This window comes from Blennius ocellaris, assembly GCF_963422515.1.
Source record: "Blennius ocellaris genome assembly, chromosome: 19".
Taxonomy (NCBI): domain Eukaryota; kingdom Metazoa; phylum Chordata; class Actinopteri; order Blenniiformes; family Blenniidae; genus Blennius; species Blennius ocellaris.
In genome coordinates, this window is record NC_137668.1 from 9,248,772 (window position 1) to 9,370,667 (window position 121,896).

The window sequence follows — 121,896 nt, forward strand, 5'->3', positions numbered from 1 at the left end:
CGGCTTTAACGTAGCGGCTCGCGTAAGAGCGGCGAATGCCGCGGTTGTTCATCGCGTCCTCAAGGAAACCTGAGATGAGGTGTTGCACCAAGTTTATAATAATTCGTGCCGTCAATTTTTAAAAGATTAGGTCAATTCTAGGACTTTTTGTGAATTAATTGCAGAATAAAACAACCTAAAATCCGGTTCAATGTGTAATAATGTGTTCCGTGCTGTAAAGTTTCATTGTTCTGCACTGGACTGTTTCTAATGGAGCCGCAAGAACTTCCTGACACGATCACATTTGATCTCTCAGTTAGTATATAAGTTCCGTCTCTGCCCAACATAGACGGTATAAAGTAATGTCAACACAGCAATGATATCGTAAATGATTTATAGAAACTGTGTGGACGGAGGAGAAGGAGTCCAGAGGCTCTGTAACCTCCACTTCACGTCACACGTCTCACAGGAACACGCGGTGATTAATGGACAGGCTTTCACAGGGTCCACAAAAAGCAACTCCGCGTAACACCGACACAGGCTTGTCGGTAATAATAATAATAATAATAATTAATAATTAAAAAAAAAAAACGGAGGGAAAGAAGAACAAGGATCCAGCGTGAAAGCGCCCAAGTTAAGGCACAATTCACACACGTCTGGTTCTTCTTCAGCCGGCATGTTAAACCTGAGCGCTGCTTGGCAACCCGCCACGTTCAATGACAGCCGCTCTTTGAGAGGAGCTTCCTTAGCAACGCCGGGCGCTACCGAGCGCAGCTGCAGGGGAAAAGAAAAAAAAAAAAAGAGGAAGAAGGTCCATTCATAAGAAACAACCACTGCTACTCACTGTGTGCTGCCTGTCCGATCCTCCCCTCCGACTGAAGGAAAGTCTATATTTAACACCACGTGTGGACAGATTTCATCCATTATTTATGGAGACGGAAGTGAAGTTTCAGGACGATAGATAAAACTCTCCCGATAAGCCGTGAATAATCCATAAATCCATCTACGTATGGAGAATCTGCAGAAGGAAGAGCTTTTTTTTCCTTGGTATAGCAGCATGCGATATTTCTCTTTGCAATTGTAAGAAGAAAAAAACATAATTGCGACTATAGATATCATACACTTAAAACACACAGTGTGATGTAAACTGATTAACAACAATTATTTTGCAAGTTTAACTCTTTAACTTTTAATACAGAAATGGTTTGGATTTATTTTCACAGCTTGAAATGCAACTGCAAGAAACACTAATAGATATTGTTTCGCAAAAATATTGGAATATGTAATCAAATCAGAAGTTGTTGGTTTTTTCCCCCCGACCTAAACAATTTTTATTTATATGGCATAAGTGCAGAAATTGGAGATAAAACACCAATCACAAGCACCCCCTCCCCCCCATACATGGCTTCTCCAATATTTGGATCAAATACCATAAAACAGCTTGTTTCCCTGAAGGTTTCCACATTTCTTTTATTGGAACTTTTTATTTGCAACCATCTGTGTCGATGACGAAAAGGTAAGAAACACCGGATCAGGTGCTTCACGCTGTATATGTGTGTGTGTGTGTGTGTGTGTGTGTGTGTGTGTGTGTGTGTGTGTGTGTGTGTGTGTGTGTGTGTGTGTGTGTGTGTGTGTGTGTGTGTGTGTGTGTGTCACAGAGGGGGGTGTGTCAGGAGGGGAGTAGTTCTGAGCCGAGCTGCGTTCAAGGCGCTTCGGAAATTGGAGCGTCACATCGAGTAAACGCAGGGAAAGGAGAAAGACTGCTCAATGGAGAACTACTAAAAACTAGATTGTATTTTGTGCTAAAAATTAAATACTCGAAGACCAAAACTGCATGGACTAATGAAGCAGAACAGACTTTTTTTATATAGCATTCTTTTAGCCGTTTATTTTAATTGATCGATATCTGAACAGCTTTATGTCGGCATAAGCATCATATTCATCAAGTGCAAATACAAATATGAGCAAAATCCAGTGATAACATTAATTAAGAGTTATCCTGGAGTGTTTATTAAATGATATAGGCCTCAATAAGTTCTGTTCATGTACTATCACACTTACTTTTAAATGAATGGGTTTAATTAATTTCAGCTATGCCCCAAAAATACATCTAAACACATTTAACATTAAAACGATACAAGTACACCACCTCAATCCTTCATGGCAATGAGCTGAATAGTTTCTTTTCACACTTGTAGCATCTTCAAATCAGAAATTTGAAGCCAGTTTTGAAATATTTTCAATAGCATTAAGCCTGAACATTTATCGAACTGTTAAAATATCGTATTTCTAACCTGAGTGGACATTATGAGTAATCTTATATTTCACCCTTGTTCGAATTATTATTCATGAAATCTCAGCCTTGATTATCACAAGCTCTGAGAAAGATTCTAAAGTACTTTGAGATAATTGAGTGATTAGTCACTCAACAGAAAATTACTTGAAAAAAGCAATGCATAATGTAAAGTAAAAAGCTCCGACTTGACTTCATTATGTATTTAAATAGTTGGTAACCAGGATGAAATATAATATTTAGTATAGATCTCTGACTATGGGGAAGACCAGTTAACTTTTTTTTTTTAAGTATTTCCCACCTTTATAAAGCTCAAACATCCCATCAAGTTCATTCAAAGGATGATTGATTATGGAAATCCTCCTCTAATGTGTTTATGATGAGGAGTTTAGGTGAGGGCAAAATAAATAAATAAATGCATTATTAAACTTAAGCCAAAAAAAGAAAAAATACTTTACTTTAAAATATAATTGTGCTCCAGCCCCCTCATCTTTATGTCTCCTAACAACTTTTTTAGAATATTTGGGAAAGACAATCAGCCGAATTTACGAATGTATACCACTGATGCTTTCCCACAATAATGTTAAACTGCACACTCAATAAAATCGTGAGTAAATTAAATTGTATTTGGTATTTTGTCATTAAAATACACAAAGAGGGGAGATTTCAGGGTCCCACTGTGTCCGACATAGATATATCCCACGGTACCTGAAGGCAGCATTATTTAAAGGCTCGCTCCCGCTGCGGAGACAGCTGACAACCAGGCATGTTACCGAGACCTTCCCCCTGAAACACGCTGGTTACAAACAGCTTTACTATCGCACTCAATTAAGGACCAAAAAAAAAGACAAAAAAAACACCCGCACATACCGCAGACCAGGCAGGACAGGGACTGGCGGAAGAACGGCAGCAGCTTGCAGAGCTCCGCCAGGGCCCGGGGGTCTCGGGGGTCGCACTGCAGCACCGAGCGGCTCGCGGACACGTAGAGAGAGGTCGCATTCACCGGGTTCATCTCAGCTGCCTGGCCCGGGGCTCCAGGCCGGTCCGGTCCGGTCCGCTGGAAGGTGCACTGACACGTCAGGAAGGGAGGGGGTCACACGGTGACGCGCACGAGCCGAGGTCCGCGAGGTGAAGCCGCCGCGTTTTAACAGGGGAGTCCGGCGGCTTTAGGGAGGGCATAGAGGGACACAAACGGCTTCAGTTGCCCGTCGGTAAATCCCACATGCAAAGCAGTCCGTGCACGGCGGGATCCACGCTACACATCCCCGGGTCGCCGCCAATCCATCCTCGGTGTGCGGTCCCAGTTGGGGCAGCGGCGCGGCGCTCAGGGAGCCTTCACTGTCCGCTCATCCGCGCCGGTTCGGCTCGTTTACACACCGTGAGCGGGTTCCGATGGGACCGAGCATCCTGCGGGGCTCCCCTCCTCCTCCTCCGGCGGCCCTGAATGAGGGTGAAGCACAGCCGGGCTAGCTCGCGGCGACAGCGGCGGCAGCTGCCAAATTCAAATTCAAACCGGGGCTCTGGCGACAAAGTGATGCTCGACGCGATGGCGTTGCGCACAGAGACCCATAGTCCACAAGCATCCTCGTCCCGGGGTTCTCACGTCCGCGCGGGGCTGGCACCGCACCGTGCGCTCAGCATCCCGCACCGGGGCTCGTGTCTCGGGCGGCTGTGCAGCCCCAGCAGGCTCGTTACGGCTGTGTTATTGTTCGCAGAGATTCATGGCGGCTCGAAAACAAAACAGGCCGCCCCGGCTCCGGACGCTCCTCCGAGCCGAGAGCACCCGCACGGAGACGCGAGGGTTGGACAGGCGGAGGAGGAGCGGCGGCGGTCCAAATTGAGACTATTTCGACGCCGCGACGCTTTTGTCGGCGGGAAGAAAAATTAGCCAGCGGAAGCCCCGGGCTCAGGTGACAGTGCTTGCCGCCGCAGCTGCACCGAGAAGCCGGCTACGAAAGCAGGCCGCGTCCCTCTTCCCGGGATTAGCGGGGGTCTGTCAGGATCGCTGGTCGCCTCGGAGGGGGAAAAGGCGGCCGACGGAGGGTTTAGTGAAAACTGTGCCGTCCTGCTCGTTTTCGTTGGACCCCCGGGGCGTCTGCGAAGAGCGAAACTGAATTATTTCCCGATTTGTGTACGTTGCTATCGTTAGCCTCCGAGCATTCCTCCGACCTGCCGTCGCTTTTTCACACACAAACAAGGGGGCGCTGTTACCGACATCTCGCGAGAACTCAAGCGCCGCGGCTCATTCAAAATTACGTGGGGTCGAGAATCCACGAGACTTCTTCTCAGGACACACGAGCTTTGCTTGATAATGACATTCTTATGTTTATTCAGTGTATAAACACAAACACACACACGCACGCACGCACACGCACGCACGCACACGCACGCACACACACACACACACACACACACACACACACACACACACACACACACACACACTACTACATTGCTCACACTGTATAGACAAAAATGTTTCACATTTGGCCGTTTTGTCTTTTTATCGTATCAAATGCTGATGTTCTCCCCCAAAGTCCTTCAATTTTGTAATTTTGACTCCAGACCGTGACGTGCTGCCTCAAGCTCTCCGTGCTTCTTTTCTCTCGATTGAATCCATATAGGAACTGCCTTGAAGATTTTTCTCAGTCTTGCCAATTTGTCGCTCCAGAGTGTGATTATCACTCTCGAGAGCAACACATTCCACAGGTTCACCCATTGAATCAGATGAGCTCTGGTTTTCAATTGCCGCTTCTCGCTCCCATCATTTTCTTCTGGAGGCTGGAGGATTTGGTCCTCGCTACTGACACCAATGGTTTCCCCCAACATCCTTTTTGTCAATATGAGCCCAGGTCCTGGAGTAGCATCTCAAACGTATTCTCTTCAGTTATGGAGGCAGCTCTCTGTGCTTTCATCCCATTGGCTGTGATTCTGAAGGAGGAAGAATCCTGATGAAGCTCCATCAATAACATTGGCAGGAACTGGATGTATTGCTCTTTTCTTATATCAGACATGTATTTTATGATAACACTTGTTAGGGCCTGTTCATAATAATAATAATAATAATGTACAAAATTACTTATTAGACTGTCTCCTCTTTTCGTGGTTTAATAAGCATCACAATGTAAGTAAAATACACTGTCACTGCAATCTAAGAAAGATCAACAGGTATGAAAAAAATCTCAGGAATGCATGTTAAAGTCACTCTCGTCTGTCATTTGTGATGTATCTCTCATGTACAAATGTGTACCTCACATGTGAGTAATTCCTCTTTTTTACATTTAAAAGTGTCTCATGCCACTCTGACTGTCTTTGTCAGGCTATAAATACAGAGCCGGACAGTCAGTGAGGGTTATTCTTAGTGTGTCTCTGAGCAGGACTGTGAGTCAGGGTGGTTCCCCTCTTTGTTTGTCACACATGGTCCTCAGAAAAGGGTGGAGTATTTCCACATGCTGTTTTATGAAATTATCACTTGTCTTGATCAGGATTATGAAGAATGAAGAAACATTTTTTCATTCAATTGCCAGAGCATTAAGGTGACACTCAAGTTGTGGTCTGAGGACAAACTAAAACGTATTTTGCACAAAATAAACCGACCTGGGCTCCGTTTACAGTGTTTCAAGTGAAAATGCAGCATATGTGTGCATTCATTTCAAAAAATGGTTTGCGTTCACACAGCAACGTTTTGAAAACAATGTCAATTTACACAGTAATGACAGAAACTCTGGAAACGACGTTGTTTTCCTGTCGGACAACAAACGGCTTCCGTTGATTATTTTTGTAATCAAACTACAGCCACACTGCATTTTCTGCACCACTGTTGTAGAACCTATTTATCTCAGTTACTTTTTAAATGTATGTGTTTTTATCGCTGGCCCTGTATTGAAAATTTCATTCTATCTATGTTTCTATGTTTCTATGTATCTATCTATGTATCTATGTATCTATCTATCCATCTATCCATCTATCTATCTATCTATCTATCTATCTATCTATCTATCTATCTACTGCTGTGTGGCTGTAGGAATGCGCATTAGCAGCGTTTCTCCCGTCAAAGGCGTTTTTCAGAAAGTGCTGTTTTCTCCCGTTTCCATGACAACAGAGTTGCAGCTTTTTCCAAAAGTTTCATTTGGAGTGACTCTGGAATCCATTTTGGTGACCTGTCCAGGGTGTTTCCTGCCCTCGCCCAGATCACGCCAGGATCGTCTCCAGCCACCCTGAACAGGATAAGAAGTGTAGAAGATGGATGGACACACATTTGATGTGTTGCTTCTGTGACTTCTCTGATATTTGAGCGTGACTTGAGGGGGTTACTCTTCATCTCACATCCATATTACAGAGCATCGTCCTTCCCACTGACTGATGTAACTTCAAATCTTATTGAATCTTATTACGACTTGTATTCCATTTCCCGTTCATAGAATACACCTCAACCATATCATTAAGCGACACAAAGTCTACTGCCGCAGTTATTATAGTTATAAACCATCTTAATAAATACACAACTGAAATAATCGTCTTTGGTCCATCAAATCTCACCTCCTCCAATTCACAAATATCAAAATATCAGTAAGGGACTTTGATCCCTCGTGTGACTCAAAGCTTTCCTTCCATCCAGCTTCAATCCATATAAATTAATTATACATGAGCCCATTCTGACCTGGCAAAAAGTGCTCGATGAATTAATCTTCTCCACAGTGACTTTGTCCTCGCTGGTGTTTGACGTCGTCAATCTGAGCTTCTCTGCATCGGCTTCCTGTTCACTGTAGAATCCGATTTTAAAACGCTGCGTATTCCCGTTAAAGCACAGCTGAGCCTCCATCTCCATCGCTGAGCTGCCCACCCCAAAACGAGCCATTTGTGCAGCCTCAGATACTCAGGACAGGACACTTCTGTCTGTCCCGGAGTTTAAAACCAAGATGACCTTGTCCCTCGGACAAGGAGGCTGCATCTTCTTTCAAAAAGCTAAAAACTCCCTTTTTAACGACTTCTCTTGAACTTGAGCATCTTTGAAATGCCCACCGTACCCAGCATGATATTACATATGAAATTGTGTTTTCTCATTTCTCCCTGTAAATACACAGTATTCAAACGCTGTTTCTAAGAGATGCTCTATAAATAAAGTTGATAAAAGACGACGAGGAGCTGAGCTCATTGAGTGAACCGGGCATTACACCATTGTGTCACAGAAACATTACAATGGCGCAGCTTTTTGACCATTACCAAGACATGAGACACCGAGCGACACTTTCCCATGTAACTAGTTATTTCTCAGCTCCAGTAACCAGTGACGTTAAGTCACTCCTTTTCAAAAAAAAAAAAAAAGCTGTCACAACACCACAGATTTAGGTCAGATAAGATAAACATAAGGTGTAAATGATTTATTTATTTTTTTTAAACTTGAAACTTTTCTCAAGCACAGATCAACGTTATGATGCATCCTTTCGTATCCTAATTTTTTTTTTTTTTTCGTCATTTATTTAACATTAATTGTGCATAATTCCAGCCGTTATCTCGCAGTCGGACAAAATCTACCCACAAATGATGTAATGAAACCAACTCAGTTTGCAACAGCGTGAAACAGCATTGACAGAAAATGATGAACATCCGTGCATTTAAAAACAGCCCTGAACATATATGGACATGACCTGTCACCTTCTGATGGTGTGTGAGTCTTTGCCCCGCTGGTGCATGATCATTTCCATTCTGGAAACGTTACATGACAACAGGAGTTCCTCTTTTTTTTTTCTTGTGAGGCTGCCGCATAAAAGCTCGTCTCTCGATGGTTCATTCAGAATTCCAGCCCTGCAGCTTGTGACTGAACACTGAAGCCGTTCGCAGTTTGAAACACAACCGGGAAGAAGAAGAAGATGAGGACGATGCCTTCGGTCACATGCTGGATTTTCCTGCTCAGCGTGGCTGTTATGACGCTGCTCTCAGTCTCACAAGGTAAATTCACAGTCACGATTGAACGCTGTCTTTTGTTCTGTGAGAAATGTGTGCATTTTTCTGTCCATTAAGACAAAGGTCATGAAATAATCTATTGCCTCAAGAGCCAGTCTTGCATTAAGGTTTTCCACCACAAGATGGTGTATTGAACAATCTCATAAGTAATCCAAAGATAGATTTTTCAACCAAAATAGTCAAAAGAAAAGCTTTTGTAGGCCTTCAAAATACATAATTGTCCAGACTTGTGCCAATTGCATTAGATATGTGTATTTTGTTGTGCCTTAAAGGTGCAATGAGCAATAATGTTAGGAAACATAATTTTTCCTTAAATCTTGAATTTTTCAGTCCTATTGAGACCTTGCGTTCTGTGGTACTTCCCAGTTTGTTATATGTGTCCCAGAGACTCAGCTCACCTCAGAGCAACCGATCTTGTAATACCACTTGACGACACAAGGTGGCGTATTGAGTAATATCACAAGTCGTGAACTATCTATTAAAAACCAGGCAGACAATCACAGTCGCAATAAGACGTCTAAAGACTGTATGTGGAGTAGTCTGATGTAACCATTCTGTATGTGTTGGAGTAGTAACACTTGATGATATATATATATATCCTGCAAACTAAAGGAAAAAAAAGTCACATTTGGTGCCGTATAGTGACATTTTCTTGTCTCTTTCTCCCCTTGTGTGTGTGCGTTGGTCTGACGGTGCAGCAGAGTCGTACGTCCCGTACGTCGGTATGCCCTGCTGCCGCGGCGTCACCGCGAGGAAAATAGTGCGAGTCAAAGATTGCTATGAACAGAAGCCGCGCAGAGGCTGCAACCACCACGCCTTCCTGTGAGTACCTATCACACAAACATGGAAGTCTCTTATTTTCTAAGCTCTTCCTCTCTGGCATAAAATGTCCATCGCTGTGACCTTGTCTGCTTCGTCCACTGGATTGTTTTACTGCTTGTTTTTCAATTGTAATTAAATAATTCGCTGAAATAGTGGGAAACCTCTTCATAGCTTTTGTAAAGGCAAAATAAAGAACTGTATTTATGGTAATGTGGCCATATTTTTTCCAAATAAAGAGGACACATGGCCCAGTCTTACAATGCTGCAAATGATTCTTGCGCTGTCGTACTGTAATATTTATTGCAAAGATGCAGAAAATTGAAATACATGCTTAAAGCCTTTATATTACTATTAAGATACTTGAAAATAATGAATTTCAGGTTTTGTCAAAGAAAAAAATGTATGGATTAACGTTTAATTGAGTTTGGAAAATCATATATAAATGCTATTTATATGGAATAAAAAACATGTGCTCAGAAGTGTAAAACTGATCCAAATTACACAAAATGTCTTAACTTATGGTTAAAAAAAAAAACAAAAACCTCTAAAAAAAGCTATCCGAATTACTGCTTGGTGCTTGTGTCCAGATGAAAAAGTGCAAAGTGATATATTCTGTATTTGTTATAAAATTGTCCTACTAACCGTTAAAGACCACTTATGGACACTTTGTCCCAAAAATGGTTAAATGTCCCCTAAAAAAAAAAAAGGAAAATGGACATTTTTGGGAGATATACTAGAAACAAACCTGGACGACCCAGACGGGACATGAAAAGAGGACGTGTCTGGGCAAAAAGAGGACGTTTGGTCTTTCTACTTGGTGAAGTGTCACACTGTGCGCAGCCATTTTGAAAACAAAACTCTGGACCAGGCGTCTGCGGCCTTTATGACAAAAAGAGACATTTTTTGTGACTTTCCATCATGTCAAGTTTAACTGGAGCCGCAAGTCACATTTAACTTTTTAAAGTGAGGCTGACTACAGCTTATAAAGTTTCATAGATACAGTATCTTTTTTGAAACGCATACAACATTTTTTTATCTTGTGTTGCATTTATAAAGCTTCATTTATAAGTCAGGATGGTGAACATTTCATTTCACCCTTTGCTGTTTTGGCTCTTTTTGAAGCTGTTTTGATTATTTCTTCCCCATTTTTGATGCATTTTTTAAAAAACATTTTCTCGTTTTTAGTTTTCTTTTAAACCATTTTATCATTCTTTTCCAATTTCTTGTAGTTTTAGCTACCCCCCCATTCTAATTGTATCTTCTTTTTTTTTAAACGCTTGTTTGATTAAAAGGGGAACCAAACTGCATTGTGTTTCCAGGGTGACCAGCAAAAGGGGTAAACAGTGGTGCATCGATCCGGCTGCCCAGTGGCTCAGCGACAAAATCGAGAAGGTAAGGCTTGATAAACGTCAAACAAAGGACATCTATATAGGAGTTTTCCTTCAACAAAATGAGGTCTAAAAATAGTTTAATTGTTAGATTATTGATGGAGCATTAAAAAAAAAAATCTATTAGAAATGTAATAACTGCAACCATCACTGTAATAATAATAATAGATACATCGGGATGTATTTCTTATAGATAACAGCTGGTTTTGCTAGTTCAGTAGGGATTGTGGATGGGAGAGTCATCATTTTCACTAGAGGATACAAACTCTGCAACACTATTTTTTCTATTTTATTACATTATTTATACATCATCTACTTTTTTCTCACATTCAGAATTTCCTGAATTATTACGTGATGGGCAGTTATTCCTTTATTGCTCGGTCAAACTTCAGTAATCACCTAAATATTTGCGCTTCGTAATGCAGATCGAGCAAAGATACGGCGTGTTGTTGCTGTTGACTGCTTTTCCTCAACATTTCACGTGTCGTTTTTTTGCTTCTATATTTATCTGGCTGCTCCAGTCACATGCTTGCATGACAGATTTACAGCTCACCAACCACAACATGTGATTTAATGTTAAGATCCATTAGATTTCACAAAGTATTTAGATTAGCTGGGCGTTAATTAAATACTTTCAGTGAGTTAATTCATTCAGATAATTAAATTATTGTTCATAAGTGAGGATTATGTTTTGAATGCTGTTTTACTCAACATTTTAGAAAGGATTAACACAGCTGGCCATCAAGCATGGATTTCTAAATCTTTGTGAATTACTACAATGTCACCCAGATGTGTGGGTGTTATTATTATTATTATATCTAAATTGCTGCATAAATTTAAATTATCCAAAGACGTGCATTAAAAAAACCAGCTTTTATCACTACAGTGAAGGGAAAAAAAACATTTTAAAGCTACATTAAGAAAATCAACTGTTTATTACAGTCCCGATAGTTTTGACAATACCCTGTGTGTTAAAATGTCTCTCCTTCGTTCGCAGGGACTGTTGGACTGTCCCCCCGATCTGTCTTTAACAAACCACGTCTCCACAGAGGACACCACCGCACACAGCCACTGAGAACACCTTCTGCTGACTTTTAATTTATTATTTATTACAGAAATACATGCTATATTTAAAATGTGAGCTATTTTTTTACAGTTTGTTTTTCTTTTTTCTTTCTTTTCTTTTTTTTTTTTACTATTTCCGTGGCATTATTTTAATTTATTTTCTGTTTTTGTCAAACTACAGTGCGAGAAGTTGTACTTTATGGACTTTAATTTAAAAAATAAATTAAGTTTATTGGATTAAAGATTGGGTGGAGTCTTATGTATGAAAGAATGGGGATGGATGGATGCATGGATGGATGATAACATGATTTATATGATCTATAGCGGTTTCTTGCTATAATCTGCTCTATAATGATGCTCTATAATCTGAATGTCAATATAATTTTGTACAGGTACTTTTTTCAACAACAATACTATTACTTGTGTTTTAATAAACTTTACATGTACATTTGACAAGCGCCCACATTTCTGTATTTAAGTTGTATTCTTTTAATATGAGGAGTCCCTCCATGTAATTTGTCGATTATTCTTAAAATCACACATCACTTCTGAGTATTTCAATTAATATTCAAATCTTTTATATTTCCTGATACATATTCACTTTTTATCTACCAATAACCAATTAGCACAGTGTCATTTATAAACACTGGTTGTCAAGTTTGACAATTAATAGCAGTGAAAAAGTAACTGTGAGAAAAGTAGTCCGTAATTGTATTTGACAACAATACTTTTATTCGTAATTGAATATTGTTGAATTTTAAATTTCTGCACTCCTTCCACTTCTGGTGGCCTTCGCTCACACGCCGGTGTCACAATTACACCACCATGATACTTGTTTTTCCAGCAGTTTTTCACGACTTATCTGCTTTGAATCTGTGACATCTCAAACGGCTTTTTAGGGCGACTGTTGCTCCATCACTACAGTTTGATCCTGATAAGAGACTCACTGATGACCTGGGCAAGCACCCTTTAGACAGACACACCCTCTGTGATCCCACGGGTTCCTCTTTCGTCGTGACACTGCAGGGCGGTGGAGCTCACTTATTACACATCCTGAGGCGCCGTGGTCTCAAAACAGCTTCCATCCAGGGCTTGAAGATGAGGATGACTCTCGCCGTCGGCTGTTGGATCTTCCTCCAAACTCTGGTTGTCGTGGCGTTCCTATCTGGATCAGAAGGTACGGCTCACTTCATTTTTTTATCATGGCATGGGTTATAGTACATCATTTTTAAATAATAAGTGAAGGAAAGCTGTTGTTATCCTGCTGAAGATGTTTGAAAAGAAAGGAAATTCTTCATCTGCAGAGAATCAGACTTACGCTAGTAATGCACAATAAAGCACGTGTCATCTGAGCTTTCATCCTCGACTGAGGTCCGCCGCCGGATTGTTGCTCCTCGCTTTGAAGTTGAAAAAGGAAACTCCCAAACGGCGATGGGACTAACCTCAGCATGGCCGTGTGGCCCGTGCAGCCTGTCACCAGGTCTCTTCCACCTGCTGCAGCGAGGACAAGCTTCGGGGAGGCAGGAGAACCATCAGCCGCTGCTATGAGCAGAAGAAACAATGCGGCTGCGACGTGCACGCTTATTTGTAAGTGCAGCAGGGTTTTTAAAAACAAAAAACATAAAAAAAATACACCTGGAATGAAACAAACAGTTTAAACAAACAGTGTTTGTGTGTCTCTCCCCCCCATGTCTAGTGTCAAAACAAAAAGGAGTGTCTGGATTTGTGTCAAACCGAATCTCCTGTGGCTCCAAACTCTCCTGAAAGAGGTGAACAGCAGCTCCTTCACACAGTTTGGAAATCAGTTAGATCATATCAAGTTTGCACATGTTGTTATCACTATGTTTTTTTTCAGTTTTACACGGTGATAAAGCCGATATTCCTGTTGACAAATGTAAACATTTTGTGCAAACTTGACCGACGCGCTTTTCAAGGAAATGCTCACTAAGACCTGCAAAATGCAGAGTCGCCAGAAGAGAGGAAGTCATTTGGGAGGAGATCTGTGGCTAAATGGGTTGAAATGAAACAAAACTACTTGTCTGTGTTTAATCTCTCAGCTTCATCACAGTTCGGAAGGGAAAAAAACCAGCACAGTTTTATGAGTCCAGCTCCTCGCTACATTAAATTCAGTGTTTCACTTCTAACCTATGAGCCATTTTTTTCTTTTCCCTCCTCACAGAAGAAAATCCAGTGTCCACCTGCGACCAGCTCAAAGAGGTTCAGACTGATGCTCCTGGTCCAAGACAGAGTTGAATAAAGGAAACAAAAGCATCTGCTGATCAACCACATTTCTATGCTCCATGTTGTATTAGTTTTTTCTGCATTATTTGGCTCCACTTAATGACTTTTTTTTTTTTATATCATATATTGTGTGAATTTTGCAGATCATTTACAAAACAAAACACAACAGGATCAACACATAAATAAAGCTGGTGTATATATTAATCCTTTTTTATGAATCAGATGCTTGGATTTCTTTTGCTCTTTGTGGCTGATAAACCCAATGCAACACTATGCAAATAGACTGTGCTTTTGGTTTTTCCAAGATAATTGAGATCAATTTTTAAAAAAAAGTGGTCGAACCACAAACAAAGTTTTCCTGCTTCTCCAGGCTCAGACATACGATGTTACAGGGAGTGAAACGTCCTCATTACAGCGAGGCATCACTCATCAGATATCTCCGTGTGCCACAAGAGAAGCAGTTAGTGAGACGCTGGTAAACAGAGAGAAATATATTTTCTCAGCCAGAAACAGCTACAAGAACTTCCTAATAAATCTTTATTTCACAAACAGGCTGGAGGTTTTATTTTTCCCACATGATGGCGACAAAGCCATGAAAAACAATCGGCTCTCACCTGACCTGACATGTTTCCCTCGTGTTATACACTTCTGGTTTTATTTCTGGGGTGACTTTTTTTCAATGTTAAAAGAGGACAAAGCTTCACAAAATCTAATGTTTAGACCTGGAGACTGTGGACAAAGCGGTCATGAATCCCTCTTATTTCACATGTAGTTTGGTTGTAGTTTTTCCTCAATTAAAAAAAGGTTAATTATGCATCGTTTATATGTGCGAACCTGCAGTTACACTGGGATGCAAATTTGTAATATTTCTCTGTCGCTACATCACAAATGGGAATTCAAATTGATTCTTAATTTCACTGTACAAATTACTCCAAACTGCTGAAGAGAAATTAAAAAAAAAAAAAAAAAGCGTTATAAGTCAAAAAGTAAAAACCCACACATCCCACTGTAATGAATGGTAAAATGTTGGTTTGTTTTTTTACCTGCAAGATTCTCACACACAAACACAGATTGACAACTATCTAGTCATTTTCAGTTATATGGAAAGTGTAAAATATAGTTTCTCAAAGGGGACCTTTTGACCAACCTTTGACCTCCTGTAAATTTATTAGGTCTCTGGTGTTTGAATGATTTGTAAGTCGCCATGATTAAAATGTCCACACGTTGATTCAAACACAGACTTGTATTTGAGAAGTTTGCGATAGTCGATTATGTGCGCTGAAAATTTGAATTTGCATTAAACTGAGTGCAAATAGCAGCGTGCATAAACAGTCTTGAGGAATTACCCTCCTTCTATTAATAATAATTCATGTGAAATGTGACTATTCGTGCACATAACCAATGTAAATATGCCACACTGATTCATCTGAGGATATTTATGTTGCAAAGTTCTTGTTGAGCCAATTTCAGTGCTTAAAATAGTCAGTATCTCATCTTATCTCATCCTATCTTGCCTCATCTCATCTTATCTCATGTTTTCTTGTCCTGTCGAAGTATTTAAAAATAAAACCCACAGATTTGTTTTGATTTGTATCATCTAGTAACACCTTTTCATAGACCCAACAACATGTGGGGAAAAATACATTTGTGCAGGAACTGTTTAAGGTTTAAAAGCTGATGTACAGTCGCAACAAAATACAATTTCACTTCCCGCCTTCTAAATGTGTCCGACCAAAGGGGTAGAATTAAATAAGCCTGTACTTCTTCCTACCACCTTTTGAACATGTATAGCTTGTGCCAAATATGAAAAATGGAAAAATGGAGTGTGCTATCACAAAAATATATATATTTATATCTTGTTTTACTAATTTTGATGTATTTCTTTTTTTACTTGTTTGTTTCTTTTTCTTTTTTACATGTTCGAAATACAAATCCATTCATTCATTCATTCATAAATATCTATGGTGGCCACAAAACCGATGTGATTTCATAAATTTGGATTTCATTCACGAGACTCAGGGTGCATTGATACATGTCGCGGCATGTTTGCTTCATGTAGGACGGCCACAAAACACTTCAAAAAAGGCAAAAACTCAATTGCAGACTGCAGCCAAACAAACAGTTTCACTTCCTTTTAAAGGATGTAAGGAAACCCGTTGTGGCTGTATACAACACATGACAAACTGTATGTCCTACTTTGAGACAAGATAATAGTTTCATCGCGTGCCGACAATACAGACTGGAAGTGAAATAAAAATCCATTCGAAATCTTCAACTCCTCCAAAATGTGTACAAGTGCCTCTGGTTTCCCCAAAACTCGCAGGAACGCTGTAAAACCCACTCTCTGATCTGATGTTATTGACTTTACTCTGAACCAAACGTCTAAGTCTCAAAGTACAACCTGTAACATTACAAACAGCAACCAAATTAAATAGTTTCACACAAAACTGGCCACAATATTAACAAAAAAAAAACTTCAGAACTCCATAAATATACCATTTATCTTCGGGGTTCGTTGTGTTACATTTTGTTAGATCTGATGTGTCATATAGGCAAATTAACAAAGTTTGACTTATCGCTACCATAGAAGTGTGTTCGAGGCCACAAAATGGATTAAAAACTAATCTGTAAAACTTGCATTATAATAAGTAAAGTGTAGTCGCATAAAGCGGTGAGACTGCAGGAGGCTATCTGATAAATACAGCTTATTTCATCAAAGTATGAAAGAGAACAGACTGTATGGCTGCCTTGTAGGTCTAATATAAAGCTCTAATGAGAGAAAACACAAGAAACCTTTAAGATTCACCGACGACGAAACACAAAGAAGTGAATACATTAAGAAATATAGGAAAAGAATCCTACCAACCTTATAAACACAAGAGGTCATAAAACACATCAGTCAAACATTAATAAACAGTGAATTACACTACACATACGGTCATATAATATTTATATAACAATATAATAACACTATCTACACGGACGGAGTTTTCTATTTAAAATGTTCATTTTCTTGGCCCCCAGGAAAAAAAAGGTACTGTGCATTTCTGAGTAAAGATTGCAAAGTATCAGGCATGAGGGAATATCTATAATTAAAGATAAGGAGAAACAAATGAAATCATACTTGGTATTTGGTCTGACACAACCCTGGTTATTCAGAAGTTGACGTTGACTAAGAGGTCAAAGTGTTCCATTTCCATGACATATGATAAACAAAACGGCCAAACTTCTCGTGAAGCCCATGACACACATGTGAAATCCTCTTTAAAACAGAGAGCAGTGAAGCGGAACTCCATTGTTTCAACTGGCCGTGTTTAAGCAACATAAAAAGCCACATTTTGAAGAAACATTTATTAAATTGTGAGCCATTTGACAGAAAATTAGATAAGATGGAATATAGCAGATTCTACAAATGCATTTTTTACGTTTGGTTTTAGGTAATTTCGTCTATCTAGCGGTGTCCATTTGAAATGCTCCAGCGTGTTTCCAGGTTCCAGGTCTTTTAAAATCAGACTTGTTCCCTTCCTAGTTAATAAAGCTCAGTTAGTGCTGGTTTCGGGCCACCTTATACACATTTTCTACAAAAATCTGCTGTAGATATAGACTGCTGGGACACCGACACTCTCTCCTGTCTTCTCTGTCTGCACATCCCTGCAGGATCTATGGCTGTGGAACAGAAAGTGCTTTCTAAATAAATGTTCTTAACAAAGCTCGGGTTTTTTTTTTTTTTATAGAATCGAGCATTTGGTTGCACACTTTGTACACTGGCTTCCACTATTAATTGCAAGGCCACGAGGAACCAACCAGGAGGAGGACAGACGGGTGGTATCGTGTGTCAAAGTGATCGCACATACTATATATCCACATATAAATAGAATTTCACATTTCACTCAGAAACACTTGTTTGTTTGTCCCGACCGCATCCAGATATCTCGGTTTAATCTCCAGACAGAGTTTCCCCCGTCGTGCTTGCCACAGACAGTTTACTTCACGCTTTTGTAAGAAAGCCACAATCACTTGTGACGCTTCCTGTCAACGCACTGGTCGTGAACACGACGGCTCGTGTCTCAACTGAAGCCCATCGCTCCCAATGAATTGCTCAGACGCTGAATGCCATCTCAACATTAATATCTGTGACACAGAGGCATGATTAGTTGAGGCACATGACCCAGTCATTCTTCTGAAACACTCCTATTTGACAGTATTGCTTCTCCTTTTGTCGCCACCTCCAGCGGATGCTGAGCGGGGGGGCGGGGGGGGACAGGAAGTTTTTGAGAAGTCTTAACGAACTACCGTCTTTTACAGTGAGTGGAAACCCTGACATCACACAATTTAGTCCACATTCTGATATTTACAGTTCCTCAAATATTCCGAACAAATGAATACATTTGCAGCAAATGGATGATGAAGAACATGAAATGGCTAAAACTATGGCAGAGCTGCAGGAGTAAAGAGGAGCAGGTGGCAACTAGCAGGGTTTTAATGCCCCTTCTATTTACTGGGGTCAGTTTCTGTTAGTCTGTCTGGTCTCGGTCCCCCAACAGCCAACTACGAATACGAGTACTCTGTGCAGGATCGGACCCGATACTGGTGTTGCTGGATCCCCAGTCCATAACCCCAATGTTGACCTGAAGTTGGCGCCAATGAGGACAGAAGTTGGAAAGACTCTTTATCATAATTTGAAAATCAAACCTGATCAGATAAGATGGATTTTCCACAAATCACTGCCCGTCCAATGACAACATTTATCTGGATCCTCACAGAGTTAAAGACCATTTAGGCCTGATCAGATTATCATAATATCAACTTTTTACCAGACGCCATGAGAGGTCTGCTGAACACAGAAGCCTCTTCAAGAGAATCCCTCTTTTTTTTTTTGGGGGGGGGGGGGGGGGGGGGGGGGTCGACTCTGACCAGTTTCCTGTGTGGCCTCCGTCATCACAAGATCAGGCATTTACTACAACCGCCTCCACTGTATCTGAAAGCACAGATCATCATTTCTTCACTTCCTGATTGGGTGATAGAGTTTCCGAGTCTCCGACTTGTCACTGCCACTCACACGATTACACACTTTTCTTTACATCAACTCGCCAATGTTGGTGTTCGACCACATGCCTGTACTGCTTTTGTTCAGTACATGCAAACATTTTTTGACAAACGCAAAAGCCTTTTATTCCCTCTTAGATCTCAAATTCCCTGATTTAACAGATATAGATTAAGTTGAACTCAGTCCTCAATATGTTTAAATTAGATATATTTCGGTTTAGCATTGCAGGTTGAGACACAATATGGGATCTTGGGCAGAATAGTTCTCTTTTATGACATTTTGAGGGCCAGATTACTATGATGCAATGGCGATCAGCATCCCCATTGAAGTTCCTTGTGTTGTTGTGTTACGCTCCATTACATTACGATAGACTTCATTATGTTCATTTCCTGTTTCCTCCATAAAACACAACATTATGTACACAACAACATAACTCATCAACGGCTCCTTAACAAGCACACAAGAAAGCAAAATGCACCCACATCATACGTTAGTAAGATCTATTTTTCTGTTCGGGTTCAGTTTTGACTTGCGTGTATTCAGCTAAATTAATCAAATTAAGGATAAATGATGATTCTGCTTGACTAGAAATTAATAATTAGTTGTTATCTTTCAACTCACATGTGATATGTGCATAAATCTGTAATAAGAAGTGGGGTTTTTTTTCATCCAGAAATAAATATTGAAAAATAAAACAAAACAAATTGAAACATAGTCAACTTGTTCTCTCCAAGTCTTAATAAGGATTAAACATCAATAATTAATGTCAGACTCACAACTCATGTTATCGAAATATATCAATTTCTACGACGAGGTTGGACTTGGCTCAGTTGAACTCCATACAAGTTTCAGTTTTCTCTTTTCAGCCTGTCTAGATTCTTAATGCCTGACTCAGCGGATAAAACTAAGTCACATAAAAGTTTTGCATTCCTCTGAGGCGACTCATGTCAAACAAGTCATATACTGGTCAAAGATAAGGTTAAAATAACATGATCGTCACTGGTGAGAACATTGTTTTAAAATACACTGTTAAAAAAAAAAAAAAAAATGAGAACCCTGTCCTCCACCATCATCTTGCTGGTGCAAAAGAAAGTTTTTCTAAAGAGGACATGCTTTCTGGAAAAAAAAAAAAAAAAATCCAAAATATCTTTTATTAGAGGCAGGAATTCTCCGAATTTTGGCAAAAGAATTAAAAAAGAAAAGAAAAGTCCATTCTGTCTTTGAAGCCGAGTGAAAATATCTTGTGTGTTGCAAACGGATAATTCAACCTCAGCTTTAAGGAAGGAAGACCGATGTGTTATTTTTAATCTCCAGTCTCAGTTCATAAATTTCCCGTCATGGTAAAATCACACTCGACAGTCCATTCACTGCTCAGAGCTGGGGGGTGGGGGGGGGGTGGGGGGGGGCTAAATCAATTTAGCCCCAGATATATTGGCCGTGTCTTTGGCTTTACCTGCTCAAGAATAAACAAATATTAGATTTTCTTTGTTCAAAAACACTTTGAAGAAGACATTGTCGACAAGAGCAGGTATGTAATCCACACATTGCTTTTATTTTAAAGACTCCCGCACAAATGTAAGCCGGATTTATTAACACCCTGCTTGAAAGTGTAACAAATTGCATGCTCATGCATACAGGACACCATCGGCCGAGACAATAAAAGAAGTAACTTTTCACACTAACCCACATTCACGAAGGACAATTTAAATGCATTCTTCTGCAGAATAAAGCATTCTGTTATATGCTGAACAGAATGAGCAAACTCTCCAACATAAATATAAAAGAGCGCTAGCATGTCTGGCGCTATTAATCTGTATCCACTGTCATGAGAACATGTTGCATGTGAATGAACATGACAGTAGCTTAAGAAGGCTGTTCTGATCGATAACTGATAAAAAAGCGGGATCAGTCAAAAGGGCAGAAATTTAAAAAAAAAAATAAGAGAACAAGTGAAACTCCTTTGGAAGTAATGTCTCGCCCGGGGTGTCGTCTCGTCGGCGTGGGAAGAGAGAGTGCTCACCACTTCCACACCGAGGCCGAGCTTCGACGGAACATGAAGTCTGGCGTCTCGACCAGTCTGCTTCTTACTTCTGCTTCTCACTTGTAGTTTGTTTTTCCCAGCATTTGTTTTTTTTTTTTTTCTTACCCCCTTTAAAACCGGTCCACGGTCCATCATCTGAACTGAAATTTGATAAAACCCTCTGCAATCTGCAAAACACATTCATTAAGCACGATGCAACACTTCCCACCATGCACTTCTCAGAAAGCTGCATGCGGGCAGACTTCACACCTTCCACAGAGATGATGACAAAGACCATTTCAGTAACTTTACAGTAATACCTAGAACTGAAAAGACATGCAGCTGCAAATGAATCACCGGCTGGCTCAAACAGTCTGACAAAATAATGCTTTTTTTTTTCCTCACCCTTGTCCTTCTCAGGGGCTTGAGAGGAGAGAGAGAGTGAGAGGGTGGGGGGTGGGTGACAATATATAATACCCTTGTTAGTGCTACATATATTATTTACAGTTATATATAAATATGTAAATAATTTATCACACTGATCCAAATATTTTCCAACTGTTATGAGATTAAACCAGCCTGAGCAGCTCTATCTAGACAGTAATATGATTGTCTAGCAAGAGTATAAATTAGCAGGTGGGCAAAACAAAAAGGAGCAAAAACAACAACAATGATAACAAAAGCAAAAACAAAACAACACAAAACAAAAACATGATTTTGATAATTGAAAGAACAACAGCAGAAAACAAGAAAAATCAGCAGCAAATTTCATCGATGAGGAGTGGGGGGCCCTGCAGCACCACTCCGGGGCCCAAGGCCCACCGGACCAGGAGAGGTCCCGACAAACCACCCCAGTCTCAGAGGACCCCCCCCCCCCCCCCCCCAGGCAAGAGGGGCCCACAAGAGAAGGATAAAGGGCGCAGAGCCCCAGGCCCCAAGCAACTAATACTTCTAAACCCTGCTGGATGCATCAGTGTTGGCTGCGGCCGTCTGGGATCCCCCTCCCCATGTACTTTTACTTTTATTTCCCCTGAAGGAGCGGAGAAATCTTAGGTTTTGCATTTAGACTTTATGGGAACCCGCTAAACTGAAAGTGTGCTCGGTGTGGGTCTGTTCCGCTTTCAAACTGATGCAATCCCAAGTAACTTCCTGTCGTCACTCTTTCAAACAATGGCTGCGTGAGCGACATTTCATCATTCCATCCTTTGGTCCCATGTTTCAGTGCATGAGGACGGCTGGACACGCACATCAAAAGGCTTTAAAAGACCAAAGAATTCAGCAACGACTTCCTGGTTATTGATTAGCTTTTCGAGTTAATGACATTTGGAGTAACTCGTCGCTTTGAGCGGAGGCTTGTGGGGTTTTGTTTTTATTCCCCAGTGTGTCCGGCCTGTAAATTTGTTATGTTTGTTGAGTTTTTCTAGAGGTGTGTACTTTAACCTCTGTGCCGTTTGCTCTTGTTTAACAGACGGTGTGAAGAACGGAGATTAGACATAAATCAGCACAGACTGAAGTGTGCTCCAACAGATGTAAACGTAGAGTTGAAGCAGCACTCACAAAGATGTTTGCTTCTGTATTGTGCAAAAAAAACATGCCCTCATTGAACAATCCATGTGAACAATCGTGCCAGATGTGTACTTGTGTTTTGCAGCTCACCAATTCAACAGTTCAACATATTAATAAACCTGATTCATTGAGCGAAGTAGTTTTATACCAACATGCTAAAAACAATAAGAAAACTCTAATTGTTCTTATGTTACATTTTTAGAAGTGTTGGCGACTTTGAAGTGCTCGTGAATTTTTCTGTGGTCAAGTTACACGTTTTTCAAATACGTTAAAACTTTTCATGTGTTCGTATCGACGTTCACAACTTATTCAAAAGGCAGAAGCGCGGCCTTCCAGGTTTTCTGGCCTGGTGATTCAGAGACATTGCATCATTGTGTTTCTTGAGATATCCATCGGATTTTTTCACGAGTTTATTACAAAGTACTATCGCACTTTTAAATAGGATTTATTTAGATTTTTAGCTTTGATTTTTCAGGTTTTCTGATCTCACCAACACTTGGATGTTTCTCTTAAGACATTTTACTCATTCTCACACACATCTGATGCTCCTGCTCAGCTTCTACTCACGTCTGACAATCAAACTTTATTTATAGAACATTTTGAACGTCATGGAGGGACGGTGTGAAATAGAACGGTGGAGAAAGAAGAACTCTGAAGAAAACACACACGCACGCACACACACACACACACACACACACACACACACACACACACACACACACACACACACACACACACACACACACACACACACACACACACACACACACACACACACACACACACACACACACACACAAGGAGGGGGATAAATGAAATGGAGGCATAAATAAATAGATAGATAGATAGATAGATAGATAGATAGATAGATAATAGATAGATAGATAGATATTGTCAGACTATTCAGTGACTGGTTCAAACATGAGCGTGACCTTCAACCACAAAGGGAGTCCCGTCGCCCACACAAACAACCGCCGGAGGAAAAATCGTGACCCAAGTTTCCAAACGAGGCGGCGAGAACGGCGATGATGAAAGTGTTTTACTGCTCGTTAAGTCTTTGGTCACTTTGCCGAATTCCCCGCTGACTCAGCGTTTCCCTCGCTTTAACGTGACGAGCGAGAGGAGGAGAAACCGATTCGAGGAAGATGACGAGGCGTCGCTTCTGCTTTTTCAGGCCTTAAGTAGCCGAGGTCTCTGGCAGTTCTGACACTTCACTCGCTCTCCAGAAACGCAGGGACGAGACACACCCAGCAGAGATCAAACTCCTCGCCATCCATCGAGTCTCAAAGTCACCGCCGCTGTTCAAAATGGTCAACTGTGGAAGCCTCCTGACGACCGCGCTGGTCGCCATCGTCCTGGTGGCCGTCGCCGCCTCTGGATCGACGGGTGAGATTTGAATTCACGCAGACGAGGTGAAGCTGCTGAGAGGTGCTTCGTCCAGTCAGTTAAATGAAACCACTTCTGTTTGTGTTGGTGTTCAGTGGAGAAAGCGGCGCCTTGCTGCACAACGGTCGACAGAAACGAGATCACCGAGCCCATCGTGAAGTATTGGATCCAGAAAGCGAACGCTCCGTGTGTCAACGCCGTCATGTGAGTACAAACGCCTCAACCCTTCATAGAGCAGCACAACACTTCAACGTGTCGGTCGTTTTAGCCCCAAGAATAAAGATTTAAGCCATTAATTACATTCTATTTACCGTCAACCCTGTTGATAAAGTGTGAAACTGTTGTGTGATAGCTTTAGGAATACTGTGATTTGGAATCAGTGCTATCAATTTATATAATATGACACATTTAGATTATTTACTTTAAATAGAAAAGCAATATTCAGACAAATTCTTTTCCAAATCTGAGGAGCAACACACATTGTGTTATAAAAGTATATAATAAGTTTTAAGCAAAAAAGTTTGTCGTTATTTACATCAGCAGCATCTACAAGTATTTTTCCCCCCAGTTTCCTCATTAATAATAATTAACGGGAGGAAATTTGTAAATTAGAATGAAACCAAAAAAACCAGTTGAACTTAAACTGTTGCGTCTCAAAGACCATCTATAAAAGTTTATTTTTCCCACACTTCAATCCAAACAGAGCAACTTCCATACATTAGTGGACTTAAACTGAAACAATTCAAGTTTGATTTCTTTTATTTTCCAAACGTTTTGCCTGATAAGTGAAGAAAACCAAGTGTCTTTGACCACTTTTTTTTTTTTTTTTTTTTTTACACCACAGGCCATAATTATCATGTTTAATTGAAATGTTGTATTTGTGTTTTCTGCAGCTTTCAGACTGAGAAGGAGCTCCTCTGCAAGTACCTGAGAGCTCCGTGGGTTCTCCAGAAGATCATGGAGTTGAGGTGAGTTTAATGTCAACTCTTCGTTTACTGCCAGGCTGGATTCCTTCTGAGCTTCAGTGTCTGAGAGGCTCGTCCTGACCGACGGTCTTCATTGTTTCACCCACAGGAAGGCCAAGGCTCAATCCAACACTGCGTCTCCCTCCTCCTCCCTCCTCTCCGTCATTACATCCGCCAGCTCCCCCTCATCCTCCTCTTCATCCTCCTCCACCTCCCCCTCATCGTCCTCTTCATCCTCCTCCACCTCCCCCTCATCCTCCTCTTCATCCTCCTCCACCTTCACCTCCCCCTCTTCATCCTCCACCTTCTCCTCCTCCCCCTCTTCATCCTCCACCCCTCTTCCCTCCTCCTCCTCCTCCTCCACCTCTGAGACTGGCGAGAACTTCTCAGGAAGCCACAGCGAATAAGGCGACATCTTCCCCTCCAGATGAGAGCAACGACAAAGTTTACTTAGATATATTTAAAAGATTTTTAACTTGAATATTTAGTTTTTTTGTTTGTTTTTTTTTAAATACATTTAAGAGTAAGTTATTTATTAGCAGGATCTTATTGACCTGTGTGGATACCAGATGAGAATATATTTATTGTCAGGTGTATTTATCAATGTTTACACATAAACCAAAGAGTGCAACGTTTCACTACATGTGAGTTTATACTGGTTAATGTTCTGAGGTGATATTTTGAGTAATATTTATAATTTATTGTTATTGTTAAGTTTTATTAGAGTCAATTTGTGCAACTGTTGAAGCATTAGTCTGAAATAAATTTGATCTAAAAATGTGATTTTGTTTTTGGGAATATTTGTCACTTTTCTATTTGGATGGATGGATGGATGTGTGTAAATATCTTTATCACTTGAGATAAAAAAAAAAAACCTAATTTGAGTGAGTTCTGGCCAGAAGGCACAAACAGAAGAGAAAGTATGAAATGAAATGAAATGAAATGAAATGAAATGAAATGAAATAAAATAAAACAAAACAAAATTAAATTAAATTAAATTAAATTAAATTCCTAAAACATAAAAACAAATTCACGGGAAAAGGAAAACGCTGTCGTTTCCAGCAGGTTATTCTCGCGGACATCACGTTTGCTCCCACTGTATTGAGAAAGCAACCTGGTAAATGTGTCCCTTTTGTAGCTATTCAATCTGATTTCACTTGATCGTTCTTAAATTCACCACCTCCTGTAACTTCAGTTCGTTTGAAGAATGTAAAGAAAAAACACTCAGGAAAAGTACCGATGCCTGATAAATCTTGAGTACAGGAATGAAAGTAGAAATACGTTGCAACTCACCTCCACTGCCACAGTTGGATTGAGCCTGAAAAATAAACACAAAAGTAAACAATTCAAAATAATTCATACAGAAAAAAATAAAGGAACATATTTTAGAAAAAAGACCTGATACAGTTGAAAATCCCAACATATTTCAAAATGTAAACTTGTCCTCATTACTTGAAACAACATAATCTTTCTCCAATGGAAACTTTTATGTGAAACGTTCACTTATTCAAATTTGTTCTAGGAAATCTTCCTTTAAATGTGTTTTGTTTGCAAACTAAAACAAATAAACAAATGAAGCGTAAGTATGAAACACGATCTGAACATCAGAATGTGTTTCAAGAATCTCTTTTTCCAAACATTTTTAGGGATAAATACTGAACACCTTTTATTCGCTTGAGTATCAAAGACGACAAAGGGTCAAATTTTCACTGAGACTTCAGTGACACCTAGTGGTCAGAAGTATCACGACACGACCGTGAGGCTGAAAATAATCTTTACAGGTACATTTCAAAGAAATGTGATTAAAAATGGAAACAATAATTGAAAGTTATTTCTACAGAAAATGTTGACGATAATTGATACATTGTATATTAATAAATAATATTCTTGAAAACTTAAAATATATCTGATCTTGTGAAATATTTGTATATTTCAATCTAATGTATGTTTGATTTTCATTGTTTGTATTTAAAATAAGTATTACCTGCAACTATCCAGGCAATAATAATAATAATTATATTAATAATAATAAACTACATAAAGTGCAAGCAGTATGCAGATGTTCTGTAAAATTAATTCCACAATATTTTTTTTAAACCAAGATACGGTCACTAAAGTAACGAGTGATAAATCTAATTAAACTATCTAGTTAACGACGTTAACCCGCATTTATAGTGAAGTTTTAAAATGTCGTACCTCTCGTGAGTCTGTCTTTGTTTTGATGAACACGTGTCAGGTCGTGACTGCACGCCCTCGGGGACCGTCGTGGTCCTGTTACGTCACAGAAAGGGGCGGGGCTCTAAATCCAGGTCACAATTCAGGAGCCAGTGTGGACAGGTGGTTTAGCGCTGCACTGGAGCTGGATCAGCTGCAGTTTGCAAGGCAAGCTTTATTTAAAGAATGATAAACAACGAGGTCAGGGCATCAAATACTGCAGAGTTTTTAAAAAAGAAACCAGACAAAAAAAGATTTAAAAAAAAAGAAAAAAGCTCAACTCAAACAGACGACATGACAAAGTGAGAACATGAAGTTACAGCTACGACCGATGAGGAATCAAGTTCATAACAGTGAAAAGTGGGTTTATACAGTTCAATATTCCTGCGACTTCACTTTGCTCAGCAGGAACTCACTCAAGACTTAATGACTCATGATGCAGTTTTGTCGTTTAGAAAATAGCAAATAATACATATTCACAATACATTAAAACCTGAAGGACTGATTGTTGAAGTTGGAGACATTTTTGAAATTCTAATTGGGTGTAAATACGTGTTAGCTTTTTATTTATGGTTGTTTGGATGGAGAGCGAGAGCGAGAGCGAGAGCGAGAGCGATAGAGATAGAGATAGAGATAGATAGATAGATTTACAGAGCCAGTAAAAACTACAAAAAATCATCTGACGATGGTTCTTGTGTTGAATCTCAATATTCCTATCCTGCCACCACTTTTAACCAGAACTCCAGGACTGGTAATGATGTCGAAGAAACTCAAAGACTTCCAGAAAGCAGAGAAATATAACATTGTGGACACATATTGGTCATTTTGATTGCCCCCGCCGACGTACAACTCAGGATTCATGAACATCTCACACTTTGGTAACATGAGCTTCTCAGTCCCAAGAAAACACACAGTAATACTGAAGAACTGCGATAATGAAGGATGGAGTTATCTTGTAAAAAACAAAACAAACAAACAAACATTTTTTTGATTTTTTTTGGGACATTTCTACATACATAAAATGAAAATCGAAGTAAATCCAGGTCACGAAAGGGTTCAAACTGCTGAAATAAGGGAAAACATTCAGCAGTGGTCGACAAAAAAAAACAAAACTCCCCAGAAGTCCAAAAACCATAGAAAACATTGACGGTCGATGTCTTTAAAGTCCCTCACGTCTTCCCCGAGTCTTTCATAGGAGCGTTCCGGAGCGGTCAGAGCACGGTGGTCTCGGTCTGCAGGATGGACTGGGCTCTGGAGTTCCTGGCCAACTGAGAGTTGTCCGCCCCGTTGCGGCTCATGGACATGGCGTGGGGCCTGTAGTCCCGTCCCATGTAGCGCTTCAGTGACAGACGCCTCCACATCCTCCTCAGCTCACACTGGACCTTTGTCGTTCCACACAAAACACAAAGCAGGAGGTCAGCCGCGGTCCGAGGCGAGCCGAGAGGCAACACTGGGTGAGGAGGCTCACCTCGCTGTTGAGGAAACAGTAGAGGATCGCCACAATAAAACCCTGAAACGCACAGAGACACAACTGTTACGTTCATTTACCCCCGTCGGAAGATTTAGGAACAAATGGTCAAACTGCACAACGATACATGTTGGAAAACAGCTGATGCTGCATTTTAAAATACAGTATATTTCTTACATTTATTTATTTTTTTAAACAAAATGATGTGTAAATAAACATTCCTCATCCGTCTATGCATGTTCTTCCTTGTCCGGGAAGGAGGTTTATATTACTATTTAAAGCAGCCTCATACTTTACAAACTGTTCTTAGTTTCAAGACGTTTTGCAAAAAAAAGCTTCACAAAAAAACCTGTTAAATGTGTTTCTTTTGGTCCTAAAGGTTGTTGACTTCTGCCGGAGGCACGTTTTACACATAACGTCTAAGATACTGAGTACAACCACTAGAGGTCAGCAGATATCTGTCGTCTGGCTCCAGTGGGTGAACGTGTTGGTCAATACAGGCCACTCAGAGGAAAGGGAGCATTAAAGTAGAAGGTGAGTTCTTTCTCCACACAATGTATTGAAATTAAAGCCAACAGGAGTGTAGAATGGAGAACATGGAGACTCGTCTGAGTCGTTTCTATGGGACTGAGGTGTTCAGACGGTGCAGGTCTCGTCAAAATGTGAACAGCATCATGAGGAAGACTCTTTAAATACCAATTCTAATTGAACCGGGACGTTTCCTGGTCGAGTCATGGATCAAACATTGGCTGCAAATTTTGCCATTAAAAGTCAAGGTTGTGCAACAAAAGTAGGACAGTTGGACATTCGCAGTCATAATTTTTTAGAGAAGGTCACATTGAGTTCGAGTGGGGAAAAAAAAAAAAAAGTCCATGTGGTGTATTTACAACAGAGTAAATGAGGAAGAGGAAGGTGAGTCACGCTGAAGTCAGCAAACCTGGTGGCGGAATTTGAAATTTACGTTCGGCAACACGAACGAGGCAAGAAAATAACAAGTTTGATGTTGCAAACCAAATCTGTAGTACTACCTTGTTTTTCCTGATCTACTGTTTCCACGGTAACTGCTGTAGCAGTGCATCCGTCACCTACTATAGTCTATTCTCAATAAGTGATTAAACCCCGTACGACTCATGTTTAAAGTATTTTTTTTTTCCCCAAAAGTGAAAATGAGTGAAAGCAGCGCGGCTGAAAGCCCTACCTGGAAGGATCCGAGGCCGAGGTCAAAGAAGATCTTGATTTTCTTCACGTTCTTATCGGCCGGCTCCATCAGGTAGAAAAACACCACATAGTTCACCCCGAACAGCGGGATCAGCAGGAGGGTGGACTTCGCCAGACGCCTGGACCACACACAACTTCATCACACGCCATCACGCATACACAAACGTTCGGCGCTACTGATAACAAAAGGTTTATTGTGTTCACGAGTCGATATGCTAGTTGCTGCTCGCCTAAACCACGGCATGGAGACTGTCAGTGGGATTACATAACAGCTGCATTCGGAGAGATCTTAAGGTAAACAACTAAACGTGTAGAAACAAGTCATAAACTGAATTTCGGCATATCGTTCTGCAGCAAGCGACCAAATTATCCCTCAGTTGCATTTGTAGTTCCACTTTTTACCACAAGATGGAGCAATACATCACTTTAATGTATAATTTAACTTCTTATTGAGTGAAGATCAGACTTTTACATTTCACTTTGTCACATATTGATGTCAGAAAATGAAACTGTAACCGATGCCACAGTGACTCAACGCTGCCACCAACTGCACAAAAGTGGCATTGCATATATAACAGGCTGTACCTTTAATGTCGGCTCACAATGACCTGAATAACCACAACGAACCAGTGCAGCTCATAACGGCTTTATGAAATGATGTTTATTCCTCATTTATATATATTTTTTTCCAATGTGAAGCAGCGTGTGTGTTGTTAAAATGTAACCTGAGATTTTCTTTTGAAGTGCTGAAATAAAGTAAAGAATTGGCAAAACAGATGTATTTCATACGGCTACATTAAAATTGATCTATTTCAGTCCAGAGTTGTGAAAAATAAATCAAAAGAACACGTGAAATCAATGCTCTGTAATCTTCCTCACTTTACATGACATAATCTTTATGGTCTTTTCTAACAGCAAATAGAAAAACGTCTCCAATCTCATTAAGCGCACTGAGTGGCAGCGATTACATCGTTCATCTTGTGTGAGCTGGCGAAGTTGAAAACACATCCAGCTCACGGCGCTTTAATGTAGCCGGGACATAAGATACGTCTGCGGCAGCCACGTATTGGAAAGCCACGTTTAAATGTACAAAAATGTAATTAAGAGCAGCCGGCAGGGTAAAACACGATCCCTTATTTCCCTCAGTGTACCTGTACTGTGATTGGTCGTTCCCGCCGACGTCGGTGCAGCGCAGCTTCTGGATCAGGATGCGAATGATGCTGATGAAGAGAATGAAGTTGGTCTTGTCGGAAACAGAAAAAAAGACACACACAAAAAAAGAAGCGAAGAAGCCATGTTAGTGACATCCAAAATGCTCATTCAGATCTGTCACATGTTTCCACTGTACGTCACACCTGTTTGAGAGACTTGAATTGCCTCATCGTCGTTCTATAAAATTACATTTCTCGATGGAAAAAAGTATTCAGAAGATTCGATCGAAAACTAAATTGCATTCTAAAATACACTTGTGAGGACAAATACATTTTTAGGGTCTGAGCTCTGAAAGGACGAGAAGGAATTATTATTATTTTAATTCAGCTTCAATTCCCTCCAAATCGTATAATTTCACACAATAGGCATGTTTGATTTATGAAAACAAATATCAACAGTCTTCTAAATCCTGCCTGGCAACATGCAAACAAAGAATAAATGTGTTGTTGCAACTGACCGGACACAGATCAAAGCAACGTTCAAGATGACAGAAGAGCCTGATTGATGACCTGCTGACCAACGTGTTTCGAAATGCACTTTGTCTGAAGCTTATCTTGTCTTGGAAATGTCACAATTACACTCTTTATCAGATGGTAGAAATAATGGAGATCCGAGGGTGAGGAAGTACTGATAACCGAGCAGCAATAACACATGAAAAAGTTCTGTTATAAATAAAACGTCTGCAGCCAGGTATCTGGAGCTCTTTACTGCATTCGAGTACAGTTTCTTTTCTTATGCCTAGTTTGAGTACTTTTACTTTTACTTGCCTTCATTAAAATACAATTATCTCCACTTCCTCCTCTTCCACATTCTTCAAACTTTCTCCTTCCTTGTTTTAACTTAATACACAGTGAAAGGATCTAAAGAACTCCTAGTTTCAAAAATATAATCAATGTTTTGAACAGATTTATGTTGAAACAATATTATGATTAAACTTCTGTATCACACAAACAGCATTAACAAGCATTACTTAAGTGTTTGCTTGTGTATGCAAATATACAGTTTTACGATATGAACCATGCGAAACCATACGTTTTTATTCCAGAAAAGCTTCTGCAAAGTTTTCAAAACCATGTCCGTTTACGTGGAAAACACCATGTAGTTCTCCTGCAGGGCCACTAGTGGGTGCTGTTTGTTCTTTTATATACTGAACCCACATACACATGCACGGAGAACAATAATCTATAAGCATTAAGGATGGCGAGCAGACTGGACCAAGTTGTTATTACGGTGACTGTCAAAATAAAACTACAAGTCCCAGGAGAACATGGAGTGGAAGTGTAGGGTCAGTAGGGTTCTCCTCGTCTTCATCAAAGCTCGGATAAACCAAGAGTGTCCTCTCAGTCCAGTCCATTAGCTTTGTGATTCCGATTGCATGTTTACAGTTCTACGTCCATAAACTCTTCAAAAGTCGTTGAGTGGAAACAGCCTGACTTCACTGTTTGTTCCGCGCTGCAGCGCATAAAAACGCCCGTCATCCAAATCATTTATTGAGGGTCTCACTCTGAGAAGCTTTGTAGGCACATAAAACATTCGCTAAAGCTCCAGTTTCTGTGAATTTGTACGTGATTTCATTTCCTGAAGTGATGTCACAAGAAGCGGTTTGTTATTTTCTGGAGTCGGCCTCCTTCCGACGGTGTCGCTGAGAGGAGACCGGCCTCCCGCTGGGTTTTAATCTTCTGCTGCGAAAGATCAAATTAAAACTTACTATGATGGAGGCCATGATGGGCCAGTTGACCAGCCGGTCGGGGACGGGGTGGTCGTTCACCTCCCAACACCTGGACGAGAGGAAACAAGGGCCGTGTGAACATATGAATGACTGTAAACACCCGGAATATAAACACTCTTAATGTACAGGGTTAATTAAATAAACACGTTTTTAACCTCGTCTTGTACTGGAGGAAGAGTACTGCAACTTACGGACACTAACAATGTGTTATTTTCATTTCTCTTTTATTTAACCAGGTGAGACGAGGGAATAATAGAGAATACTATTAAGATTATCGGTTCACCTATGGAATAATGATAAAATCTGACAACAACATAAAAAATCCAGTAGCAGGAGGTTGATAGGAAGCAGCAACATGTGTCGGTGAGAGTTGTAGAACCGTGGAATTCTGACATTGTTCCGTTTACACACATAATGTAATCTCAACTTCAAAGGTGAGCTTTCTGCTTCCTGGCACGGGAGAGACGTACCCTGTGTCCTCCATGTGGATCCGACATATGATCCACGCCACCGTGAACACAAACGGGATTCCTGGGAGTCAATGAGGGAGAGGGGAGAGAGAGAGAGAGAGAGACAGAGAGAGAGAGGGGGGGGGGGGGGGGTCTGTGTTTAGATCCTCCGTCAAGCAGACGCTGAACATCTTCACGAGGTGCCACACAGGAAACGTGACCCCCGCATGTACATTAGCCAGCTGCGGCTGCACGGTGATGCATGGAGGGAGGAAGCGTTGGTGAAGGGCTGACGGATGGTAGAAGTGGTGGTGGTGGTGGGGGGGGGGGGGGGGGTTGTTGCGTGGCAGCGGGACGAGACAGAAGGAAACATAAGCGGCTGGGACGGGTGTTTACTGGACGACCTGTCTCTGAAGACGGCGGCCCACTTCACCAACGTGACGCACGGCGCGTCTGAGTGTTGTGAGGAACTGAAGTGCCACTGAGCTGGCGGGGTCATCTGACGCTGGAACGACTCACTTTAAAGTATATTTACTTCTTGTACAGTTTTTTTTTGTTTTTTTTAAATGGAAGAAATACAACCTCTTCATTCATCATGTCTCTGAACTGTGGCGGCTGAACGCCCCAGTTAGTTCAAACTCATTGATTTCATGTTGACAAATGGCTTTAATAGCACATAGGAGTTCCTCAATAATAATATCAGCTTAGTTATAATTCTTTGCTTTGCACTTTTTTGTGATGGTAGGCGAGTTTCCACGTGACGTGACTCCTATGACACACACACACACACGCACACACACACGCACACACCTACAGTGACAGCAATGTTAACGTTCATTTCATTCAGTTGAAAGTTCAGCATCGTTGTACGATGCTCTATGGAGTAACACTTTCTCTTGCCCCACAATTTACACCGTCATGAATTAATCACGTAGCTTTTATTTGCTGATCACCATAAGTCACACTTCTCCTTTCATTAAAAACAGTGCAGAGGAACAGTTCAGGCTTGCAATAAGTGTAAACTGCTATAAATAATAAATGTGATGTACCGTGGAGCTGATTGCAGCGAACAATGGAGGGAGGATACACACTCACCGGTCCATCACAGACCACACACACACACACACACACACACACACACACACACACACACACACACACACACACACACACACACACACACACACACACACACACACACACACACACACACACACACACACACACGCACACACACGCACACACACGCACACATTCACATCAAATGTATTCAATCAATTTTACCGACTGCAGGAGGAAACCGGGGGAAAGTCAAAACCTGGGATGGAAGCGGGGAGACGTGAACCAGAAACCACTAGAGCGCCTCCACTCACCCCAGCCGATGAGCATGTAGACGGGCAGGCGGACGGAGTAGGTGGGGATGACGAGCAGCAGCATGTGCAGGTAAAGACCTTCCACCAGCAGCCAGAAGAAGTTGGCCATGATGAAGTAGTGGAAGAAGACCAGGCTGGTCTTGCAGCCCACCTGCAATGAGAACACCGGGCAGTTCCAGAACACGTCCCACTTCCACCATCTGATGATAAGTGACGGCCTGACGCTCCAATCACTCAATTAAACATCGAAGCATTAATGCTTCCGGCAGATGGAACCGTCTCATACACACAAAATCAGGGGGTGTTGTTCTTTCTAAAACACACGCAGATTAAAAGCTCAATCATTTAAGAGAGAATATCATTTAGCACGTATGCAGGATCTCAGTAAATGAGGCCCAGAGTCACACATCATCCTAACAGAAGTGAGTTTTATGTTATTGATATATCGACTTTATATCACTCGTTTTTAGGGTCTGAGCACTGACGGTTAATAGGAACCTTTTTTTTTTTTTTTTTTACCATCACAAGCCTGTGAGCCTGTGGTTGGACGGTCGTACTGCTTAATGGGGGGTAGAAACTATAATAACTTGCATTTACACATCAAGCTGTAATTCCCTGAACCTTCCAGATACCATAAACAGTCTCGGAGTGATCGGGCTTACAGACCAGTTTAGGAGTGGCTGTTGTGAAGTCTAATAAACAGATGATGCAGATATTGACAGAACACAATGGCAGTAACATAAGCAGTGAGTTGTCGTCCACTGTAACTGTTCAATGAAGGCACAGACGTCAAAAAATCAGACGGTGTGAGCCGCCGCGGTGATTTCAGCTGGACTGACGGGGCTGTGCACCAGCTTCAAGTACTTCACATGTTTAAATTCGTATTGAGGAGGCCGGAGGGTTTCTGCCAAATAATTTCAACAAGCCTAAAACATCCAGCTGGAGTCGTTTAAAAAAAATAATTAAAAAATCCCTGTTGAACCACAAGGTCACAGGTGTGATTTTTCACCGTCGAGGTCAGGGAGGAGAACGAGTGTGATGTAATGACGGATAGTCATAGGAATGGCAAATAACGGAAAACATCCAGGGTGTCATTTTCTGAGGGGGGTTGGGGGGGGTCTATATACAACCAGTCTGTTTAATGACATCAAATGCAACGGGGGCATAAAATGTACCTGCTTCATAATGATGGACACGACATCAGCGGCAGACCCGATGAATCGTGTCAAATAACCACCAGCTGGCGCTGTTGGTGGTTTTACCACCAATTTGGAGTCTTGCCATTCTTACACCATTCTTACATCAGTTTTTACAGTATATTCCATTACGGGCAGTTAGGGTTGGGTGTGTGCCTGTTTCTATTTTATTTCAATTTTTTTTTAGATTTTTATTTTATGTGAAGCACTTTATACATGCAGCTCACACGTATGTTTGTATGAAAAGTGCTCTATAAATAAAGTTTGATTTGATTTGAGTCGCGACGCTCCGGAGGCAAACATTGTAGTGACTGTCCTTCGACTCGCACGCGTGCAGAAGAGCGACTTGGCCAGGCTGGTTTACTTTAGGGTCGTTTTCACCGTTTCCACAGGGACGAGCATTTTCAAAAAGTTGCGTTCGGGGCTGGGGGGGGGGGGGGGGAATCACCAGTGAGGGTTGCGTGCTGCAGTCGGCGGCCTCGTCGGCGGGGAACAGCAGGGCGTCTTTGACCAGCACGGCGGCGGCCCGCAGCATGAAGGAGGCAAACAGGTTGAGGTGGATGTAGTTCCTGGTGCAGTGGAGCTTCCTGCGCACGCACACACACACACACACCGACACGTGGAGAAGTGTGTTTACAGGAGGTGTCAGGGTGTGAATCCGCTGAGGGACGAGGTATCTAAACACAACGGCAGCAGCCCGGGCCAGAGGCTGGAGCCGCTCCAGCCCCCGGGGCCCTCGCACATTTTTATACAACAAAGCGTTATCACACACACCCCCCCCCCCCCCGAGCACACCCCAGTGTTTTAATAACACATAAATAGACCTGAAGACAAGAGTTCACGGATCCAATTAATCGTAGGGGTTAGTTTAAAGACCGAGGCGTCACAAACTTTGTGACGTTTGTGCGACATTTAAAAAACAAGTTACTCCGTTTCTTCCTTTGACATTTGCTAAAAAAAACTGAGCTGCTGACCCCCTTTTTTCGTCCAATTAATGGTTACCTTTTCACTAAGCTTCTGCTAACGAGAGGAAAGCATTAGCCTGGATCCGTAACAGCTGTGATTACGATGTCAGAACAACACTTTAAAAGTACCAGGGCCACTCGAGTGTTTACCTGAACAAACAGATGATGACGGTGCTGGTGAGCAGAGTGACCAGAGACAGGCTGTGACCCAGAGTGGACAGGACCTGCACCACCTTGTAGTAAACCAGCTGGAGACAAACAAGAGAATTATTTATTGTTTATTGAATCAGGAACAATGAGAGCATTCATCAGACCCGATGATCGGATGAGGTGAAGCACAGCTGCTGCTGCTGCTTTAATTATATTCCACCACCGCAAGCGACAGAAACCTCTCACAGGTCTGAAACACCTTTTAGTGGGAATCTTTATGCTTGATTCAATGCCCACTGATTGTTTGTCGACGCTGTACAAATGCACACATGTCATTTATTACAATATCCTATGCACGAGTGTCACTTCATAATGCTCCATTGTCTCGTCACGTCAATATTTAAAAGCTCCGTCGACTTGAGTGGCATTGCGACTGCACTACAGGATGACTTGATGAGGGTTTGTTGGTTTGATACCAAACCATAATACAAGAGATAAGCTTTTAATTTCAATTGTTGTCCTATATGAGATATTGTAGACAGGCATGCTGTTAAATGCAAAAATAACTTCCAAAATAACAGCATGCCTCGCAAGGCAGAAGAAATAAAAAGATTAAATCAAAGATTTCCTCTGCAGATGCTGAAACAGTTCCTGCCGCCAGGTCTGGCTGTGGAGGAGCTCAAGTAAGTTTGTGGTGTTTCGAAAATTCTCATAAAAATTGTTAAAAAAAAGAAAACTCAAAATAACGAAACAAAAAAAACTGGTTCAGTGTTTGTCCAAAAGCAGTAAAGATTGAGTTTAACATATGTCTATAAAGAGACGGGACTGTTTGAAAACCCAAGTTAAATTTTTTCTTTTTCTTTGGCAAACAACACAAAGTATAAATAAACAAGAAGGCCGTTGCTCGGCTAATCCCCCGCCGGAGGGCTTTATATTTTCTCACAAAGCCAGCTCTAAGGCAGCACACTTGGTATACTAGAGGATGTTCAATGGGTCCTAGTAGATAATTATGTAGAATCTGAAAGGTCTTCTTCATAAGCTATGTCAAAATACGTCTCCAGAGCCCAAAAGGTGTTTTTATGCACTTAGTGACCCTGTGACCTGATATGCAAATTAGGTCATGGTCACCATGGTGCCCCTTCTCCCCAGGTGGAGTGTCCATGTGTGAAGTTTGGTGACTGTGGGCCCAGGAACTGCTGAGAAATGAGGAGAAATGTTTATATAAAAATACATGTATTGTGCAACCATGACGAGCAAACTTCAGACCCTACCAATCTTCAAGGTCAAGGTCAGGTCACTTGGTGTACTGGAGGTTATCCCTGGAGTGTGTATCATGTGTGTATAACATTTCAGAGCCCTAGCTCAAAAACCTAGGCCTCCAGAGCCCAAAATGTGTTTTTAAGCACTTCGTGACCCTGTGACCTACTTAATATGCAAATTAGGTCAAGGTCACCATAGTATCCCTTCCCCCTCTGAGATGTATCCACATGTGAAGTTTGGTCACTGTGGGCCCAGGGGTTGCCGAGATATAGGTAGAAACGTTCGAACGGACGGACGTACGGACGTATGTACGGAGACTGTTTCAAGATCCCCCTTCGGGGCCTATCAGCCACGGCGGGGGATAACACTGATCCAGAAGTTCCAGCTAACAAAAGGGTGAAGGCACGTCACACCTTGAACACGTCATAAAGCTCAATCCAAGTGCGCTCTATAAGTGATCATAAAAACACACACACAACAAAAAAAAAAGATAATAAAAACAATAAAACCTTGAAATCAAGAGCAAAGTGTCATGCTGGGTCAAACGCCGAGGAGCCAACATCACTTTGGAGAGCAGTTTGAAGAAAGAACAACTGAAGCACTGACCTCAGCAATGCGATTACCAATGTGAAACACTCCAGGGACTGCAAAAGCAGTTTAAAAGCACTTTAAAGTTCATTTGATTTGCCATTTTTGCATACAGTGCCCCGGGGTCACGAGTCGACGGGGGTTCAGAAGGCAATGAGGCCAACGTGACTGTTGTTTTCTTTTCATTATGATTTAAAAAGTTTCAATCCGTCCAGGCTTTAAAGTCATTCTTCTTCACTGGTACGTATAAGTGACTGTCCTTAACGGCAGTGGAAGGAAATAAAAAGGAAAAAAAAAGAAAAAAGAAAAGATGAGCCCGAGGACGCCAAAGAAGCTGAGTGGACAGTGGAGTGGACATACAAGGCCACTTAGAGATTAATCAATTCCTCCAGAATTATATTTGTCTTAAACATGTCCAACTCAACCCTGTAACTCGTCTCAATTAAGCAACACCAACTCTAGAATCAGACAAAAAAAACAATCTAAAATTGTTACAAACTTGTCTTAAATATGAGCAAACTAGTTTAAAATGGCGCCCAAACACCAAGTCACTGCAACGTCCAAAGCGAGTCTTTCACTTGTTCAGAATTAATGCCAAATGATCCACAAAAGCAGTCGGTTAAAAGGCCAAAACCAATACAACTATCGTCCGAAACCAGAGTAACAAAGGTCCATAACAGACCAATAACTAGTCACTGATGACGACGACGACGACAAAGAGTCCAAAAGTAGTATAAAAATTACTGGGGTGTGAACGTTGTGGTTTTCCTGTGAGCTTTGCATGTTCGTCCTGAGCCTCTTTTCTTTTGTATTAAATGCATAACGCATCACGGAGGGAGCGTCCATATGGGCCTGTCCACTCATCGCTGCTCATGATGGGTGTCGAGGGATGGAGAGCAGCCCTCTGCAGCACTTTGTTCCCACAGCGGCGAAAGATTCTGTGGTGAGATGATGAAGAACAGTCGCCGCGGAGCCGCCTGGTTCTCCTCCGCAGAGCTGAGAGATTCTTTCACTGTAAGACCGCAGGGTCAGGGTGAGAATGAGTCTGGTCCATCTCAAAACTCTGTGAGTGTGTGTGTGTGTGAACATCTGGGTTTTGTTTGATTTGTGTGTCTACATCTGGGTTTTATCTAATTGTTTACGTGTTTGTGTGTGTATGTTTGCCTGTATCACATCTCAATCTGTGTGTGTGGGTGTGTGTGTGTGTGTGGGTTTTGTCTTGTGTCTTTGGACATCATTGCCTCCGTGTGTCTGTTTCTCTCAGGTCAATCTATAAACAACATTCCCCACCTCTGACGCGGCATCTGGCATGTTAACGTACACACTCACACAGCTCACACTCACATGTGCATTAACGCATGTATATCTTTAAACAAACACGTGAACATGCAGCACACGTCACACCCGGGATCAGACTGGACATTAAAAACACACACGCACGCACGCACACACACACACACCGAGGTGAAACTCGCCGTACGTCTGTTCATGCAGCTGCTGCACTTCATTAAGAGACGCATGTATTTCACTTAAAGATTTCCATTTTTGGAGGCTTGAATCACAATCAAGCAACGCTCCTTTTAATCATTCTTCCGAAAGTCCAACAGCTGGAGGTCAGTTTATACATGAATTTATAATTCCAGACAGTATTTTGCTGGATTGGAACCAGCAGTGGTTCACGACGTTTCACTTAATCTGTATTTCCAAAATCTTTTCCTCCTCAAAACTCAGACCCAGAGAAGTTGCATGGGGAATTAAAAGTTACTTAACGTAAAAAGCAACTAATTACTGTAAACTGGGTTACTGTACATAAGTTAGTGGGAGGAAGATGCTCTATATAACAAAGGGTCTCACATGCGGCTCTTCGTCAGTTTTTTATGTCAATGACTATTTTTCAAAAGCGCTCTAATCTCTAGGCTAAAAATAGCTGGGATGACTAAAAACTGATAAAACAGCTAAAACTACACAAAAAAGGAAAGTGAAAAATCAGGTTAAACTACATTGATAACCATTAAAACAGTCAAGAAGGGTTAAAATTACTAAACTGCTCTTGCCATGAGGAAATGCAAAGTGGCTATGAATCGCTTAAAATGCTAAAATATTTTAAATGTCTAAAGCGGGAAAAAAATCACGGGGGGGGGGGGGGGGAACTGCTGAAATTGTCTGAATTGCATTTTATCTTCAGGGATGATTTGTTGTCTTCAGAGGACCAATGTTACCTGCTCACCGTTTCCGAATTAAATCTCAAACAACTGCGGAAAAAACAAAACAAAAAACCATACAAAGCGGATGGGAGAGGGGCATCATGGAGACCAGCTTCTGTTGCCATGGAGACGCTCCCTGCTCAGTGATGTCGCCACCCGACAGGCTTAGTTAGCGTCGACATGAGCTGACGGCTACCGCGCTCTCGATGCTAACTCGGTTCGGCGAACAAATCGTGGCGTTGTATCAGAGTACTGGAATAATAATATTTCATAAGAAAGAATACTTTTGGTAATTTCGCAGAGGGAAATTCTGATTTGACACACAAGCTCAGAACAATCAGGGTCAATTCCTATGAACAAAATAAAGTACATTTAAAAAGATCTTCTAACTCTGTACAAGTAACAGCATTGATTGAGTGTGACTAACAGTGAGGCATTATAAAGTATAGATGTATTAAAAAAAAAAAAAAAAGAGTTTCAACTTGAGCAAAGATAAGAACAACTACAAGTTTTGAAATACAGTAAAAAAATCAATCTTTAACTTCGCTTTTTTTAAGGCGTCCTGGATCTTCTGGTGACACAAACTGCAAACGGCAACTTTAATCATAATTCTTTTCAAAAAACTGGATAATAACTTGGCCGGACGATGAAACTATGGGGACGATTTGATAAGATCCTGTATGAAGGAGGATTTAAATGAACATTAAGCTGAACCCTCACGGCAACGATCAGCTGGGTGACTGCATCGGGTTTATTTATGTACTTTAGTACAGTAACAACAAATACAAATACCGAGTTCCTTCCCACTGCAAAACAGTGAGTTCGTAACGTGAAGCGACTTTAAGGGTTTTACTGATTTGTGTGTCTGAACACGGTGAAATGAATCAATACGTTTGGCTGGACCAGACTGTGACGACGGCGGCCTCGTGTTTACCGGCTGTTGTTAATGGAGCCCAACCACACAAGAAATGCACAATCCAAGCTTAGCCACGGATATTCGCGTTTTTGTAGATGTCGCCTTTCCGTTGAAGAAATGTTCTGTCCTTGTCCTTCTGGCAGGAAGTCAGGAGTCGCGACCGACTAGAATAAGAAGAAGTTTCAGTCTCTTTCAGGAAGCGTCAACGTCCAGATTATAGAGCAACACTACAAACATCATTGACACACGAGGAAGGCTGGAGTTTGTACTATTTTGCAGTAAATATGAATGCTTTCAGCAGCTTGTGCTGCACTGGCCCCTTTCCTTCCCCCCCCCCCAGTGCAGGTTCTCATGGACACACAGCTGGACTGTGACCCCCTGCAGAGCCCTCAGGTGTGGGGTTCCCACAGCGCCACGCTCAGCGGAGCTTCTCGCTCGTTTCCTGTTGAAGAGACGGAGGGTTTTTCTTTTTGTTTCTTTTTTTCTCCATCTGAAATGATTGAGCAGAGACCTGACGTCAACTGCTCCCCTTCAGTCCACGTCGTCCCTCCGACTCTACAACCTGCACTAGAAGGATGAAGCACTCAGATCCATCCATCCATCCATCCATCCATCCATCCATCCATCCATCCATCCATCCCTGCAGCAGGAATTCAGTTCCTTTACACTCCGGGTCAAGACAAGATAAATGACGCCAATAAAAAGGTGAAGCTCTTTTGAAAATTGTCCTCAGTGACTGATTGGAGCTTTTTTTCATGCATTCGGTCCGTTGTATTTGATATAGAAACAGACCGGCAGTGCTGCACCGCGGGGGGGTCACGTCCCTCCCAGGAGTCGCCACATAGATTCAGTCATTCAGTAATAAATCAAAAGAAAAGCAGAGCAGATGAGCTAAATTCTCACAAATCTCTGTTAATATATGTAGATTTTTTTTTTTTTACCATACTGGATCATTTTGATCCCGGAACACTGATGGCAAAGACAAAATGCACATGTTTCTAATAGTTACTACAACTCGTGGTCGTCGCAGTGGAAAAAGATCATTTTAATGATGATGTAGAAAAAGTAGAACTGCCTGCAATGGATTTCCTCAATTATTTCCAGTAAACAGCCGCCGGTTTCCTTCTGCATTAACATTTTCTGGGCTACACAACTCAACTACATAGGTAATTTCTTTATTTTAACAATGTTCCCTACCAATACATCTTCTATCATCAGAAAATCTGATTATATCCCTTTTAAAGCAGCCATAGGAGCATGACTTTGTGGATGTGGAGCAGAGTGACTCCATTCTGCCAATGTTGAAGAGCTTCTTGTGCATAATCTTGATTTTTTTATGTGCAGTCACATGTGCAGCACTTTGAAAACACGTTGTTAAAATGTGCTATACAAATAAAGTGGATTGGATTGGATAATCCATATTAAAAGTTCCCAACATGCATCATGTGGCGACTTCACTAAAATAGCACGAATAACGTGTTGAAGTAGATCAATTGTGGGTTTTTGTCTCCAAATATGTGACTTTAAGTGGATCGTTCTGTCTGTAAATTCTTCCGTGCTTCAAAATGTCTTCTAGAAGAACTTGGACCCACAAACGCAAACTTGTTATCGACACTGAAGCGAATGTCGAGGATCATCGTGAAAGCGAGATTACAACGCTTCACACGTCCGGCCACTCGGAGAACATTTCTGCAAAAAAACTGTGTAAAAATGCTCCAGAGGCCAAACGACTGTGTTACAAAACAAAAGATAAACAGTTCAGAGATGAGGGGGAAAAAAACGAAATATTATGTAAACAAAGAAATGCAGGAATGTGAGAGGGATAACAAAAAAGAAAAATATGAAGAGGCATGTTTTACAGACAAATAAATGAGTTTTCTCCACAACAGCAGTTTTCCACCTCAAGCCAGACATAATAATGCTCACATCCTGGTAAAAGTATAATTAAATATCATTGTGAAATATTATTGCAGCAGTCGATAAAGGGAACAAACAGCTGAAGAAGTTTCTCACATAAGAAAGCTTATGTTACGCAAGATGGAAAAAAAAATTAAAATAGGAATCAAACAGATATTAATGAAGCTAGAAACTAATTTGTGAAGTTTTAGTGAAGCAAAACAATAAATTTGTGTCAATAAATGTAATATTCTTCCTACAGAGGGAACATTAATACAACTTTATTAATGATTAAACACGTGTTTTCCATTTTAAATGTGATAACGATGATCTTTATTTAACTAAGTGTTGAGATGCATTTTTTAATTTTTATTTTCATGACTTAAAAGATGAAATTATAAACAATAAAGGATAGTTATAGCAGTTGATCTAAAACAGAAGGTTTCACTGCCAAGAAAACCTAAATGTCCTTTAAGCATTATGATTATTTAGACTTATATTACACACACACATATATATATATATATATATATATATATATATATATATATATATATATATATATATATATATATATATAGCATTTATGTGAAATATGCTCCATGATTAAAGTTTAATATCATTTTTATATTAAGATAAGCCACACACCGTCCTTATATAGCTAAACAATCAATACATAATCAACATGCTAACATGTTATAATTCTGTAATAATGGGACTTGGGATAAAACATTAATTCATGTGTTTAATGCATAGAGATTAGTTCCTCCAGATAACAGTGCTTTGTCTCTTTCAGTTACGTTTTTATTTAGTAGTTATTAGTTATTAGTCATTTTGTTTTTGTAAATTAATTGCAATTAACTGAAATGTTTCTTTTCTGAATCAAATCCTCTCAGGATGAATTGGCAGAGCTTGAATTCAGTGTGTAAATTGAATTAATCACAGTTCAGTCAGCGTTAATTGATGATGACGATCGATTTGTAGTGTGTGTGTGTGTGTGTGTGTGTGTGTGTGTGTGTGTGTGTGTGTGTGTGTGTGTGTGTGTGTTGTCGTGTGGCGGCAGGTTTCGAACCACAAACAGCACCGTGGTGAGCGGCGAGTGTCAAACAGACCGTCGGTTAGAAGCGCACGCCTTTACCAACGCCGTTTGTCACCATGGCAACCAACAGATTACAAGGTTACTTGATCCACCACTCCGCTCCTCCCAATCGCTCTCAGAAATCAATCTATTGGTTCTCAGATGATGACAAATCACCCCAAAACACATCACCGTCGCCCAACTTTCATTGGCAAACAACACCACAACAACAACAACAACAACACATTGACGTTTACTCCAGGATGAGGGCATCATGTGCACAATAATGTTTCCGGATCTTCTCCCGACCTTGGATGTGACTCGCCTGTTCAGAGCTCAGCGCAAAACAAAGGGTCCAGGAATGCGAGCGGCCATCAGAAGCAATAAACGGAGGAAGACTCCGGGAGGAAGGCGGCGCAGACGAGCAGCGAGAGGCGACCACCTGCAACATCCACGGGGGGGGGGGGGGGGGGGGGGGGGGGTGGGGGTTCAAATCCTCAAAAATCCACAGCTGGGCGAGGAGGTCGGGGGAAGTTTTACCTTCGTCTGCCGGAGCACATCTGGGAGGGCCGCCCGACCGCCAGCTGAACTCGTCCCACTGTAATCCCGTGTCTCGCCGCCGCAGACGGCGCAAAGTGGAAATATACCGCCGCTGATGGCGAATGTCGGCACTTTGTCCTCTTTTTAAACCGTCAAAGCAGCCGGGAGGAGAACTGAGGGTCTATTTTGCTGATGACTCTCATACTTTCACCCTCTAAATCTGTACTTTCTCTTCTGCTCTCGATCCTGATGCCGTCCACGCTTCCTTGTTATGTTGACTTTCCCTGCTTAAAATGATCATTTAACCTTTGTTTTTTCTTCTCGTTATTGCTTATGTACTTTTATCATTTTATCATAACTGCTGGCTCATCATCTTAGTGGCTTTATGAACAGAGCAGAATCTTTAGCACCGCCGCACTTGCTTGCGACAGTCTAATACTGACCTGGAATTACAAAAGAGGGAGTTTTCTTCACACACACACAAAAAACCCCAAAACAAACTCTGTGGTTTCTTTGTTGCATCTGATCAGCCGACGATCGCCTCGTCTATCTGGTGTTTTTGCACCTCGCAGCGAGAAACCTGCTGAACATGAAGCTCGGAAAGGAAACCGTTGTGGTAAAAAAAAAAAAAACCTATGCTCAGTAGATTTATACTGTGGAATGAGCTTAAATTATGAATATTCACTCATCTCGAGTGAATTTAACCCCAAAAAAGTACCTTTTTAAGGGAAATGTGTCTTTTTCATTAAGTGACCAATCACTTTTGTACAGATTTTTTTTTACTGATTTTGCAAGTTACACCCCTGAAAAAGGGACTAAATAATCACACAAGATGTGAATGATGTTCACACATTCATTTATTACAGCTTGTCAGTTAGATATTATATAAGAAAACATGCAACTCAAACTGTTAAGTTACGAAAAAACCACCGGAAATCAGCTGAATGTTTTTTTTTATTTATATTCTATATATAAGTAACTTCACAGCATGAGCTCATATTCATTCTTATTATTTGAGCTCGGTATCAACTAAAATATCGACATAGCTGATCTAATCTGAATTATTTTCAGCTTCAAGTTTCCAGATATAGTGAATTTTTGACTTAAGTATTAATCAAAGCTTTAGTTCTCATCCAGTGCTTTTTAAGTGCGTCTCTGTTACAAACGGTTTCAATGCACAAGTGATAAAAGTACTATATTTTAACAAATATCTTTAATAAGTCTTTTAAAAATGTTTTCAAACATGTTACATTAAAAAAAATGATGCTCTTTTAAATGGACAACTTAAAAGTATCAGCATATGGTTGCGTTATTTTAGAGATTTATTTGAAAAAAGGCCGAGATATAACGTTTTATCTTGTTCCGTTTGCAAAGGTATTGAAAGTCCACGGAGCTGAAGCACCGAATGTCACACCGGAGGTCATAAAAAGTCAATGTCGCAACCGTGACGTTGTAAAACAAGCGAGATTAAACCATCAGGTCGGTGTGAACTGGTGCATTGTGGGAGTTTGTCGCTGAGGGAAGGAAGCTTGAAGGTCTAATCTGCGCTGATGCCGATCAAAAGAACACTAATCAACCGTCAGATATGAGAAACGCTGCACAGAGGTAACGACACACACACACACACACACGCACACGCACACACGCACACGCACACGCACACGCGCACACACACACACACACACACACACACACACACACACACACACACACACACACACACACACACACACACACACACACACACACACACACACACACACACACAGTGAAAAACCTTCACCTGTGTGAGCTGAGCTCACCTCTGAGGGCTCGTCTGTGTTGTCGGACCAGCAGACGGCGGTGACGTCGGGGTAAACGCTGGACCAGCCCGTCTCTGTACAGTTCCTGTTGAGGTGACCTGGAACCCACAGCGAGAGAAGATGATATAATAGAGCAGAAATAAAAAAGTGTGGGGAAAAAAAACAAATCTTATTTAGTTTCCAGTAGTTTTAATGAGTTTTGAAATGATCTGATTGGCTGCATGAACCTGTTTCTGCTTCTTTTGTCCTTTAGTAAATGTTTGTTCAGTTGTGAAGCTTTTATGTGCTTTTTAAATGTTATCCATTATCAATATGTAGATTTTACATTTATAATATGTTTTGTTTTGTGTGTGTGTGGCTGTTTTTTTTTTAAATCAAGGTAGCTTTTATCTTGTTTGGGCTTGAAAGTGTCAGACCTGGCAACCTCTGATCCGTCTCCCAGCAGAACTATAAATACAATTCTATCGCATCTTTCACAGACACGAGTCACAAGGTGCTTTACAGCACTAAAAACTGAAGAAATGAAAGAGATAAGAACAGTAAAAACATAGATATTAAATATGTATAGTTGTGATTCTTTGCTCGAACTTTGGGTTTTGTCTCGTTCCAATCAGAACTTCTGTCTGTGATTCAAACCAACATTAAACTGTTTATTACAGTTGTTTCAGTCGTGTTTAATTATACTTTAATGTCTTAAAACATCCGTTCATCGCGCTCTGAGATTGATATGATCATTTCTGAAGCATGTTGATGAGTGAAGGGTTAAAGTTTAATGCGACGACAAGATATAATTGTGTTCATTAATTCACAATACGGCAACTCAAAGGTCAAGAAACACAAAAACCAGAGTGAAAAATAAGAAAACGTTTTCAAAATGAAAGCGGGATCGTCGAGACTCGATACAATCTGTACCCTCAAACTGTTTATGCGTGAGCGACATCACACAGTGGCGTGCGGCCACCTCTTTGAAGTCCTGAAACAAAGGAGCGGAGACGAGCGCAAGACATGAAAGGCGGAGTGAAAGTGAGACTGATGGAAGGAGGAAGCGGAGGAGACGTGAGCGACCAGCAGCGGTCAGCAGGACGGATGAAGCACTTTGGCGGGATGGAATTATGTCCTCGAGGCGGAGAACGCAAAGAGAGCAACACCGCGTCCCGCAATGTGGTCGCGTGTCGGGAGAGGGAGGGGAGGTGACGGAGGTGACGGAGGCTCACCGTGCTTTCCAAACAGCAGCAGGAAGGAGGCGGGGCAGGGGAGGGTCAGCACCTCGCCAACCGCCGCGCTGCGCCAGCACGAGACATTGTCCCACTCGCCAGGACATCCTGAGGACACACACACACACACACACACACACACACACACACACACACACACACACACACACACACACACACACACACACACACACACACACACACACACACACACACACACACACAGCAGCAGCAGTCAACAATTTGACTGACGTTCAGCTGAAGTTCCAGCAGTCAGAGAGGAAGACGCTCTGTCGTCTGTTAGCGCTTCTTGAAAGAGACACGTTTGTGGAATGACGAGAACAAGAAGGAGTGGAAAAAGGGAGTTTGGAGAAAATGTAACTGTTCATGTTAATGGTGAGCTCTGAGAGAGACAGCAGCTCTGCCGCGTGGCAGCCGGGAGCAACAGGTCATCTCATTATGAAGTACGAAGTCGTACAGTTACTTTAGATCAAGTTATACGCTCAGTGCTCATTAGGTACAGTATGGTACAGAATAGTATAGTATGGTATGGTACAGTATAGTACAGTACGGTACAGTAGAGTACATGTTATACGCTCAGTGGTCATGAGGTACAGTACAGTAGGGTACAGTACAGTATAGTATGGTATGGTACGGTACAGTATAGAATAGTATAGTATGGTGTGGTACAGTATATTAGAGTACATTACTGTGCAGTACTGAATAGTAAAGTATAGTATGGTATGGTACAGTACTGCGCGGTACAGTATAGTATGGTACAGTATAGTACAGTACAGTATAATATAGTACAGTACATCATAGTACAGTACGGTACAGTACATCATAGTACAGTATGGTACAGTACCATACAGTATAATATAGTACGGTATAGTATAGAGTAGTACAGTACTGTACAGTATAATACAGTATGGTACAGTATAGTATGATACTTTATAATAGCATCCGTCACATTTGTGACTCTTCATTACAGCTGATCAATGTTCCTCCGTCCTCAATGAAGTAGAAGAATCAAATGTTTTCATTAGGATTTGTTTTTTCTATTAAGAAATATTTGTGATTCAATCATGAATAATGAATTACGGAAATTGAAGAATTCAGTGATTACTGGTCGTAATCAAACATTAAAAAACACCTGCTTCAAGTACGATGTCCTGTGAAGTGACGGAAATAGTGCGTGTGTGTGCGTGCGTGTGTGTGTGTGTGTACCAGTGGTGGGAGGCTCCAGGGTGTGTAGCTGCAGCTCCCTCTGACAGTCCCAGTGAGCTCTCTGCATGTCCCAGTGCAGCTGGCAGTGAGGAAAGCCTCCATGTGCCTGTTGGGGGGGGGGGGGGGGGGGGGGCTATCAGCGTCACTATCTCCAGCGCCGACAGGAGAACAATCCCTCCCGCCGCGGCCAAAAGTTCACCTGGCGGGCTACTGTACACGCCGTGTTTGACAAACGTGCTCCAGCCCCTCTGGACTAAAGTCCACGCTCCTACAGTCGACTCTTTCACAAATTCAGATCCAGGGTTGTGCCCGTTTCTTGCACCGTGCCAACGTCTCCAGTAGAAACCAGAAGAGTGACATTGCTAAGCTATTTAACACTGAGTTTAGAGGAAGCGTGCAGGGAAACGTATGTCGGTCAACGTCAACGTCCTCAGAACCCTGGTAATTCAACGGGTTTGTTTGTTTGAGCTACATTGTGAGGTCCTTTCTCCGTAAACACACGGAGACGAACGTTATCGTCTCAGGGTACGTATGAAGAGAATGTATTTAGGTCACTGCAATGTCACGATAAAAATCACGAAACTGTGTATGTGTGTGTGTGTGTGTGTGTGTGTGTGTGTGTGTGTGTGTGTGTGTGTGTGTGTCCAGATAAGTCTCAGTGTTTCAGACCTGTCAGCATGTTTCAACCTCACGCTGAACCTTCCGCTTATCTTCCTCCAGCTGAAAACCTCACGACCGTCGCTTCCTGCCAAAACTCTCGGGCTGACTAATCAAAGCCAGGCGGCCAATCGGATCGCGGGAAGACCAAAACACTTCTCGCATGCACGGACCGAAAAGGTCAACGCCACAGCCGACGGTCTGCGTGGGCACAGGCCTGCTCCCACCGGGGAGGGAACCGGGAGAGATACCTGCCGTCACCGACGTCCCGAAACATCAACGCAAACATGTTTAAAACATTTTTTTAAATAAAACGAGTGAGAATGTTAAAAATTAAAAATGTCATTATTTCAAATTGTCAAGATCATCGAGAGAAAAGATGACGCACGTAGAACTGAGAAATGTGTTTATATCCATTTTTATACTTTCATATGCATTTTATATGTTTTATATACATATATATAGAAAAATATACTAATAAATAAAAAAAACTTTCTGTAACCTGTTTTAAATCATCCATTGATTGTTCACTTCACTTAATATTTGAATGTAAATTATTTTTATATGACATTTTCTTTAGAAATATTGTCGCTGTTTTATTTCTATTAATCATTTTTATTTAGAAATGTAATTCTATCCTCGTGTATTCTATCAGTAAAGGTTTCAAGTAAATGAAGTTATTTCTAATATTTTCTCGTATATTTCAAGGAATATATGTTGGTCAGTGGAAGTGAACGCTACCTGTTGGTGTTTGTTACTCTTTTCTATGTGTTGAATTATGACCACAAACCATTCATTCATTCATTCACTCGTTCATTCAATTCAATTTGATATAATTGGAGACTGAAGTGCAGAGTCGGCATATTTCTGCTTCGTTTGCACCGGCTTGTCTCGTGTTGCTCTGCAGAAACTGATGAGTTTGTTTGCTTTGTTTTTTTATAAAAACATCATTATTAATATGTGTTCAAAGATTTGTTCTCGTGATTTTATCTCCACCGTCTCCAAGCGAGAAACGACGGCGTTTGTTGTGAAGTTTCTGCAGCACAGATCAATAGAAAGAGCAGAAATCTGTTTTAAACGCTGCAAATGCCGTCTTTCTTTCCAAAACGTTGTGAAATCCACCTTTCACATTAGAAACTTATGATCCTGACACCCGCTGAGTATTTAAACCCGGTTTACCATCAAGTCCCTCAATATATGGTGGAATAAGAAATTAACTACCATATAAATACAATATATTGTACATATATATATATGGTTCCCTTCACCTGTTGGCCTTCTACATGCTCAACCACTAAAGCTGTTATCTTAACAGTTACTGTTTCACTAGACTCCTGTTTCTCCTCCTCACAGCTTCACTGAACACCAGCAGCATTTGACATTAGTGTGTTTAGCATTTACTTCCCTTTATAAAAAAAAAACAAACAAACAAAAAAAAACGTCTGCGTGTTGCTGGTTTATCTCAGCTGATTACTTTATAAATCTTCTTTTTTTTTTATACCCTCCCCCAACAATCAGAGTCCGATTATAGAGCATCTTCCTCCCACTGAGACATCTTCAGCCGACTCATTGTTTTTTTTATTATACGTTTAAATAACTTATTAAATAAGTATAGGTTTTCAGTATAGGATCTGAAAACATGTTTATTTAGGAGAGCTTTAGGTTGATGGGTTTTCACTAGTGTCCCTTTAATTTTACACATGTATGTACATTTTATAGTGTTGTCTTACCTTTCCTCCTGTATAGCACTTTGTGAGTTTATCTGTGAAAAGCGCTTTATAAATAAACTTTACTTACTTACTTACTATTTAAATTATAATTAAATAATAATTATTTACCAACGTTTACACACCTTACTGGTTGTGTTCACGCACACACAAGTACACAAAAACAAAGCCTTACATTTGAATCACAGGTGTAAAAGCTTGTTTTCCATCACACATCATCTCTTTTAATGTTTTTCTTCCACCTCACGAGCGCAAAACTGCTTCTTGCATCATGTCGCGCTCCAGATGGGATTATTTTGGGATTACTGAGTGGATCTTCAGTGAGTCACCGTTTCTCCCACCTGAGAGGAGTTTTTCGACCGGTGACGCATCAGAAGAGAGGATTTTCACTCAAAAATGTCCACATCCACGTTCCCATCACTCACACACACCCACACACACACACACACAGCCAGCGTCAGACTTTAAGAATGAGGTGACGCGAGGCTGAACGTTCTATATTTAGGCCCATGAAATAACACGTACATTTCGAGCGGAACTTTTAAAAAATTCACCAGCAGCCGGATCAATAATTCATGTTTCAGTTAAACCATATGAAAAGCGTCACGCGACGCGTGGGACGGTTTACAGCTCAGACGAGTCCGAAATGCTGTCGAATAAAACTAGAAAGTGGGAAGGTTTGGGCACGCAAACAAAACAAAAACAACAACAAAAAACGACGCGTAAATCAATATTGAAAATAGGCGCAGGGGAGGAAATAACGATACATCAAACGTGGACAATCGTCACCGAGCGGGATTATTGTGATTTGTCAAGCGGATGCAAAGACACTAATAATAATAATAATAATAATAATAATAATAATAATAATAATAATAATAATAATAATAATAATAACTGACCGTGTGGATGAGCGTGCAGCAGAGCAGGAGCAGCGCGAGCCGGTGCGTCAAGCGGGACATGGTCGCGTGTCCCCCGGTGGTGGGGGGGTGGGGGTGGGGGGTGTCGACGCCACCCGGGTTCGGGGCTCACCTGCGCGTCATCCTCCGGCAGGTAACACGTGCGGACGAATCTCTCGGAACCGCACACGCGCCTGAAGCCTTGCTGTGATTCGGGCGCGTGACGAACGAGTCGCTCACAGGTCCTGCGTTTTACGCGCAGTTTGCGCGAAGAAAAAGTGATTTATTTTTTCTTTTGTCAAAGGGCAGAATGAAGAGGGGGTGGGGGGGATGGAGGGGGTCCCTCCGGGCGCTGCAGGAGCATGAAGAAGTTAAAAGTTGAGGAGGAACAGAAGGAGGTGCGCCCGCTAACGCGGTCCACTCCTCCGGGTTCACTCCCCGTTCACCGTCTGGGCGCGTCCCCGCGACACCACCCGGGGGCCATGCGCGCCCACGCAAGCGTGCGCTCATAACAAAGCGCAACAGATTAACCAAACAACAGCGACCTCATGTGGACATTGAGCTCCGCTGCTTCACCACTTTGAAGCGGTTAAACCTTGTGTGGGATTTGTATTGGGAATTGTGTTTTTTCTGTCTAACACTTATTTCACGCAACCAAAACAAAATTATAAAAAAATGACACAATATGATTCTTTTGATTTTTAATTTTCAGTCTCTCATATTTGAATTGTACCCACGATAAAAAAAAAAAAAGAAATTTCAAACCTCTACAAACTTGCAAAATCTGCAGTGCAAACGTTTTGTTTTTTCCCCGACTGCAGAAAAAAAGGAGAGAAAAACGAGGCGAGTGCAGCTAAAACTGTTCTAATAACTAGGAGAAAATGCATGAAAAACGAGGAAAAATCAGAAAAAATAAATTGCTAAAAATGACTCCAAAAAATGTAAAACAGTACAGTATATGAAAAACATTCGCTTCACTTTATGAAGTCACCCTGCAAATATATTTTTCTTAATATACAATATATACAATATATACAATATAGACCAGATAACTTTTACTGGAAGTGATTTGAAATGGATTTCTCCAAATAGAATGTCAAACTTTACCTGTGGAGCAGAAACTTGGCGACTGAAGCATCAGTGGGAAGCCCAACCTGGGCTTTCAGCGCCATCGTGTGAAAGAATCTCCCAAAACACTCTGGTCTTGTTTCTCTCTTCCGAAGCCTTTCTCTTCTTCTCATACACTTCGAAGACACTTTTTCTCTTGCGACCCTCTACCATTTTCAAAGTACCCGGTGAGAACTGGGAGCTCGCTGAAGGCGTAGCTCACCATAGACACCTGAAAGCGCGCATGCGCAGAAAGTGAAAACTAATAGATCCACGCTACCTGGGGACAAGCACGTACGACGGCCTTATGTAATATATCACCAGAATAATTGACACTTGGGAGGACCAATAGTCTTGATGATCCACCCGGAAGAAGAACATCCTCCTGTACACCTTTAAGTGAACCGCAGTTATATTTGACATCTTGTACTGAATGTTGCTGGTTTAACATGTTCACGCACCGGGCCAATGACGTCGTCACTGCGTCGTGTGGCACGTCAGCGGACAGGGAATTAGAAATGGAACATTTTTAGCGTCGATTTTAACGTCAGCCGAATGAAAAGTGGCCGCGTCACGACGGAAAGGCCTGTTCGACCTTTTTCCTGAAATTAAAACTTCCACTTTGACCCAATTCAAAAATTTAATGCAATTTGGGTCAATAGTTTTTGCAAAGACTTGGTAAAATACATACACACACAAACCAACAAATAAATAAATAAATAAACGCAGCCAAGAAAGATAAACAGAACCGTAGGTTAAAAAAAAAACCAGCCTGAGTTTTAGCCAATCAAAGCACTTTATTGCACTGTATAGTGTGACGGTGAGCCAATAGCAGGCTCTTATAAAAGTGTCATTTAATCTTTTTATCATGTGTACAAAACAAGTCACACACACTTGTACCGTACAAAATCAACACTATTTACATACAATGTACACACACACACACACACACACACCATGCAGCCTATCTCCCAGCCAACACACAGACCAATCCTTCAGGTTTCTGATGGGATTTCCTTCATTATCGACCTCCACCTTTCACACACACACACACACATGCACGCACACACACACACACACAGGGACTGAAACGTGACCTCTACGCTGCTACCAACGAACCCAAACAAGCGCTAAGCAACTTCCGATATGCATAAAGTTGTTTTTTTGTGTTTTTTTTGTTGTTCCTTGTAAAAATGAAGAAACGTAAAGAGAAATGAGATGCTGACACACGCGATTCACCCTCAACATGTAAACAAACCCTCTTTTTGTTGTTTTTTGTTTCCTGCGACCCGGCTCGACTCCCACCGTTTCACAGTTCCCCCTCGAGTCCCGGGATAAAACTTTCCTATATACTTTCTTTTATTCTCTACTTTAAAATCTGATAAACGTTTGAGTCAGTGCACATAAGCTGGTAGCCGTTGTACCAAAACCCACAGGGGGCGCTCTTCACTGCAGAGTCCAGAGGAAAACAAACATCTTTGAGGGAACATCTTTTTTTTTTTTTTTAACTTGCACTGTTGTCTAAAAGAGATATATAAAGTTGTGTGTGTTCTCTACCTGGTATGTGATGGTGGGTGTTTATAGGGACATGTTCAACAGATTTAAAGTTCAGTTTGATCTGTCAGGCTGGTGTCAAATTACAAGCGACAGCTGTTTACATTCATTTAGTGGGCTAGTCTGAGAAGAGCAAAGCGTTGGGTCGTGTGCTCCCGGGATCCCACTGTAACCGGCGCGCCGGCGTCAAATTACAAACGTCGGCGTACCGAAACGCGGAGGTTAGCCACAGATAGCCGCGGATGCTAAACTCCCGACGAGCATCGTAGGTTCCCTTTACACCGTCCGGTATCAACTCGGAACAATGAAGCTGGTGTCAAATTACAACACCGAACGCTGGATTTGGATCAGTGTTGGAAATTTTTCCAGTGAAACGACGTTACGATCGCAAACACAGACAAATTGTCCGTCGTGTCGGATGAAACGAGGAGGCTGGTGTCAAACTACGAGCAGCCCAGCCTACTTATTCAGGTTTACTTTGAAATGTAGCTGGATGTTGGTGATGAGATAGAAATCTTTTGGATCCCTAAAAAAATCATTGGGGGGACGAAGAGTTTTGACCGTCTGCAGTGAAGAACCTCCCGGTGGGGATTATTGCTACAAGAGGAGCTTCTCTTCATGTAAACGTCACGTGGGGTTCCCGCTTCCCTCCCGCCGGCGCTGCAGTTCACCCCGCCCCCCCCCCCCCCAAGTTAACCGGCCTTCTGCTCTGAATTGGACGGTTTTTCATTGTGCAGCCTTTTTTTTTTTTGTTTCCCACAAAAAAAGACGAAAGTTCAAAAAGTCGTGAAACCGCAGCGACGCCCGGACAACTTTAAATATACCTCTGCTTTATTCACACAGTGCACGCCGCCACCGCTGCCGCTTCAGGGACCCGGCCTCGCCACGATAAACCACAAATACTTCGGCGAAGAAGGGAAAAAAAACAAAAAAAACAAAATCAATCCAACTAGAAATCTACTCCCGCTCAGGATCCCACCCCGGGGACGTGGAGCGCCAGCCAACGCCTCTTTAAAAGCTTCAGGTGCTTCATAAAATCTGTAGGAAAAAAAGTGCATCAAATGGTCGCTGTTGGTGTTTGGAGCTCGTGTTCCACGCCGACGACTTAAAATTCACCCACAAAACGTATTAAAGCCACTTTAAGCAATGTGTGAAAACCAGAATGTGACGTTTAGAAGTTTAAATCTATTTCTGTGCTAATGAACTGGTTTTTTTTTTGTAATTTGCCTGAAAACAGGAACCTTCTGATGCAGCAGCTAACGTCACAATGATGAGGCCGGTGTCAAATTACATGGAGGAAAAACACCAGTTTGTGTAATAATTCAAGACTATTATTATAATTCTTCAATTTTGAACATGATCTTCAAATCTTTGAACTCTATACTGTAATATAATATCTCAACCTTACTGTCATGATGTTATTTTCACTATTGTCACATCATTTCCAAACTTTTTTTGTTGCACAAAATCTTCATTTTGGACATTTTGATTGAGTTTTTCTTCTTTTAAACACATTTTCTTTGTATTCTTCACTTATTGTGGCTCTAATACACCAACATCTGCCTGCAGTGGCTTTAAATGAGTTGATTCTTTGCATTTCCTGCAGGAAAAATTACAATAAAGTGTCCAAACCTGTCCAAAATATATATTAAAAAAAAGGGGCGGTATTTGTAACTTTTTTTTTTACTTTGGATCCTGAAATGACACAAACGTTTGATCTTTCTCGGATATTTTCAGTTCAAAGACATTAAACTCTTCAGATTCATTCATACAAAAAATGCTTCTTCTCTGATCGCCTCGGGATCAAATCTGCGGGAAAGTCGGCCTTCGATTCACATTGAAACTATATAAAATGTCCCTGTCGCACTTTTAACAGACTGATGGACACACACACACACACACGCACACACACACACGCACACACACACAGGGTGCGGGTGGAGAGAGCTGCATATAGGGGCTACTACACCTCATCGTGTTTTAGTTACCTCTCCATATAGATTATTATGTCTATGTACAGTATTTATATTTTTACAAGAATCTGGCTGCCCCCTGTTCTCGTCGAAAGAAAATCACAAATCTGGCTTTTTTTGTTTTTGTTTTTGTTGTTTTTTTTGGATTCGACCAGTAAAACATGACAGAATACAGTCTCTAGTTAGTTTTTTTGTTGTTTTGTTTGTTTGTTTTTTGTTTTGCCTGTCTCTTTGTTTACCTGCTAAAGCCTCTGAACGACGACACGCCGCCTCGTACACAGTGTGCCCCCCCCCCTCCCCCACCACCACCACCACCACCACCACCGAAGGGGATCTCCCAGTCAAAAGGTCAAAAGGTGGAGCGAGACGATCAGAACACCAGCGAGCGGATCACACGACTCCAATCAGCCAATCAGCCGGCACGACACGACTTCAAAAGAAAAACGGACGAGTTACGACCACACCGCACGCAGGTTCAAAAAATACAGTACATCTGGATTCTGGGAGGGGGACGGGGTGGAGGGAGGGGGAGGGGGAGGGGGGAAGAAAGGAACAACGACGGCAATATGCACAGCATACAAACGCATGCTCGCTCCCACACACACACACACACACAGACACACACACACACACTCAGGCAGCAGGCTACATGTTGTAGGCCACGTAGATGGGGTCGAGCTGGTCTTGGAGGAAGCCGTCGCGGAGGTGCATGCGCTGTTTCTCGCCGCGCGAGTTGATGGGGATGACGCCGATGTCCGTCACCACGACCACGCCCACGATCAGGTAGTGCTCCTCCAGCACCGCCTTGGTCACCATGGGAACCAGGTCCAGGGCCTCCTGCTCCGAGCCCTCCAGCTCCACCACCACCACCAGCAGGTTGGTCCAGGGGAAGACCGCACTGATGGCCACAGACCCGGGGGGGGGGGGGGGGGGGGGGACACGTCAGTCATTGAGGCGAGAAAAGGCGTTCGATAAAACCAGGAGGAATGATAAAATCCCTGTCACGATACGGTGGAATGAGTTTGAACGAAACAGTCGTAAAGTAAAAAATATCAGACGAATAAACTAAATACCACGAAGGATAAAATCACTATAGGTAATATATGTTATACTACTACTGATAATAATATCAGACAAAAATACCAAATTATAAAATGTAACAAAAATCACAGAAATTATAACATTGAATAAGTTAGAGCAAAATACTATTTTGTTTTTCAATCAAACAGAATAATACAAAAAAAAACACCCCAAGAAGAAATTATGAAACATGAGATATAGTGAAACCAAAAAAGAATACACACACACACACACACACACACACATATATATAAAAATGGTAATAACATTGAATACGTTTAGAGAAAAAAATATTTTCAAAAACAAAATATCAAGATAAATGATAAAACGTCAAAAGAATAATAAAAAGCAGAATAGCAATAAATACAAAATAAAAAAAATATAAAAAAAAGAAAGTAACAAGAAGAACGTAAGAAAAGGGAAGGAAATCACCCAAAAAGTATGAAAAAAAGCTAAAGAATGTAATGAAAATGTTAATGGATTAAAATGTCTTCATTACATCATTAAATAAAAAACCCACTATTCTTACTAGTAGTAGTTTTATTAAAATATTCATTTGAAAATAGCGAAATCAAACAATAAAAACTTCCACTGCTGAATTATTCATCTATTTTCCATCGTGCTTATATTCTGTGCAGGAGCAAATCCTAATCCCAGCTGACCCTAACGCTGAACTCATAGAATATAAAGGATATTAAATTGTTTCCAGATGCAGATGCAGGATTTAGCGGTGTGGGCGGCTGCACCTACCACTCCATGATGCTCTTGTGTGCGCGGATGACGGAGGTCTCGATGTCGATGGGGTGGTACCTCATCCCCCGCAGCTCCATGGCCTCCTCCAGAGCCCCCACCACGAACAGAGCGTCGTGCCTCTCTGCGGCAGCACACAAGAGTCAGAACCTCCCACCCCGGACCGGGCCGGGCCTCGGTGAGCAGGCCACTTACCCCCGTTGGCGTCGGTGAGCTCGGTGCGGCGGAGGAAGCCCAGGTACCCGGTCCGGGCCCAGACCGTCTGCGTGTCCCCGAAGCTGAGCCGGGAGTTGAAGTGGTCCGACTGCAGGACCTCCTCCCCGTACCCGCTGTAGTACCCGCTGCCGTTGTGAGCGCTGTGCACCCAGATCTGCAATATTAGATAATAATAGATCTGTGAATATTTAACATTCACAATTTTTTTTTTTTTATTTAAAAACTAAAATAATGAGCACTGAACAGCCCAGTGTTGTAGTACCATTTTGTACCACAAGATGGTGCAGTGAGTCCAACAACAGAAGAAGCAGCTCATGAAAGAAACATGAAATCTGACCACAATGAATGAACCTGCTGACTCACTGCTGCCACCCAGTGTGCAAAAGGAGTATTACCAACATCTGAACCACTTCAATACAAATGTTTGATTTGTAAACACAGTGGAATCAGTGTTTGAGTGCCGACCTCTCCCAGATGCGAGTCTCCAAGCGGACCTTTCGTCTCGGGGTTGGCGATGATGATACGGACTCCAGGCAGAATCTAGATTGAGAATAAAGACGTCGTCATAGTTACTGCATCAGCCAGAGTGCCCCCCCCCCTCCCCCCCTTCCTGTGAGGATAAATGACTGTATTTAACACACATTTACACTTTCAACTTGCAGAGAAACAGATTCACAGACCGAGCAGGTAAACCATGTGATCCTTGGTATGAACTGAAAATTGATTTTCATCAATATATAACTTCAGGAAGATTAAATAACTTGTTTTACGATAGAAACTGACAAATATGTGCTGCGGGTTTGACGCTCTTCTCACCCTCATCAACGAAACGTGACAAACGCAACGAGACGCACTGTCCAGTGGGATATAAATAAGAAGTGACTGGGGAGAAAGTGGAGTTTTCTGGTCTCTGATTGGTCCTCCCACATGCAGTGAGTCAGAACCAGCCCACTTTCTGCTCCGAAACCTGACGTTTTCTCTTGTTTGTGTCCGTGCGGGAGAAGAAGATGACGAAGGAGCAAGCTCACCCAGAAACAAGAGAAGATCCAAAATGCTCTCGGATCAGAGGACAGTTTAACTCGAACTTGACGTAACTGAGCTCTACAAACACTCCAACTAACTTCAGTTCAACTGAACTGAACTAAATCCGACTCTCATCACAGAAAGTTTGACTCGAGTAAACCCGGTCCATCCTACTCATCTCATCTAGTCTAGTCTAGTCTAATCTAATCTAATTTAACGAGAGGCGATCTCACCTTGCCGGACTCCATTAAGGGCAGACTGTGAGGAGAGCCTCTCTCTACGAGCCGAACCCTGGAACACACAAACACACATGTTTTTATCACACCGTCAAGCATTTATAAGACGTGGAATATTAGATGTGTCGTTCCATTGCTCAAATTGTAGTTAATCACAAGTAAAACTGAGTGAATAATAGTTACTTTGGATTTTAAAAGAAGTCCACATGGTGTAAATGATGTTAAAGTACAATTACACGGCAACAATGAATAGAAATCAGTCAGAGCAGTAAAATGAAGTGGAGCCCCGGCGTGGTGGTACCTGTCGTGTCGCAGCGCTCTCATGTCCACGTACACAGTGGTTGGATCCGGTCCGGAAGTGCCCTGCAGCCAATCACAGAGCAGAGGGATCACGCCAGATTCATTCCCCCCCCCCCCACCACCAAAAAAAACGTAAAGTCAGAGTCGAAGAAATAATGTTTCCCCGGAACGGCAGTCGGTCAGAATGTGCGGCGTCTCGGCGTTGTTTCACCTGCAGGCAGATGGCCAGGTTGACCCTGCAGCCGAAGGCGGTGCTGACGGAGCGCGGGTGGAGGCCCAGGTCCTTGAAGAGCTTGGAGAAGGAGTGCGTGAGGGACATCCGGGGCCGCTCCTCCGCCACCACCACACAGGCTCGCACCCGGGACAGATCCAGACCCCGAGCCTGCCACACCAGAGAGAGGTACTTTAATCTGGCAGAAATTATGTCATATTTTTTTAAAAAGACATTTCAGACTGTGATCGCTCTTCAAAATGACCTTATTTATTTATTTGTTTGTTCATGTTATGCCTATATATATATAGATTAGTCTTGTGTTTTCTGTTCCTATTAGCAACTTTACAACAAAATCAAATCAATGTGATTCCCCGTCGTTCCCCCGACTCCTCACCAGGTCACACAACATCACAAAAAACAGCCTCCTTTTGTCTCACAGTTCTACAGTTACACTCAAGTTTTGTTTTCAATTCTTTTCATCGTCTCTCAGAATTTTCTGTTTGTACATTTTCTTAAATTTGTAAACACTTGAACAACATTTAAATTCCACACTTAAAGAGTTCCACAGTTTTACTCCATAAACAGATGGACGTTTCTGTTTCAACGACGTTCCGTGCAAACATTGTTCTGAAAATTATGTTTTCGTTTTGCTTTCCACATAATAATCAAAATGTTTAAGTCGACAAGGTCCTTAACTTTAAGAAGTTTATTTTCAATAGATAAAGGATTGGTGTGTTCTCTAGAACTTTTCTTACTGATGATTCTAATTGCTCTTTTTTTGCAACAGGACTGAGGGCTGAGTGGTCCTGGTAGAAGTATTACCCCAGACTTCAGCACAATAACTGAAACATGGGAGAATCATTGAGGAATAAAGCACATTCAACAGGCTACAATCAAGCAAATCTCTAACTTTATATAAAATGCTGACACTTTTGCAGATTTTTCTTTTTACATAATCAATATGAGCTTAAAATGATTGAGTAGCTCCATCCAACAATGATGAAGAAACAATGTACACTAAATATGTGACCGAGTAGCATAAAGGGCAATAATTCAATTTAAGTGATTGATTGAATTTGTAGCCAAAAAAAAAAGATCTTTATTTTGTAAATTCGAGTTCATGTGCAAAAAAAAAAATCGAAACTCAAATCTTTCTTAAAAAAAAATAATAATCAGATTTTATTTTGTTTAGGGCCAAATCACTCAGCCCTATTACATTTTTTTTTAAACATTTCCTCATATACAGGAGCCAAAAACAGAAGTATTTATGCTGAGAGCAGTTTCAGTGGTTGGTACACCTGCTTCCAAGTCTTGATCGAGAGTGTGATCAAAAATGACAAATGTTTCACGAGGGGGGGGGGCACTAAAGCGAATCTCACTTCACTCCGCATTCGACCTTCGACATTCGACGCTGAAAGACAGATAATCACTAAAATGAACTCCACTTCATTGACAGACGGGCTGGAGGACGAACGGAAGGTGTCGTTTCGATTCAGGATGTGCGTGCGTGTGCGCGAGTGTGTGTGTGTGTGTGTGTGCATGTGTGCGTGTGTGTGTGTGTGTGCGAGACCTTGAGCGCCTCGGTCTGCAGGCCCAGTCCTTTGGTGCACAGCTCCATGACGCTGTAGGAGCAGAAGGTGTCTCGCACCCTCAGCTGGCTGACGGCCAGCAGCCACAGCGCCGGGTTCGACTCCAGCTCCACCGGGGGGATGAGGATGGACTGGTGGCCCGAGTACACGCTGCACCACCGCGACACACACACACACACACACACACACACACACACACACACACACACACACACACACACACAGAGGAGGACAGACGAGATCAATTCCACGGTGTTTGATCACCTGCGACCAGGTTTCTCCAAGATATTATGCGAGCGGCACCGACCTGCAGAGACACCAGAGGACGAAGCCGAGGCCGCAGTACGGATCCAGGCAGATGGCCACTTCTCTGGACGGGTACAGCTCGCACTGCAGCTTCACCGAGCGGCAGAAGGCCCCCACTGCATTGTGGGACATCTGGGAGGAGAGGCGGCTTATTATGTAATGCACACGGGAGATACGTTTTTTTTTTTTCTTTTGGGGGGGTCCCAATAAACACGTCGTGTTTGCGAGGATGAAGTCTGAGCTGACCTGGACTCCGGCCAGCATGCCCGTGGTGGACACGCTGAAGTCCAGGTAGGCCAGGCCGTCGGGGTTGGTGGGCTTATAGAGCGCGGGGGGCTTCTTCTTTGGCAGGTCGTCTGCGACGCAAAAAAACCCAAAACATTTAGAGCTCACGTCTCCTCGTCACCGTTTCTGGAGCATAATGTGAAGAATGACAAGAGTTACAGAGGTGGACAGTTACCAGTGTCCAGGACTGGGGGCCAGTTCCTGATGTCCACGGTGGCCATGGCCTCCTTGGAGCGCAGCAGCTTACAGATGACGGCTGTGGTCATCACGCAGGACGAGTGGCTGACCTGCAGAGGGAGGAGGAGGAGGAGGAGGAGGAGGAGGAGGGTCACAACTTGTCCTGCCTCTTACTGCAGGTCTGGTGCCTGTGAGATGTTGAGCTGACGCTAATGCTGCATGGTGAAGTGCTGCCATCTGCTGGTCGCTTCTGGGACTCTACCTCGAGTTTTGTTCACGTCTCTTAGTCAAACAGTGAAACAGTTTCAGTGTAACCCTGTAATTAAAAAGAGATTTGCTAAAAGCTCTTCCACTGAGAGAGAGAGAGAGAGAGAGAGAGAGAGAGAGAGAGAGAGAGAGAGCTCAGTGGAAGAGCTTTTAGCAAATCTCTTTTTAATTACAGTGGGTTTTTTTTTTGAGAGAAACCAGTTTAAACATTAAAGTTTATCTATACAAGATTCATCACAATGCAAAAGCCCCAAAAGGCAAAAAAAAGTACATGAGAACTGCACTTTCTGTATTTGTTTTGTTCATATTAGTGTTGTGGATTTTGTATTAAGTGTTGCAACTTTTGTATTTGTATTGTAGCTTCTGTATTAAGTGTTGTAACTTTTGTATCAATATAGCTTTTTTAATTGTGCTGTGACATTTGTAGTCGTGCTTTAACTTTTGTATTTGAGCTTTTTTTTTTTTTTTCTTTAATTTGCATTGCAAGCTTCTGTATTGCGTCGCGACTTTTGCTTTTTTTCCCCCGCTGCGGCTCGGCGCCGACTGAACCTGACCTCGACGATCATCTTGACGGTGGGCAGCGTGGTGGAGATGTTCTGAGGGTGCGGTGGTCGCACCGTGATGGGCACGCAGCCGGCGTACAGGCAGCCGTAAAACGCGGCGATCAGGTCGATTCCTGCGCGACAGACAAACGACACCGCCGACAGTTGAACAAAGGTTGTCCTCTGGTCCCCCCCCCCTCCCCCCCTTGAGGAGCTCAAGACTCTGGAGCCACGGGGTGACTCTGACCTGGTGGGTAGACCAGAGCCACGTGGTCGCCCTCCTGCAGACCGCCGCGCTCCATCAACAGAGCCGCCACTCGCTCCGCCCTCTTGTGCAGCTGCAGGCAGGTGAGGGAGTTGGACACCGCCCCCTGCAGGAGGTAGAAGATACGGCACGTTAAAAACCGCATGAGTTTTAACGTCTGCGCTTGAGGATGAATCGTACATTAACGCTACGATTTGTTTTTTTTACTGTGCAATTTAAACCAATTCTTAATGTGAAATGTTAATGTTTTTAGCCGAAACGTATGGAAAAAAAATCACCAAAAAAAAATCACATCTGTGATGAAACTGTCGCGTATTTGTGGTTGTGTGCGTTTTGTTACCCGGGAGCTGAGCAGTGTGTACAGGACGTGGTCCGGGGTGGTCTGAGCTCTCCACTGCAAAACTTCAGACAGGAACAGGAACTGCAAAAAAAAAAAACACACAAAAAAAATAAATTTTTAACGATTTGAAATGCATATTTTCACCATATTTGCTTCCAGAGTTCTTCCTGTTGTCACAATAACACAGTGATGCCAGTCAGAGGATATATATGAATAAATAGTTGTGATTAACACCGACGTGTGTTGTAGCGGAATATAAACGCTGCTGTGTTTTGGCTTTTCTTCATTTCCGTCCAGTGAGCCTGAATGATGCTTGTACACATGACCTGGGAGTTAAAAAAAAACCAGTCCGTGAGAAAACGACAAATCGTACAGCCGACTTTACCGTCTGAATAAAAGTAACTGTTGTTTCTCATGCATTCGCTGAGGGTGTAGTGTTTCAGTAGATTATTTGGTTAATTTACAACCTGCTCAGGTTTTTTTTTTGGCCAGAAATTACGACTTGAGGCATTTTAACAAAAGCTTAAAAATAAACTTTGAGTCAAAGGTTATTAAACACAAATCTAAAAAAACCGACTTACTGGTCCAGTCCGATCATGTTCAGATTGAAAATATGTTGCTTCCGACAAATATAGAAAGAATTCACATGTTTTCACGTGAATTCATTGCAAATAACTCGTGATAATGTAGCAGAGTAGTAATAAACAACGTGCAGGATGTGGTCAAATAGAAATGAGAACATTCGGCAATGATCAGGTGAAGAACCGTTGTGCTGTTTATAGACTTGAAAAGCAAGAAATTGTAAAATAATGTGTCTCGTAAAGCGTTAAAGGTCACTTTCTCTGCTCATGCTGTGCTTTCTGGGGACGTTTCACCGTGAAACTCCTGTTGACACGCGTCATTTTTACACGTCCTGCTGTTCAATCACTGCAGCATTTAAATCTGAAAGTGCAGCACAGACAGAAGACATCAAATTGTCCTTCAGCCAGACTGCGGCGCATGTAGAAATACGTCTGCAGCTTCTCTCCGCTCGCTGCTGATGGTGCACGATTCTTTTTTTGTTTTTTTTCTTTTTTCACTGCAGAGAGCATTGAAGCAGCGCAATCGATAGCGCAGACGGTGAAAAACCTCAGAGCAGGTGAAATGAAAGCGGCCGATCTTATTAAACGACACGTTTACCAGATGCTTTCACAGAAATGTGTGATCCTCATGACGAAAACCTCTAATTTACATTTGTGATGAGCCAATCAATACACCTTTTCTATCAGCCGGTTAGAAAAACAGCTTTCGTCATCAATACGTTGTAATAATGAAGAGAAAACAAGGGTTGAAATGTTAAATCAAATCAAATAATTCAGATTGAAGGTTGAGATGTTGACCATGAAAGGATCAATGTTTGTATTACTGAGATTACAGTTTTTAAACATAGTATTAAAAAGGCTAAATGGCCAAAATGATTCTATGTAAAATTAAAACGCTGAGAATGAAAGTCCAAGTGAGACAAAAGACGAGGTTAAAAGGAGATACGTAAAAAAAAAAAAAAAAAGGTCAAGATGTTCAGATTTCCGATTGAATTGCTGAGAACGAGTTACAAGTTACAATTTAGTTCAAAATGTTGACATTTTAAGTTGAATTGTTGAACATCTAGCTTGAAATGTCAACTTTATTTCGACTCTTTTCTTTCAAATCTTTAAAATGAATAATTTAGGTTATTAATTAAGATCAAAATAATCATGATCGAGGCCAAAATGTTCAGGGTAAGAACTCAAAACATTCACAATTGATGTGAAAACATTGAGGATGAGAATTAAGATGTTGATATATCAACATAGGAGGCTATAAGGGTTTCAAAACATCTAAATCCATCGAATAATTGTTCAAATAACAGGAAAAATGTCAAAGAAATATTAGATGAAAGGGAGAAAGCTTGATGATGTACGTTGAGAATTAAGCAAAAAGATACCGCAAGTCTAACATTGTCAAATAATACCAATAAATGAGAATATTTGTCAAAGCGTTGAGATTAAAATTTTAAATATTGACGCTGTAACTTGAGCGTAAAGTCGGAGAGCTCGACGCCGAGGCGGGATGAAGGCATAAACCCTGCAGGAGTGGCTGAGGATGATAAGATGAGATGTTGAGGATAGAAGTGAGAAGGTTTTTTTTTTATTTCGTCGCTACCTGGTCGTTGTCGTCGGTCTGGCCCAGGTCTCGGCCGCTGGCCTGGGCGATCCTCTTCCCTGACACCAGATTCCCCACCATCACAGAGGCAGGTCCAATCTCTGCAGCGCAGAGCAGCGTGTCAGCAACACACACACACACACACGCACACACACATCCACACACACACACGCGCGCACACACACACACCTGGCTGTTTCTGCCTGGGTTTGGGCAGGTTGGTGACGCAGGTGTGGGGGCACATGAGCACGTTGCAGGGGTGCAGCCCCCCCTCCAGGTACAGCTGCTTGATCTCCGACAGGTGGATGCCCCCCAGGGGGGTCTTGGGGAGGGTGTTGGCCGGGACCAGAGCCAGGCAGAAGACGCCCACGCCGTGGATGCTGTCGATGGCCTGGGGGGGGGGGGGGGGGGAGACGGGAGGAAGTCAGAGGAGGCGTCGCTTCTTGTTCGCCTTCCTCTCCACCGGGGGGCTCGAAAGGAGCAAAAAGTGAACATGACGTCCTCTTTGTCGGGTTCTGAGGCAGCGGCGGGTTACAAACAAGTTAGCAGCGAGTGTTGCCATGGAAACCTGCTGCAGAGTCTGCAGAGCACAAGACATGACGCAACACATCGGGGCGAGGAGGCAACTTGCAACACAAGAGCAGGAGGAGGAGGAGGAGGAGGAGGAGGAGGAGGAGGAGGAGGAGGAGGAGGAGGGGAAACTGGAGGGGGAGAAAAAGGAGGAGGAGAATGAGAGGAGAGGAGAAGAGGAACAGGGTGAGGAGGAGACAAAGGAGCAAGATGAGTTGGCGCAAAGCAATCATGAGGAGTCGGAGGAGGAAAGTCGGCAGGAGGGAGGAGGAGGAGGATCAGGCGTAGCGGCGAGATGAGGAAGAAGACGAAGATAATGATGAAGGGGAGGGCAAGGAGGACCAGTAAGAGGACCAGAGGAAGTAAGAGAAACAGGAATAGGAGGACAAACACTTAGAAAGTCAGAGAAGAAACAGGGGAGGGGCAGGAGGAAGACGAGGAAGAGGAAGATTGAGATCAGAAGCATGAGGAGGAAGAGGAGAGGAGGAGGAGGAGGAGGAGGAGGAGGAGGAGGAGGAGGAGGAGGAGTAAGATTGACATCAGAAGCATGGTAGAGGAAGAGGAAGAGGAGGAGGAAGAGGAGGAGGAAGAAGACAATGCAGATGAGTCAAGGGGGAAGAGTGACAATGGGAGGAGGATCAGGGGTTAAACAAGATGAGTTGGATGATGATGATGATGATGATGATGATGAGGAGGAGGATAATGAGGAGGATAGTGAGGAGGAGGAGGAGGAAGAGGAGGAAGAGGAGGAGCAGCAGTACCTGCAGCACGCGGCTCATCCACTGGAAGCTGTCCTCCTCGGTGGAGTCCGGCCTCTGCTCGGCCACCACCACGATCCTCTCGTCCCTCAGCACGGTCACGGAGAACACGGCTATCCTGCAGGAGGAAGAGGAGGAGGAGGAGGAGGAGGAAGAGACACAATGTTCAGAGCCAAAGTGCAGGTATATTCCGAGACGAATCCCTCTTGATCGTTCCTCCTTGTACGACCAGTTCGATAACAACTGGGTCCAGAAGCATCTGCTCAGCGACGCTCCGGCAGAACGCCGGGGACGTTTCAGGTTCAGGAGTTTAAGAATGTAAAGAGATTATAAAACAAGGACAAATACAAAGCGCTGCACCACTTCGGGGGGGGGGGGGGAGCAGAGCCAAGTGGCAGTTTAACAGTGAACCTGCAGCCCGAGCTTCACGTCACGGTCATTTTTCTTCTCCCTACAGCCGCCTGCTCTTTAAAGTGGACCTTAAATAGCTCCAAAAAAACAAAAAAAAAACATCACTGGAGCCTGTCGGGTAAAAGATGAATTTCCTCCTCAAGCGGCCGCGGACACAATTAAACTTCAGCGTGCCGCCGTTTTCTGGATTCGCCCACTGTTGCTTCTACTTTATTAGATTCATTACGAGGCTTGCGGAGGCGCTCGTTTATCAGCGGGTCTGGGAACGACGCAGAGAAACCATTCATTTGACCCCCCCACCCCCCCCCCGCCCCCGCCCCGTTCTAAACGGCGGTCACTCACCTGCCGCGGTACACAAACTTCATGGGCTCCACCGCCAGCGCCGTGGCCACGATGTCGTCGGCGTTGTGCCGCCGCCCGCTCACCATGATGAGGCCGTCCATCTTGCCGGTGATGAAGACGAGGCCGCCGGGCCCGATGAAGCCCAGCAGGCCGGTCCGCACGAAGGCGTACTCGCTGATCAGGCCGCCGCCGGCGCTCACCGGGTAAACCTGCGGCCATAAAAACACGCAAACCAGGCGGCGAAATCAGCCAAATGCCACGGGACCTTCGGGGCCCGGACTTTGATATGGATAATGTCACTGCCAGCCCCCCCCCCCCCCCCCCCCCCCCCACACGGATCGTTTAATTAAGAGTTACGCAACAGTTGCACAACTTCAAACGCGATAAGTACATTTAATTTTGCACACAAATCTATAAAGGGAAGGTCAAAAAAAAAAAAAAAAAAAAGAGTGTCTGCAGCTGATTAGATATCATCTTAAACCAGCTTTCATTCTTTTTCAACTAAACAAAAGGTCACTTTTCTTCAAAGGGATATCACTTTAACACGACTGAGCGGCTGAATCAAGCAAAAAGAAAGAAAAACATTTTAATAGACAAATGAGAAGTAAGTTACTGGGAATGGGGGAATGTTTTTTTTTTGTTTTTTTTTAGAAATCAGAGGTACCTTAATATGTAATGTAACTAGTTACTCTTCTCCTGTGTCATTGTACGCTCGCTGAGTTATAGATGAAGTTCCATGAATCCATTGATCCGCTTGTCCTTCGTCTCTGCTCTCGTTTCCACACGTTAGCCTGACGTGGAGAATTTCACCTTATTGCCTCTCTTATCTATCCTTACCTTTATTCAGCCCGTCGGCTTTTGTATTTTTATATTTCTTGATATTGTTTGACCTTATTTCCTCTTAACTTGTGTGGTAATGTCTGACCTCATCTCCATTTACATGCGGGGATCTTCTCTGAACTTACTTTGTTGTATCCTACATCGTCTCGTTCTGCTCTACTTTATATTTGTACGATTTTACATATTTTCCTCTCCTACCGTCTGGAGAAGTGGGAATCGGAAAAAGATTTCCAATATAAAAATCGGTTCCTATTGTTGCGGTCCAGTCGGAGAGTACGTCACAAGCTGAAGCTCAAACTCCGCGACAACAAAACGCATCGTGGAATAAACGCGAACAAAGAGAAGGCTGCGATCTGTAGAGAAAGCTGATGACTGTCCAGTTTGTAATCAGTGTAAAGTCGTTATACCTCGTATAGAGGTTCACACGAGCAACACGCTTGAACATTCATGCTCTCAAAAACACGGCATTGAATTAAAACGACACTGTACGTTTAGCGAAACACAAAGTCACTCAACTTAATCGTCACCAGTGGAGGTTTTGGGTCTGAGCGGGTGAAATTCAACGCCATGTCTCGTTTTTGACGGTTCATAAAACAACCTTCTTTTAAAAAATGTCTTATTACAAGAAACACAAAATATTCTCAGTAATTAAATTGAGTAAACTCTGGTTATTTAAGCATCACAGTGCGACACATTGATCAAGAATCTATAAAGAATTGTATGGACGAGGATCCTTGTCTCACCTTATCTTCTGATGTTATTCTATTAAGTTCGTATTAAACGAGCCTGGTGATGATCCGGGTTTGTGTATTTGTGTGTTTGTGTAGTTTTCTCCCAGCCGCCTCACCTCGAACGTGTTCTTGGTCATGCCCGTCAGGCCGTAGTAGGACGTGCCGGTGGCGATGGAGCAGACGCAGAACTCCCCGATCTCGTCCGTCTGACAGAGCTGAGGGACGCCCTCCGGTTTCACCACACACACCAGGCCTGAGTGGACCAAACACACACACACACACACACACACACACACACACACACACACACACACACACACACACACACACACACACACACACACACACACACACACACACACACACACACACACAGGCACAAGGAAATCAACATCCACTCCTTAATTCTGCTTGAACAAAGTCATTCAATAGAAACAATAGAAACAATATTCAAGAGGAGGAACTGCAGCGACGTTATTCACTCTAAACACAGTCGCTTATCTAACGCTTTAGCATAAAGTAGGTTGTTTTAACCTTCCTAGGGGGTTTAAAGGGCGCTTTGCGAACAAACATCACCTCTGTGTTCCTCGATTTTAAGTCTCACCTTGACGCTTTTGAATTAAAAAAAAAAAAAAAACGTCAGGCACATACTCCAGATAACTCCCCAGGTTCAAATGCAAAACCTGGATGAAGCTGGCAGGTTAATCACGCTGCTCTGTGATCGACTTGTCTCGGCAGTGGTGGAGCAGCGGGGCGCAGTTCCGGCTGCGAACACCAGGTGGTGCGAGTTGACAGCAGCGGGAGAGACTCTGGCTGTTTGATTAACCGCTTGCAGCTCCTTGCAGACTCCGGCGCTGCCGTCGTCATGGATTAAAAAGCCAAACGTGTCTCAAGATGCATCAAATATATTCCTTCAGCAGCAAAAAAACCAAATAAATAAAAATACACCGTATTAATCCAGCGTGTTTCGCCTTCGTGAATATGGGGTGTCGGGCATGTTTTATAGATCGTCCAAAAAGACTTCATGCTCATAGATTAATATGCAACGTGTAATGTCATATCCTACCCCCCCCCCTAAAAAAAAAACATTTGCATTGTTTATTCATCAGCCTTCAGAAGGGTTGCTGCTCCAGCTGGCTTCACATGACTTCATTAAAAGATTTTTTTTTTTCTGCGCTCTAACCCTTCTTATGTCTCGTCATCTTTTCAGAATCGCTGCTGTTGTTCTAGACCCCCCCCCCCCCCCCCCGACAGCTTTGACTTTGTCACCGATCATCTCCCATGTTGCACTGCTCTTTTCTTCTCCTCGCCAAGTTCAGAATTATCTGCAGATGCTTCCAACTCCATGCTGTCACGTTTGATTTTGCACTTGAGGAGGCTCGGCGCGCAAGAAGGCAGAATCAAGCAAAAAAAAAAGAAAAAATGCTCACAAAAACACGATCTGAAGGCACCTCAATCACTCGTGCTCTGTAGTCTGAGGTTACGTGAGTTATTAGGAGGAAGATGCTCTATAATCTGGATGCAGATCTGGATAACCAACTGTCGCCTCGGTGAGCAGCTCGACGTGACAAATCGATCCACCGATTATCTGAACAGCTGCGGCTTGGATGAATGATGAGAGACGTGCAGAGAACGCTCGGCGGGATAAACAAAAAGTCGCCGGCGCCGCCCGATAAAACACCCGAGCGGGAAACTGTTGCGGAGCCGCAGATCCAGCTGATGCCTCACAGTGTGCTCGTCGCCCTGTCGCGGCGCCACGCTGCCTTTTCACACCGTCGTTCAGAACATCGTCGCGCGGAGTAACGGCGCACAGCTGCTTTGAGTTTGAACACACACACATCAGAGCGCAGCCAGAAACAGACTCATGAGGGATTTCAAGGCTCAGAGATAGAATTGCAGATTTGTACATTAGGGGGAGAAAAAACAACAACAACAACAACAACAACAACAACAACAAACACAATCAGAAACTTTCTAGAATGTGGATCAGACAACTTCTGATTTTATACGTTGCAGATTGACTGTCCGTTCTCACTGTATAACACTGAAATGGAGGTGGCGGTTAACTTCATTTTTTTTCAACTGGGCCGTACCTCCAGGTGTGACGGTGCCCACGTCCTGCACCGTGAGCACCGACAGCCGCTCCTCCGTGTCCACGCGGACCACCCCGTACGTCAGGCCCTGCATGGAGAGGACGCCTCGGCCCGGGGGCTGGCTGCTGTCCTCCACCGGCCTGTACACACACACACACACACACACACACATCGTCAGTCTCTACACAAAAACAAACAGTGACTGCTGTCATGTAAAAACCTTTATTTCCCAATTGAAATGGCAAATTTGCTCTTATATCATATATATTTCCGACACATTAAACGAGGAAGTTGATCAATTCTCCTCCTCATATCTCCAGGAAAGTGATGAAGACTTGCAGAAACACCCACCCCTTCAAAGTAAAATGATAAAGAAATAATAGTGCCAGAATATATTGATGTAAAAACAAAAAAAAAAGTTTTGTTTATAACTGTGTTTAGGTATGAGAAGATTTTGCTGAGACGGAAACTGTGTGTGTGTGTGTGTGTGTACCTCCTGATGGCCACCGTCAGCGCCTCGGGGGAGCTGGCGCAGGGGCAGATGACCTCGGCTCGCAGGCCTTTGGTCTGAAAGACGTTGAGGAAAGCGTCGCAGGAGGAGATGGACCCTGGAGGTCATGAAACAATGAAACATTTGTGAGAAAGAAGCATTCCAGCGATCACGAGGGCGTGTCGGTGAGATCAAAAGCGGTCAAAGGAAAGAATTTACCATAAATCTTAAAAAAAACAATATTAAATGGTGTGTTTGAATGCAGTCGTTTTCAAATCTTATAAAGAAAATAAAAAAACAAAAAAATAAACACCATCTCAAGGAAAATCTGATGCAATTTGATTTTTGGTGGCAGCGACACATTTCAAAAAAGTTTCCCTTTCCTATAAAAAAATACACACAAAACACAGGAAAACAGAGACTCATTATGAAAATATCAATGATCAAGTTTGATTTGTTGAAGATGCCGTTAACTTGTTGAAACGTGTCCCACGGGGGGCGAAAGGCTTCCAATCTTGCCGTGTCGGATGTTTGAAAAGTGTAAAAGGGACTGAATGTTTTCAATATTAGCGACTGTTTGTTCTCATCCAGATCCAGAGCTGCAGCGGGGGAAACGCTAACTCGGTTTCTGTTCGCGAAATTGAATTAATGTTAAATCCATACTTGGGATGCTGAAAAGCCCTCAGCAGGAGTCGTGCAGCGACTGAAAAATGAAAGTCTTAGAAGGAAACAAGAAGCGTTCAGACTCACGGTGCTGTTTAGATATTTTCAAAAAAAAAAAAAAAAGGCTTTAAATGTCATCATTTTCAGAAATGACTTTTTTTTGCACTATAATTTAAGAATTGTTGGTATTTAAATGTTATTATATTCTCATATTTTAGGCCTCTTAATGAGAATTAAATCAAACAAAAGAATATTGAGATATAGCAGCAAAGTGATTATATATATATACATATATATATATATATATATATATACATAAATTCATTTTGATGTTAGACTTTATGATCACAAGGTTTTTGTTTTTTTTAAAGTTGTTTGATGCACAAACAAAGTCTGTTTTGGAACAAACGACAAGCAGCATGAAGCTAATGAGCTAAAACATGCAAAGCATCAGTCTGGAAGAGGAAAATTAACTCCCCGTCATGTTTGACTCTCGTTTCCACTCCGGCGAGGCTCAAAAAAACCAAAAAAAAATTGATTGGACTAAATGTTCAGTCGGACACGTCCTGCTCTATTCTTGACGTGACCCACTTCCCCCGGAGATTCCCCGGGAGACTTTTATCTGTTTCCCCAACGCGCCTCATCTCAAACAACCCCCCCCCAAACATTCGCCGAGGGGAATGGGCGAGACCTTACAGGGGTTCGATCCGTCGGCCACCAGCAGCATGCGCAGCGAGCTCAGGTTGATGTCCTTCTGGTCTTTGTGGGCCACCAGAGCCCAGTGCATGTCTCTGGACTTCACGCAGGCCACCTTGGCTGCACACACACACACACACACACACACACACACACACACACACACACACACACACACACGCACACGCACACACAGAGGGAGGACGTGTGTATTTAATGGGTCCTGACGGACGGACAGGCGGCGTGCGGCGTGCAGTCTGACCTTTGTACTGGCAGACTTTCTGGATCCACGACAGAGGGTTGACCTTCATCAGCGAGTAGGGCACGCTGATCACATGCATCATGTTCATCACACTCTGCACACACACACACACACACACACACGAGGAGAAGACGTGACAATCGGTGTGAATATGATCGTAACTTACAAGCAGCTGGGAAGCAGACATTTTTTAAAGTTCACTACATCCTGTTGCCGTTAAAAACGCTTCAGGTAACGACACATATTTACATTACTGTCTGAATAATGTCACGTCATACAGTGAAGTATAATATTCCATGTGAGAAAGTGTTGTATGTTGAATAAGTTCACTTATTTACAACACCACAGCTGCTTTTTCTTTTTTTTCTTTTTTTTGCTAAAACACATTTGTACTGTATATATTACATTACTGCGGTTTTAGATACATCAGTCCTAAAATGTCCAAAATCCTAACCATTTGCTGGTCTTTACACTAATATACTGTATATACTGCTATCTTTAGATGACAGCAGCCCAAAATTCTCCCATGATCCTTTTGCTTTTGACATTACTCCCTAATATATATCAATATAGAGACGTTCTGTACGGTATTAGCCAGGTAATAATTCATGAATGATATAGTGTACACAGTACTTTCAATTCTTTGCTGTTGTCAGTACACTAGCTGGCAGCCATTCCATTCTACAGGTGCTGTCATTTATATTTATACTACTATATACACTGTTGAGCTATCCTCTACTGTATTACTCTGATTTCCCTATTTCTTTCTTGCAAATAGCCCAACAAATTTCCCACAGCTAACATTTAATATAGCAGCTTTCCACCGTTTTCTCCCATGATCCTTTGCTACTTATATCGGCACGCATAAAGTATAATTCTGTAGCGCGGTTCAGTACTGGTGTAGTTAAAACCCTTCCCATCATTCTTTACTGCAATACGAGACCAGCTTTTTCACTGCCGGATTACACAGTGTTCCCATAATCCTTTGCTACTTCAGACCAATCATTCGTATAGATTAAGTCAGATCAGCTTTCTACTGCCGTAGCGACACGACGACGATCCTGCACTAACATTTACAGTAATATGGCGTGCACGCGACGGTGGGTTTTCGCGGTGGAGAACAAATGAAAGGTCGTGACCTTCGCCACTCACCGTCAGGATGCCGTGCCACAGCCCCACGTCCTTCTTAAAGTCCAACACGTTCACTATGGTCTCGGCTGCAGAGGAGGACATGAAGTCACACAATGAGCCACGTGCGTGCGTGCGTGCGTGTGTGTGTGTGTGCCCTGTACCGACCCTCGGTGTAGCTGCAGGACTGGGTGAGGGCCTGGCAGTGTGTGAGCAGAGCGATCCTCGTCACGGTGACTCCCAGCACGCTGCCGTCCTTACAGGTCTTATACTGCGAAGGGAACAACAGATGGGAGGTTGAAATCAGAGGCGAGGCAGACTTCCACTGACATTCTCACTCTTTTTTCTTTTCTTTTTTTTCTTTTAAACACCTGTCAGTCAACAGGAGACGCTTATTTCCAGCACCGAGGTCTGTTGTTGAGTGTCTTCCTGCTAAATCTGACAGTTTATCCAACACTATTGTCATTGTTCTCGGTAAATTAGCAGTTTGTATACGTGCATACCTGCAGAATTCCATCTGCACCTTACAGTGCGTGTGTGTGTGTGTGTGTGTGTGTGTGTGTGTGTACCTCATGTGTCTGACACCACCAGCGTGTTTTCACACAATTTAAAACGGCAAAAAAAACACAAATAATAACCACATAAGGATGAAATGTTTTGATTTAAGATCAAAATGTTTATAAATGTTTGGTTTGGTCGTTTTAATTAATGAGCCGCAAGCAGATTTTGATTTCGTTTAAGATTTGCTGACTAAAATGATGCGATAATAACACGTAAATACCAATAACCAAAAGTTTCCCCCCCAAAAATGTATAGCATTTTTTTTTTCTCTTATGAATTTGAAATTGTGAGAGTGTGTGTGTGTGTGTGTGTGTGTGTGTGTGTGTGTGTGTGTGTGTGTGTGTGTGTGTGTGTGTCCTGGCCCACCTCGATGTACGCAGTGTCATTGTTGGCGTCCTTGATGTGGGGGAACCAGTCCCTGGGGGGTTTGGAGAGGTGCTTGGACTCGGTAACAAACCACAGCAGCTTGGGCCAACCTGCAGGGGGGGGTGGACAAGGGAGGGGGGCAAAAGAGACAAAAATTTGAAAATCAAGCTGGTTAAAGCTTCAGATTTATTTTACAAACTAGTCACAGATGAGGATTTCATAAGGTTATTGAATGTAAAAAAAACCCTCAAAGAATCCAATAGCTGTATAACAAAAACTAGTTTGCTTTGTTAGTGACTAATTTCACCAGTTTTTTTTTTAAAGGCAAATATTTTACTCACTGTGGTAAATTACAGGTTTTCTTTGACATGCACGGTTAATAGAAACAGAGCTGCCAAATTATGCGAATATGCAAAATAAAATGACATTTCGCTGAAGTTAGTCAGAGGAAAATATGACTTAAAACAGGCAAAACAACTTGTTGCGCTCACTTGATTTGAGGATTTTTCAAACGCCAAACTCAGAAAGTTGTAATAAATTCAGTAGTTTTAAAGCAAAAAAAATAATAAAAAATACAGATTTGAGGTAGTTTTAAGAAAATTAATTTAACTAACACGTTTTAGACATTTCATGCGAAAGAAAAGCTACTTTTAGCCTAAAAGCACAACCAGACTTGTGAAGACTAAATACCTCATAATTTGATTAATTTTAACACGTTTTTGCACACAGCACAACAAACACAGAACATTTTTATACAATAAAAAATAATATTAAACACATTAAAACATGTTTCTCAAACATATGTGCAATTTAAAAAGTATTTATCCACAAAAAACATGCAAAAGTATGTTATAATTAATACTTTGAGGTGATCTTGAAAATGTTTTAGTTTCAGAAGTGATTGGCTTTGCAATCTGGTGTGTGAGAATTTCAGCAATTAAGTTTTTCAGATATATTAGAAAATATAACCACTTCCGTGAAGCATTTTTTTCCCTTGAGAAACAATTTAAAAAAAAGCTGATTTTAGCCTCCAAACACACACAGAAGTAACTTTTCAGCAACGGTGCGAAACTTGTACTTGTTTTTCAAGCACTAAACAGGAGGATAATGCCTCTTGTATTTCCTTTTAATTCCAACAAAATGGTTTTCAAAGCAGATGTGAAATTATTCCAGGTTTTTAAGCAAGAAACAAGAACGTAGAAGAGTGTAAACAAAGATAGAATTGATGTCCAAATAAGTATCTGCTGGATTTCTGAGGTTTTTTTTGTTCAAATTTATCAATTCGAGTCCCGTTTTCAATCAGAAAAGAGAAATATTCACATATCAGCCACCAAAATGACAACATTTGCATCTTTTTTGTAGGATTTCTGCCACAGTGAAAGTCAATTTGATGGCTGAATGGTGGCTGTAGTGGTTTTGAATGAAAATGACCATGACTGATGACGTTCCCGCTCACCTTTGAACTGTGGGATCTCTCCTGTTGCGCTCTTGGGAAGACCCTTATGGCAGGCATCGCTGGTGAGCGCCACGGTAACGCCACAGCTGCCCAGCAGAAAGCCGATCTGCTGGCTGCCGGCATCCTGAAGAAAAAAAAAAAAAAAAAAAAAGAGAAAAATGGAGAAAAGCAATTTGAGAAAGGGGGAATTTAAAACGCACACGTGATTTGCGTGTCGTTTGCAGCCCTGGTGACGTTTGCTGCACCGCAGCTGCAAGCAGCTCCCAACTCCAAATTTTATGGAAAATCCTGCAGCAGGAATGCAGAGCAGGAGGAGGAGGAGGAGGAGGAGGAAAGGGGTTCAAGGAAAGCGACCGACGTGCAGCAAAAAGGCATTTTTCTGCTGCAGCGAGTAATCGCCGTGTGGCCGTGCCAAAGCTTCCAGCAGCCTCGCCGCGAGCAGCTGTGTCGGCGCGAGGGTCCACAGAGAGGCCCGCTCAGACTCGAAAAAAACACAAATCACATGCTGCAGCACAAAACAGGCCGAGGACGGCGGCGACTCTCCGTGTTTTCCTCGTTTTCTCACAGAACACGTGTTGACATCAGCTGCCGCTCACTCATCTCTTATCGGGCCGCGGCGGTGAAATAAGAAGACGGATGACTTCGAAATTGTGAATTTGGAGTTTTGAGCGCGTCTTTCAAATACCGTCTGCACAAAATCCGAAATCCTCACCGTTTTTGTTTTTTTTTTTACTTCCAGGCAGTATGTGAAAGCTTTGATTCTGCTGCGATCACTTTATTTCCAGATCTCGAATCCTGTCATTATTTGAGGTGATGCAATAAAGGACACATTTCTAAGAGCCGTTTTTGATGGTGTTTTTGTTTTTTTGTCCCCCCCCCCTCCATCCAAGCATTTTGGTTTCCTCGACCGTTTAAAAACATATCTGAGGTTAACTCGCGGCTCCAAATGCCCTGGATGTGTTTAATTTCCCATGATGAACTCAACAACCAATCAAATTGTAGTTGAGTTACTAAGAAGAGGAGAAATAAATATAAATAGCTGGCCAAAACAAACATGAGTCACAGCAGTGTTTTAAAAGGAAATATGTGGATTGAACACACAGTATCGTTGTTTTCACACATCTAAAAACGACATCTGTGATCAGAGATAGCAAAAAAAAAAAAATCATCCTTGACGATTTAAATCATGCGGTTTTCTGCTGTCGCTGATCGATGGGAGCCGCACGAATCGGTGGATGATTTCACTTCTTTCTGCCTTCCGACACCGGAGTGCCTCCAGTGACGTCGAACTGTCGCCCGTGGGGATTTACGAGGAAGGAGATGAGACGGCGAGGCGCGTCTTTAAAGAGTCGTGGATCGGCAGGTGAAACACTGAGGGGAGGATTAGTGTGAGCAAAGAAAGGCCGGACAAAATTAAGCTGCCCGACCTGCAGGACACAAAGTAATCCTGTTGGCTTCAGGGTCACGTCTACAGAGAAATAACAGACTTTAGAGGAGCAGATTAAAAAAAAAAGAAGAAGAAAAGAAAAGAAACTTGTTGTATTACTTATAGGTTAAAAAAAACAAAAAAACTTGATCGAATCCACTGAAAATACACGTTTCACATTTTCATATAAAAACGGATCGGTTGAGTTCGGAGGCCGCGAGGAAGCGGCGCTAGCGTCGGTGTTTCGCTCGGATCGATTCCGACCCCCCCCCCCCCATTGTCTGTGACGCTTTCCCGTCGTTGTCAATTTCTTTCCCTTCCGTCTCCTGTCGTCTGAAGCATCTTGGCCTCGGGTGTTTCTCCGAGTGAAAATCGGCCAATAAAAATGACGAGGACACGTCGCAGCACGGCGGGCGGGGCTACCTTGCGGCTGAGCGGCACCTCGATGGGAACGGGGACCACCTCGGCCAGCAGGCAGCCGTAGAAGGCCACCATGAAGGCCACGGGGTCGTTGTTGGGGAACACCAACGCCACCTGGAGGCCAGAGAAAGAATGAGTGAGAATGAGCAGAAAGGTGCCGACTCATCAGTTGGAGAAAGAAAACTCGAGATTTGCGGGACACTGCAGGATTTATGTACAAGCAACTGCAGTTGAAACACTTCCAGCTCTGTACCGTTGACGCCGCCACACGCTCGCTCTCTTGAAAAGACGCGTTTTGATTTTTTTTTTTTTAAAGCTGCACGACTCTTCACATCTCAAGAACAGCTGTGAATACTTCAATCTCTCTCAGTTTAGCATAAGATTGAAAGCCTATTAAACATACAAACCCATTAAACCAAATTAAAGTTTTTCACAGTCTTGCTATTTTCTCCACTATCAACCAGGAAGCAAAAATAATAACGTCATGAGTAGATTTAAAAAGTGTAATAGATAAATATAAGCGATTCCATAAAAGAATATCATCTATCATGTCATCAAAATCAGAGTGGAAACAGAAAAGTGAACGTTGAAGTTTTATAAGATAATAAAAGATAGCTTGAGCTTTATTCCCAGTAGACAATTTTAACATAATGAAGGCAAACATGTCTCCGGCTAGCGTCTGTTTTGTCCATAAACTGTCCTGTTTCCTTCTATTTCTATCTGTTTTTTGATGCTCTGTGGTGCAACATGACTGTAAAGGTCAGTATGATACTAAGTGAGCCTTCAGTCATTACAGCGACTCAACACACCATCTGGTGGTACAACGAGGTACTGCAAGGCCGGATAAAGTGGCGCTAGCTGCTCGTTCTATAGCGTTAGAGGTTATTTCTTCACATTCTGTTGATTATTAGGAGCAAAAGTGTTAAAATAGTCGACTTATGTGAATCAAAGTCCGACTTCATACAAAACTCGAACGCGATCATGCAGGTTTTCAAGGTCTGATACGTGAACGTCCTGCTGAATCATCACAGACCAGTAGCCCACACAAACAAGGCAGCCAGCGTGAAAGGAGCTAAAATAAAAGCCGGCGAAGAGATGCGGCGCGATGCGTGTGGGAGGGGTGACTCACCCGGTCGCCCGGCCGCACCATGGGCTCCTGCTTGCTGCCCAGTTTGTGGAGGATGTTGTAGGCAAGCTTGATGCTGCGAGACCACAGCTTCCCTGCAGGGAGCGGGACACAGGATACGAGGGTGAGAGAGGCAGAGAGAGGGAGAGAGAGAGAGAGAGAGAGAGCGAGAGAGAGACTGAGCCCATATTGAGGGTATGATGTGTGAGTGTGTATGTTCTTGAGATTTCTATTTCGAGGACATAAAGTCGATAAATGAGAGAGGGAAAAAAAACTGTGGAAAGTGGTGACATTTAAGGGTTTTCAGCCGCCAGGAGAGGCAGCGATCGACGTCTGGAGAGCAGACGGATTATACTTAAAAGCAAGCGCGGGCCTAATGCGCGGCCGGTGGACAGGTGCGACGGCGAGAAGAGTGTATAAAAACCAAGGAGGGGGGGGATTAGATTCCTGGACTCAGGGAGTTTATTGAAAACACAAAAGGTCCTGGCGACGAGAACCTGTCCGTCTGAAAGGCGCGAGCCGGGGGTACCGTATGTGAGCACGTAGAGGGGCTTCCCCGCCGTGTCCAGGCTGGTGAGGCAGGGGGCCTTGGGCGAGATGGTCCCCCAGCGCTGCAGCGCCGCCTCCAGGGACGGCGGCCAGTTGGTGACCACGCCCAGCGCCTCCCCTCGCACCGGCATCATCTCCGCCCCCTCCGGCCGCGGCTGGTTGGGATCCGGCTGCTGGACTGGAAGGCGGGAAAAAGGACTCGTTAACGGCGGCAGCGTGCGGAAAGGGAAACAAAACAAACCAAAAAAAAACAGCTTGGAAACATTGAGCCCCCAAAAAAAAAAAAAAAAAAAAAAGGTGTGGCAATTGAGAAGAAGCTGTAATCACACTTTCAAATGCGTCAGAATCAATTAGCACTACCTGTTAATAACAGTGCTGCACTGAGGGGAGAGTGAAGAAGCTACATTGGTAGCTTTGAAGTGTTTGTTCACGCTACAGAAATAAAAAAAAAAAAAAAGTTGAATCGCCGACGCGGCTCATCTGAAAAAACAGAGAAGTCGGTGTCTCTCACCCTCGAGGAGCTCGTCGAAGTCGTCCACGAAGAACTCTCGTAGCGGGGGTCGGCGCGGCTGCTTCAGCGTGTTCACCAGCTGCTGGATCTTGGCCGACACGCGGCTGCTGACGGGGACGCCTGGGACACGACCGGCAGACCGACAGACGGACAGACGGTCAAAACTCCGGGGAGTCACAGGTGAGGTCAGATCAGAGCGGCACCATTGTCATTACAGTTTCTACTAACGACCTTATTTACACCCAAAAATACCAAAAAACAAGCTTAAATACGTTTCATTTCCTTTATTTTAATTTCGATTCCTCCTCTTAAAGAGTTTTTTTTCCTCCATATTCCATATTAGATCTTCACTCCACACATCCAGGATCCATTTCCAATAATCTAGCGTTTCCAAGACAATTCGATTAAATTGTGAAAACTAAAAGATTTCGTGTTTTCCTCCACCCCCCCCCCGAATAAGTCAACCACAGCTCCACTGTCTAAATTATACAGTGGTGTTTTGGAGTATGGGTCTCTTATTTCTGTGTGAGTTGTGAAATATGCAGGGAGAAAAAAAAAGCTGCTCCGTCAGCGAATTTGGAAGTCCTAAAAAAAGTGGAGACGGCGTATCCGGGGGGGACTGACATCAACACAGACGGCGTAATTGGCCGGCTCTCCGAGGCGCTGGTCCAATTTGAGCTCACGTTCTGATTAAAGAGGTGCTATTTTTACTCCGGCGGTCTCCGGCGCTCCTACCGTCGCCCGTCTCCATGCGCTCCGCGTTGCCGTACTTCTGCGTGTTCCTGGCGATGGTCCCCATGTTGGCCATGTGGTGGCGCTCCGTGTGGGAGTGGGACGAGTCCGACGAGTATCCCGTCACGTCCGGAGGGGCCGAGTGGTTCTCTGAGGAGGAGGGGGGGGGTCAGAGGTCAGGGGTCAAGTTTGACACGCGTCTCAACGCTCATGAAAGCTGCGCTTTCAAACAAGAGCAGCTCCATTTTTTTTTCATCTGATATTTTGAAGTCAATGTGATTTACTATTATTTGATTTTTTCTTTTTTTTGGTCCATTCATTCAAAACGAGTTAAATGTCGATAAGACGTTTAAATTACAGAGCAAATTAAATTAAAAACTAAAATTTGAAAAGTTCAAAGAAATAAACAGCTTATAAGATAAGAGCCTTCAAATACATCCTCTGAACAAAAACTGGATCAAGTTTAATACCATTTAGGGGGATTTTTGGAAACTGCCGATCAAATAGTTTTACCGTATTTTCCGCCTTATAAGGCGCACCTAAATACCTCAAATTTTCTCAAAAGCTGCCAGTGCGCCTTATAGCCCGGTGCGCCTTATATATGGACAATTGTTCTACTCAAGACTGCTATTTGACAGCTGAACAACCAGAAGTTTTTATTTTGACAACTCTAACTTTGCAACCGGATCTTCAGAGCGGACGACACTCCGCACAACACCTTAATCACTCATGGTTGCACACCAACATTCTAACAAACCAAAATAAACTAGATGAAATAATTACTCCCTAAACTGGGGAACAAAAACACAGCATAAACACAATCAACACAACACCAAGCCCAACAACGAGCCACAATAACCTCCAACAACACAAAACATGAATTTGTCGCTGCAAGGCATGATGGGACATCATGCCTTGCAGCGACAAATTCAACCTGAGCTCCTCAGTGCAGCCGATAGAAACTCCCATAATTCATTGCAGCTGTTTGTGGTGTTTTAAATGCAATTATTGGGGGTTATATTTGGTTTGTGGTGTCGGTAATAATTGTGTTGTGTTGTGTTTTTGTTGCTTAGTTCATGTAGTTTAGTTTATTATTATTATTATTATTACCGGTAGTTGTAAGTTGTCAACCAGTAGTGAAGAAGGTTTTGTGTGTAGTGTCCTCCTGGCATAGGCTGCAGGTAGACTATTAAAATAAAGTGTGTGCACCTCTCTGGGTGTTAGAATCAGAGGAAAATGTAACCTAATGGCTTTGAGCTATAAATGTTGCCGACCACTGGTCTATTCCATGCGCCTTATAGGGCAGTGCGCCTTATATATGAATGAAGTTGTAAATTATGTCAATCAATGTAGGTGCGCCTTATAACCCGGTGCGCCTTATAGGGCAGAAAATACGGTACTTGACATATCCTGTTATGAACACATGAAATTTGCTAAAATTAATGAATTCGTAAATGAATCTGACAAAATGATGAAATGTGGCTTTTATTCTTTTACAGTAGAAATGTGACTTTTGCTGCTTCGCTTCTGAGGTCAAACTCAAGAAAATATCAAGAATTCTAAAACAAGTATCTCGTCTAACTCTGCTCATGTGCTTCGTGAAATTACATAAGCTCTTCATTGAATTTTAACCAGCAAAACAGCGCAGCGATAACCTTTTAAATTCTAGTACAACATCCAATTAAAAGCTACATTTTGTTGTTGCGTTGCGGCGTATCCATGAAAGATATTGGATTTGCTAAATCCAAACAATGAATCTCAACACGAGGCCAATTTGAACGACACTTTCTGGTGCAAAAACGGAGCGAAATGTCCAAAGAGACGTCTCCTAAAGCTGCTGCATTATACATGTTTAAACAAAGTAACCCTGACAGCTTGGCGGTGAGGAGCACGCGAGTTTGCGTGCGACGATCTGAGGGTTAAAAAAAAAACAAATTCGAAAATGTATGTACAGTATTTGGCTGGATTGGATTGGAGCCGGTTTTGCCTGCATTATATTGACACATTAAATCCAAGATAAAGGGTGTAGTTTCAATTGTTCATTGACTTTATAGTGTAGAACAGTGTTTTTCAACCACTGTGCCGCGGCACACTGGTGTTTCCACGAGATATAGTCAGGTGTGCCGTGGGAAATTTCACATGTTTTTTATCATGTATAAATACTCTTCGCCAATAGATGGCAGCACAGAACTTTGCTGGTGAAATCGAAACTGAAAGACGTCAGTCTGGTTAATCACCACCACCTGCGGCTGCTCCCATCTTGTATCAAAGTACTGTGTCAGTGACAGTGATGGAGACGTTTTTGAAAAGGAAGAATGTGAACCAGGATCTCAGCTCTTCATCCATCAGGTCCAGGTTTCACACTGAGTGAGTACAAATTTAAAAATAAATAAATTGGGAAATACTTTTTTTCTGTATTTATTTGATTCCTGTTGATAAAGCATTGATGAGAATGACTTTATATTGTTAATAGAGGCTACAGAGTTTAAAATTGTAACATTTTCGGTTGGCGGTGTACCTTGAGATTTTTCCAAACAAAAAATGTGTGCCTTGGCTCAAAAAAGGTTGAAAAACACTGGTGTAGAAGCTACATACAGAGCTCTGTCTCACGATTCCCAACGCATGCATTCCCAGACTTTGCGCGTGTTAATAAGTGGTTTCCGGACGTGGACTCACCGTCGGACTCCAGCGGAGGAGGCCACAGCATGTCGGAGCCGAACTCGCAGGACCGCCGCAGAGAGCCGCCGTTCTCCGCCACGCTCAGCGCGCCCTTCCTCTTCAGAGAGAGGTGTCCGATACCTGGGGGCCACGACACACGTCAAGCCTCAAACATAATGCGAGAAAAACGCCGAGAAAAAAACAACAACAAAAAGACTGCAGACTGCATATTTCATATATTATCATAGTACGTCGAAAGGGTCGCAACTGTACACGACTTATCGTGAGAATAACGCGTGGTTATTATGAATAACTGAATTATAGTGACTTATTCTGACTTCATCCACAGTTCTAACATAATATCCAATCTCACCAATATATTCTTCTCAATATTTCATGACGTAATATGATTAATTGTGGCTTCTATTTATCCTACTTTGAATAAAGAAGACAAGAAAAGCATTTGATAGATGAATAAATGCGTCTTACGTTTTTAGAATTCGCGCACACAAACTAGAGGATAATACACTAGCTTAGGCAAATAAATAATGCCTACGTAATGAAATAATAATAAATTATATTAACGCAATAAAAAATATTTCTATGGAAACTTTTCTGCAAGTCCCACAATACATTTTTTTTTTTTATTTATAATTTATACTGTATATCCAACCATGCAGTTTATTTAATTATAAATTATTTCCCAAGAGCGGAATATATTTTAAATATAGAATTTCTGTTGAAAATGTTATTGTTTCTATTATCAAAACAATTTTTCACACAACAAAAACAATTTAATAAAATGCTTTTTTTTTTTTTTTCTACTTTTCCTATAACAACTTGAATATCAAAAATAATAGAATAGAATTTGTTTTGAATGAAACTTCACACTTAAAAGGAGGACATTTGTTTTTGAGGATTTGCAATGGAGAAGAAATACATTGTGTCTCCACTGAAAAATAAAGATTTTTTTCTATTTATAATTTTTTTTTAATTATTATTATTTAATTATTATTATATTATTTTTTATTCCAATTTTTTTTATTATAAATTTTTTTTCTAAATTCTAATAAATTTTTTGTTAGAATTTTTATTTTTTTATTTTTTTCAAAATTCTTTTTTTTTTATGTTTTTATTATAATTTTTTTATTATAATTATTTTTTTCCCCTTTAAGGTAGAAAATGACTCGGACTTCCGTTGCGCGCGGACCAAGCCCACGCCGCCGCGCCCCGACTCACCGTGGTGCGACTGCGACAGGTGGTGCGACTGGCCCAGGTGCGTGTGCGCCAGGTGCGCGTGCGCCAGGTGCGAGAGGTGCGTGTGCGCCAGGGAGTCGGCCAGCCGCCCGGCGTTGCCGCTGCCGCCGCTCTGCGTGGACGACGAGGACGAGGAGGTGGAGCCCAGGTGGGCGGGGCCTAGCTGCGACGGGCGACCCATCCAGTGCTCCACGCCCGACATGTCGTCGCCCGGCCCCGCCTCCTCCTCTGAGCCCGACGACGAGTCTGAGCACAGGGGGGACAGGCCTGGTGAGAGGCAGTGGCCGCCGTTATTCGTCAATACGGAAAGGCATTGAAGACAACAAGAGTTTGTTTGTTGACAGATTAAAAAAAAACATTCATACACAATGTCAGTATCTGGATGCACAACGTCAGGTGAACTTATATGTGACGATTTACCACAAATACAAACACTGAAGTCGATTGTGTTCATGTATTTGTGCGTCCAAACAACACTGCTCTTTCTCTTGCCGCCCGAGTTTTCCAGAATGTGGAATTTGCTTAATTTTCTTGCACGCGGATTATTGTTCCACTTCCTGTTATACGAGTCACTGCAGCGTTCACACAGTTTCTAGAGGTGAGTGGTTCCTGTGCTGTTTTCGTAAAATGGAGTTTTCTCTTTGCGTTTGTAGTTCGGCGTGACGAGCCGCAGGTCAGAAACCATTTAAACTGAATTTATGACAATAGAACCTCAGTTCCAAAACAAACTCATTCAATTTCTACAAAATGGATAATTTCACTTTTTTTTTTTTTTGATAATTAGCTTAAGAATTTCATAATATAATTTGTTTTACTTATCATCCATTCATTATGTTGTTTATTCTATTATTCTGTTTATTTTTATCTTTAGTGTCGGTTTTCTGTAACATTATCAGACAATTTCTACACACACACATATACAAATGTAAATACGCATTCACACACCTACACTTTCTCATATTCTCCCTCTCACCCAATAATATTCCTCCTCTTGGAGACAAATGTCGAATATATTTTATTTAATGACTTCACAATTCTTTTTTCTTTGCTCCTTTCTATGTTACCAAACTATTTCCTTTCTCCTCTGTTTCCTCCATAAACACAACCAAGTCACACTTGGTTTCATATACACACACGCACACGCACACGCACACGCACACGCACACGCACACGCACACGCCACACACACACACACACACACACACACACACACACACACACACACACACATTATGTAAACAGTATTTGAGGCAGCACTTGTTTGTATTACTTTTGTATATAGAATGTATTGTTCATCATCACACTATCTATGGAATTGTTTACTGTTTTGTATTGTTTATCTGCACTACCTTAAATAGGAATGCGCTGAGATTCCTGCCTCCAGTTTCTGGAGCCTTTCCTCCGAGAGCTTGTGTGGGTGTTTACGTTCATTGTTTATAGCGGCACTACGTCTGGCGCAGGCCTGTGTATCTGAGTTTGTGTGTGTATAATGACAAGAACCAAAAATTGGATTGTTTTCAACCAGATAGATTGATCTTAATCAGATTTGTTTTTGGTTTTTTTCCAGGGTGGATTTTAAGCCTCTTGCCAATACTGTGGGATTTTGTTGCCCATGGTTTAGACTGACAGGCTGACTTTTGGTCTTTAAAGCAGGGGTTTTCACACCTGCAGCCAATCGGAGAGTCCAGATCGGTCCACAAAACGAGTATATTTAATGGGACAGTATATTTAATAGGACAGTATATTTAATAGGACAGTATATTTAATGGGACAGTATATTTAATAGGACAGTATATTTAATAGGCGCGTCGAGATAGAATTGATCTTCTTCCCACATTAGTTCAGATTATGTGGTGAATCAGTTCAGGTGATCAGGATTACTATTCTGGAGTAGTGTATCTACATTAAAGCTCATTTCTAGTTATTCTGACCCTAATAAGAACTCACCAACAACATGTATGAGTTCCAGCTCCATGTGGCCGAATGTTTCATGCCTACAAAGTTGTAAAATGCATAATTAAAAACCACTGTGATCTCCAAAGAGTAAAGCACACGGTGGACCGAGTCATAATATTGTTGAAGTTGCAGTTCTTTTATTCAAATTTCAGGTTTTGTACTGTGTTGTAAAAGGATAGCTCATTAAATGTGAACGTCTTAATGATATATTAATGCGTTATCGCACTAAAATGGAGACACAGATTTTGAGTTCTCGTTGTTATAATAATACACACCTGGGATCAAATTATATGAAATATAATTAAATTGTATGTGGCCCTCGGAAGTAAAGTGAGTTTGACACCCCCCCTTGCTTTAAAGCCTTCACGTTAGGCATCAGATCACCGAGTGTGACAAAAGTGAGCCTGCAAGTCAAGACTTGAGGGCATAACAACTTTCGACGTATGCAGGGATCTCTGAAGGAAAAGCAAACAAAAAACTGTGCAACTCTACGTACACACATATGTTAATATTCACACACGAGCCATTGTGCTTTGACAATAGGCCCACGTTAGTGCAATAGCCCCCCCCCCCCCCCCCCCCGGGCTCCACATCCCATTATCACTAACAGATGTGAGGGTTTTCAGTCCAATTCAAGTCTGTAACACAATATTTCAAAAGAAAGCCCTGCGAGCATGACTCAGCCTTTTTCCTCCCCCCTGCTGAAGCTTCATGACCTTTGAGAGGCCGAGGCGACAAAGCAAGACTAAAAAAAAGTCAATAATTAGTCAGCTCACGTAGGAACGAGAAGCAATTTAGCTGGAGCTGGCTTCAGGCTGCACTTTGCAGACGAGACTGAATTTACCCCCCATTTGAACGGCTTAATCATGTAAAACTTGGGGAGTATCGGGGCAACGACAAACTCCAGCGTGAAGAGGAAGCTTCCATTTTCAGGAGCAACACCAGCGACTCTGGGGTTTGTTTTTTTTTTCAAAGGTCAAAAAGGCAAATTACAGGCGAGAAAACTTATTACATTTCCTTCATTAGAGTTCAATCAGCATCCAAAGATTATGCCATCAACTCTGATTACGTTCAATCCGACGGGCTCGGATTGGAGTTAAAGGTCAAAGCCGTGTTCCTGTTTCCGCTACGCTCGTGTGATTTTTTTTTCTCTCACACCGTGGAAGAAGAAAAAACACAGAGAAAACCTGCAAAGATTCAGCGTTTTGCGATTGTACAGGAGGCTGCTTGGGACCGATCTTTCACTGCAAGTGAAGTCAGTGGGTTTGCACGCCTCGGAAATGTGCAAAATGTGCAGTTTGTTTTATTTTGGTGAGATGAGCAGTTTTCTGTCAGACAGACTTGGCACGGCCATATAATCCTGTCTGGGCACATGCGGACTCCCCCGAGGTCATATTCTGGGCTTAGTGCTACCCGGCTCAGATGAGATAACCGTGTGTGTGTGTGTGTGTGTGTGTGTGTGTGTGTGTGTGTGTGTGTGTGTGTGTGTGTGTGTGTGTGTGTGTGTGTGTGTGTGTGTGCGTCATCACCTGGAGGCGTGTATGCATCCATGGAGGTCTGCACCACTAGGGAGCGTCTCTTGGAGGGCATGGGCACTGCCACCTTCCTCTCAACGTGTCGCGCCAACACGGCCTGCACCGCCTCGGTGTGGACGTCTGAGGACAGCAGGGGGGGGGCATGAGGGGGGGGGTGGAGACATGAGGGGGGGGGCATGAACATGAGAAAGGGGGGAAAACAGTGCAAACTTTCAAGGCTGCTGAAGTTCTTGTCAGTTTGGGTGTGTTTGTTCACGGTTTTATCTTCGAGGCTAAACAATCACAAACTCTCAGCTTTTTCCCACATATGTCTTTGTATATCCTTAAATTTGGTTATTTTTTTTAATGAATTCCCAAGTTTGTTTGCTTGAAATTGAAAGATTTTTTTTTAAATACATAAGGAGAAACTTTAATCCTTTTTTTTAAAAGCATAATAGGAATTTATTCCCCCTTTTTTTTTTTTAAGTATTATTATTATTTATATGCATTTCTAGCTGTTCATTCTTTTTTTTTTAAATTATAGACACTTTTCTAGACTTCACTTTCGAATCAATTCTGGATTGCAGTCCCAGAAATAGTTTTTTTCTCTCTCTTTCTAACATAATTATTATGATGATTTCTATCTATTTTTTAGTACTTTCCAAAGAGGGATGTGTTTTCTGTCAGATTTCTTTTTTCCCATCTTATTTTACGTCGCAAGCCATTTTCTCAAATAAGTTACCGTCTAAATATTTTACAAAGATGCTATGAATAGACACATTTTATATGTGTGGTTTATTTTTTTCTGAACTAAAATGTTTTTCCTTAACTATTCAAAACCTTAATGTTCACACTTTTTAATCCTTTTATTGAGTGGCCGATTTCACTTTTTACTTAGTATATTTTCTTATAAAGGTTCAGCTTCTTTAATTCCACACTTTCTTCTTATATATTGTGAAGTTTTGTTTGTATTCTCTCCGTGCTTGTGTGTAAGTGTGGGTGTGTGGGTGTGTGTGTGTGTGTGTGTGCTTACCGGATCGGTAGCGTTCGTCTCTGGTGCCGGACGTCCTCCGCCGGTGGAAACGGGCCGCAGAGGGCGGACCGAGTGGGGCCCTGTGGGACATGGGCCCCTCCATACCTAAAGAGGCGAGCAGACAAGCAGGCGGACACACACACACACACACACAGATATATATATAAACACACACACACATACACAAACACACATGTGCACGTATGCGTTGGACACAAGCCGTAGATGAAGCGCCAAGAAAAGGGAACACAAACATGGAGATGATTGGATTCGGCAGAAAAATCAGATTTTTCTGGTTTTAATAACAACAAAATAACAGGAAAATAAGAGGAAATAAAAATAAAAAAAATCATAAAAAATGTGGTAACTGCATCTCTTCTATCCGACAGAGCATCTCTCAGCATCCCCGTGACCCATTACTGCTAAAAGCCTGTGATAAACGACGAGGATAAACCGGATTCTGTGACGGATGCAAGGAAGCCTGTAGGGCCCTGTGTGTATATATATATATATATATATATATATATGTGTGTGTGTGTGTGTGAGTGTGTGTAGGCAGTGGCTGTAACGCGCTCAGATACAGAGGAGCAGGCCCAAGCTGAGCTCTGGGGAGCCCTAACCTACATTCGCTAATGGCGGCGGTAGCGGCTGAGCACTGAATCGATGGCGTGTACGTTCGGCGTCCTCGCCGCTGCATCTGCTACGACGCCCGATCGATGCTCCCGGTAGTGCCTGAACTGACTCGGGGTGTGTGGAGGAGGAGGAGTGGGGGGGGGGGGTCGGTCAGAGGCTGCTAAATTACCTCCAGCACGTGGCACATATGCCCTGATCAGCTTGGACCTCTTCTTCTCATAACCCTTCTGAGTGATGTCCCCTGTGAACAAATAGAGATAGATAAGAGAGTGAGAGAGCCGGTGACGGGCTGTCTGGGCCGATCTATCTTCAATTTGATTTTGTTTTTTCGTTTTTTTTGGGGGGGTGGGGTTAATTTATTCCTAAAACTCAATTACAAGGAAAGTGTTATTCTTTTTGGGTCTCTTTTAAGATAGATGGTGGCCTCCTGTCGCCCAGCCTCTCCGTGTCTCTCCCAGTCTTTTAATAATCCGTGCTGGGGTGTTAATTAAAGATAAGAATGTAGAACATAAATAAAACAACGCAACATGAATAATGGGATGAATAATGAAAGGAAAAAGGAGAGTGAAAACAACAAGACGATGTGGGACGAAGCCGAACCAGATGTTTCCACTGGCTTTTCAAGGTCGGATTGTGTGTGTGTGTGTGTGTGTGTGTGTGTGTGTGTGTGTGTGTGTGTGTGTGTGTGTGTGTGTGTGTGTGTGTGTGTGTGTGTGTTGCTTGTTGTTTGCCGCGGCATTAGTCGTGTTTTCAACTCTTTGTAACGACACGTTACAGCAGACCTGGGCGTTGTTCGGCCGCATGCAGCCCTCTGGTCGTCTCTGACCGACCCCCCCCCTGAGAGGTCAGTGAGAACTTAGTGGGGGGGGGGGATTACCGGGAGCAGTGAAATAAACTCAACTGTTTTTTTATCTCTCAATGTAGGATCACGATGGTGAGCGTACTTTAACTCTCAAAACCCATTTAACATCAGTCTAAACAGCAGTCCTGGTGGATCATGTGGCTCCTTTAATTTCCCACCTCTGCTTTTACCGATGACACCATGTTCTACAAAAAAGAAAAAACAAAACCCAGCGCCTTCCATGTTATCTTTTAACAATGACAGAAAAAAAAAAAAGCAGCTCTTTAATTCACCCTGACAACACGACCGGCAACCGCCACCTGCAACAACGACGACGCAGCGTCTGTTAGCATGTTTTATGGTGCGTCTTTGTAGTTTCACCTGTGTCTCATCTGTTAAAAAAATGAAGAAGGAAAAAAAAAACAAAACCCAAAAACATATACTTTATGAGACACACTGATAATGACCTGGCAAACAACTGAAAACAATTTTTTTAAATGGAACTTATAGTCTGGGAAATACGGTAACAACACCAAGGAATCTGGTGCCGTCGTACAAAACTCTTGGCAATACTGAATGCTGGGAGCTTTTCCCATAGGCGGGAGGCGACGTTTACCTGTGGGGAAATGTCGCGATGACACTTTTGAGTGAGTCCGTGCTTGGAGGAGAGCGCCGCCACAAACTTAAAGCATGCATGGGATACTTCTCTCGGCTCCTCGCCCCGGAGAACCGGCGGCGACGGCGCCTTGCTTTCAAGGTGAATGTCAATTTGGCTCCATTATGGATTTACAAAATTGCCACTTCTGAAGTATCTGGACCAGAAAATGAAAAGACTTCTTCGGTCCAGTTACAGAACATTCTGATGCCAACATCACGTTTTTTAAAAGATATCGAGGAGTGAAAATAGTGAAAATACAAGAAGAAGTCACCCTTGCCTTGTTGGAACACATATTCAACTTTCTCAAAGCTGATTTTTTTTTTTTTTTTTGGAGTTACAACAAGGCTCGAAACACTGCGAAATCTAGTTCCTTGAGTTGATCTTGAGCTTTCCTGTGACCATAATTCCAGGACTATACAAGTGTTTTGATTTGCTTGGTTGCTCATGCAACTAATTAAAAAAAAAAAAAAAAAAGTGAAACCACGAGGTGTCACTGTATGAGACGCAACGGCCCCAAAGAAAAACCAATACTGACCCAATGGAGGCGGGGCTTGATCTCATTACTATTGGTTACCATTCAACAAACCAAAACAAAAAAAGGCATAGCTTTCCAAACTCCAATACAACTGGACAGCAACAGGACGTCTTTGAATTGCAGAAATATCTCAATGAAGGCAAACACTTAATTAAAAAAAAAAACCAGTGGGTGGTTTCCTCAGGCCGTGTTTACACCACTGACTGCATTTTCGTTTCAGAAAAGTTTCGCATTCACATGACGACGTTTTGAAAACCATGTCCGTTTACACAGAAACCTCAGAAACGCTTGAAAACGATGTAGTTAACATGGCAGGCCAGGAGGTGGCAGTGTTGAACAGCAGACATTATGACACTGGAGACAAACTTTGCTGTCATTGTCTATTTACTCACACAGTGTGCAGTATAACTATTCACCCTGGTCATTTCTGCTACAAACTACTTTCAAATCACAAAGCTGCTCAGTATTCCTAACGTAGAAGGAGGTCAATTCCTCAGAAAAAAGAAAAAAACAAACAAACTTGTAGACGAAAAAAGTAGAAATCCTGCAAAAATAAACTGTATTTTATTCAAACCTATTTTTCAGACTCACTGAAACTCAAACACAATGTGGGGGAACAAATTTACTAAAAAAAAACCCGAGCCTCCAAAAGGAAAATATAGAGACAGTTTCCCAGGTAACAAGGGCAGAAGAACCGCTGCAGTATTAAATGCTATAAAAAAAAATTAATTCCGCATAAAAAAACAGTGTCTTTGTGAACATGTCGCACCGTGCGGCCATTTTGAATGGCAAACATGGCCCCCATAGAGCGCTCTAGCGCCCCCTTTTCAAAAAGGGTTCAATTACGGTGTGATGCAGAAATAAATCTTTAAAGAGGCCACACACACACACTCACACACACACACACACGTTTAACGGCAGTAGAGATGTGTGTCATGTCCACAAGCAGGAGGTGACACTTTGAGAAAACTGTATTTTTTTTTTTTTTTTTTAGAGAAGACAATGTGTCATAACTGGTTTCTATGCTTCGGTGCGGAGCTGTTATTGTGCCCTCCAGTCAGGCTCGCCAACAACACACACTCACACACACACACACACACACACACACAAGGAAAGCAAAAAAAAAAAAAAGCAATCTGTGTGCAGACAGCTGAGTTCATGTTTTGGCAAACGGAGGAGCGGCGAGTCGTCACTCAGGTGTAATAATGTCGCTTCTTTCAGATGAGAGAGCAGCTTCAGTTAAACGCAAGAAGAGAATTACAGAGTACGGGGGGGGGGCCGATAGCCGCATGCCCACGTTTGTTTGTCGCCTGACGGGCGTGTTGTGGAAAGATAAATGCGATGCGCTGTGTTTCTTGTTGTCGAAACAGTAAGGAAAACAACAACAACAAGAAAAGACAAAAAAAAAAAAACCAGCTGCGGTTTCATGTGTGCCTCCCATGGGGCTCACTGGTGACGAGATCTGTCATTACATGTGACACGCTGCTTTTCATTTGGACTCCATCCACCTGAAGCCAACCTGCAGCAGGGGATTAATACGCCGCTGAAAGTAGTCCCACACATTCACATCTTTCTCCTGCGGGCAGGGGGGGGGGTGTCAAAGTATTAAAAAAAAAAAACTACTGCATTACGCTAGAGATTCTATCACAAATAATAGATTAGATTAACATAACAGTAAGATTTAAAATAAATAGGAACACTGAGGACGATGAATTAATGTCTCATTGTTTTGTTTCTCTTGAATCGTCTGACGCGATTCTTAACTTTGCATTCACATTTACGGCAAATCAATTCTAATTCACAATTCTAGATTCGAAAGGAATTGCAATTGAAGCCATCATTTAAAACGAAAGCGTGGAAAGATGATTCCGGATGCTGTGAAAGAACATCCCGCCCTGTTCAACACTATTAAAACTCTGCTGGAGGACCTCCAGCCGGGATTCTAACATGTGGACCGTCTTCGTGTGTGCAGACGTGTTCTCGCCTTCTCTTCTCTGACGGACCGCCGCGGATCAACATTCCTGTTCTTCCTCTCCTCTCCTCTCACAAACTCACACACACACACATTTGAGCGTACGGCCCGTTGGGAGACGCCATCTTCCACTCGCAGCGCAGCAGAGCAGGGAGGGAGTTGCCTAGCAACGGCTCTCTCTCTTGAAGAAGGCCTTCGACGGCCATCTTGGATTTGGAGCCTCAAATGTGAGAAGTGGGCCAATGATACCTGCCAGTGTGTGTGTGTGTGTGTGTGTGTGTGTGTGTGTGTGTGTGTGTATGTGTGAGATACCAGCTTGTATTGGCAGTCGAGTTACTTTCCCCCTTCTTCCCTCTCCCTCTCTCAGAACCTGCTACTCCTCTTCCTCCCTTCTCCTCCTCCTCTTCTTCCTCCCTCCTCCTCCTCCTTTTCTTCCTCCCTTCTCCTCCTCCTCTTCTTCCTCCCTCCTCCTCCTCCTCTTCTTCCTCCCTCCTCCTCCTCCTCTTCTTCCTCCCTCCACCTCCTCCTCTTCTTCCTCCCTCCTCCTCTTCCTCCTCCTCACCGGGCTGGTTCAGTACAGAGCTGAGTGACAACCGACAGCTGCACGTGTAACTATTTTCTGCACAAACCGATGACATATGAAGCAGCTTTAAACTTAAATACATTTAATTCCCAATGATAGTTTGCAACTTTAGTTGTTTTTTTATTCCGACCACAAAATATCTGAATGTTGCCGACATGATAAATTCAAATATTTTTTAAAAAAATAACACGCGTAAAAACTGAAACAAAATAATAAGTCGAATTCTCTCAGAAATTCATCTGAAAAGTCTAATAATGAAGCATCAATAAAATATGTTTTTATCTAATCTTCAATTTGAAAAGAAGAGGACTTTACACATTAATGCTAAACTATAAACCGTGTTTAAATCACTTTTGTTATAAGAAATTAACGGTAATATTATCATCTAAAATTTATTACGGATTGCAATAAAAAACAAGGAAAAGAGCAGTAAAATAAATATATACAAAAGTCTGATGTATAGACTGTTTTGATCAATTAAAAGTAGTTATAAATGAAAAAAAAAATGTAATTTAATAAAATAATTTAAATCAATTTAATAGAAATGTAATTATTCCAGTTAGAAAATGTTGATAAAACAATTAATACTTTAATTTAGTCAAGGTAGGATAAAACAATATGTCAAAGAATTAAACACCAAACATAACATGTAAACAGAATTGTATAAATACTCAAATAAAAAGGAATCAAAGCAAATAAATAGCACAAATTTGAATTGAAAGTCAAACTAAACATAACGAGAAACAAGATTTATACCTGTAAAAAATTTCAACGAGATCAAAATGAATGATCACTTTTAGTTTTCTTCAGCTTGAAGCAATCCCATTATCTTTTAATTTACAAATAACGCCACAAAAAGCACTGAAGAAATATTCCTTTCCACAAATATTTGTCTAAAAAGCGAGCAGCGTCTCCGGGTGTGGACGTGGTGTTTGGGTGTTTGGCGCTCTGAACAGTTTGTTCCAGCTTGTTTGACGAGGAGAAGAAGAATCATGTGACATTAAAAAAAATAAATAAAAAAAACCCACTGAAAATCTCCAGGCTGCTGTCATTAATCCATCCCGTGAGTCATCTGGAGGTTTTCCATCAACATTTCTCACCAGCAGATTTGGCCTCAACCTGCACTTTTGTCACTTCAGCAGCAGTTAGTCATTTCCTACATTTCCCACAATGCCCTGCAGCTCTGACTCACCGCTCTGCTTTTAGAAAGAAAAAGAAAAAAAGAGAGATTGTGGAGAAGCCGCTCTTTGTCTCCAAGGGAAGATAAAACTGAAATGTATCACCTGCTGAAAATAAAGAAAACACTTTTGAGCGCAAACTTGAAAACTTTTGTGGTGTTTGCAAAGAATTTGAGCACAAATCTGGTCATTTATTTATTCTTCTTTGAGGTGAGGCGCCACTGTGACCCCCTCTCCCCCTCCTCACCTCATTTTTTAATAACATCATGAGACTTTTTAAGAGGAGCGGGCCACATCCTACATTCCACAGATGTGAGTGGGTGGTGTGTTTAAGTTACAAAAAAAACGTGACAGAAATGGAGCTCGCTGCAAACATTTTTTTGGGGAAAATCTGAAGTGAAACAGAAGCGGCGAGACGCCGATGAAACATGAAAGAAGAGTTTCATCTTTCTAACATGAAGGTGGGTGAAACGCAGTAAAAGGGCGAGTATGGAGACGCGATACGGTGCACGGCGCTGCCCGCCGACAGCTGCCATCCAGATGTGGCGGGACCCCCCCCCTCCCCTTCGCCGCCCCGCCATCCTCGGCGTTCAGATCGTCTCCCCTCCTCGCTTGTGCCGCTGTCTTTCTTATCGCATCATCGTAAACAGCCAGTCCACCCACAAAGCCACCATGGTAACCAAATCTACCTCCAGCAGGCACACACACACACACACACACACACACACACACACACACACACACACACACACACACACACACACACACACACACACACACACACACACACACACACACACAAGGAGGGCTGAAGCATGCGTCATGCTTTGGGGACCTTGGGCTGTCACACTCACATGCAGGGACCCGTGTGGGCGGCTTAGCGTCCTCTGGACCTGCGACTGGAAGGGCCACATGAACAAACTACACACACACACACACACACACACACACACACACACACACACACACACACACACATGCATTGTCAAACAAGCATGTCTATGCATTGTATATAGTATATGCACACACACGCATAAATATGCATGCATGCAAATATATCCAAAGCGATTCATATGCATACAGCTATACTGTACTCATGTGCGTGTGCACGCTCACTCTTGCAGTCACTGTATTATCTGGACACGTGTTGCATGTACACTGCCCCCCCCCCCCCCCCCCCCCCCCCCCCCGCGTGCATATGTAGAGTGTCTGCACACGGTTGGGTTCGCAGCCTTGAATGCCGAGTTCACAGTGGCGTGGAAAAAAAAACTGGAGATCCAGGGGGAGGAGGGGGGGTCCCCATCGGAGCAGTGGGTCAGGAGGCCACGAATCAAAAAAACAAAGTGAAACAATGAAGAGAACGTCGGCTGGAGCTGACGGCGTCGGGCCTGTTCGTCAGAGAAGACACTGCAAACTCCAGTGGAAAAACGCAAAAAATATGCAACGCTTCTGTTTTAAAGAAAATGTGTTTAAATGACTGTTCAGACCTGTCAGACTGTCAATTTCTCACTTGCAGCTCGGCACATGCAGCTTCTACCGTCAACATTTAGCTCTGGAACTACTTTCGAAATATGTAAAAATTGCTGTTGTTTGTTTGCCAAAAATTAGGTTAGTCTGCGACGGAATCGATGGTAACACATTGATGACTGTGTTTTCATTACCTGCAGAAACCTGATTTTGACTAAACCCCCCCCCACAGGTGCGGCATTCTTCCAATTAATCCGACCTGGATAAACAGTGAAAATGGTTGAAAAACACAAATGTGATGGGGGTGGGTGGGGGTATTTCTCTTTGTGGAGCTAAAATCAGCAAATGCACGTCTTCAATAAGTGGCCTTAAGTGTTCATCAATTAGCAGGATTAGACTCAATTTTCAGTCTGATCCACGGAGTGTTTCCAGCAGCAGTGACACCTCTCTCCTCCTCCACGCCGCTTCTTCACTCGCTGATAATTAAAAGGTTAAACTGTCAGCACGGGAGCTGGGGGGGGGGGGGGAGAAAAAAAAAAAACCCTGGAGGAAATCAGTTTTACCTTCACGGTGACACCTTTGGAGAGGCGTTCAAAGACAGCCGTAAACATGGGATTTCTGTGTTTTTTTTTATGATTTTGGAGAAAGCGTCCAAGGCTGTTTGTGATTGAGACTGTTTTGGTGAGACAGCTCTCACCGTGAATCACTGAGGCGTTCAGGGACCACTGGGGATTTTCAACAATGTTTCCGAGATGTTTAAGAACCGTCAGTTATTCGTGATTTCTACAGGTTTTGGGAGAGGCATTTAATGACAATTGTGGATAATGGTTATCTAAAACTTTAGAGACAGGTTGAGATAATAAGGTTTCGGAGAGGTTATTAAAAAAAAGTTCTCAACCTCGGTTTAGATTATTTAGGTTTTCAGTGATAAGATATTGTGGGGAGGCGTTCAGGGACAGTTAGCCATCAGTTATTTGCAGTTTGGAAAAGTTGTAGATTAAATGTAAAACTACAGATAAACAGGCTCACGAGCTGATAAAACCTGCCAGCTTGAGCCTCGAAAAGGAGTAATGGACTTTTGCCAGATATTTCAGCAAAAACGACTCGTTAGTTCTTAAAAGGTCTGATCCAAAAAAAGCTCCTTTGAATGAAGACATCCATCATCCATCTAATCTAATCCATAGGAAGGCAATGTACACCTCTATTAATGAAACCGTTCAGATTTGACGCCTTCAAAATCAAGATTAAACGTGCGATTCAATTTAAAAACATCACATTTTCAGTTACGAAAACTTGACAGGGGGAAGAAAAAAAAAAAAAAAACCTTTTAGGAAACAAACAGACAGTTTTAGCGCTGACAAATGTTTGTTTTGCTGAGCCACATTTAAAATGAACCCTGTAATTCTCCATCTGGGCTCCACATGAGGCGTTCAGGTACACCCTGGTTATATAAGCACTTAAGAGGCCCAGACACGATGACTGTGAGAATCAAACGAACAAATCTGCTCCAGTTTGTGAGTTAACAGTTCAGAGAATCAGAAGCTGACTAATTTGATGCCAACAGCTGAATTTGGAGCAAACCAAACCCCAAACGACGACAATGAGTCAGCGCTTTTGTCGCACTCGTTCCGATTGTGGTGAACTTTTCCCGCTGGGGTTGAATCCGGCGACGCCTCCGTCACCTCGCCCCCACGTGGAAGTCGACACAGACGTCTTTTAAAAATATCTCGACTGTTCCGCGAGCGGATCGAAATGCAGCGTTTCAGCGGATCCGCTATTCTGATCCGGAGCCGGCGGTGGTCAGAATTACACAACGCGCCCACGGCGCCGGCCCACGGTCTCCCTGTGCTCGCCGCAAGGCTCGGCTTGGCGCGTGATGGGAGACGCACGTCATTCCCAACAGGCTGCGACAGCGAAAAATGAGTGACAGTCGCTTCTGTTCTGGCGGCACGCCGACGCAGCCGCTCGCCGAGCTGTCACCCGGTTTGTATAAAACAGGAAGCACGTGCGGCTTTTCGTCACTCTCATTTAGCTCGACCGAAAAAAACGAAACACCTCAAAGCAACTGGATTTGTCACAATTAAGTTTGTTAATCAGTCTCGGAAGTTACTTTTTTTTAAAATCCCAAATCACACGTCTGAGAACTTTAGCCTCTTTCGTTGGACTGAGTGAAGTAAAGCGTGCACGTTTTGAAAAGTTGCAGCATTCAGCTTTAGCCTGCTATAATCAAGCGTAATAAAAGGCGCCGCCAGTTACGTGCGAGGTCGAATCACAGTAGACGCATTAGTTCCAATGGCCGCTGGAAAATACCAACATGAGTCAAGAAAATGACCCTTGACTTTGAATCAACTCGGAGTAGCGGAAGTACGGGGGATAAAACATTACCAGTTTAAACCACAAGATGGTGTACTGAGTAACTAAAATACAGGTGGAGGAACATATATACTCGACTGTCGAAGCAGGTGTATAATATTTACCTGTCAAAGCCTCACTCAGGATTAACTTTATACCACAACTAATCGCTGCCACGAAACGCCAATTGAATCTCGCAGTTTCAAAATGTTGTCTTGTTCTATCACAATTTTTCAAGCTGAACATTCGACAGTCATTCATTTCAACTGGCCAATCTTCACCAGCTACACTCTGCAGTCAGCCACTCCATACATTCATCCATTAGGCTTAATCAACATAGTGTAAATAAACATTGATTATTTATGATTAGCGGTGATTTTTTCAATTTTTTTTTTTTCTTTTGCAGTGAGGCACTGCAGACGCAAGAGAGAGGCAAAGGCTGACCTGAAATGCACTGCTTCAGGCCATAGACGCACACTGCCATTGTGGTTTTATGTATGCACAGAGAGAATCTAGGGCTGCAACACTAATGAGGAACATCGAGAAACTGAGGTAGTTCATGCTTGGTTATATATTAAAGCCAAAATCGTTGCGGAAAAAAACTTACATTTATGGGCTGAAAACAGCTGAAGATACAGCTCGGAAGTTGCATTCATACATGTTGAGCAAGTTTCAATCCAACATGGGCAAAGACCACCAGAAGTCAAGAGAGTGGTCTTTCTTGACTCTATGAGAACCAAGGCAACGTTTATGCGACGACGTTCCAACTGTAAACATATACATTTTGCGTTTTTGTTTCAGAAGTTCGCGCTGTTGGTTGTTTTTTGCAATTAAATCACACACACATGCATGCACAGACATTGACAATGGTCAAAGTACGCAGACCTTCGTATGGACAGACGACAAAATTGGATCGCTATTCCGGGTGACTATCAACTATTAAAACCACCAAGACCCAAGAGAACATTGACTGGAAGTCATGGCACTCTGGAGGCCGCCATTGTTGTTATTGTCCATCTCCTCGCACACAAAAACCCGGAAGTATCTTTGTGGTATTTTGTTCTGCCGTGACGAGATACATTCATTCCAAACACCCCTGTATCATATAGGCCCTGCTTTGCCCTGTTCTTGGCAAGACATAACAACATTCTCAAAGGGTAGAGCCTCACAAGTAGGTTTTCGTGGTTCCCTCTGAGTCTGCAAGACGCCTCAATCCGTTTCTTGGTGGCGTTCTAAAAGCTCCTGGTCCGACTGCCTTGCTTTCAGATTTTCCCCCGACCAGTTCGAGGACAGCTCGGTCAGTCCTGTCTGCAAGTGGCTCAGCATAAAAAGCCCTGGTTAAAGGCCGGAGCGAGCGGCGCATTAGTGCCTCGAGGTCACGGCAACGCAGCCGAGATGATGCGATTCAGCCGCAGAGAGGCTTATCTGCCAGAGCTCAGCTGATTGCCGAGTTTATCTAATAAACAGGTGGAGCGCCGGATCGTCTTCTCAAAGACAGCAAATAAAAGTTTCATCCCGCAGCTCTACCCATCAAATCTGACAGGAAATTGTAGCCCGGGGCTCGTCACTGCGATTCTTAATAACAGTGACGGCTTCATGTCCTCAGACCGGGTTTGTTTGGAAGGAGAGGACGAGGCGGGTTGAAAACGTTGTTAATCCTTCAGAGTGCTCATTTCGTTTCCCTGCCAGCAGTCGAGTTTTACAAAGAAGCTCTCCTTTTTTTGTACGACTGAAGCAGGTTTGAGCTCCTTCAATGGAGCGATTTTACTATGTGCAATAGGACGTGGTTCCCACGTTGTTATTTTTCCACAAATTCACTTTTCACTGTTGGTGTTCCAACAATAATCCGTTTTGATGATGGCTTCTGAGCGTGTGTGTGTGTGTGATGCTTTAAAATGTCATTCTTCCTGACGAGTTTAAAACAAACAGGGCAGATAAGTGAGGAATCAATGAGAAATGTCTATTCAGAAATGTCGAGAAAGCTTTTCAGGCTCATTCCAATATTTTTCATGATCAACTTACAAGCAGCCGCTGGCAAATGCTAATAAGAGTCAAAATGGGTACGGAGCCAGCACAGGGAAAGTACCTGAAAAAAAGACCAGATGAAAAGACAGATATTCAACAGATTTGGGCGGAGACATCCAAACGCCAGCAAGAGTCAAGATAGATCGTTGAATCAGGAAAAGCCCAAATAAAGACGAGATGAACGTCTACCAGGTTCAACAAGCCATTGGTAAAGGTCAACCGGAATCACATTTAATCAGCCTGTTGAAGCCCCCAGAAAAGCACGAAACCATCCTCTACCAGATTAAATTAGACCGAGGAGAATTAAAAAAAACGGACTCAACCAGCCAGAAGCAAAGCCGGTGTAGAGTTATGATAGCTAGCATAACCAGATTGGATGAGGTCCTGTTAAAGACCAACAAAGGACAGGATAACAATCTACCAGATTTAACCAGTCACAGGGAAAGCCCAAATAAAGAATAGATGAATATCTACCAAGAGTTTCATCCAGCCAGAGGTAAGAACCATAATAGTCCAGAGTCATCTTTTATCAGGTACAGAAGGGCCAACAAAAGACACGATGGTTATCTACCAGTTTTCAACCAGAAAAAAAACTGTCAAGAAAACATGAGGGAGAGACTTTCTAAAAAAAATAAGCCAGTTAAAGTTAACAGCCGTGACGTCGTTGCATTGACGTCCATGTACATATGGATACTGTGGTTTGAGCAAGCAAAGCATCTGGCGCCAGCCTGACCCGGTACGTTGAATCGTAAACACGTCAGGGTCTCGAGCACGAACTTCTCAACGGACCTCTCAAATTCCGACAGGAATTTAAATTAAAAAAGCTGGGAATGAAAGACTCATTACTGCCACCTAACACACAATATTGGGACTGCTCAGATGGTACATACTGTCGCTTTAACGCCAAGAGGGAGACAGCAGCTACAAGTTTGTGACCGTGGAACAAGTACATGTGGGGTTTTGCATTAAAAGGTGACATTAAAATGAAAAATGTGTTTGTATTGCCATATAAACTAAAGGGCAAGCAATCAATAACGGACTTGGTTAATCATCAAAATTAAGATAAAAATGGGGAAACATCCAGTTCGAGGCCTCAAAAAGATGCCCCCCTTTTTAATGCGGTGATCTGCTTCGCTCCACGTTGTCCTTCTGTAACGACCGCACGCATGAAAACCCCCAACGCTCCCCCACAGGTGAGACACGTCCATCAAGGGTCCTGTCAGACTTCATCCAGCTGTGATCCACAGATAACCCTGCCAGTCCCACACACACACACACACACACCCACGGCTGTCACACTGTCCATCACGTCTCTCCCTCTTCCTCCTGCCGCCTCCATCATTAATAACATCTGCCAGCAGCAGGTTCTGCTCTGATAAACACTCTCGGCTGGATTAGGAGCTCCAGTCGGCCTGCAGCTGCCACAGTTTTACCTCAGTGTGTGTGCGCACAAGTGTGTGTGTGTGTGTGTCACTGCAGTGGGATAAAACAGGCTTTTATGAATGACGAGGCTGACGAGAGAAACACAAGCCAATTTAGAGGTTTTCAAAGGCCACTGCCGGCCTCCGCAGCTTCCTGATGGCCGGCGCTGGTGAATGTGACCCTTTTTTCTGCTAAATTATTCAGCGTTCGCAAACCAAGAATTTATTGACACCCCCCCTCACCCTCCACCCTCCACCCCGAAACAAGAGGCCGTGACAAGCAGCAACCACCACTGCAGGTGCATCCTCCTCCGAGCCTCGCAGCATCACCCTTTGCTGCACAGGCCCGGCGCAGACACGACTGCAGTCGCTCCAATCTGAGCCTCGGCGGGCTCGTCTCAGGCAACAGGGCGGCTCGCATCCAGCACCTGAGCCGCTCAACGCCGGCCGGGATGAATTAAATATGCCCACCTCCATTATATAAGGCGGGAGATGGAGCCTGGGTGGGTTTGCTGTGATTGAATGGAGAGACAGAGAGGGGAGTGTTTGTTGTATCTGTGTGAAAAAGAGGGGGGGGGGAGAAATACTCCCAAGCATCCTCCTCATCCACCTCCTCCTCTTCCTCAGCTGCTCTGCAGGCCTGAAAACACAGTGACAGAGAGAGAGAGAGGGAGAGAGGGAGGGGGAGAGGGAGAGGAGGGGTGCAGGAAATGTGGGCATCAAAAGCCCCCTAACTGCCCCTCACGTGCAGCTCTGTCACGCAAGCGTTGCATCGCAATGCCATGATTAAACCAAACACACACACACACACACACTAAACACGCCGCGCGTGCACAGGTAGGCTCGGCTGGGCTGTGTCAACGTCTCAAGGTCAAACAGCGGTTTCGGACCCGCGATCGCGCGCCCGGTCCCGGACAGCTTGTTTATTGACACCGGGGACGCAGCGGCGGGCGGAGACAAAGAGCGGCGGCGGCGGCCGCGTCCCGCAGCGGGCTCCCCCCGCTCTGCCCTCATCCTCTGTCAGCTACACTCAGCTGCCCAGGCCGGCTGACAAACATCTGGATGGGAGGAGCGGGAGGGGGGGAGGAGGAGGGGGGGGGGGGGGGGGGGCGCAGGAATGAACGCTTAGATTCCGTTAGTGGAAGACTCCCGGTGTGGATGGTGATGGTGATGAGATAACGTGATAACGAGGGGGGAAAGAGGAGGAAGAGGAAGAGGAGGAGGAGGAGAAGCAGGAGACGAGGCTTCTCCTCTGTTCCCCCCCTCCTCCTCCTCCCCGCGAATCCTTACCCTCTGACAGCTCCAGCTCCAGCTCCGCCAGCCGGGCTCGGATCTCCAGCGGGATCGGCGACGCCTCTCGGTCCGCCATTCGGCCGGCTCGCCCCAGCAGAAATCACCTCCCCCCGGGTTCAACCGCTGCTGCCTCCGGCTGCGACCACCACCCGCCGCCGCCGCCTCCTCCTCCTCCTCTTCCTCCCTCCTCCGCCTCCCTCCTCCGAAAGGGAGAGCTTCTCCTCGGCGGCCCCTCCTCGGCGGAGGCGCGGAAAAGACTGCGAGGCGTCGAGGGGGGAGAACAAAGAGGACAAATCTGGCTGCGGCACTTCTTAACGGCGGCCCGCCATGGCGCCCGCGGCTCCTCGGTTCGGTAAAGACCCCGGTGGCTCGGTCCGCTCTCGACGCTGCCGTCGCGGTGGTTGTGGTGGCGGTAGTGGTGGTGGTGGTGGTGGTGGTGATGATGATGATGATGATGAGGAGCCTTTTGCAGCTTCTTGCCACTGGTGTCACGTGACGCTACGGAGGAAGGAGGAGGCGGAGGAAGAGGAGAGGCAGTACCAGCCATCACCGAGAGAGGGCGCAGCGAGCAACCACACCTTTATATTAGATGTGACTGGAACGTGTCGAGAGGAAGTCATTTTAATGAAATACACATAAATAATTAAGGTTAAATTATCTTCTTTTTTTTTAATCCTACCTTCAGGGTCGTTTCCTTATTTTTATTTCACATGTAAATTGGAGGATACTGCAGTACTAGTCATTACTAACAGGGGGCGCAGTGAGCAGCCACACAGACAATATATATTCAATCTGACCGGAGCCTTTAAAGATAAACGGTAATTAAATTAAATTAACAACATATACTTGCTGTGATAGAAAAACATTTTGATAGACGTTTTTTCAAAGGTAGTTTCACAATATTTATTTCATATGCGAATAGAGGGAGAAGATAGTACCAGTTATTACAGCAAGGGGGCACCACACCATCAGTAGAGAATGTACATATCAACTCTGACTGATTCAAATAGAACAATTATTGTAATGATAATAACTTCATGTTATTCTCTGTTGAGGGCAGAATCGCTATTTTTATTTTATTTAAGAGGGTGAGGCAGTACCAGTCATCACCAAAAGAGGATGCAGTGAGCAACATCCCCCCTTCAAGGTGTGTGTGTGTGTGCGTGTGTATTTGATTTCTTGTTTAAATGTTATGAGTCTTACTTCACCCACCATCAATCAGAACCTGAAAAAAAAATAAAAATTTTAATCTTTAATTTTCCATTTAGTTTTCACCACAAACTTACCATTTTTGTCTTTTTGGGAAAGATCACATAAGAAGAAACAGCAAAACATACAATTTTTGTCATTGATTTCTATATAAAAAGAAGGCTGCTTTGTTTTGTTTTTTTAATGCATTTACATGTGTTTAAAATATATAATTGTTTTCAAGAAGCTGATATAACTGACAACAGAGCTTTATATGTTATTAAGCCCAATATATTTTATTTAGTGAGGCTACCGCTACACTGTATCTGTAAATACACATTTAACTGATCATTGGTGGATCGATATATATATGTTTTTTTTACAGATCATCTTCCTCTTCAAGTCAGGACTTCACTGCATGCTTCATTCATTCCTTCATGTGCGGAAACAGTCCCAACAGAGTCATGTGATAAATAATGAAGGTCAAGAAGTGTTTAATTAAGCACAGTATGACTGAGCAGGCCTAATGTGACGATGACACATCAGTGAGCATCTATGTGTCCATCTAACGCAGAGGATTTCATTAGTATTCTTCATTTGATTCATTAAGCCTGAAGGAATCAAATCATCCTCCATGTAAAGTGAGGGAGAGTGGGACTCATCTGCCACCTGCTGGTGAGGAGGAAGAACTACAACACAGGTTTTAAATGACAGGATACTCTTGACCCCCCCCCCCCCCCCCATTTAATTATATATACATGCACTCAACGTAAATAAACAGACTGACAGTTTAACTTCAAAGGCACGTCTTTATTATTTGTTCAATATTATGTACATCTGTACAGAGAAACATGTGGCACAAACACGCCGGGCTTCACATTGAAAATTGTGGATGTCAAACTAAAGAACAAAAAGGAGCAAAGAAAGACTGGCCTAAAAACACAAACACAACTCCTGCTCCTGCTCGCTGTGCTCGTTTATGGACTCTCCGTAACATCACGCACACACGAGACTCCGAGGTTTACACACTAAATAACTTCTGTTTCAACACCAGTAAAAATGCAACATAAAAAAGAAAATAATTCGTAAATGAATGACTTTAAAGTAAACGTTTCCAAAGCAATTTGATTCCCGGGACTGGTGAGATCATATTATTAGCTTGACCTCTCCCTGTTGAAAACGTCTTCAAATAAATGGGGCGTATGTGTGGTGTTAAATAAATAAAGCTCAAAAGAATTTGGTGTGTGTGTACGTGTATGTGTGGGGGTGCTACAGTCATGTCAGAACATCACGTACAAATATAAAATATCCAACATACACGAAGAAGGAAATAAAAGGCCAGTGCCATTAAATGAAAACTGTTTAAGAACCAATCTGAAAAGCCAAGAAAGAAAGAAAGCAGTAAAAATGAACAGGTCGACAGTGATATAAAGGCTGAGGAGTCGTTTTCTACACCCTGAGAGGTTTAATGGCCCTGAAAGCAGACGGCGCTCCTCGCAGCTCACTTTTTCACCTCCACACTTCTTAAGGTGGATTCGCACGCTGTATAAATGTACTTGGTGGAACCGAGCCTGTCGTCTGCTCCCAGTGGAATACAACAAGTACGTGTTCGGCTCATCAGATCACCACGGTGGCGGCGGCAGAGGGGGCGTGGCCCGGGTAGGTGGGGGCGGGCTCGTCGGCGGAGGGGTCGTGGTCGGCCGGCGACACCTTCTCACTGGACGGGGCCCCCAGGCAGATCTGAGCGTAGCTCAGCTTCGTGGACTGCGGACCAATCGGAGGACAGGACAGAGTCAGGTGACTTTATGTAATATTCATGTATATATCTCTACAAGCTTTGTGAAACAAACAATGTGTGTTTTTTTTTCTCCGCCATCACTCAGAAACTTTCTGAGCGGAGCGCCGCTGCAGATTTTCAGGTGAGGGAGGGGCGGAGCCTCACCTCTCACCGTTCATGAGGTGAACAACACAGTGGAAGTGCTACTGACCAATTCAGTGAACGACTCTTTCGAGTTCCGAGGTGACTCGGGCATGCGAGCTGAACGATTGAAGCTCGGTGAGTCGGTCATTCGTGCTGAACTACACCTACGAGCTGACTCGAGCTGCTGAAAGCCTCATGTGAATGTAAGGAGCCGGAAGCTGCTGTGCTTAGCAGCTGGCGTTAGCGGCCCAGCTACAAGCTGCTTTTAGCAGCTCTTTTAGCAGCTCTTTTAGCAGCTCTTTTAGCATTACAGCTGCTTTTCTCACAGGGCGACTAAAGTGAGTAATGGAGTTAGACGAGCTGCAGAACAGTGACATTTATGTTTTCCTCTCTACGGCTGGAGGCTGTAGCAAGAATGACTCAGTGAAGGAGTTAATGAACGTGAAAACTCGTGAGTCACCGTTCAGTAAAGTGACTCGCGGGTTTTGAACGATTCGTTCAAATTCGATCATCACTACTGTGTGTGTGTCAGAGTTTGTGTGACACAGTTTGGACCTGGCTCATGTTTCTGGTTTTTCATGACCATTCACACTCTTATCAATTCAGCTTCGCTCGCCGCATTTTGTCTTCACTTTCCACATTTTTGACTTCCAGACAAACTAGGTCCTGACCAATGCTCGAGAAAAAACCCCCCCAAAACATTTCATTGCATGCTGATGGTTCTGTTTCACTGCAATATGTCGGCTCTGCAGTGCAGACTAGTGGCAGGAGGCTGCATGACAGTTACATGTCCATGATTAGAACACTGGTTAATGTTTAATAGTTTAACTTACCAATTTGACGACGATGACAGATAACGTGACGAGAACTTAAATCACCATTTGGACCGGCTGTAAAACTGGGCCAGTCGTATCAAACTACATCTACACATCCTCTGCAGAGCTTTCAGCAGATACAAATATTATTACGGCGTTTTTTTTTTTCAAAATTAATTTCTGAATTTGCTTCAAATGTTCTATTAGATTTTTTTGACCCCCCCTCATTTTCACCACATTTGAGAGAGCAATGAAGTATTTTACCATTTCAATGAAAACGTGCTTGTAATAATAATAATAATAATAATAATAATGAATAAAGAATTGAGCTCGTCCGTCACAGGACCAGAATAGACTCGCTAAAACGGTCTTACCGTGAGCGGTCCGTTGGCCTCTCCGGTATTCTCTGCATTCGCCGTCACATTCCTGCGAGGAACAAACAACAACTATCTCAACACGCGCAGCTGCCGCCGTGGCCACACATGAAATGTTGCGGGAGTCAAGTGAGCGGGAGGGACGAGGCGCGTGCGGCGCCTGCAGATTAGGAATCGCAGTCACGGTGGCAGTGAGCAGAAATAGGAAAAAAAACAAACCTTGAGGAATGTAAAAAAAATAATAATAATTTTTAAATGGAGCATTAACGTGGAACGGCCACGTCGCTGCGGCGGCGTCATCCAGCTGCTGCCTCGGAGATACTCACTGCGGAGGGGGCGGCTGCGGGGGCGGCTGCGGGGGCGGCTGCGGGGGCGGCTGCGGCTGCGGCTCGGCCGGGGTCTGGCTTTTTACTGGGACCTGTCGGAAATTTATAAGACAGCTCAGGAAATGTCGCCGTGCAGTCTGGAGACTCGTCGGGGTGAACACCTGACGGAGGCACTCGTTACCTTCCTGCTGCCGGGGGCTGCGGGAGCCGAGACCGATCCCGCCGCCTTCGCGGAGGGAGCGAGAGGAGGGAAGCTGGCGAGGCCGAACTCCAGAGGAGGCGACGGCTGACGAGGAGGAAGCCGGCCCGGTTGACTCTGCACAAATCCGCAAAGCACGAATCGCAAAACACTCTTATCGCCGGGAGTATTCGAACGGGACTAATATGCGAAAAACAAAACGGACCTGATTGCCTTGCCTTCCACAGGAACTGGGATTCTTCCTCTGCTTGAAGTTTCCCCTCCTTCGGAGCAGAAACAGACCACAGGAGCTTTGAGAAGGTGAGATTTGTGGCTCTGCCATCTGATGAAAAGCTGAAGGATCTGCCTCTCAAAGCACAGTCACTGATATTACCTGTCATCTCCTCATCGTCCCTCGCCTGGAGTCACGTTTGAGTTCATTCCTACATTATAAACGAGGTCTGCTTCAACAAAACAAACCGCGATATTTGTCCAACACGGCTTGTTGAGACCCGCTGTCAATCAAACCTGGAGGTCACCACCGCGACTGGTTCAGTTCATTAGTGAGACCAGGAGCTGAGCAGACACGTCAGGGGATTGAGTGACGGTGGAATTTCAGTAGCGTAGCTGCTCTCTGCTTTTTGAAACATGAATCGGATATAAACCGTTTGGACAGTTTGCGATTACAGGAGCTTCTGGGACGTCGGAATAAACAAACGCATGTGGAGCAGTGAGGTGCAGCTCCGGTTGGAATCGCGTCTATCCAATGTGGTTTCCTTGTCGGAAGATCAGTTGGGATCTACGTGTAAATCAGTCAATGCGGATTCTTGCTTTTACAGGTAAGAGTCCCTGAACCACTGGTTACTAGTGGTTCGTATTGGAGTTGCCATGTTCAAGGTTAATTTCTGGTTTCATCCCCGAGCATTAAATGGTATTGAAGTTAATGTGAGTGCTTGTCCTGTGATGGACTGCCACCCTGTCCAGATATAACCTCCATTCATTATAGTCCGTTGTGATCGGCTCAAGCGCCACTCGACCTTATTAAAAACACGAGATTGATGGATCGCCGATGTACACAATCGGAATCCGTTTCCATCCACGGACGACACAAATAAACAGGCTGAAGAGTTGAGCAGGAGGACAGCTGAGGGCACGGATGACGTTTTAAAGATGGAGAAAACATCTTCACATTTTCAAAATAAGACGCCTCACTGCCATGTTGTGCCGACCGCGGCTTTGGCGATTGACGTCCGTCGCAGCAAGCGAGTGGCGGCAGCGGTGAGGCCGCCAGGACGGAGCTCCTGCCATCAAACACCACTGATGCAATCAAAGGAAAACGAAGACAGTCGGAACAGCTGTCGCTCCAAATACTGAGACCTATTTCTGTGTCTTCCGTCAGCAAAAGTTAAAAATGTCTGAATGCTCAGTGTGACGGAAGCGTCACAACGGAGATGAAACATAAAGGGCTTCCGTCAATATTTCTGACAGGAAACATTAAAAAAAAAACTATTTAAGCAAATTTGTATTTTTTCCATTCTTAGGGGTACCGTACCCCATTTTATTTTGGTTTCGTTTCAGAGGCTCTTTCACACAACCGATGGATTAAAGTGCCGAGTGTGCGACGGTGGTGACGTTACCTTCCCCGGTCGGGCAGGGGAGCCGCGGGCGGCCTGTGTCCCTCCGACTTGCTGCCACGGCCTCGCCCCCGTCCTCGCCCCCGCTTCGCCGGGGAGGCGGGGCGCTCGGCCGACGGCGGATCCGACGACGGCGAGTCGCTGCGTCGGAATTGCCGGCGGTCGGAGTGGGACCACCTCGAGCCCCTGCTTTTGGGAAGGAGTTCGGTCAAACGTCGGCGTCGGCCACTCCATGGACCGAAACACGACCCGTGGCGGAGCGACGAGGGGGGAGGGGGTTACCTCTGCCTGTGCCGATTGGGCGCTTGGAAGTCGGAAGCTCCTGAGAATCCGTTCATGGCTTCGGGCATCAGTAATGGAGGCTGCTGGGGAAGAAAGGAGAGCGGCTTAATGGCCTGAAAAAAAAATACAGCTGCTGCTCACACGTTCAAAAACGTGGAAAAAAAACCAACAGCAAAAGGGAGGGCGAGAGAGAGAGAGAGAGAGAGAGAGAGAGAGAGAGAGAGAGAGAGTACACTAGATGCTGCCCTTTCAGAATGGCAGACGTTAAAAAAAAACCCACATGAGCCATATTCATAATGAAACTCAAGAACATTTTACTATAGTATGTTTATTGTACTTTAATCTACACTTTGCCCCCCCATCATAGTTTATTTTCCTTGTATTTCATCTTACTGTATATTTTGCTCCCCTTAGAACTTATTATACTTTATTATAGTTTGTGATTTGTATCTTATTTTTTTGTCCTATTTTTTTTATCTACTTATTATTACTCTTAATGTAAATATTTTTGGTCCTTAGGGTTCTTGATAGTCATTGTATACAAGATACCTCTATTCTTAGCTAACTGTTTGCACATTTCTTGTCTTTCCTACTCATGAGTGTCCTTAAGAGCAGAATGTAACAAGTACATTTCTCCATTGTGAGCTCAATAAAGGCTTATCTTATCTTATTAATCCAAATACTGAAACAGATCTTTGGCAAATCTCAGATGAATAGATGACTTTTGTACAAATTCTAAGCAAACTGAATACAATCAACACTCAGGGGAGGGGGGGTCTCACCGTGGCACAGTTCTCATGTCCCGTGGTCGCTGAGGTCCAGGCCTCACTGGGGAGGCTGAAGAGCTGCGTGGAGTTCAGGGCGGGGCAGGACTGCTGGTAGGCGGCCGGGAAGTAGGGTCCGTACTGGCCGCTCCACCGGCTCAGCGAAGCCGGGCTGTACTCCTTCTTCGGAGCGTAGGAAGAGACTGCCATGGTTTTGGCCTTAATCCTCACCATGACGGGTTTTTCCTGAAACGTTCGCACCTCTTCTCTCAAATACCTGTAGGCCTGGAGAGACACACACACGCGCGTAAAGTAATTGACAATTTCTCAAGCCTTCAATTCAACCTGTGGCAAAATGATAGCGACGGTCTCGTCCCGTCTCGTCCGCCGTCGTGGTTTTCACCTGTTGTGCGTCAGCTTCGGATTCGAACGTGACGAACCAGTTATCGTTGCCCACAAACTCACAGCTCAGAGTCTTTGGTAGGTTCTCCCCTTCGAAGAGGGCTTCCACTTCCTTCACAAAAAAACAAACAAACAAACAAAGAAATCTCAGGGTGCTTTCACACCGGGATCCTCCAGGGAATCTGTTTGATCGGGTGGATAATGTAAAAAAAAAAAAAAAACTCAAAACACACAATGAAACAATGTCAACAAGTCACGTGACCATGTTATTACCTTGTTACTCTACCTATGCCCACTTTTTTTTTTAGTTTTCCTCAGGCCAGTGCTACTTTTTCCACTAAGAATGCGCCACACTGTTGGTTCACTTCCTGTATTTGTGGCGGATGAGCTTCACCCACACACACACACACAAAGGACTGAACGGCGCTGGTGTTAAAGCAGCACCACGGTATTCACGCCCCCCCGTTCATCTTCATCAACACTTCCCATTTGATCATTTCCCGCCGCGCCAGCGGGACTCTTGCCTGTTGAGGTGTGGTGCCGGGAACCTCGCGCAGGATCAAGACGCAGCGGTTCTGTTTGGGCCGGACTTTCTGCTCACAGGGGGCCATGTGGACCGAGGGGATGGCTGCAGGTCCGAGAGCGGAGAGTGAGTCAGAACAACAATAACACACATTAAACGCGCCAGTCGTCAGCCAGAGCCTGAGAGTCAAACTACAGAACTATTTCTGGTGTGGGAGCGCCACAAAATGGTCCCGCCGTCCATCTTCTATACAGCTTCGTCATACTCATGGATGAAGGCCGGTTACAACCTGTTCAGGTAACCAGTCCATCAAGGCGCGCACACACACACACACACACACACACACACACACACACACACACACACACACACACACACACACACACACACACACACACACACACACACACACACACACACACACACACACACACACACACACACACACACACACACACACACACACACACACACACACACACACACACACACCTTTCAGCGTGTCGGAGATGAGGCTCAGGTCTGTGGTGAGGCTCTTGACCTTGTCCAAATTGGCCAGAGTGGCGATGGGGATGTACCGCTCGCTGTCCATCTGGGACTGCAGGTACAGGTCGCTGCCCAGGTGCTCCCTGAGGAGGAGGGGGGGGGCAGAGGAAGACTGAGGAGGCACGTCGGCGGTGGAGAGACGGAACGTGTCCAGTCAAACAGGTTGAGTTAAAAGCCAAAGGAGGACAAAGGAGACTATTGATATTTCTACACGTGAATATAAGATATTGACCCGATAGCTCGTCGAGTCGCTCATAGGCAGAAAAATAACTCTTTGATGTTGAATGCGTGCTTTCAAGAACTTGCTTAATTCTTGGTGGCAGAAATGCAACGGGGAGCTGTAAACGTTCTTCCTTGATATGAAGAGATCAAATCACAGATGCTCTTCTGCAGACGTTGGCCATAAAGAGTTACTGTCCACGAGATATTTTGTCTTTTTCAGAAGAAGCTCTGAAAACTACGAAAACTCGAACCCAAGTATATAAAGCAGTTTAGCAAATACCACAAATGTTCAAAGCCACTTAAAATCCACCACTCTTCATCACTTGTTTGCTCGAGTTACACTCCAGCAGCTCACGTCCGAATGTCTGAATACATCGAGTTCCGGTCATTACCTGGTCAGGCAGCTCTCCAAGAGGGTGTACAGCTCTTGTTTGATTCCATCTGTCAGCACAGAGAGAAAGACGACACTGTTCACCGCAGACGATGGGACTTTAGAAACAACCAGTAATGAATCAGATCCACACCTGCAGCAGGGGGGTCACTGCACTCTCCCGCAACCTGAGGGGCTTCAGCGGATTCTGTCTGGCATCGTGGTGCACTGGGATCCAAGAGGCCCACGTCGTACAGTTGGAACTCGGGTACGTATCCTGACCAAAGTAAACAGATGTTCATAAATTGGTGTTGCACAATAAGCAAGGTGTGTGTGTGTGTGTGTGTGTGTGTGTGTGTTTGTGGACCTTCAGCGTACCCTCCTGGCTGCTCAGCTGCTCGGGGAGCGGCAGCCATGGCTGCCCGAGCTGTGAGTAGGCGGGGTCAGGGATGTTAAAGTCGTGGTCGGTCCATACCTCGGCATTGGGGTTAAGGTTGGGGACGGCGGCAGGTTCCTGGAAACAGAGCACACAACAACCGTAAGCGCGAATAGAAATAGCCAGACTTTAAAAGGAGAGGCGAAGAGAGGCACGGGGAGAAATGAGGTTATATTATAGTCAAGTCTTAGTTTTTGTAAGAGCTCATTATTCCCATAAGTCGGTCCACAAACAAACAAACAACAAACAAAAAAACATTTGCCTCTACTGGAACAATGCCTGGAAGTCAAGCATCTGACTATTAACCTGCACTAATTTTGGAATTATGTACCTGGAGAAACCGTAATCTCACCTGGTCGGAGAAGATAACGTATCTTATCAAGGAAGCACAAGGCTTCCCTCCACTGAACCTTTTTGAAAAGTTTTTAGAATACCTGCTGAGCTCCACTGTGCTGCACGTTGTGAAAGTGGGAAACTAAAATAATGAAGACAATGGAGCTTAAGAGACAGTGTGAAAACGGCATGGTGGTTTCTGTTTTGTACCATAAAGACTCTTCAACAAAGATCAGGAAGTCGTCCTTATTAACAACCTTGTACATTACTTGTGTGGTGGAATATTACATTGCCTCTGTTGCCGTTTCATGCTTAAACTACAGCGAAGCAGGTTTGAGACAATTCAATCCCATATATATTTTCCTTTTTGGATTTAGAAATGTCTTTTAAAAGTCCACTTTTTTACACGTCATCTTTTGAGATCACTCATTCTGAGGTCCCTCCACCTTCTGTGTGGTGAACGTCTTTACGTCTTTGTGGGACTCTGATCCACCCTCCCACCTGTTGCGTGCAGTCCGTGTGCCAGTCCCACACGCACGACCCCCGAGGCATCACCGTGCTGTAGGGGTACGCTCCCAGCAGCGCCATGGAGGGCTGCAGCTCCGACACCGAGGCGGGGATCTCCCCTGCGTCGCCTCCCTCGTCGCCGTCGGCCCCCTCCGACTCGGCCGCGCCCTGGCCCCACCCCTCGCGGCTCTCCTCCAGACCCAGCTTGATCCAGGGGTGGGGGTAGAGGCGGCACGCGGTGGAGTCGGCGTCCTCGCCCAGCAGCTCCGACACCATCTCCCTCATCCCTCCCTCCTTCTCCCCGTCCCCCTCCTCCGCGGCGGCCGGCGGCTCGCGGCCCAGAAAGTGGATCTCGTAGGACGGGGTGGAGGCGTACGCGTCGATCTGATCGGAGTCCACCGACACCAGGGTGGGACCGTCTCCGCAGTCCAGAACTGAGAAGTCACGGGGAATCGTAAAAGAGTTGTTGATGTCGACACTCTGTGACGGCGCCTCGGTTGCTGCAATATCTGGAGATGCTGATTGAATTTGTCTGTCCGCCGCAGGCTGCTCCGATAGCGATGTGTGCTGCTCCGTCTCATTAGATCTCTCAAAGTTACTTTTATTTAATACATTTTGAGGTTGAAGCGAGGCGTCTGCCGTGGCAGTCGGAGATATTTCTAGTGGTTGAGAGGTTGGCTGTGGGTGGTCTGCGGGGTCGTCCTGAACCGGAATCAAAACGAGCTGATCTGTAGCCGTCTTCTCTCCTGCTTCTTCGGGTGTGACAAGCATTACTTCCCGTGGTGGATTCGGCTCATCAGGCATTTCAGACTCAGATGTGCCTTCGGAGAGCGACGAGAAGGACGAGGATGGGGAGGAGGGGGGAGTGGCAGAGGCTGTGACAGCGAGCACATGGCGAGCAGGAGGAGGACGTGCGAGACTTGAATCCTGGATGATGCTCTCGGGTGTGAAGCTGGGATTCACGAGCACGTGCTCATCACAGGACTCGGGCGACACGTCGCACATTTCATCCGCCGACTCTCTGCCCGAAAAAACTTGACACCTCTCAGGTGGGAAAAATGAAGCATCTTCCCTTCCAACAGGCGGGTTCTGATGGTCCATTTCTACTGGTGGATTTTCGAGAAACTCTTTGTCGTCCTCACTCATGAGGGCTTGCTGAGATGGTTCAGCGGATTCGGGTTCCACATCAGAGCCATGGATCGGTTTGTCACAAACAAAGAGCGACTGAGGGAATAGCTGCTCCTGATCCGTGGGCTTCGTGGAGCTAAACTCAAATGTCAGACCATCCGACTCAACGCTGAACTCCTGCGGGTGAAACATTATTCTGGTTGGGTCCGAGCGAGGCGTCGACCGTTTGTGCCAGGAGTGAGCGACGAGTTCAGGAGGCAGCGAGGACACCGTGGAGACGGTGGAGATGGAGGACACCTGGGTGAGAGTGGAGTCTGCTGTGCCGCTGCAGACGCTCACGGGGTTGGCGTCACTCTGTCCTCCAGACGGAGGCAGAGCATCGTACCCCCTGTGGAGCTGTGACAAACCGGAGGCACTGGGTTCAATGGGTTCTGGTTCTGATTCCGAACCCGACACGTCCTGATCTGCTGTCTGATCAGACCGATGCAGTTGACCGACGTCAGAAGCCACGTCCCGATCTTCCCCCTGGAGGTGGACAGCTCTTCTTTGCTCAGCTTCCTCAGGATCCCTGCAGTCCTCCAAATACACCACATCTTCCTTTGGACACCCTGTACTAGCTACACACATACCAAACTGATCTGCAGGTACTGGTTGTTCTGATATCCCCGCCGTGGCACCCTCTGAACACTCGCCCTGCTCCTCCCCACTCGCACTCTTCTCACTGTGTGATGTCGCCGAGATTAAAACGTCATGAGCGCAATCAGATCTGTCCTGGCTTTCAACCACTTCACGCCGGGCGCCGTCTCCAACGGACCCCTGAGGTAAATCACAGGCCGGGGAGTCAGACCCGGGCTCCGGTGGCGGCGCTTGAGAGGCAGGGTGCGGCGAGGTGGTCTGCTCTGCCGGGAGTAAATTCTCTGTGGGTGTCCGTGAAGGTTCGGCAACACGACGCCACGTAGAGGCTACTTGCTCATCGCGAGTCCGACCAGTCACCTGAGACTCCGGGAACTGCGCGTGGTCACAGCCCGTAGCCGTGTCCGTGTGCGACTGGCTGGAGGCCGGAGACTCGGCGGTGCGACGTGCAGCAGCAGCTGTTTCTGCTTCGGCTCCTTGCGCCGGCTGTGCGGCTCCAGCTGTTTGAGACTGAGCGTGCTCGTGGTCATGGTCAAGGTCGTCGGCGTCAATCGAGCAAATGCTGTAGAAAGCTTGGGTCCTCGTTCCTGAAACTTGACAGAGCGTCGTCGCGACGGCGCCGGCCCCCTCGCCATCCTCCTCCTCGTACTGCGCTTTGGTCGAACCCCGCTGGGCGACACCGACCGGATCGCGTGATGCCTTGCTCGTCTTGACTTTGGGAGTGGACTGTGGCCTGGCGGGAGCCGACCAACTGTCCTCTGGCGTGAGGCTCTTCTGCTCCTCCGCAGGCTGATTAAACCAGAAGGCCCTGAGTGCGGCGTTGTCTATAATCCTCTGTTTGACCGGACTCCGACTGGACACCTCCATGTAGGGAGGCGTCCCACAGCTGGGCCCGGCAGCGGCCGTCACACCTGCCACTTTGTCGGAGTTTGTCTGTGAGTTTGTGATAATAATAGCCTCCTTCTCCTGGTCAGTGCCCGCTGCTTTGAGAACCTGCGTGAGGCTGTCCACGCCGGCCGCGGCCACCTCCGTCCAAACTTTGTCATCCAGTTCTGGGCGGCTTGGCTCAGCGGGCGGAGGTTTCTCCGGGGCCGGTCCGCCCGGCGCCTCCCCCTCCTCCTCCTTGAGGCACACATGTTGAGCCACAGCAGCGGCGTGCTGCCTGACCCGCTCCGTCACGTCATTCTGCCCATCGTGGTGCGGCGGCTGTAACAGACCGCTCCTCTCGGTCTGCGCGCCGGGGTTGAGCTCCTTACTAAAGCAGCAGCCCATCTTCTCCGGCCTCCAGTGGGGATTAAAACGAGAGACTGCGACGGCCACGCGCAGCAAGAGCCTACACGACACGCGATAGAAGCATGGGCAGCTCCTCACGCTGCCTCAGCCACATGGAGAAAGAGGAACGACCCCCTCCTCACCCTCCCTTCCCGTTAACCCCCCCCCCCCCCCCCCCCCCCACCCCACCCCACCCCACCCCACCCCGAAATAGCAAATGTGAAGGAGCTCACATGTTCCTGCCACTCAGCAGTGGGCTGCTCCCTGCTTCATGTGTGTGGATGTATGTGGGAGCCCTAGTTAGGCTACAGTTTGAGAGGGGGGTCATCACATGGCTTGGTGGCGTCCAATCGGAGCGCGGGGCTGTGGCAGCATCCCAACCCTCCCACCAGTCACTGCTCTTCCCCTTCTCTCACATACAACAGCTTTGCCCCCACTGCTCGACTTCCCCCTCCAAGCCCCCCCCCCCGCCCCGTGGTTCCTTTCAAGGCCCCCCCACCCTAAACTCCAGACATGCATGTGTGGCCTCTGGGTCAGGCCTCAACAATAACCCACATTAAAAACTGAAAACACTGATCTGAGAACAGCTTTAAGGTTGATTTAACCAGAGTCAGCTCTCTCAGTAAAGTTTACAAAGGCTTCCTGATAAACTTTGGACTGTTCCTAAAGAAGGTTATTTCAAGTACAACACATATATATTAATGTAATTATAAATTTGTATTTCAGAATTGTTCCAAGATCAGTCAGAAATCGTAATTCAGGCATGACTTCCACATTTTTTTGTCCAACTCTACAGCACTCAATTAGAAATGTAAAAAAAAAAACAACAAAAAAAAACCCACAGGTAAATTAAATTAAAAAACATTCTAACATTTTTTTCCCCAATATAAACCTGAAGTGGAGAAGTACAGAAGTTAAATAAAACAACCAAAACATTATTTATCAGTCAATGAAAATTCCTCTCAAAAGGCAAGTCAACTAAAAACCTTGTAAAACAAAATATTTGCCAATGGATTTCCATACTACTTCCGATGTCAACCATTTGACGTGGCTTATTTCAATCATTTAAAAGCAACATTTTTTCTAATAATTAGTAATACAAGAAGAAGTGAAGAAAACAATGTGTCTTTTCATGTTAAACACTTGATGTTAGTTATTGAAGTCCCAATACAGGTTTTTGAACTCTCTGCCTCTTTGAAACAAACCACATGATAATTAGTTGTAAATTCAGTGAGAGGATTATTTCAATCCAAAAAAGAAGTGATAGGGAAAAAGAAAAGGTGTAGTTTGCAGCCCCCTAGTGGGCTGCTGAGGTATTACAGGTAGGACGGGCGAGGTAATTTACTTGTATGTAAAATGTATTAATTGTTAATTTTTGTAATAGAGTTTAATATTAGTACAAAAAATATACA

General features: G+C 43.6%; 5 protein-coding genes across 8 annotated transcripts in view; 1 reads left to right on the top strand and 4 right to left on the bottom strand.

The window, feature by feature from the left end:
- The window catches only part of msl2b (MSL complex subunit 2b), a 7,383-nt gene extending 3,038 nt beyond the window's left edge, over positions 1-4,345 (bottom strand). The window contains exon 1 of the mRNA XM_080514733.1: positions 3,143-4,345. Within this exon, the coding sequence (XP_080370859.1) occupies positions 3,143-3,284 (142 nt within the window). The 5' untranslated portion in view covers positions 3,285-4,345. The remainder of the gene's footprint in view (positions 1-3,142) is intronic.
- A 19,297-nt stretch (positions 4,346-23,642) lies between these two features.
- Positions 23,643-25,496, top strand: LOC308144257 (uncharacterized protein). Its single transcript, XM_080515322.1, has 4 exons — positions 23,643-23,771; positions 23,867-23,975; positions 24,665-24,739; positions 24,846-25,496. Exons 1-4 carry the CDS (start codon positions 23,693-23,695, stop codon positions 25,141-25,143), a joined length of 561 nt encoding a protein of 186 aa, XP_080371448.1. The 5' UTR covers positions 23,643-23,692; the 3' UTR covers positions 25,144-25,496.
- A 2,665-nt stretch (positions 25,497-28,161) lies between these two features.
- On the bottom strand, positions 28,162-53,202 carry vipr2 (vasoactive intestinal peptide receptor 2; the record flags this gene model as incomplete). Its single annotated transcript, XM_080515246.1, has 14 exons — positions 28,162-28,332; positions 28,419-28,460; positions 29,617-29,755; positions 30,788-30,879; positions 32,557-32,626; positions 33,048-33,108; positions 34,400-34,550; positions 36,044-36,182; positions 36,711-36,808; positions 46,995-47,092; positions 48,209-48,316; positions 49,436-49,541; positions 52,852-52,963; positions 53,165-53,202. 14 exons carry the CDS (start codon positions 53,200-53,202, stop codon positions 28,162-28,164), a joined length of 1,425 nt encoding a protein of 474 aa, XP_080371372.1.
- A 4,492-nt stretch (positions 53,203-57,694) lies between these two features.
- On the bottom strand, positions 57,695-106,742 carry dip2ca (disco-interacting protein 2 homolog Ca). Its single transcript, XM_080515011.1, has 38 exons — positions 106,628-106,742; positions 92,475-92,546; positions 91,673-91,777; positions 90,655-90,780; positions 87,152-87,436; positions 85,931-86,053; positions 83,258-83,404; positions 82,523-82,642; positions 81,992-82,189; positions 81,466-81,557; positions 80,340-80,450; positions 78,491-78,614; positions 77,035-77,144; positions 76,276-76,378; positions 76,132-76,196; positions 74,980-75,073; positions 74,718-74,837; positions 73,362-73,476; positions 72,869-73,008; positions 70,892-71,028; positions 69,205-69,413; positions 68,455-68,569; positions 67,313-67,514; positions 67,124-67,224; positions 64,943-65,023; positions 64,585-64,708; positions 64,345-64,471; positions 63,527-63,633; positions 63,313-63,422; positions 63,068-63,198; positions 62,742-62,910; positions 61,169-61,339; positions 60,959-61,020; positions 60,655-60,712; positions 59,864-59,938; positions 59,378-59,552; positions 59,183-59,306; positions 57,695-58,250 (listed from the first exon to the last, which is right to left on the bottom strand). Exons 1-38 carry the CDS (start codon positions 106,704-106,706, stop codon positions 57,998-58,000), a joined length of 4,860 nt encoding a protein of 1,619 aa, XP_080371137.1. The 5' UTR covers positions 106,707-106,742; the 3' UTR covers positions 57,695-57,997.
- Positions 106,743-108,620: 1,878 nt separating this feature from the next.
- Positions 108,621-120,562, bottom strand: LOC308144043 (uncharacterized protein). 4 transcript variants are annotated; one of them, XM_080515051.1, is made up of 15 exons: positions 117,446-120,562; positions 116,554-116,689; positions 116,330-116,452; positions 116,198-116,246; positions 115,530-115,666; positions 115,039-115,142; positions 114,516-114,626; positions 114,131-114,397; positions 113,349-113,428; positions 113,070-113,252; positions 111,659-111,716; positions 111,436-111,570; positions 111,255-111,346; positions 110,929-110,980; positions 108,621-109,582 (listed from the first exon to the last, which is right to left on the bottom strand). In XM_080515051.1, the coding sequence occupies exons 1-15, from the start codon at positions 120,482-120,484 to the stop codon at positions 109,436-109,438; spliced, it is 4,713 nt and encodes a 1,570-aa protein (XP_080371177.1). In that variant the 5' UTR covers positions 120,485-120,562; the 3' UTR covers positions 108,621-109,435. The 4 variants fall into 4 exon arrangements, with proteins under 4 accessions (XP_080371177.1, XP_080371175.1, XP_080371176.1 ...); XM_080515049.1 differs by having other exon boundaries at positions 113,070-113,255; XM_080515050.1 differs by having other exon boundaries at positions 113,349-113,431.
- Between the last annotated feature and the right edge of the window lie 1,334 nt (positions 120,563-121,896).

Bases quoted from the DNA above. Each gene is read 5' to 3' on its own strand.
- LOC308144257 (XM_080515322.1), top strand. From the start codon at position 23,693: ATGGTCAACTGTGGAAGCCTCCTGACGACCGCGCTGGTCGCCATCGTC. The intron at 23,772-23,866 runs GTGAGATTTGAA...GTTGGTGTTCAG, and splicing joins CGCCGCCTCTGGATCGACGG to TGGAGAAAGCGGCGCCTTGC. The intron at 23,976-24,664 runs GTGAGTACAAAC...TGTTTTCTGCAG, and splicing joins CCGTGTGTCAACGCCGTCAT to CTTTCAGACTGAGAAGGAGC.
- dip2ca (XM_080515011.1), bottom strand. From the start codon at position 106,706: ATGGCGGACCGAGAGGCGTCGCCGATCCCGCTGGAGATCCGAGCCCGG. The intron at 83,405-85,930 runs GTGAGTCCACGT...CCTCCTCCTCAG, and splicing joins TCCTCCGCTGGAGTCCGACG to AGAACCACTCGGCCCCTCCG. The intron at 64,472-64,584 runs GTCAGAGTCACC...TCTGTCGCGCAG, and splicing joins GGCTCTGGTCTACCCACCAG to GAATCGACCTGATCGCCGCG.
- LOC308144043 (XM_080515048.1), bottom strand. From the start codon at position 120,484: ATGGGCTGCTGCTTTAGTAAGGAGCTCAACCCCGGCGCGCAGACCGAG. The intron at 115,143-115,529 runs GTGTGTGTGTGT...TCGGACCTGCAG, and splicing joins CATCTCCGACACGCTGAAAG to CCATCCCCTCGGTCCACATG. The intron at 110,981-111,254 runs GTGAGTATCTCC...TGTTCCTCGCAG, and splicing joins CCGCAGCCGCCCCCTCCGCA to GAATGTGACGGCGAATGCAG.